General features: G+C 45.4%; 1 protein-coding gene across 1 annotated transcript; it reads right to left on the bottom strand.

The window, feature by feature from the left end:
* Positions 1-20,019: 20,019 nt before the first annotated feature.
* Positions 20,020-110,487, bottom strand: LOC141051180 (uncharacterized). Its single transcript, XM_073548045.1, is given in 25 exon segments — positions 20,020-20,393; positions 20,396-21,898; positions 37,124-37,214; positions 37,413-37,510; positions 37,594-37,717; positions 37,801-37,977; positions 38,105-38,254; positions 39,207-39,304; positions 39,388-39,511; positions 39,596-39,775; positions 39,905-40,054; positions 48,259-48,321; positions 59,645-59,759; positions 67,038-67,218; positions 67,221-68,735; positions 79,724-79,814; positions 80,013-80,110; positions 80,194-80,317; positions 80,400-80,576; positions 80,704-80,853; positions 80,955-81,052; positions 81,136-81,259; positions 81,344-81,520; positions 81,650-81,799; positions 110,397-110,487. Coding segments are annotated over 25 exon segments (5,970 nt in total). The 5' UTR covers positions 110,424-110,487; the 3' UTR covers positions 20,020-20,208.
* Between the last annotated feature and the right edge of the window lie 33,692 nt (positions 110,488-144,179).

A 144,179-nucleotide genomic window follows, 5' to 3' on the forward strand; every position in this document is an offset into this window, starting at 1 on the left:
TAGTATAATGTCCCCTCATAATAGTATAATGCACCCCCATAATAGTGTAATGCACCACATAGTAGTATAATGCACTCCCATAGTAGTATAATGTACCACCATAGAAGTATAATGCACAGCCATAATAGTATATTGCACCACCATAGCAGTATAATGTACCTCCATAGTAGTATAATGCACCCCCATAGTATTGTAATGCACCCCCATAGTAGTATAATGCATCTCCATAGTAGAATAATGCACAACCATAGTAGTATAATGCACCCACATAGTATTGTAATGCACCCCCATAGAAGTATAATGCACCGTCATAGTAGTATAATGCACCCCCATTGTAGTATAATGCACCACCATAGTAGTATAATGCACCACGTAATAGTATAATGCACCACATAATAGTATAATGCACCCCCATGGTAGTATAATGCACCCCCATAGTGGTATAATGCACCCCATATGAGTATAATGCACCACCATAGTAGTATAATGTACCACATATTAGAATAATGCACCCCTTTAGTAGTATAATGTACCTCCATAGTAGTTTAATGCACCACATAATACAGCAGTATAATGCTCAGCCATGGTAGTATAATGCACCACATAGTAGTATAATGCACCCCCATAGTAGTATAATGTGCCTCCATAGTAGTATAATGCACCCCTTTAGTAGTATAATGCACCCCCATGGTAGTATAATGCACCCCCATGGTAGTATAATGTACCTCCATAGTAGTTTAATGCACCACATACTAGTATAATGCACCCCCATGGTAGTATAATGCACCCCTTTAGTAGTATAATGCACCCCCATGGTAGTATAATGCACCACATAGTAGTATAATGCACCCCCATAGTAGTATAATGCACCCCCATAGTAATTTAATGCACCACATAATAGTATAATGCACCCCCATGGTAGTATAATGCACCACATAATAGTATAATGCACCCCCATAGTAGTATAATGCACCCCCATGGTAGTATAATGCACCACATAGTAGTATAATGCACCCCCATGGTAGTATAATGCACCACATAGTAATATAATGCACCCCCATAATAGTATAATGTACCTCCATAGTAGTTTAATGCACCACATAATAGTATAATGCACCCCCATAGTAGTATAATGACCCCCCATAGTAGTATAATGCACCCCCATAGTAGTATAATGACCCCCCATAGTAGTATAATGCACCACATAATAGTATAATGCCCCCCCATGGTAGTATAATACACCCCCATAATGAACTATAGCAGCACCCTGTGCAGCAATGCATGACACAAGGAGAAGGGACCTAAGGAGCTCAGACACCTGAATGCCTCAATGGCCACGTACAGTATATAAAAGAGGAACATGTGACATATACCATGCAGAGAAAAAGTTTTTATTACTATTTAAGGGAACATGCACAAAGGTGCATATTATATGCGATATATACTTGTATATCTGCAATCCACTGTCCCCTTTACACTATATGTGTCCACCTGCAAGGCCAGAATGGTCAACACGCAGAGGCACATATAGCGTGGTGCCAAATCCCTTGCAGACTATTGTCACTTCCATACCATCTGTGTCCACGTGCCAAGCCCAGTAAGTATATAGGAATCCACATGGACATATGAGACCAGATGGGTAACAAACACCCTTTTGTGTTCCAGACAGGTCAGAGAAGGCAGACATGTAAAGTCCAAATAGCATAGATAGAAAAAGTCCCTCATGTTGGGCCAGATGCTGATGGTAAAACCGAAGTCCAATTCATGTCCGGTCCATCATTCAAATTCCAGATGTGCTTGGGCATATTTTCATCTTAGCTAATAAATGCCAATGTCCCAAATAAAGCCCCGAAGCAGAAGAGTGGATGGTATGAACTTCCAATCAGCTGGAGATGGCCAGACCTAATGATTAGAAGCCGAATCCAGATGGAGCTTCGAGCTTCAGTCTGTGACCCCTACAGGACTCAACGAGGAGTTCATGGGCTTTTGTGGCTAAGATTTACAGCCCTTAAGCCCTTTGGTCCTTCTCTAGATTCGCTCTATTTGTCTCATGTTTTCAGATATGGCTCTTGAAGGATTTCTTTGTTTTCCCAATAACACTCGCTTATTTACATCTCTTTTTCTCCTCACTGTTAGGTCTGGCCGTCTCCAGCTGATTGGAAGTTCATACCAACCACTTTAAAAGTAAGTCTGTGCAATGGCGCGTGAGCGCGTACATTCACTTCCGGCTCTGCACCTGCGGGATCCGCCCACTTCCAGGCACGGAGTTTTGTGACGATCACTTGCCAGTGTTGCCAGGCACGCTCGCTGCTGGACACGTTCCTCCGAGCTCGGCCCATCGTGCGGGCGCTACACACCGGTAAATGTTTTCTCATTAGGCAGTGCTCTATATTATAAATCATATCAAGAAAAATAGCACCGAAGAACCAATAATAAAAGATGAAAGCTTTATTGAAACAAACATATAAAAACATATATGTGTACAAGTAGTAGGATGATGACAGTGGTAAGCCAAATAACGGAAACACAACTTAAACAGGTAACAAACAGACAGAGTAAACAGGATATGACTGATGTTATCTGAGGGTTGCGGTGATGCTGCCCCAACACGCGTTTCGGCGCAGTGCCTTCTATAATAGGTTGCACCTCACCTATGGATATATCACTCCTGACAAAGCTTTTGCTAAACAGCGATCAGCGTGGGGTCTTCTCCCCACACCCCTGATCCCTGCTGTTCCATGCTTATTATGGCACTTTTTGGTGGTTTGGAGCAATCTTTGAGCATATGAGATAGTACCATCCACAGAAGTTTCTCTGTGCATTTAACTCCTTGCCTTTTGCAGTGTTATTCACACCCTCATTGCTCCCTATTGTGTGTGTATCCACCTTTGTATTTGATGGAGCATCAGGGGTGTTGGATGGTTATTGTGCCATTTACATGTTTTTAATGGGTTTGTATGTCCATGGTAACTAACACATTTTTGTATATATTGCTGATATCTTATCAGGTGTGCACACTATTTTTTGTATTGCCTTTTTCTCCCCTTAGTATACACTTTGTCTTCCATAAAAGGTGTAGCAGTGACCCTCATATCTATTCATTTCCTCCCTTCTAGCATTTTTTCATCATAGGTGCACCCTAGCTTCCATATACGGATTTAGAATTATAATCACAAAAGATCAGTCTATTAAAAGCAGAACTCACTTCAAGCAGGTGGGTAGAAATGGATATTCAGATTACTTCAGTTTATATTATTCCAACTGGAAAAAGAACATACCATCTAGCCAATTCTGTCGCATTAGATGTAATTGTGCTTCCACCACAGACTACATTCAACAATCACGTGTTCTACTCTCCAGGTTTACTGAAAAAAGATTTCCTAAACCATTGGCTCGGACAGCATATTGACAATCTCCATCTTACCCAGAATGATTGCCTTAATAAACACTCCAATAAATCCAGCTAGGCAGTCTGTATCCAGAAGGACTCAATGAGACATTGGAACTTGCATATTCAATTAGGAGCAACCGCACCTGCCAACTTGCATGTGTTGGATTGTCAACAGCAGCGATTCCTGTGTGTGGTTGTCCCCCAACATTAAAGAAGGTTCATGTTAGGGACGGCAGAACGCACTAAATATAAATAATAGGAAGTGCGTTCGCCGCCCGGGGTCCACCGTGCAGTAGGTGTAACAACCGCTGCTGAGTAATGGCGGACTCGCTATATGGCAGCATACTGTGCTCGGGTTAAACTTCACCCGGGGTGTGTAGAGCAGACTCTGTTAACCTCACAGAGGCCCTAAAGCATAAACACCGAGCCTGTTAGCTTCATAGGTCTCAGCTGGCGTACACACACAGTATATGGTCACAGGACACGGCCCAAGACAGAGGTAGGTGTCCATCTTGACCTACCGTGCGTGCGGTGTCGCTACCGCGGACGCCGGTAAGTGCTGCTAACTGCAGCGCGGCAAGTATAGTCTATACTAGCGCATGGGCGAGCGGCCATGCGGGCCTTTAATAGCCATGCGCTTCCGGGACCTTCCAGACCTCTGAGATGAGCCAATCAGATCAGGACAAGGACCTGAGCACGTGACCCCCGATCTCCACTGGGAGATCGTCTCGTGGGCATGCCCAGTAGCGCGGCGAGAGGACAGCCTGTGGAGTGGTTTCCTGCAAAGCAGGTTGCGCTACCATTGCTGGTCCAGAGGTGGCAGCAACATCCAGACCAAGAGAGCTGGTCTGAGCAGGGCGCCTGGATTGCCGAGATTGCTGTGCAGGTCCCTGAGCAGTTGTAAAGGAATGGGAGACCACTGGATGTATGGCTCTGGATTCCTACTGTGCAGCTGCAGGAATCCAACGCCTAACAGTTCAGACAGGCTTGGTGTGTTTGGGTGGTGGATGCATTTGGTCCAAGAGTCTCGCTGGGCTGGTTGATTGCGATGGGAGAGCTCACTGGGCGATGGATGGGTGTTACCTAACCAAAATCAAACTGGAGCCAACCCTGTGATGTTTTGACTCTGTGAGACCTTCATCCTTGTGATAAATTTTAATATTCATTATGATAGACGAAGATTATCAAACCACGTGATTATTAACAATATACTGTGGAAGTATTCTATCATTTGGACATTTAATTTTGGGTTTTTGTATGCCTACATCTATTATGAATGAGTTTGGCAGTAATGTTGGTTCCTTTTCGGATTTCACAATGTTTGAACAAGCATCTATCCTGGGAGACCTTTAAAAGAAAAGGTAATAGTGATCGGATGCCTTATTTGGGAAACTGCACCCATAAGAAATGGATCAGGGAATAAATAGCAGACACCTGATGAAGGCTTTAAAGTGAAAATAATAATAATAATCTGCTGACTATCTACACAATTTGGTTGATAGCCCTCTGACCTCCTTATAGGAATTCCTTTCTAAAAATGGAAGCGCTGTCTGCATCTTCACCAAAATTTCTTTCATTCCGGGGTCACACTTGCGAGTGAAATGTGAGAAACTCGCGCGAGTCTCTTGCCTCCATACCCGACATTGCCGCCACTACTCGGGACCAGAGTGTACGGCTGCATGTATTTCTATGCAGCTGAATCCTCTGCTCCGAACCACCGCCTGTAGTGCCGGGTATTGAGGCGAGAGACTCGCGCGAATTTCTCGCATTGCACTCGCAAGTGTGACCCTGGCCTAACTCAGAAAAGACAGAGATGGCCATAGGCTTAAAATTAACCATATCTGCTCCCTTCTTAGTCATGTCAGGGAGTGGTTCGTCAATCTTGGAAATATTTTTAATAAAGTTACGATATTTTACAAACCAAGAAAATGCTGTAGGGCTTTTATAGACTTAGTTTCCACCCACTCCAGCGGATGCTGATTCCTTACAATAATTGAGTTAAGTTCGCAATAGTCAATACAAGGTCTGAGACCACCATCTTTTTTATCAATAAAAATGAAACCAGTGCCTACTGGTGACATGGAAGGTCTGAGGAATCCTTTTTACATCTGGGGATAATGGAGGGAATTATAAGAAATTATTGGCCCAACGGGAGGCAAAATGGATTTTTTCTTTGGGGACTATGGTTCCCAATGGCTAGAATGAGTCCTTAAATTTTGCCTCTTTTTTATTATTTGATTTCTTCTCTTTTGTTTCCTGTCTGCACACATCCTATTCTATTCCTGCGGTGGCTGGGGTTTTTTTCATTGTTTTTAACCTTTTTTAATTTTTCCCTTTAGGTTTTTTATGTGTCTTCTTACCCTGTGGGGTTTGTCATCGACCAAGCACCTGTAAAGATGTCTTTTATACCCTGTCATCATTTACGGCCTCCTGATCGGTGCTTTTGTCAATCTTTAATTACAAGAGGAGGATGATCTTTTGAGCATTATAAAAATTATTCTGTTAACATGCTACTGCTGTTACTTTTATGCTTTTTTCCCTATTGCATGTATTTTTTATACTGTTATTCTATTTAATAATATTGTACTGTGCTCTGATGTTTTTCTGACTATATACATTGGCTGGCATGTCTATTCCATCTCCTCTGGAAGTTCGCATGCGCGATGGCTCGCTCTTCTCCTCCTGTGGGTCCGGGTGTCTCTGTCTCATTGTGCGCGTGCAGCCTTTCGGCCGTGCGCTCCCTGGGACGCCTGACGTCTTTGGTTCATGGAGGATCTGGCGGTTGCACTGCGCATGCGCTGTCATTGCCTAACGGATTGGCCGGCTTTAGTCACGTGACTAACCACGTGACACGTTACTAGGGTTACAAAAGGTCCTTGTATGGGGTGTGGCCTGGTCATGGAGCAGGGCAGACACACAAAGAGAGAGCTCTTGCTTCCCAGAGCCCTTACAGCAAAGATTTAGCAAGCACAGGCAGTCCCCTGGCCTCTACATGAGAGATAAAGCCAGTCTTCTCTCTCAGGCACCACAGGAGCCTTCCTCCGGACCTGCTGACCCTGGAATTACTCGGTATCTAACAGCCCCAAGCAGCACGGGAAAACAGACCACACGTGCAACTATGGCAGCCGCTGAAGAGAGATCTGATGTGTGAGGCCCAAAGGGTGCACGCTTATCTGCTGCTGCAGCCAGATCATCACATGGAGGACGCACACAGGGAAAACAAACATACAGAAAGTGTGAAGCTGGACAGAACAAAACTGGAGACAAGGTCGGTGGCATTACAGGCATTCAGAGAGTGGAAGACTCCCTGTCCCTCCCCTCCCGGCCAGCTCCTGCTGCTAAACAATTAACTCATTCCTTTGCTCCAGAGGAATCTCTGAGGAGAGCAGGGACTGCAGACAGCACACTTAATGGATCCTTTACATTTGACACTGGCATAGTGGGGATCAGCGGTGAGGCTAACCAGGACGGCCCTGAGACCCCTACGGGTTCTGGAGATTCCTCGTCCCTGACTATGAATGTAGGGGAACTACATGCCCATTTAAGTGCCATCCCCACCAAGACAGACATAGAAGGTTACATCCAGCGTTTGGAGGCAGTATGCAAGGGAGAAATTGGCTTCCTCAAAGAGGACGTTTTCAACATATATTCTGCCATCACTGTGTTAGAGGCTAAAGTGGATGAGCTATCTTCCCAGCTTCATACTCAGCAGCAACTTTAATTTGTAATTTGCAGGATCCATTTTTTCCAAATTAAGGAGGACATTATGCGTAAAGCTAGAGAGAACGATGCTATTGACTTTAATGGCATAAATATTCAACTTCTAGCGGACCTCTCCCCTATAACTCTGGCTAAGAGAAGGGCCCTGCGACCTCTCCTGGAGGCTCTGCGCGCGAAAAACATTGCCTACACGTGGGGATACCCTTTTCAGCTACAAGCTCGGGGGGGGGGGGACACTGGCACGGTGATCCTGAGATCCCCGTCGGATCTCCTGGATTTCTCATCGGCTCTGGGGTTGCCACCGGTCATCCTGGGGAAGTGGCCCCGTTTTTTCTCTTTTGGGTTCGGGGGAGTTTGAGGAGGTGGGAGAGTACCATCGGAACGTGGGAAGAAGAGAAGAAATCTACGCCGTGATTCCGGTGGTCCCTCGGGTGACTCCTGAGCACTGAGTTTGTCCTATATAAATCACTTGCTCTCTCCACTGTCCTTTTCCTTGGGTCGGGGAATATTGGTGGTTTTCTAACGGGGGGGGCCTTGTGTCCCCGGGGTGGAGCCTTATTATGCATTATAGTGGTTTACTATAATTGGAAAAATAGTCTACAGGGATCCTCATCACCTCCGAGTTGCCTCTGGTATTATGTTGTGTTTGTGGGGTATTTGTTTGGATCCAATACATAGTCAGTATAGCCTTGAGGCCTGGGGCACTGAATCTGTTTGGTTGTTTAACATGTATAATTAACTTGCTGTGGGGGCCTGGCTGTTCGCTCTGTTGTAGAGTCCAGTCAGCTCACAAGTTAGGGTGAGTCTTTGACACTTCCTTCAGAGAATTTCTCTGCTTAATTCTTAGCCCATAGTAGTAGCTACCTGTGGCCTAATAAGACGGAATATTCTGCTCCGTCTGAAATTTTTGTTTATATTTCTTCATACATTATATTCTGCTCTCTTCTATTCTTCCCTCAGAACTTCCTTCTATATCCTTTTTCTTAAGTGCTTTCTCTTCTTTACCCAACACCTCTTCACCTCCTACCACCACCTAGTCCTACTACTGATTCTTGTACTAGTTTATGATAGCCACCTTGAACCTTTGTTCCTTGAACATCAGAGGGTTTAATACTCCTGAAAAACGCTTCCAGGTTCTTTATCACATGCACAAGAAACGGGTTCATGTGATGCTTCTTCAGGAGACCCACTTTAGATCAGATCGGATACCTTCACTTAACCATAAATTTTACTCACACTGGTTCCATAGCGGCAACCCAGACCCAAAATCCAAAGGAGTTAGTATTGCCTTAGGCTAGTTTCACATTAGCGCTTTTGAGCGCAGCGACGGCCCGCGCACGGCCGCCGCTAAGCCCCGCCCCCTGCCGCGCCTCTGCCTACCAGCGCATGACGCTGCATGCGTCCTGCGTCCCCTATCTTTATCACTGGGGGCGCAGGCCGTGCGCAGTATGCGTTTAGCGGCGCATGCATCCTTTTCACGGTGCGCCGACCAGTGCCAAACGCAACCTGCTGCAGTTTGGTTGCGCTCGGCGCACCGTGAAAAGGACGCATGCGCCGCCAAACGCATACTGTGCACGGCCTGCGCCCCCAGTGATAAGGATAGGGGACGCAGGACGCATGCAGCGGAGGCTCGGCAGGGGGCGGGGCTTAGCGGCGGCCGTGCGCGGGCCGTCGCTGCGCTCAAAAGCGCTAATGTGAAACTAGCCTTACACAAGTCACTACAGGCTCAAGTAATTGTCTCTAAATCTGATACGCAAGGAAGATATTTGTTTTTAATGATTAAAATATCAGAGATGTATTTACCATTGCTAATTTTTATCTACCCAACCAGGATCAGATCAGAACTTGTAAACCTTACCTACGCGACCTCTCGGCATTCGCAGAGGGTGCGGTAATTGTCGGAGACTTCAATTTTACATTGGATCGAGTCCTGGACTCATATTCGGGTAGGTCGGCCGTCTCCCCCTACCCGTTGGAGAGTCTGAAATCTAAGCTAACGGAATATAGACTGGTTGACGTTTGGAGATTGAGCCACCCAACTACACATGACTATACTTTCTATTCTGCGGTACATGATACGTATAGTAGGATAGATTATTTTTTAATTAGTCACGGGCTGCTCTCGTTTCACCCGACGACACAAATTGACACGATAATTTGGTCGGACCATGCCCCAGTCTTACTATCCTTGACGGTTCCGGAACTCACATCGAACGAATGGACTTGGTCCTTACACCCGGGGCTTCTCAAAAATCCCTCTTGTCAGGAGGCAATCAGGATGGCAATCACAGATTTTTTCAGTATTCACAAAGATGACCCCACAGCTTTGTCAGATCAGTGGGAGGCCTTAAAAGGAGTTATACGGGGAGTATTCATCCAACAGGGGGCACGATTAAAGAGAGAAAGGGCTTCTGCTATTCCTAATTTGTTGACACACATCCAAGCTTTGGAGTTGGAACACAAAAGGTCACAAAATCCACAAGTCATGACTGACCTGTTGAAAGCTAGAACTGACTTAAGCTTATTGCTAGATACAGCAACAGCAAGACAGAGAGACCGCTTCCGCAGATACCTATACGAATACTCTGACAAGCCTGGTAGGGCCTTAGCACGATTTTTACACCCACGAATTCCTACTACCTATATACCTACCATTAAGTCTGGGTCAGGTAATTCCCTCCACTCCCCCTTGGAGATTGCAGACTCATTTGGGGGTTATTACAACTCCCTTTACAACCTTGTAGGACCTTTGGCAGACATGGCTGTGTCCGACTTCCAGGAAAGAGTGGATAACTATGTAAATAGCACTCCGATTCCTGCTCTTCCATCTGAGGACGTAATGGCCCTTGAGACCCCGTTCTCGGAACAGGAGATACTGGATACAGTCAGGTCTCTGGCAAATGGCAAAAGTCCCGGTCCGGATGGATTCCCGGCTAACTTTTATAAGATATTTGCATCAAATTTAATTCCATTTATGACGAAACTCTTCAACTCTATCTCTGAGAATTGCCCTTTTGCCCCCCAAACTTTAGCTGCCACGATAGTCATTATTCCCAAGCCAGGAAAGGACTCCTTATTATGCGCTAATTATCAGCCTATCTCCCTAATTAACGTTGATGTAAAAGTATACGCCAAAGCAATTGCAAAAAGACTAAGCCCTCTACTCCCTGGCTCTATTCACACAGATCAGGCTGGTTTTGTACAACGCAGGGAGGCTAGAGATAATACTGTAAAAACATTGCTCCTTGCCTCTCATATGCGTAAACATAAAATTCCAGCATGTCTATTGTCCATTGATGCGAAAAGGCATTTGATCGTCTAGGATGGACCTTTATGAGATCTGCCTTGACACAGCTTGGTTTGGGACCTGAAATGCTGGGTAGGATTCTGGCACTATATCAAGGCCCCACAGCCTGACTTAGAGTTTATGGTACTTTGTCATCCCCCTTACAAATAACTAATGGCACACATCAGGGGTGCCCTCTTTCGCCCTTACTTTATATTGCAATGGAGCATCTTGCAATCGCACTGAGGAATTCTCCCAATATCAAGGGCCTTCAGGTTGGTCGGAATAATGTTAAATTGTCTATCTATGCAGATGACCTATTGATCTATATCACTAACCCGACCATTGCCTTCCCAGTGCTGATGAGAGAGTTCCAACGGTTTGGAGAAGTATCTAACTTTAAAGTTAATTATTCAAAGACAGAGGCCCTTAATATATCTCTCCCTGATGACCTGGTCCAGAGACTCCAGGCTTCATTCCCTTTTAAATGGAAAGATAAAGCTATAAAATACTTGGGAGTTTGGATCCCCAGCAACGAAGTGGATCTTTTTTCCCTAAACTATGTCCCACTTTTACACAAAACTCTATCGGATCTTAAAAAATACAATAGATCTCAGCTCTCCTGGTTTGGTCGTATAAACGTCATCAAAATGGACATTCTCCCCCGCTTTCTTTATCGTTTTCAAACAGTCCCAATAGCAACTCCTGACTATTTCTTTAATTGGTTACAATCTGCTATTAATAGTTTTGTCTGGGGAGCTCGTCGACCCTGAATTAGGCTCTCGGTTTTGACCACACCAAAGACACAGGGGGGCACAGGTCTTCCTAGCTTCAAAAGATATCATGCCATTCTCCTGACTAGAATAGTTGACTGGAGATATAGCGACTTACATAAACAGTTGGTGGTTTTAGAAAAACTCCTCTCTCCTTGCTTTCTTTACTGGATACCATGGTGTGGTGCCAATTTTAGACCCCCGATCTCAGACTTTCCACCTCTTACGCATAGTGTTGAGATTTTGGGATAGAAATCGGGGGAGACTGAGACTTTGTATCATTCCGAGTAGACTGGGCCCCCTCTTTGACAACATTGCTTTCCCTCCAGCAGTGGACAGGACTGCATTTCTATGCTGGAGATCTGTCGATCAGGCGAGACTGGGCCAGGTGGCGGACAGACTCTCTGGGCTCTCCACTGTGGGGGGGGTTGCGGGACACCTGCCATAGCAAATCGCTATCTTGGCTTGATTTCGCTCAGTTGAAGGACTTTCGGGGATTTCCTTTAACACATCGACCCATTTTGAATCCTACCCACAGTCTCCTTGCTTTACAGTTTGATCCTGGAAACGTTATCTATTGACACCCCCAGCTTTATTACAGCTTGGGAAAGAGATCTGCAGATCACTCTCTCTGAAGCAGACCGTCTGAAGATCTTTACCCTTACCCACAAGACCTCTATCTCTTGCAGATCGCAAGAGAAAAATTATAAAATATTAACGCGTTGGTATAGGTGTAATGTGCTCCTCCATAAAATAAATCCTGCAATTTCAAACTTATGCTGGAGATGTGACAATGAGGAGGGGTCTATGCTTCATATATGGTGGCCTTGCAGTCTTCTACATCCATTTTGGGAAGCTGTTTTTGGAGCCTTATGCTTGATGACTGGCGTTTGCTGTGAGCCATCCCCTCAAATTCACTGATTCCTGGGTCTATAACAACCATAAAGAAAGGAATTATGAGGTTCTGCTTAGTAGCGGCCAGAACAATTATTACCCGGTACTGGGGAGCGACAAGGGTTCCGTCTGCGGTGGAGTGGGTGTCCGAGATGGATAGAGTGAACTGAATGGAATCGCTGATGGCTCAAGATGACGAATCTGTGACCGAGCGGGGACAAATGTGGTTCCTCTGGGAGACATTCAAGGAGAGTTCGGAGTTTCCGGGCTGGTTAACGGAGTTTCCATAATTTTCGTAGGGTAGCTGGGACCGAGATTGGTTTAGTTGCCCCTCCCTTTCCCACATTTCTTACCCACTTTCTCTCTTCTCTTTCCCTCTTCTTGACTTTATTTCTCTATATCTGCCTTTTTCCTACACAATCTCAGAATGATTAGTCCAAAGGTTACTAAAATGTGAATGGACATGACGTGTCTGATTTGAGATATCTAGGATTACAAGCTTGTTTTGTCCCTCACAATGTTGTATCTTACCTGTCTGTTTATTCTGATGTATTCATATGTATATAATCTTTCTGGATTGTTGTTCCTTATTTTGAAAAGTTTAATAAACACATTTATGGAAAAAACAAAACAAAAGGTCCTTGTAGATATTCATACCTCACTCCCCTTGAGAAATCGACCAGTACGGATGCGAAACTCTCTACCCCGCCCCCACTCTGGTGCTCCTGCATGTTTAACCCGCTTTTATGCGGTATATGTATATTTATATGTGATAGTGACTGAATAAAATTGTTATATATTTTCACTACTTTTTGAATCCGATACTCCTTTATCCTCTTGCTGTCTAATATGCATTTGGAGTGGAACATTTATTGATATGGCGGTTTATCCAACAATATGTCCACCTTTTTTCCTCACTAAGATATATGGCACGGTGTTGTTTCTAACTATACTTTCACTGCCTGACATTAGTTAAATATGTATCAGGTTTATTGAACAATCATAATCCCTGCGTGGGAGTAGTTTTTCAGATTCGGGCACAGAAAATACATTAGCTAAATTTATGAATACATGAGGTAAACCATTGGGTATAGCTTTAGACAGATTCACAGGACATATATTTCTGCTGACACTCAGTGCTCGAGTGCACAATATCACCCTGGGGCCAGTTAATTACTGGCTTATTTTTACGTAACCAAGGCATGCTCACAGCCGTGAAAAAGTTCTCAAGGACAAAAAAATTACATAGATTCAAAATGTATAGAATCAATAACAGTGACACCTCCTTAGTGACATACTTCACCACACCCTGGGTCAGAGGTGTATCAATACCTAATTTTAGCAAGGGTAAATCAAGATCCTTTACCAACTTGGCATCAACAAAATTTGCTTCCGAACTGCAATCAATAAAGGCCTGAAGCCTCACAGATTTTTCTACTAAAGATAAGCAAACAGGTAACACTAATTTTGCAGAATCATCAGGAAATACCTCTCCACCTAGGTGGGCATCCTCGTGCCCACCCAGATGCTGATTTGTTTGGGTGTCAGTTGTCTTGGGAAGGAAGACCTCTGATGACCAGACTCTCCACAGTGGTTACTAAACACTGGCTTGTGAGTGACCCCAATCTGCATGAGTTCCTCAGTGAGGGTAATAAGTGAACAAGTCTTAGGACAAGGTACAGAGTAAGCATTGTGTTCCTGTCTGTGTTCACACAAATGTCTATCAAGACAGATGGCCAGGGACATGGCAGTATAGAGTCAGTAGAAAGAGATATAACCAACCTGTCCTTAACTAGGTCAGAGAGTCCAGAAAGAAAACAACCATGAAGAGCCTGGTCATTTCATTGTGAGTCTGTGGCCCAACACCGAAACTCTGTACAATTGTCAAAGTTTCATCACTGACTGTGGCCTAGGGATGCTGTGACAGCTCAGCCACCCTATGGGATCTTTGTTAAGCTGGACTGTCGGTTTTCGAATGACAATCCATGTTATCTGATTGATCCTGGGGCATGTAGAGCTGTCAGCATTTTAATTGACAGCCCCGCTGTTCAATCTTGTATAGCCTGTAGGCATTCCCCAGGTGCCTCGCGTCCTCTAATGATTTGCAAGGTATTAAGCTGGCTTACTGTGAGCTGCAGATTGTCAGTTGTAACTTTGCTCAGCTCTAAGGCCTCAAAAAATAAGTCTACACTGAATAATTCTGGGGTGTCAGGGGATAAAGAGAAGGCCCAAACCTGGGGTTTTGCTACAGCAGGAATATGATGAGTCCCACGTTGGGTCTCAGAACCAAATGAAAGTTGGTGGAGCCTGAAATACAAGCTATGGCTTGTCTTAAAAGAAAAAAAAAAATTATAGACTCCGGAAAATGTGTCATGAAGTGGCTCGAGTGGATTGTATTTGCTGAATCTGTTCGGCAGACCTTGGACACTGGCCAGGTCTTGCATTTCATGCTCCAGCATTTGCAATGGATCCATTATTTGTTTGGACCAGATATAATGAAACGTCTGTCTAAGGCCACAGGCTCAAAAAGCTGACTCGTGCATGTGGGGGAAGCTGACAATGGTTGCTCAATCGCGCCCTGGTCTTCTGCCACATACACAGTGTCCCCTTTGTAGCATACCTTTCTTTACACTTTCGGTCCCATCAGGGTCCTCTCTGATCTGCTGAGGATTTCCTTCTGGCAGTTTCATACAAAGAGAGACAGAGTCCAGTTCAAACTTAAAATCAACGATTTTACTTGGTTCCATTCTCAGTACGTTCAGCTCAGTCACAGAAGCAACATAGCGTTCATCACAGAGTACATCCTTTTCTTTCCCTGTGTTTTACCTCACTTCTTCCGGAATGTCCCAGGGTCGTACTGACTCATCCGGTACCACATCATTCTTTCTGGTCAGTCTCACTAACTTCAGGAGTTCCCCTGTCCGTTTCACCGCAGACATAAGGGCATCTGCCCACGTGGTTAGCTGCTACATATTGGAGCTGTCCTGCATTTCTTTACTGCTATGACCTTTAGCCCACAGGCCCTGGACGACTGGGCTACTTGCTTAACGTCATGTTGCCAACCGCCCTGTCCGGGCTCTCCGGCGCTACTAACTGAAATGGGGGAAACTCTCTGACTTACCCACAGTTGGTCTCCCGTATGTTAACTATTTCCAACCCTTTTCTATGTGTGCTTATGTGTCCCCATCTAGTGGGCTAACTTAAGTACTGCACTTTCCCTACAACATATGTATACATTACACTACAGAGTAACAGCATTACAAAACATACATGACATTCCACATTATACCACGAACACAGGGCAAGGGGAGTGGGGCACCACTTAGACTTGGTACACTCCTAACAGACAGACATGACACAAGCCACTGTCTGGAAAACTCCAGAGAAATCCCTATACCCTTTAACATCTGTACTGGGATCTGATTTTGCAACAGGACCCAGTGGAATGCTACCATGGATGGGCTGCTATCCAGAGGTAGGAAAGGTCACCAACAAGAGTCAGAGCAGAGACGTCATGACAAGAACAAAATCAGGATCTATAAGAATAGTGAGAAACTAGCCGGAGTCAATACAGGAATGCACTTAACAGGAGCAGATGCACACCTAGCCAGGGAAACACTAAGCTATCTTTAGCAGCTTCCAACAGCAAACTGGAAGGCTTAGTATGGTGTGGCACAATCTGAGTAGCTGGAGCAGGGAGCTGATTATTCCAGCTAAAAGCACACACACCCATGTTGCCACACAGATAGCACTACGGATCTCAGCCAAACTAACCATAGTGGCTAAAAAGGCCTCACTGTCCAGAGCTTCTGGTTCTGAAATTTCTATCACCACCACCGCCAGCAGAGTGAATAAGGCAGCATCTGGCTACAGAAGCTGAAGTCTCAGAAGCAGGTCCTGATAGAGATGTCACAACCACTACTCAAATAAACTGAAAATGGTGAGGGGGCGCCTAACTGAATTCTTGTTCCGGGTGCCAGAAAACCTAGATACACCTTTGTCGGCCGTCATTTAACAGCTGTCATCTATGTAGTGAAACCTCCACCAGGGGGAGCTGGTGAGGGAAGAGACGTTACACACTAAGAGCAGCAACACTGAGCAACAGCACAGGTGTGACAGGTAACGAGAGAGAATGGTCAGACGAACCGAGTCAGAAACTAGCTGGAGCAGATGTACCAGAAGGAGCAGCAATACACGTAGTTAAAATACCAAGCCGAGGGTCAGAAAGCCAGAACATGAGCAAGGGGTCCAAAAACGTGAGGCGAAATACGTGGTCGGGGTACAAGCTGGGGAGTCAGATGCCAGAGAGGGAACGTAACAGCAGAGACGAATACCAAGAGACGGGGTCAGAGATCAGTCCGGGTCATACACGTGGATACCAGTCAAAGGCAGGAGGATCACCAAGGTACAAGGGTCAGAGGCTCTAAACTGGAAGCTTGAGCTATCACTAACACTGGTCAGCAGGCTGAGAGACTGAAATAGCCCTGCGAGCTCCAGAACGAGGCCGAGATTAACCCCCGCATGACCAGTCAGAGTGAAGACAGCAGAAAATAAATTCCGGACTGGACCATGACAATCTACATAACTATACAGTGCATGAGATTAGCATTACCATATTTTTCGGACTATAAGACGCACCGGACCATAAGACGCACCCCAATTTTCAGAAGCAAAATAGGGAAAAAAATAATAATGTGTCAAATGGTGGTCCGTCTTACAGTCCGAATTCAGCTTACCTGAGAAGGGATCCGGCACAGGTTGAGTAGTCACAGGGGTCATTCAGTGGTCCAGGCTCGTGCGGTGGCGGCTCTGTGCTGGGGCAGGTTGGTTGTGCTGGGGCAGCAGCGCTGGGGCTGGGGCAGCTGTGCTGGAGCAGCTGTGCTGGGACTGGGGCAACTGTTCTGGGGCTGGGGCAGCTGTGCTGAGCTGGGGCAGGTGGGCTCTGCGGGTTGAGGGTGGCGGTGGGCTGTGCTCTGGTGCAGTGGCGGCTCCGCCGGCATTTCCTCGCAGCCCGGAGGCCCCCGCACATCCCTTGCTGGCCGCCATGTTGTGGTGGCCTCCGGGAACATGGACACCGGAAAGATGGACGCCGGTCTGGGGACGGCGCATGCGCAGGTTCAGATATCATCACGAGATCTCGTTGCTGAGATTTGAATCTCATCCCCCGAGATCTCGGGACGAGATCTGAACCTGAGCATGCGCCGTCCCTGGACCAGCGGCCATCTTCCTGGCGTCCATGTTCCCGGAGGCCACCGCAACATGGCGGTGGCCAGCAAGGGATGTGTGGGGGCCTCCGGGCTGCGAGGAAATGCTGGCGGAGCCGCCGCCCCTGCACCAGAGCACAGCCCGCTGCCACCACCGCACTGCAGACCCCCGCCCGCTGCCACCACCGCAGAGCCCCGGAGGTTAGTATATTGCGACCATAAGACGCACCCCCCACTTTCCCCCAAAATTTTGGGGGAAAAAAGTGCGTCTTATGGTCAGAAAAATACGGTATGTCCCTTTCAGGAGTTTTTACTCTATGTTATCAAAGCTAGAGAGGAACAATATTTTGGAATGTTTAAGTACATAAAACCATTAAAATAAAAAGCCCCAAAAATTATATTGCGTTTTATAACAAAAAAAAAACCTTGTTTTATAAGGTAATAACTCTGGAATACTTCAACGGATCCCACCGAGTCTTAGATTGCTTTCTCATGACACATTGTACTTCATGATACTGGTAAAATTTGTTAGATTTCACTTGCATTTATTTATGAAAATATTGCAAATTTGGAAAAGTTAGTAATTTTCAAACTTTTAATTTGTAAGCCCTTAAATCAGAGTTGTATCACACAAAATATTTTATAAATAACATTTCCCACATGTCTACTTTACAGCAGCACAATTTTTGAAGCATAAATTTTTTGTTAGAAAGTTATAAGGTTAAAGGTTGACCAGCGATTTCTCAACTAAATATACAAAACCATTTTTTTAGGGGCTACATTACAGTTGATGTGAGTTTTAGGGGCCTATATGACAGAAAATACCCAAAAGTGACACTTTTCTAAAAACTGCACCCCTCAAATGCTCAAAACCACATTCAAGAGGTTTATTAATCCTTCAGGTGCTTCACAGGAATTAATGGAATATGAAAGGAAAACCCTCCTGTGTTTCTGTGATTGTGTGATTCTGTGAGGGTGTGAGAGTACAAATTCATTACAATCTTTGATTCTATTCACACAGGACTCAATTTGTCAGAAGGTTTTATGCCCCATTACCATATCTGAGCTATTTCCTCCACACTGCCCTTTAAGGCCCTTTTACATTTAGCGATGCACCAGCGATCCAACCAGCGATCCGACCCGGTCAGGATCGCTGGTGCATCGCTAAATGATCGCTAGTGAGCTTTCATACAGAAAGATCTCACAGCGATGCAGCAGCGACGCAGCGCACGATACTCACCTTTCACACACAGCGATCCTGCGTCCTCCCGCCCGCCTCCACGCGTCGCTGGACGTCACAGCAGGAAGTCTCAGCAGGAAGCGCCCGACGAGAAATGGAGCCGGACATTCTCGCGCGATCAGCGATGGATAGCGGGGGAGCCGGTCGCTGGTAAGTATCACACATAGCGATATCGCTAGCAATATCGCTATAACGTCACAAAATCAGTGACGTTTTAGCGATATTGCTAGCGATATTACTTAGTGTAAAACCCCCTTAAATCCCACAGAACTTTCACACCTTTGATGTAATCTTACCTAATTAAAGATTCTCTCTTCAAGCGCAGTATTTGTTTATTGAAATTGTATTGTCTACTGAAATGTCCATGTATCACACCAGCATGTGCTTTAAACTGTATATAAATAAGGTTTCTTCAAATATTTTGTTATATCAGCCTGATGAAGGGAAGCAGTCCCGAAGCTTGCATTGTAACATTATTTACTATTATTTGTTAGCCATTAAAAGGTATCATACCCACAAGATTCCTATTTTGTTTCTCTCACTGAGAGCACTTTATATATATTTTTTCTACTGGCTAACACGGTACCAAACCACTTTTTTCGCTTTAATAAAAAAACAAACACATTTTCACATAAGTGTTTTTTAGCCCCAAATTTTGCATTTTCACAAGGGTAATGGGAGAAATTGCACCATACAATTTGTTCTGCAAATTCTCCTGGGTATGCCAATCCCCCATATGTGGGGTAAAACTATTGTTTCGGCGCACGGCAGGGCTCAAAAGGAACGGTGCGCCATTTGACTTTTTGAATGCAAGATTTGCTGGAATCATTAGCGGTTGCAATGTTGCATTTGTAGAGCCTCTGATGTGCCTAAGTAGTGGAAACTCCCCCACAAGTGACCCCATTTTTTTAAATTATACCCCTCAGGGAACTTATCTAGATGTGTGGTTAACACCTTGAACCCCCAGGTGCTTCAAAAAAATCTATTATGTTTGGGCCATAATAAGAAAAAAATCAATTTTTTCCAACAAAAATGTTCTTTTAGTCCCAATTTTTTTTCACAAGGGTAACAGAAGAAGTGTATCATACAATTTGTTGTGCAATTTCTCCCAAGCATGGAGATACCCAATATGTGGATGAAAACTACTGTCTGGGAGCACGGCAGGATTCGGAAAAGGAAGAAGAGCCATTTGACTTTTTGAATTTAAAATTTGCTGGAATCATTGCCGGACGCCATGTCTGGTTTGGAGAAGCCCTTATGTGCCTAAAGAGTGGAAACCCCCCAGGTGTGACTTTTTTTTTTTGCAAACAAGAAAATCACTGTTGTGTGCATTACAACTGGAAGAAGTAAACAGAGATTTAATCTTTTGCCACACTTGCAAGAAGACATCCAGCCTGCATGGGCCAACAATCCTACATTTAACATTTTTGTGACAAGAAATTGCTGCACTTAGAAAGGCCAGAGGATGTCCAATATACTAATAGATGGGTGTCTCTAATAAGGTGCACGAATCAGTTTATAGATGCTTTATTTCCATTGTTTGCTTTCTAATAACAGATGTTTATTGGTAATTAATTACATTTAATAGTCATCATTTAGTGATTTAAATTGTTTTCCATTTCTCTTGTATGACAAATTGTGAATTTACATTGACGGTCACTCATACAATTTGCCTAGTAAATTAATTTAAAAGAAAATGTCTACCTGCGTGTGTGATTTCTCTGAGTAATAAAATAAACGTAAGAAAATTTTCCCCACATTCTGAAAATGAAAATTACTTTTCCCCTGTGTGACTTCTCCAATGTGTAACTAGATGTCATGTGTTTGTAAAACATTTCCCATATTCTAAACATGAAAATGGCTTCTCCCCTGTGTGAATTTTCCGATGTTTAGTAAGATCAGATTTTGTTATAAAACATTTCACACATTCCGAACAAGAAAATGGCTTCTCCCCTGTGTGAATTTTCTGATGCTGAGCAAGAGAGGATTTGTTTGAAAAACTTTTTTCACATTCTGAGCATGAAAATGGCTTCTCTCCTGTGTGAATTTTCAGATGTGTAGCAAGACTTGTCTTCTGATTAAAAAATTTACCACATTCTGAACATGAAAATGGTTTCTCCCCTGTATGAATTCTTTGATGTTTAGTAAGATGAGGTTTCGTTAAGCAACATTTCCCACATTCTGAGCATGAAAATGGCTTCTCCCCTGTGTGAATTTTCAAATGCTTAGTAAGATCAGATTTCGTTATAAAACATTTCTCACATTCTGAACATGAAAATGGCTTTTCCCCTTTGTGAATTTTCTGATGCTGAGCAAGAGAGGATTTCGATATGCAACATTTCCCACATTCTGAGCATGAAAATGGCTTTTCCCCTGTGTGAATTCTCTGATGTGTAGTAAGATCAGATTTCATTATAAAACATTTCACACATTCTGAACATGAGAATGGCTTTTCCCCTGTGTGAATTTTCTGATGCCGAGCAAGAGTGGATTTGTTTGAAAAACATATTTTACATTCTGAGCATGAAAATGGCTTCTCGCCTGTGTGAATATTCAGATGTGTAGCAAGATTTCTCTTCTTATTAAAAAATTTACCACATTCTGAGCATGAAAATGGCTTCTCTCCTGTGTGGATTTTTTGATGCTGAGCAAGAGAGGATTTGTCTGAAAAACTTTTTACACATTCTGAACATGAGAATGGCTTCTCCCCTGTGTGCGTTTTCAGATGCTGAGCAAGAGAGGATTTGTCTGAAAAACTTTTTACACATTCTGAACATGAGAATGGCTTTTCCCCTGTGTGAATTTTCAGATGCTTAGCAAGAGAGGATCTGTATGAAAAACTTTTTACACATTCGGAACAGGAGAATGGCTTTTCCCCTGTGTGAATTTTCTGATGCTGAGCAAGAGAAGATTTGTTTGAAAAACTTTTTTTACATTCTGAGCATGAAAATGGCTTCTCCCCTGTGTGAATTTTCAGATGTGCAGCAAGATTTGTCTTCTGATTAAAAAATTTACCACATTCGGAACATGAGAATGGCTTTTCCCCTGTGTGAATTTTCTGATGCTGAGCAAGAGAGGATTTGTTTGAAAAACTTTTTTCACATTCTGAACATGAAAATGGTTTCTCTCCTGTGTGACTTCTCTGATGGTTAGTAAGATCAGATTTTGATCTATAACATTTCCCACATTCCGAACATGAAAATGGCTTCTTACTTGTATGTGCTCTTGGATGTTCACCATCCCTTTTGTTATATTTATTTTTATTAAGAAGGACGAGAGGTATGTCTGGTGTAATGGGATGCTCTTCAAAAGTATCAGCTCTGATACCAGGATCACTTCCATTAAAATGTGAAAATTTCTGGTAATTCTCTGAGATCACGGTCCAGTTAGCTGCCAAAAAAATTAAATGTATATTTATTTTTCAATAGACATGGAATGAATCAATTCTAGAAATTGATCTTGGGTTGCTCCTGAACTGCTTCTTGCCTCATCCAATGCTTATACATCCATCTTCCTCACTACTCTGCGTGACCTAGATTACTTGTTAACTTCATAAACTGTAAAATGCCTATCAGCGACTAATTCCTGTTTCCTCGGGAGACCCTGCATGCCTGTCTACCAGATATTCCTTGGATCCACTGTGTTTCGGCCATCATCAGCTTTCCACAGATTACACAACCTTGCTGGTAAGCATGATCATGGCAGAACTGACCAATACCATTGAAGGGGTTGTTGCCTTTCAAATAAAATATGTCCATCGCTGCATTTGGCTTTAAAAAATTCTATCTGCGGTGAACTCACAATATGTCAGACTTTCCACACTCCTCAATATTGAAATTGTAGCACCCAGAAAGAAAAGTTGTGAAGTTATGGAAATCACAGAATCGAAATACATGTTAGTAATTTGGAAATGATAAAAAATGGAAACAAAATTTTCAAAACATCTCTATCTTTTCTGTATCGAGTATGAGTGGCTTGTATAAAAATGCGCTTACATGCTATGGTTGATATCAATAAGGTTATTAATGGTCGTATGAGAAATGTTCTGCCGCACTGAATGCACATGGGCCAGAAAATCCTCAAGATCTGCTGCTGGCAGCTCAATTTGCAATTGCCAACCAATGATGTCTCAGAAATGCTCAATGGCAGAGAAGTCAGGAGACCCTGCAGAACATGGGAGCACGTTTAGACCACGCAGGCAGCTCACAGTACCACAAGCAATATGCAGCCTGGGGTTGTTGTGTGTAGAAAAACATCTCCTGAGATACTTTGGAGAACTGGCCAGATCACTGCAACGCCGAGCTATTAGTGTACTTAGAATAAAGATTATAGGGGTCCGGATACCGTACATTATGCCACCCCACAGTATAATCATGGGAGTAGGACCAGCGTGACATTCCCTCGTTAAGGCTTCCTCATTGCATGGTCATCATAGTCTCCAGACCAATCTCTCGCTATCGTTGGAATCATCGCTGAAGAGGACAGACCTCTATTCTAGTCTCCATTGCCATCTTGTTCTGCACCTTGATAAGCCGGTGGCTTAGTGGCGTATAAAAATTCAAAACTTTGTAAAGAAAAAAGTGGTTGTGTGAATCTTTGCTATGATGGAAATAACAAATATGCTAACTTTTAAAATTCCTTTATTTTAAGAATAGGTGAGTGACTTGGAGTGGGTTTCTTATGCTCTTATGAACCTTTTTTAACCCCTTCATGACCTTGTGATTTTCCATTTTTTGCGATTGCATTTTTTCTTCCTTTCTTCCCAGAGACATATATTCGTTTTTCAGTCAATATAACCATTTGAGGGCTTATTTTTTACAGGACGAATTGCAATTTTGAATAAAACAATTTTTAAAATATATCGAACTGTAAAACAGGCAAAAAAAACTGCAGATGTGGTCAAATTGCAAAAAAAAAGTGCAATTCCACATTTCTGTTTTCTAATTACCATGTTCACTAAATGCTAAAACTGACCTGGCAATATGATTACTTAGGTCATTCTGAGTTCGTAAATACCAAACATGTATGGGTTCTTTTTTATTTACAGTAAGTGGTGAAAAAAAATTAGGTTATGTGACCATTTTCTGAGACCCCTAGCGGTTCCATTTTTGGGGGGATTTGGTGCTTGTGTGAGGGCTTATTTTCTGCTCCCTGAGTTGACGTTTTTATTGATACCATTTTGGGGTAGATACAGTGTTTTTATTGCCTGTTATTGCGATTTTGCAGTGGCCAAGAAAACGCAATTCAGGCATTTCAATTTTTTTCTCATTAGGCCATTTACCGATTGGATTCATTTACTTTATACACTGCTCAAAAAAATAAAGGGAACACTTAATCAACAGATTATAACTCCAAGTAAATCAAACTTCTGTGAAATCAAACTGTCCACTTAGGAAGCAACACTGATTGACAATCAATTTCACATGCTGTTGTGCAAATGGAATAGACAACAGATGGAAATTATTGGCAATTATCAAGACACCCTCAATAAAGGAGTGGTTCTGCAGGTGGGGACCACAGACCACATCTCGGTACCAATGCTTTCTGGCTGATGTTTTGGTCACTTCTGAATATCGGTTGTGCTTTCACACTCGTGGTAGCATGAGACGGACTCTACAACCCACTCAAGTTGCTCAGGCAGTGCAGCTCATCCAGGATGGCACATCTATGCGAGCTGGGGCAAGAAGGTTTGCTGTGTCTGTCAGCAGTGCCCAGAGGAGCTACCAGGAGAACAGTACACCAGGAGATGTGGAGGGGGCCGTAGGAGGGAAACAACCCAGCAGCAGGACCGCTACCACTGCCTTTGTGCAAGGAGGAACAGGATGAGCACTGCCAGAGCCCTGCAAAATGACCTCCAGCAGGACACAAATGTGCATGCGTCTGCCCAAACAGTTAGAAACCGACTCCATGAGGATGGTTTGAGGGCCCGACATCTACAGATGGAGTTTGTGCTCACAGCCCAACACCGTGCAGGACTCTTCCCAATTGCCACAGAACACCAGGATTGGCAAGTTTGCCACTGGTGCCCTGTGCTCTTCATAGATGAAAGCAGGTTCACACTGAGCACATGTGACAGACATGACAGAGTCTGGAGACACTGTGGAGAGCGATCTGCTGCCTGTAACATCCTTCAGCATGACCGGTTGGGCAGTGGGTCAGTAATAGTGTGGGGTGGCATTTCTTTGGAGGGCCGCACAGCCCTCCATGTGCTTGCCATTAGGTACCGAGATGAGATCCTCAGACCCCTTGTGAGACCATATGCTGGTGCGGTTGGCCCTGGGTTCCTCCTAATGCAGGACAATGCCAGACCTCATGTGGCTGGAGTGTGTCAGCAGTTCCTGCAAGATGAAGGCATTGAAGCTATGGACTGGCCCACCCGTTCCCCAGATCTGAATCCGATTGCGCACATCTGGGACATCATGTCTCGCTCCATCCACCAACGTCATGTTGCACCACAGACTGTTCAGGAGACGGCGGATGCTTTAGTCCAGGTGTGGGAGGAGATCACTCAGGTGACCATCCGCCGCCTCATCAGGAGCATGCCCAGGCATTGTAGGGAGGTCATACAGGCACGTGAAGGCCACACACAATACTGAGCCTCATTTTGACATGTTTTAAGGACATTACACTCAATTTTAATTTTGTGTGTGACTCCAAAACCAGGCCACCATTGGTTAATGAATTTGATTTCCATTGATGATTTTTGGGTGATTTTGTTGTCAGCACATTCAACTTTGTACAGAACAAAGTATTCAATGAGAATATTTCAGTCATTCAGATATAGGATGTATTATTTGAGTGTTCCCTTTATTTTTTTGAGCAGTGTATTTTGATAGAATGGACATTTCTAAAAGCAGCAATATCAAATATGCATTTTTTTTCGTTTATATTTTGTAAACTTTTTTTTGTATCTTTTTACTAGCTCCAATATTTCTCTTAGGAGACTTGAAGCGGTGATCATCCAATCGCCTGTGCTACACATGGCAGGGCTTCAGCACCGCTATGGATAGGAGAAGTCACGATCTCCTATGAACGCTGGCCACGAGGTGGATCACGGATCTATCTGCGGCTGTTATAAGCTCATGATAGGTGATCAGATCAGCGCTTTCTGGAACTCTTTACATTTAGAATGTATATTTTTCTTATTGTGATATTACATCTATTTTTCATTTGTGTTTTATTACTTTACTTACACATGATTAGGGCTTTTGGAGTTGCTATTTTAGCATTTTCTGGATATTTCGTACTTATTTGGACATTGAATTGGCTTTGGTGTGGTATACTATGAGGTTATCATATGGATCTACAGTCAGTTTCTTATAGATATGTTTATTTCCCTTGGCTAGTTTCACACTTGCGTTGGGTAGAGCGGCGGAGGGCTGCGTACTTCCTCCGTTAAGCCCCTCCCACTGCTTTGTCTCTTCCATTCAGCTCTGCCTACGTCGGCATGTCGTTTTGACGCTGTGCCAAACTGCGAACACAAAATGTTGCATTTTGTTGCGGTCGGCGCAGCGTCAAAACGACGCATGCGGAGACATCCGCATACATACGCACGGCCTACGTACCAAATGTTAAAGATCGGTACGCAGGACGCATGCCGATGTAGGTGGAGCTGAATGGAAGAGGTGCGGCAGTGGGCGGTGCTTAACGGAGGAACTACTCAGCCCTCCGCAGCTCTGCCCAACGCAAGTGTGAAATTAGCATTTGTGATTATTGGAACAACACAACAAAATAAAGAAAAAAGGCAAAATGGACATTACTTCACTTACAACCACAAAAATTGGCCGGACAAAATTGTTTGTCCACAGGTGTTCAATGGGATTTCAATCCAGACTCATTGCTTGCCACTTCAGAACTCTCCATCGATTAGTTTCCATCCATTCCTGGATGCTTCTTGCAGTATGTTCGGGGTCATTGTCCTGCTAGAAGACTAATGACCTAGAATGCAAACCCAGCTTTCTGACATTGGGCACCATAATGCAACCCAAATTCCTCTGGTAATCTTCAGATTTCATGATGCCTTGTGCACAGTCAGGGCACCCAGTGCCAGAGACAGTAAAACAACCCCAAAATCCACAATTTTGGAAAGGTGCCAACCGTTTTGTCAGGCTCATTTTTGGGGTATTGTGTGAAAATGATGTCCAGTTTGCCTTTTTTTCTTAGTTTTTTTGTGTTGTTCTAATATACACAAAGGAAATAAACATGTGTATAACAAAACATGAAAGATTGTGATAATTTTATGGGATAAATACGTCATTTTCTGGAGCAATTCCAAGGGTGCCAACACTTTTGACCATGACTGTATAGCTGACTGCAATTATTTATTTCACCTAGGGATCCATTAGTGCCTATACTGCTACACTGGTCTGTATTTGATTCTAATGCTTCAATCCTGAGAGATCTAATAGTGATTATTATTCTATATATGCATGATTGTGATAAATCATATTAATGGATATTGATCCATATAGAAGTGCTTCTCACAAAATTAGAATATTAGAATATCAAAAAGTTAATTTATTTCAGTTCTTCAGTACAGAAAGTGAAACTCATTATATAGAGTCATTACACAGAGTGATCTATTTCACGTGTTTATTTCTGTTAGTGTTGATGATTATGGCTTACAGCCAATGAAAACCCAAAAGTCATTATCTCAGTAAATTAGAATACTTTATAACACCAGCTTGAAAAATTATTTTAAACTCTGAAATGTTGGCCTACTGAAACCAAACAAAAAGGTTCCAGCAACAGACATCCAAATAGATTGTAGAATAAAACGCCAAGGCTGAGTGCAGACGGAGTTTTGAGCCCTGCGGATTTTTCCGTGCAGAATGGAAGAAAACCGCATGTCAAATGACCTGCATTTTTCCTGCGGATTTCTTCCATTTTTCACGCGGTTTTCATGCGGTTTTTGTGCGGTTTTCCATTGTGGTCTTCCCCCTGCGGATTTGGTAACCGGGGAGATAGAAAACCGCACAAAAGAAGTAACATGCTGCGGATTTTGTACCGCAGGAAAACCGCGCGGAAAAATCCGCAGCGTCTGCACAGCGGTTTTTTTTTTTCCATTCATTTTAAAGGTACTGTATATCACAATGCGGATATGCAACGTTTCTGCACGGTAAAAGCCGCTGCGGAAACGCTGCAAATCTGCATCGTGTGCACATGGCCTAAGACTGAGTGCAGACGGACTTTTTGGCCCTGCGGATTTTTCCGCGCAGAATGGAAGAAATCCGCAGGTCAAATGACCTGCATTTTTCCTGCGGATTTCTTCCATTTTTGATGCGGTTTTCATGCGGTTTTTGTGCGGTTTTCCATCGCGGATTTGGTGACAGGGGAGATGGAAAACTGCACAAAAGAAGTAACATGCTGCGGATTTTGTACTGCGGGAAAACCGCGTGGAAAAATCTGCAGCGTCTGCACAGCGTTTTTTTTTTTTACATTGATTTTAAGGCTACTGTACATCACAATGCGGATATGCAACGTTTCTGCGCGGTAAAATCCGCTGCGGAACCGCTGCAAATCTGCATCGTGTGCACACAGCCTAAAACTTCACGTTTATTGCAATGCCTTAAAAACATGCGGTTAAAATGGTAATTCCTGAGGATCACGCGTTTTGAACAAAAGTGTCCTTAATCATAACCATGTCTGCACTACGCGACCTCTCAGGACGAGAATTGCAGAGCATATATATGATGCCACAAATGTTACAACAAGAATGTGGTCAGGAGCTTCTCACCATTTCTTGTCTGTCCATAAAGGTTGCTTAGACTTTTTCCATGTTCCTGCATTAGAGGAAGTTCTTACCAGCGATCGAGGCGGTGATAGAGACAAAGCATTGCATTTCAAGGAAGCGCAAGTTATTTTCAAGTTTAATTGCAGAGTCCCTTCTGGATTGAGTAAGAGAACGGATATTATGTATTACTATTGAATTAATCTTTTTACATCCATGATATTATGTGTATGTATTTCTCTTGAATGTTTTGTGTCATTAGTAGAATTGTCTCATTTACAGGATTAATCGCTCACTTAATTTCCTTTTCCTCCTTTTCTGTGTAACTCTGCTTTTGTACTGACCACAGACATGGTTATGATTAAGGACACTTGTCACGGGGTCCTTCTCGGGTATCACACAATCAACAGAGCAAGGAAAGTATGAACAATCCCAAGACCTTTATTATAGGCAAAATTAGAAGGTCCATAAACAATCCACCACACTGAGGATACAATAGTCCAGAACACGAATGATGTTCAGTAACATGATAAAATGTCCAGGGAGAGAGTCCAATAACCAGCAGCCAGAGGATAAAATGGGTTCATAAGCTTCTCTTTCTCTCTGACGTGCTGTGTGATGAGATGGGATGTGGTCTCTCTGTCTCAGGATCTTTTATACCCCAGAAAGGTAAGCTATTTTTAGAATTACCCAGTGTCCTTCAGTACACCCTCACATTCCACTCCTTCCTTAGAAGTCAACAAACTAGTTTCATAATACAATGCACAATTAGCATATCAGTACACATCAATAGACAAAGATAAACACATTATGTACAGTCAGGCTGCAGACAGTAAGTGAGTTAATTCAATTATCAGCCTTTTGGAAGGTAATTGAGACTCCAGACAATATGGGGAATACACAAAATGATACAAGGGAACAAGAAAACATTATGAAAATCAGTGCAATAGAAATATACACAAAAATATATCCACATAGCCTATCACACCGTCACAACCTCTCCCCCCTCATAATAAGTGAGCACTCCATGAGGTCTACACAGACCTCTGGCCTGCTCACTTTAGTCCACATTGCTCAATCGTTTATAGTTCCTTGCACAGTGGGAGGGGTAGGTCGGCCTAGGGAGCCTATGGTTCTTCTTGTCGAGACAGTCCATCGGCGTTCTGGTGTTGGCTTCCCCGCTTGTATTGGATGGAGAAGCTGTAGGGTTGTAAGGGCAAGCTCCACCGCAGCAATCTTCCATTGTCTCCTGATACGCGGTTCAGCCATGTGAGGGGGTTGTGGTCTGTAACAATTGTAAAGTCTCTGCTATACAAGTATGGCTGCAATTTTTCTAGCGCCCATACGATGGCAAGGCACTCCTTTTCAACAGTGGCATAGGCAACTTCCCGATCCAGTAGTTTCTGACTGACAAAAGCAACAGGATGTTCGTCTCCAGCAGCGTTCACTTAGCTAAGTGCTGCCCCAATCCCAAAGGTGGATGCATCTGTCTGCACGATGAACCTGCGCTTATAATGAGGGGCATCCAAGACAGGAGCAGTGATGAGGGCGGTCTTTAATGCTGAAAATGTATCCTCGCATACAGTCGTCCACGTCACATTCCTAGGCATGTTCTTGCGGGTCAGGTCGGTTAGGGGCTTGGCCAAGGTGCTGAAGTTAGAAACAAATTTGCGATAGTAACTAGCAGTTCCTAAAAATGCAAGTACCTGCTTTTTAGTCTGGGGTCTACACCAGTTGCTAATGGCTTCCCCCTTGGCAGGCTCAGGCCTTAGGGTCTCACCCCCTACTCTATGCCCGAGGTACTGCACCTCAACCATCCATAGTTGGCACTTATCAGGGCGAATGGTCAGTCCTGCAGCAAGGATACAGTCTAGCACTATGCCCAAGTGTTTAAGATGTTTCTCCCAGGTGGTGCGAAAAAAGGCAATGTCATCTAAGTAAGCACAGGCAAAGTCCTGACATTGTTGTAACAGTTGATCTACCACTCTCTGGAAAGTAGTGGGGCAGTTTTCATCCCAAAGGGCATTCCCAGGAACTCAAAAAGCCCAAATGGAGTAACGAAGGCCGAGCGCTCCTGAGCGTCCTTCGTTAGGGGTATCTGCCAGTACCCCTTGCTCAAGTCTAACGTGGTCACAAATTGGCCACTGGCCAGACGATCCAATAGATCATCAATCCTGGGCATGGGGTAAGCATCATTCTTGATGGCATCATTTAATCACCTGTAATCAACGCAGAATCGTGTTGTACCATCCTTCTTGGGGACCAGGACGACAGGAGAGGCCCAAGAACTGTGAGATGGCTGAATAACTCCCAGTCATTTCATCTCCTCCAGTTCGTCCTTTATCATGCCTTGAACAGCCTCTGGAACCTGGTAGGCAGCCTGCTGGATGGGGCGCTGTCCGGGGGTTTCCACATGGTGGCTGGTGAGTGTAGTCTTCCCCAGCTTTGAGGAGAAAGCAGCAGCCCTCGGCCTTAGTATGGCGAAAATATCGTCCTTTTGTATATCCAATAAATGGGAGCCCAGGGGCACTTGTTCCAGTGATCCTCCCACTTGGGCAACTTGGAGGAGATCGGGGAGATACTCGTCATTGGTGGTATCACTAGGGGGGTGGCAGACAGCTAGAACAGGCAGAGATCGGTCGTGGTAGTCTTTCAGCATGTTAATGTGGACGGTTTTCTGTCGTCGACCACTAGAGTCCAGGGCAATAACGTAGTTCGTGTCATTAATTTTCTTGACAACCTGATAAGGGCCTTCCCACACTGCTTGAAGCTTGTTGGCAGAGGAAGCAGTAATCATGAGCACTTGTTGTCCTTCCATAAATTCCCGGGTGCTGGCATTATGGTCATATCAGGTTTTTTGTCTGGACTGGGCCATTCGCTGATGTTCTTTAGCCAAAATAGCTAGCTGGGCGAGACTGTCTCTGAACTCTAGAACATAGGGAATGATGGGCATTTCGGTGTCTGAGATATCTCCCTCCAAATGTTCTTTCACAAAAGTGAGAGGCCCACGGACCTTCCGGCTAAACAGTAGTTTGAAGGGAGAGAACCCTGTGGACTCTTGGGGAACTTCCCGATAGGTGAAGAGGAGATGTGGCAGGTACTTTTCTCAGTCTTTTTCAACGTCAACAAAAGCCCTCAGCATATTTTTTAGGGTTCCATTAAAGCGTTCACATAGTCCGTTGGTCTGCGGGTGGTATGGGGTGATGCGAATGGCTCGAACACCACAGGTATGCCATAGGGACTGGACCAGATCTTACATGAACTGAGTTCCTTGATCCGATATTTCACTAGAAAACCCTACCCGGGTAAAGATGGTAACAAGGGCCTCAGCTACCTTTACTGCTGTAATACTGGACAGGGCCACAGCTTCAGGATACCTAGTGGCATAGTCCACCATGGTCAGGATATATTTCTTCCCCGACCGGCTGGGGTGGGCCAGAGGACTTATGATGTTGACAGCTAAACGCTGAAATGATTCTTCAATTATGGGCAGGGATTGCAGGGGTACCTTATGTCGAGCTCCTGGATGCCGCATTCGCTGGCACAGATTGCAGGTGCAGCAATAATGGGCTACTGACTGCGAGATGCCAGGCCAGTAAAAACTTTGGGTGAGTCTCTTTTCAGTCCATTTCCTCCCTTGATGTCCAGCCAAGGGGATGTCATGGGCCAGTTGGAGTAGCTGTGCCCTGTACTTCTGAGGGACAATGAGTTGCCTGGTCGTTGCGTCAGGGTACTGACCTTTGTTACACGATAACACAGTCCGTTTTCTCGAGTGAAGCCATCCCCATTATCTCCCATGGGCCCAGTTTCTGCCATTCGCCTAAAGGGATGCTAAGGTAGTGTCACCCTCTATTTCTCTCCGAAACTCCTCTCTGTCCCAAGACTCTCCCAATGTAGTAGCAGCAAACGTATTGCTTAGCACCTCTGAAGTGGTTCGTAGTGGTTGCTGCCCGGTGAAGTCCGGTTGATGTAGTGCTTGAAGGGCCTTTAGTCGGGTGACTGCTCCCACAAATTGGCACTGTAACTCCCAAATGTCGTTCACAAGGAGGATATCTGCAAGAAGTCCTCCCATAACTCCAATCCAACACAGTTTTTCTCCACAACCATAATCCAAATGCACAGAAGCTCGCTGTATATATTTGCGGGCACCCCCCGCCAAGACAATGGGAATTCCCAGACCCTGGTAAATTGCCTCGGGTCGAACCACACGGGGGGTCAGCAATAGTCAGGAATGCCCCCATGTCTCTAAATCCTGACACTTTGTATCCATCAATTAAGATGTCCTGCAGGTGGCGTTGCCGTTGCTCTGGGTAGCTAAGGGACAAAGGCCGGAGTCCGTACATACCAGGAGGGGTATCTATGGTGCCGTGGTCAGTGGTCCACTCTGGTGGGGGTAGCTTTTCCTCAGTTGGGATGGAGTGTACAAGATGCACTGGACGAGGTGGGGATGCGTGGGGCTCCCTCCGAAGCCTTGAGGGGCAGCCAGACTGCAAATGTCCAGGTTGCCCACACCCATAACATCTCCTCTCTGTGATACCCCCAGATCGTGGTCAGAACTGTTGGGGCCTAGGATTGTGAGGCGTGATTGTCATCGGCTTGCAACTAGGTGGAAGGACAGTTATAATGGGAGGGGGACGGGGCGCGTGAGCAGGCTGTGGTTCATTGTCCAGAAGCCTCCTCCATTGCGGCCGGTTAGTAAGGGCTTCATCTACCAGGGCTGCAGCTCTATCCACGGTACACGGCGTGCGCTCCCGGACCCTTTCCCTTACCTCTGCGGGGCACTTGGCAAGAAATTGTTCTATAAGGAACGCATGTATAACATGTTCCACAGTAAAGGCGTTTTCTGCTTCCAGCCATCTCCGACATCCCAGGGACATCTTATGTGCATACATCCTAAAAGATCCCCCTGTGGTGCATGGGAGGTCTTGGAACTTGGCCCTATACGAGTCTGGGGTAATAGCATGGTAATCCAGGATAGTCCGCTTTACAATGTTATAATCTCGATTCCGCTCTACATCAATGGTTTGGTAAGCCTCCGCCATGTTACCGTTCAGGAGTCCCACTAACAAACCCATTCAGCTAGAGTGGGGCACCTCCATCACAGCACACTGCTGCTCAAAGTCCTTGAAGAACCCCCTCCACATCTCCGGAAGCCTCATCAAATGGCTTAAACTCTGTCCAGGTGATCCGTACAGGTTCCCGGATCGTTGGGGTTACACTCCACATTGCATTACTCCCTCTTTCAAGCTCGATTGCTTGTCTCCGCTGTGACCGGCGGGCAGCCTCCTCCTTCTACTCCTGAGACATGCTTGGACCCAGAACCGCCATCTCTTCTTCGTACCACACCAACCACTGGCTTTTTTGGATGGGGATCCCTGTCTCCAGTGCTCGTCCATTAGACATCTGGGAGGAGGTGGCCGGGCTAGCGCCCACCAGTAGATCATTTAAGGCTTCTTTAGTTAGTCACTGGTAGTTCAGGCCCAGGTCTCTGGCTCTCTCCTGTAAACTGGATACAGTCCAATTTCTGTACTCACTCTGTGGGTGGTTCTCCATTGGGTTACACTCTGTTGATCCCACCTCTGCCACCAGTAGTCATGGGGTCCTTCTCCGGTATCACACAATCAACAGAGCGAGGGAAGTGTGAACAATCCCAAGACCTTTTTTATTGGCAAAATTATTAGGTCCATAAACAATCCACCACACTGAGGATACAATAGTCCAGAACATGAATGATGTCCAGGAAGATGAGAGTCCAATAACCAGCAGCCAGAGGATAAAATGGGTCCATAAGCTTCTCTTTCTCTCTGACGTGCTGTGTGATGAGATGAGATGTGGTCTCTCGGTCTCAGGATCTTTTATACCCCAGAAAGGTAAGCTATTTTTAGAATTACCCAGTGTCCTTCAGTACACCTTCACATTCTGTTCCCTCTTTAGAAGCCAACAAACTAGTTTCATAATACAATGCACAATTAGCATATCAGTACACATCAATAGACAAATATAAACACACATTATGTACAGTCAGGCTGCAGACAGTGAGTTAATTCAATTATCAGCGTTTTGGAAGGTAATTGAGACTCCAGACAATATGTGGAATACACAAAATGATACAAGGGAACAAGAAAACATTATCAAAATCAGTGAAATAGAAATATACACAAAATTATATCCGCATAGCATATCACACCATCACAACACTTTTGCTCTTAACGAGTGATCCTCAGGAATTACCATTTTAACCGCATGTTTTTAAAGGCATTGCAATAAACATGAAGTTTTAATGTTTATTCTACAATCTATTTGGATGTCTGTTGCTGGAACTTTTTTGTTTGATTACCACAGCCGCTTTTTTCGGGCACCATCCTGACCACACCCAAAGCCACAGGAATTCATCTCATGGTGAGCTAAACAACCTTTTTTTTGGCCTCCTGAAATGTATGTTGAGTAAATGCACTCAATACTTGGTTGGGGCTCCTTTTGCATCAATTACTGCATCATTGCAGCGTAGCATGGAGTCGATCTGCCTGTGGCACTGTTGATGTGTTATGGAAGCCCAGGTTGCTTTGATAGCAGCCTTCAGCTCGTCTGCATTGTGGGGTCTGGTGTCTCTCATCTTCCCCTTGACAATACCCCATAGATTATCTATGGGGTTAAGGTCAGGCAAGTTTCCTGGCCACTCAAACACAGTTGCGCTGTTGTTTTTAAACCAGGTGTTACTTTTGGCAGTGTGGACAGGTGCCAAGTCCTGCTGGAGAATGAGGTTTCCATCTTCTAAAAGCTTGTCGGCAGAGGGAAGCATGAAGTGCTCTAAAATTTTCTGGTAGACGGATATGCTGACTTTGGTCTTGATAAAACACAGTGGATCTACACCAGCAGATGAAATGGCTCCCCAAACCATCACTGATAGTGGAAACTTCACACTAGACTTCAAGCAGCTTGGATTATATGCCTCACCACTCTTCCTCCAGACTCTGGGACCTTGATTTCCAAATGAAATGCAAAATTTACTTCCATCTGTAAAAAAAAACACCTTGGACCACTCAGAAATAGTCCAGTTCTTTGTCTCCTTGGCACAGGTAAGACGCTTCTGGTGTTGTCTATTGGTCATGAGTGGCTTGACACAAAGAATGCGACACTTGTAGTCCATGTCCTGGATACGTCTGTGTGTGGTGGCTCTTGAAGCAATGGCTCTAGCAGCAGTCCACTCATTGTGAATCTCCTCCAAATTTTTGAATGGCCTTTTCTTAACAATCCTTTCAAGGCTGCGGTTAACCTGGTTACTTGTGCACCTTTTTCTACCACACTTTTTCCTTCCACTCAACTTTCCATTAATATGCTTGGATACAGCACTCTGTGAACAGCCAGCTTCTTTAGCAATGCCCTTTTGTGGCTTACCCTCCTTGTGGAGTGTGTCAATGACTGCATTCTGGACATCTGTCAAGTCAGCAGTCTTCCTCATGATTGTGGAGCCTACTGAAATAGACTACAGGACCTTTATAAACGCTTAGGAAGCCTTTGCAGGTTTTTTGTGTTAGTTATTCTAATTTACTGAGATAATGAATTTTGGCTTTATGCCATAATCATCCACACTAACAGCAGAAATAAACACTTGAAATATATCACTCTGTGTGTAATACTCTTTTTGTATTGAAGACCTGAAATAAATTAACTTTTTGATGATATTCTAATTTTGTAAGAAGCACTTGTATGTCTATAGGGAGGCTTTCGTTTTAATTGTTTTTAATCTTGGAGCTATATGGTGTTTAATAAAATGTAATTGCTTTTGTACTCTTAGGTGTGCACCTTTTCTGTATGGCTTTTTTCTCTTGATAGTATTGAAAGGGTTAACAAGACCTCACAATGAGGAAAATTTAAAAGAATCCTTCTAAGACAGGAGACAAAATGACTACTAGATCTTGAAGCTCGAAGAGAAGGGTCTCATGTAAAAATGTCAACATCTTATAATAATAAAAAGAGAAAAATATATTGTATATCTCTCTTTTCTATGTTGTTACGATGTATTTTCTACTGTTGGATTAAGTAATTATTCCTGTACCATGTAATCACCAGTGTTTAATACTCGGATAATGGGTACTGTTCCCCGAGCTATGAATAAGGGCTGTGAACAACCATGAAATGCGTCGGCGGGGATGTCGCCATAAGTGTATGTGTTTTTTGTTAGCACATACCTGCACAGAAGGAATAGTTTTAACAAGGGAATAAAAGTGATGCTTTAACCTTTCTATGTGTTGCTGGATTATCGCTGTACAAGTCCTGCTTCTACATATTCTCTGAATCCTTAACTTGAGGTCATAGACGTCTATCGTATAACGGGGTTACTTACCTCTTCTGTACAGTCAACGCATCAAGTCCATGGTGGGACTAATACACAACACATGCCCTATACACGCTGATGCCAAGTCCATGGCCCTCAAGGGTTTATCGCTCATGAGATATAATTATTACTAATAATCCCCTTCCCCTGATGGCCAGGTGCCCCGCCAGTCTCCATGCCTCCTCTTGAGGATGAACTAGTGACCGATTTAACCAATCACTATCCGCAGCTGAAACTAATCCTTTCCTGCTGTGGATGAGTTAGGCTGGAGCAATCACATGATCAAACGGTCAGAGCAGATTGTACAGAGATCGGCCCTATATTCTTCTTTGTGGAGAAACGTATTACTTTAGTTTTGGCCTGTGAAATGTTGTAGCTAAAATGCTTTAATAGGTGTTTAAGAGGGTGTTCTTTTGTTTAAGCACTAAATCCTTTGGTCAGTAAAAACGCACATCAAAAAGTTTTGAGAGAACAAACCCTAAAAATTAAAACTAGAATTCTGCAGGAAGGATAATCTGTGACTTCTCTGCAGTTAGTGCTTTCTACTCACCTGGGCGGTTATCTGTAGGAATCTCCTCTTTACACCGCTCATCACCCCTCACATATATCTCTGTAGTATTAATATGGGTCAGATCTTCACCCTGAAACAAATATTGTAAAAGTCACAGACAGATAGAGAAGTCACATCTATGATCAGCTCTAATCCTGCCATCTCCACCGTTCTCATTACACAAGTATAAAACATATAATACTGGTGGATAAAACAAGACTGAGCACAAGACCTTCACAGCCGTCTACACATCATAGGGGAGATCTCATGACACCTTCTCTCCATCTACCTGATGATCCTGAGGAACATTGGGATCTTCTTGTTTACAGTTCTGTGGAAGAAGAGGACGGGGACATCTCTCTGGTGTTGTCCTCTTACTGGATAGAACTGGAGGAAACACATACAGGGACTGAATTCATTCTTTCCATACAGATAATTATAGGCCTTGTGTATTTAGTCCTGTCTATTACCTGGTGATGTGAGGGGCTGGGGAACCTCCATCATGACGTCCTTGTTCAGATCTTTTTGTCTTTCTAAATACTCCCACTCCTCCATGGAGAAATAGACGGTGACATCCTGACACCTGATAGGAACCTGATACATATAATGATACAGTCATCCCCCCAATCACTTCATAGTGTTACTGTATAATGTCCCAGCATTCCCAGCAGTGTCACCTCTCCAGTCAGCAGCTCAATCATCTTGTACGTGAAATCTCGGATCTTCTGGTCATTGACTCCTGCATGTTTATGGGGGTAAGGTAGAGGCCCCATGATTGGCCAGAGGGGTCTTCCCCATCCCTCAGACACCGGGGCCTGACAGCGATCACTAAAGATCTTCACTACTGTGTAATCCTGGTTATGGAGACACATTAATAAATCTCACTACAGACATTTCCAGAGTCCTCACCTCTCCAGTTCTGTTCATCTGTTATTCCTGTAGATAATTATTATGTAATGTGATGTCATCAGAATCTCTCACCTCTCCAGTAAGCCGGAAGAGGATCTCTAGGGTGAGGTGTAACATGCTCTCCGCGATCTTATCACTTTTCCTTTCCATCCTTGATGGGTCAATCAGGAAATTTCTCTTATATAGAAGATCTCCACTGAGAGGATCCGATATTGTTGGGACCTGAATGGGAAGAAGATCAACCAATGTAACATCATGAAAAAATCTATTCACAACGTTAAGAAATCTTCTCCATATCACATCTTCGTGGTGGCAGCATCTACACTGGGCAAAACAGTCACTGAAAAAGACCTGGGTGTATGGGTGGACGACAAACTCACATTTAGCGGCCAGTGTCAGGCAGCTGCTGCAAAGGCAAATAAAATAATGGGATGCATTAAAAGAGGCATAGATGCTCATGAGGAGAACATAATTTTGCCTCTATATAAGTCACTAGTGCGACCACACTTAGAATACTGTGTACAGTTCTGGTCTCCGGTGTATAAGAAAGGCATAGCTGAACTGGAGCGGGTGCAGAGAAGAGCGACCAAGGTTATTAGGGAACTAGGGGGTCTGCAATACCAAGACAGGTTATTACACTTGGGGTTATTTAGTTTGGAGAATCGAAGGCTTAGGGGTGATCTTATTACAATGTATAAATATATGTGGGGACAATACAAAGACCTTTCAAATGATCTTTTTACTCTTAGTCCTGTGACGGGGACAAGGGGGCATCCTCTACGTCTGGAGGAAAGAAGGTTTAAGCATACTCACAGACGCGGATTCTTTACTGTAAGAGCAGTGAGACTATGGAACTCTCTGCCATATGATGTTGTAATGAGTGATTCCCTACTAAAATTTAAGAAGGGACTGGATGCCTTTCTTGAAAAGTATAATATTACAGGGTATATACATTAGTCTCCTTAATATTGCGTTGATCCAGGGAGCTAGTCTGATTGCCGTATGTGGAGTCGGGAAGGAATTTTTTTCCCCAATGTGAAGCTTACTGTTGCCACATGGGTTTTTTTTGCCTTCCTCTGGATCAACATGTTAGGGCAAGTTAGGATAGGATATGGGTTGAACTAGATGGACTTAAAGTCTCCCTTCAACCTTAATAACTATGTTACTATGTTACCTGATGATCCTGAGGAACATTGGGATTTTCTTGTTTACAGTCCTGCGGAAGAAAAGGACGGGAACATCTCTCTGCTGTTGTCCTCTTACTGCATACAACTGGAAAAAACACATACAGGGACTGAATTCATTCTTTATATACAGATAATTATAGGCCGAGTGTATTTAGTCCTGTCTATTACCTGGTGATGTGAGGGGTTGGGGAACTTCCATCATGACGTCCTTGTACAGATCTTTGTGTCCTTCTAAATACTCCCACTCCTCCATGGAGAAATAGACGGCGACATCCTGACACCTTATAGGAACCTGACACATACAATGATACCGTCATCCCCCGCGATACCTTCATAGCTTTACGGTATAATGTCCCAGCATTCCCAGCAGTGTCACCTCTCCAGTCAGCAGCTCAATCATCTTGTAGACGATTTCCAAGATCTTCTGGTCATTGATTTCCTCATGTATCAGGGAGAGGGGTGGAAGCCCCATGATTTGACTCAGGGGTCTTTCCCATCCCTCAGACGCAGGGTCCTGACAGCGCTCACTAGAGGTCTTCTTCACTACTGTGTATTCCTGGTTATAGAGAGACACATTAATAAATCTCACTACAGACATTTCCAGAGTCCTCACCTCTCCAGTTCTGTCCATCTGTTATTCCCATAGATAAGAAAGATGTAATGTGACGTCATCAGAATCTCTCACCTCTCCAGTAAGCCAGAAGAGGATCTCTATTGTGAGGTGTATTATCTTCTCCACCATCTTTTTCCTGTCCTTATCCATCCTTGATGGGTCCATCAGGAAATGTATCTTATATAAAATATCTCCACTGAGAGAATCCAATATTGTAGGGACCTGAATGGAAAAAAAGATATAACATCATAAAGATTCTATTCCATATGTTATGAATAAATGTTTTCCACGTTACATCCTCAAGGTGGCCGCATATAGGACACATGCTGTCAGTAAACTATCATGCAACAGAACAGTTACACCTCAGACATACCGGCATCCAGTATCGTCACTGCAGCGATGTAAACAGACTGAAGGAAACAATGGACGCCTGAGTGATAGAGTGGAAATATGTCATAAAGATGGAGCGCAGCCTGAACTCCATGTGTATGGTGTCCTTTCCCCAGAATCTGTCATCTACATGGATAATGGTGCAGCTTATTAATACAGGAGACATTCTGGTCACAGGGACTCCGAAAATCCAAAGTGCAATGACACTGGGAGAGTCCCGGGGAGCGACCATGATGGGGATTTACAGGAGTCATTCATTGTAACTACCGCACTTATAAATGTCGCCTGAAGAAACCGCGATAAAAAACAAGTCCGGTATATAGAACCGCAGAGAGGTGTTGTGAATGGGTCACCGAGGAAGACAACAAAAAGCCAAGTCCCAGAAAACCAGAGAGGTTGGTAACAATGCAGATTGCAGATCCCTGATCCTATCCACACAACTAGCAGTAGCAGTGGAGCGTTCCTACGATGACCCAGACGCCTCGTCACCGCCGAAGGGCTACATAAGCCTAAAGCAAGAAAAGGGGAAAACTAACTGCCCTAGAGCAGACCCCAAAGGAATAGACAGCCCCCCACATGTATTGATGGTGAAACAAGATGAAAACACAAACACAGGCAGGAAAATAGGCTGAGCAAAACGATGGGGCCCAAACTAACTATAAAGGATAGGAAAGACACTGTCTGCAATCTGCCAAAAACCCTACAAAAATAATGTCCAACACTTCTGATAACAAAATTAACCCTGAAGTCACTAGACTTCTCCCACTATATCAGCACTCTGAAATATTCTGAGACAGAGCAAAAAAGAGGCCAATCTAATAAGGGACTAAAAAGCAAATTGGCAAATACAGATAAATAAGAGGAAATTCAGCACAGCCCCAGCCGGGACTGGCTGAACACACAAAAAACTGAATAGACCAACAAAATCAAGTGTGAACATTAGCAAAAACACTTAGCTTTGAGAAGGCTGGAACAGAGCTGAAAACCAAGACCTCAGAAGCCAAGCAATCACCAGCACTGACTTAGGGCGTCGGCTGTCTTAAATTCAGTCTAAGATTCCTGAGGTCCAATCGTCAACCTCATTATCAGGTGGTATTAAATCAGCCTCATTACCTCCTGTTACCACTAGAGGGAGTCTGGAAGGAGAACTCACTACTGGTGGACCAGAGAATGAACTCACAACAGAGAGGCTTCTACAGGGGACGTGTGCGCTTCTCTCTATTCATTGTCTATGGGACAGAGGAGAAACGAGCGCGGCTCTAACTGGTGACAATGCAGGAAGACGGTGAGAGAATTGCTGACGTTTTCTACCCTCATCGTGACAGGTTCCCTTATATCAGGGGTTGGGAACCTATGGCTCGTGAGCCAGATGTGGCTCTTTTGATGGCTGCATCTGGCTCTTAGACAAATCTTTAATAGAGATGGGCAAACCCGAGCAGTAAAGTTCGGCATCCGTAACTACTGTTTGGGTTCGGCTGCCTGAACACTGGGTTTTTAGTCATGCTGTCATGTGCATGACAGCGTGGCAAACACCGCTTCTGATCGGCGGTGAAATCTTCCCCGCAAGTCAGAAAGCTGCGGTTCCCATGCTATCAAAAGACAGCGTGAAAGCTCAGCTGTGATCGGAGGTATAAAGTTTACCTCCGGTCACTGATGGGACTACTGATCCCATCATCCAACAACAGCTGTTACTAATTACAGTGAGAGCAGGAGCGCTGGATGGAAGTATTCATCAGCCGCTCCAGCGCTGTAAATAAACAATAATAAAAAAAACGGCGTGAGTTCCCCTGTATTTTTGCTAACCAGCCAGGCAAAACTCACAGCTGGAAAACACTCGATGTTCGGGCCCCCCATTCAAGTGAATAGGGTCCGAGTTCGGGTACTGTTCTGGTACCCGAACCCAAACTTTTTGTAACTGTTCTGCCGAACCTGCTGGACCCGAACATCGAGGTGTGTGCCCATCTCTAATCTTTAACAAAAAAATAATGAAGGAAACCACTGATTTCTGAAAAATGTAGGATAAGTTTGGTCCTTACGGCACCTCATATCTGCGACAGTCACATGGGCTACATGTGACCAGTGACGTCATGCAGGTCCTGCAATCTCCGGTCACCATCCTACCACAGGACTCGACCGCAGCACCTGAACATCCATGCCTGCCCGGTAGAGCCGCATGGAGCGCCTGTTACATGCCGGGACAGCGCTCCGCTCCTCTCCTTGCCTCATCTACTCCACAGCAATTTCAGTGGGGCCACCTACCGACTGACCAAGAGTCTCCTAGCGCTCATACCTGCACTTGGTCCCTCTCCTCCCGCCTCACTGGATGCTCTGCTGTTTGTGACTCTTTCCTCCCTGAAGCATACACTTGCTGGAATGTCATTTTACAGTACAGCTCTATATCTCTTACTATCACCCCTCTGTGTTGTGCTTACTGATAGTAACATATAAACATTCTAAATACAAGTAAATGTGTGCATTATATGTAAGACTTACCTAGAATGCACACATTTACTTGTATTTAGTTTTAAACAAATTGTATGGCTCACATGGAATTACATTTTAAAATATGTGGTGTTCATGGCTCTCTCAGTCAAAAAGGTTCCTGACCCTTGCCTTATATGAACTTCAGAATGACAAATAAAAACGTTATACAAAAAAAAAGGGGAAAGATTCCGGCACAACCATCCAGGGATAAAATGGATTCTTTATTTAAACGTAGTTAAAACATTAAAAGGCCTCGCACCTTTCCTGTACAGTGTAGGGTTAACCATGGTAGTAATGCTGTCACCTATAAGCATGTCGTCTAAAAAGGGAGTACTGGTGGCTAATGGAGTACAAGAAAATCTGATGTTACAGGAATTGGAATTGAGGTATGATGTGAATTCAGAATAAGTGGAGGCATCACCTTTCCAGACTAGAAGGACGTCATCCACGTATCTGGCATTCCATACCAGATGTGGAATGAAAGGGTTGTTATAGGTAAAGATATACCATATATACTCGTGTGTAAGCCAACCCGAGTATAAGCAGACCCCCCCAATTTTGCCACAAAAAACTGGGACAACTTATTGACTCGCGAATAAGCCTATGGTGGAAAATGCAGCAGCTACTGGTAAATTTCAAAGAAAAAACACAAAAACTGAGCTTGGTTTGAGTTGATACACATGCAGCACATAAATGCATGTTGACATTGGCCATAAAACATAAAACCTGCAAAAGACAAAATGAGCAAAAACCCTGCTGTAACTAAATAAGTAAAAGCAAAAGTGCATCTAAATAATACAGAGTTTTTAGTAATACTGTTTTTGATCAAAAGTAGCATGAAAGCCACTTCAAAAATAAAAAGATACCCATAAAAGTAAAATTAATTGAGAAATCAGTAGGTTAAATGTTTTTGAAAATCCATATTAAATCAGGAGCCCCATATAATGCTCCATACAGTTCATGATGGGCCCCATAAGATGCTCCATACAAAATACACCCCATATAATGCTGCACAAAAGGTGTCAAGTTCCTGTCAGCGCCGACGAACTGCCAAGGCTGAACAGGGTGACTTACCCACACCGCGGGGGAAGCCCAGGGTCAGATGCTGCTGGGAAAGCTCAGACAGATGGGATCTGAGCAGAGCAGTGAAAGAGGACGCTGAGGGAAGCAGAGAGCAGAAGGACCTACAATCATGTGAACACAGGGGGCAGGGCTTAGCGTCCTGCTGCTGGAGATGCCTGCAGGTTGCTACAGGGACCCTGGAGTATGGGAAAGGGGGCCACAGGACACCAGGGAAAGGACGGTGAATCAGAGAGATGAAATCCAAGACAAGCTGAGGTCAGTAAACAAGAGAGCTAATGCGGTACACAAGGGGCAGGCAGAGAGTAGTCAGAACGTAGCTTAGGGTCATACACAGAGATGGCAGCGAAATATAGGAGAGACGGGCAGAACTCGTAACAGGGACAGAACCGGATCAAATCCAAACAAGTATAGAGTAGCACAGGCACAAAGCACACAGCACAGATACACCAGGGTCACACACACTCGGCCGAGGGTCAAAGTATATGCGACGAGGAATGACCCCATACTGAGGCTATAAGAAGCCTCCCAGAATTCCAGAACGAGGCTCTCCAGATTAACCTCTGAACTACCTCATCCCACAAACTAAGCAGATCATAACAGAAGGTTAATAATGGCCCCATAAGATAATCCATAGAATAATATGCCCCATATGCTGCTCCATAGAGGTTATGGACCCATAAGATGTTCCATAGAATATGCCCCCATATGCTGCTCCATAGAATATGCCCCCATATGCTGCTCCATAGAATATGCCCCCATATGCTGCTCCATAGAATATGCCCCCATATGCTGCTGCAAAAAAAAAATTACATACTCATCTCTCCTTGCTGGGGGTCAGGTGTCGGGTCTTGAGCAGGCTGAGACACTAGCGCGCTATGGGGGACAGGTGCCGGTGTCACCGCTCGCTCAGAACCTGGAACCTGAGATATTCACCTGTCCTCGGTCCATCGCTGCTTGCTGCTGTCTGCTGCGTCCTCTGTCAGTGACTGTTTAGGCAGCAAAGGATGCGCCGCGCACTAACCACGTCATCGCGCCCTCTGCTGCCTAAACGTCACTGATACAGGACGCAGCAGACAGCAGCGAGCTGCGATGGACAGGTGAGTATTGGATATACTTACCCCTCCTGGCGAGGTGTCTGCAGCCCCCCCTGCTTCTCCCACAGTCTCCCTTCCTTCCTTTAGCGGTCACGTGGTACCGCTCATTAAAATCATGAATATGCGCATATTCATGAGTTTAATTAGCGGTACCACGTGACCGCTGAAGGGAAACTGTGGGAGAAGTGGGAGGCTGCAGACATGCATCGGGGGGGTCAGTATGATCTCTGACACCCCCGCCGACCCCCAGGTATATGACTCGTGTATAAGCCGAGAGAGGGACTTTCAGGCCAAAAACAAAGTACTGAAAATCTCAGCTTATACACAAGTATATACGATAAATTTCCTCCCACCAGGCTATATAAAGTGTTGCCAAAGAAGGAGAAAATTTAGATCCCATCGTGGCTCCAAGTGTCTGTAGAAATTTTTTTTGATTGGAACATAAAATAGTTGTATTTCAAAAGGTAATGAAGTGACAGTAGGATAAACTGTTTCCAAGGTGAAGGTTATGCACTGTATTTATCCAAATGAAATTGTATTGCTGTCATAGCTGTGGCATGAGGAATAGAGGAGTATAAGTTTACAGCATCGCATGTTGCACAAAAATATCCATCCTGCCATTTAAGTGTTTGAAAAACCTTTAGGACAGTGGAAGAGTCCTTCAAAAAACAGGAGTCCTGAAAGGAGGCAGCACGGTGGCTCAGTGGTTAGCACTGTAGCCTTGCAGCGCTGAAGTCCTGGGGTTGAATCCCACCAAGGACAACATCTGCAAGGAGTCTGTATGTTCTCCCCGTGTTTGCATGGGTTTCCTCCCACATTCTAAAGACATGCTGATAGCAAATTTAGATTGTGAGCCCCATCGAGGACAGTGATGATAATGTGTGGAAACTGTAAAGCGCTGCGGAATATGTTAGCGCTATATAAAGATTATTATTTATTATTATTAAAGGAGGGGTTGAAAATATCCATCGAGCCATTCACTAAGGTTTTCGTTAAGGCCTCTTTCACACATCCATTTTGCGCCGTCAGGCGAGATCCGGCTTTTTTTTGTAAAACCGGATCTGGCGAAATGCAATGCCGGATCCAGTTTTTCCCCATTGACTTGTATTAGCGCCGGATGGCATTGTGGTTCGTCCATTTTTTTGCTGGATCCGGCTACTTGTCTCATTCCGGCGTCTGGAAAAAACGGCTACTGTAACATTTTTTGTCTCCGGCGAAAAAGCCGGAAGCACCGGATCCGACGCTTCCGGCTTTTTGTCACAATGAAAGTCTATGGGCGCCGGATCCAGCCACCGGATCTGTTTTTTTTAAGTCTGCGCATGCTCAGATCCAATTGGCCAGCCCCCAGCCAAACAGATATAACCTGCTAGATGGATCTGGCAGTAAAACGGATCCTTTTCTACAGTTCTCCAAAATTTACGCTGGATCCGTTTTTTCTAAAAATAGCCGGATCCTGCCTGACGGCAAAAAACTGATGTGTGAAAGTAGCCCAAGTGAATCAGTCCCAGGAATTATGGGTCTTAGGGTGTGTGCACACGCTGCGGATTCTGCTGCGGATCCGCAGCGGTTTTGGTCCTGCGGTGTACAGTACCATTATAACCTATGGAAATAGAAATCCGCAGTGCACACGGTGCGGAATTTTCTGCGCGGATTTGCTGGGGTTTGAAAACCGCAGCATGTCAATTCTTTGAGCGGATTCCGCTGTGGTTTGGCACCTACTCCATGACAGGTGTCAAACCGCAGAAAAACTGCAGATAAACCACAGGTCTTTTGACAAATCCACGCGACAATCCGCAGCGTGTGGTGGAGAATGATTCTTATGAACTTTGGGCAAACCATGGAACACAGGAATGACCAGAAAATCTGGATTGAGCCACTTAAGTAGTTTGGAATTTAATACCCCCAATCTCATCCCCTCAATAAGGCAATGTGTAAGAGCGGATCTGAAAGCGGTGGTAGAATCTGACCTTACAGGAAAATAAGTGTTGGTGTCACTGAGAATAGAACAAACCATAGAACAGTATAGGTCGGTATCTGGAGCCACCACAGATCCCCCTTATCAGGGCAAGTTTGCATGTCCTTCCCAGCATCACACCGCTGTCTGTCACAATGATCATTCTCCCCACTCCTCCCTACAGGAGAGTGGAGCTGTCTTACATCCTTCTCTACCAAAGCTCCAGCGCCGGCCCTCTGTATGGGGAGCAGGCAGGGTTAGAAGGTGACAGGAATCTCCAGGGCTCGTGGCTTGCCAGTCTCCATTCCCATGTCTTGTACTCCATTCGCCACCAGTACTCCCTTTCTAGACACCGCGCTTATAGGTGACAGCATTACTACAATGGCTGACACTACACTGTACAGGAAAGGGACGAGGCCTTGTAAGGTTTACCTACAGTTATATAAAGGATCCATATTACCCCTGGATGGTTGTGCCGGAATCTTCCCCCATTTTTTGTCTCCCTCCCTGTGATCACCAGGAGGAACTCCGGCCCAAATTTCCAGCTCCACATTCTCAGAGCGGTAAGCTCCTTCAACCCTCTCCCTGCATCCTACAAATGTCCTAGCGCCTCCTGTGCCCAGTAATGGGGAATCTCCAGCACCTACCTCCACCTGCAGGGGGCGCTATCTCCAGGAATGGAGGGGTTACTGCCCCCTGTGAAGCCCAGTAATGGGGAATCTCCAGCACCTACCTCCACCTGCAGGGGGCGCTATCTCCGGGAATGGAGGGGTTACTGCCCCCTGTGCAGCCCAGTAATGGGGAATCTCCAGCACCTACCTCCACCTGCAGGGGGCGCTATCTCCGGGAATGGAGGGGTTACTGCCCCCTGTGCAGCCCAGTAATGGGGAATCTCCAGCACCTACCTCCACCTGCAGGGGGCGCTATCTCCGGGAATGGAGGGGTTACTGCCCCCTGTGCAGCCCAGTAATGGGGAATCTCCAGCACCTACCTCCACCTGCAGGGGGCGCTATCTCCGGGAAAGGAGGGGTTACTGCCCCCTGTGCAGCCCAGTAATGGGGAATCTCCAGCACCTACCTCCACCTGCAGGGGGCACTATCTCCGGGAATGGAGGGGTTACTGCCCCCTGTGCAGCCCAGTAATGGGGAATCTCCAGCACCTACCTCCACCTGCAGGGGGCGCTATCTCCGGGAATGGAGGGGTTACTGCCCCCTGTGCAGCCCAGTAATGGGGAATCTCCAGCACCTACCTCCACCTGCAGGGGGCGCTATCTCCGGGAATGGAGGGGTTACTGCCCCCTGTGCAGCCCAGTAATGGGGAATCTCCGGCACCTACCTCCACCTGCAGGGGGCGCTATCTCCGGGAATGGAGGGGTTACTGCCCCCTGTGCAGCCCAGTAATGGGGAATCTCCAGCACCTACCTCCACCTGCAGAGCCGCACACCACATATATGGCTGCTCTGTGCGCACAGGACCTGGGATGAGGTCACAGGAGGGGAGGAGTCAGGGTCACATGATCAGGGGCCTCAGTATATACAGGACTGTGCTGGCTGTCCTGGTGCTGGAGGAGCGGAGTCCAGGCAGCGCACATAGGGGGCTCCAGGGGGCGCGTTCCCGTAGAGCGACCACTTGCTCAGGAGACTTCAGACCATTTACAGAGAGATGTACCAGCTCCATAATAAATAATAATAATAGTGTGCAGACGCTCAGTATTAGGAAGCGCTTTGAATGCACCACATGTCCGCTCTGTCCATAGCACTGCCGGCTATTGAACGCAGGTGATTCCTCATGTGTGCTCTGAACCGTGCGGATTCACCACATCAAATACATTGTACAGGTGAAATTTATCTTGCGGAGACTTGCGTCGCCACAGGATAAATAGACATGTTGAGATCTGGAGAGACGCACCCCCATAGTACAATAATGCACCCCCACATCAGTATAATGCACCCACATAGTAGTATAATGCACCCTCACAGCAGTGTAATGCACCCACATAGTAGTATAATGCACCACATAATAGTATAATGCACCCCCATAGTAGTATAATGACCCCCATAGTAGTATAATGACCCCCCATAGTAGTATAATGCACCCCTTTAGTAGTATAATGCACCCCCATGGTAGTATAATGCACCACATAGTAGTATAATGCACCACATAATAGTATAATGCACCCCCATAGTAGTATAATGACCCCCATAGTAGTATAATGACCCCCCATAGTAGTATAATGCACCCCTTTAGTAGTATAATGCACCCCCATGGTAGTATAATGCACCACATAGTAGTATAATGCACCACACAATAGTATAATGCCCCCCCATGGTAGTATAATACACCCCCATATTGAACTATAGCAGCACCCTGTGCAGCAATGCATGACACAAGGAGAAGGGACCTAAGGAGCTCAGACACCTGAATGCCTCAATGGCCACATATATAAAAGAGGAACATGTGACATATACCATGCAGAGAAATGTTTTTTTATTATTATTTAAGGGAACATGCACAAAGGTGCATATTATATGTGACATATACTTGTATATCTGCAATCCACTGTCCCCTTTACACCATATGTGTCCACCTGCAAGGCCAGAATGGTCAACATGCAGAGGCACATATAGCGTGGTGCCAAATCCCTTGCAGACTATTGTCACTTCCATACCATCTGTGTCCACGTGCCAAGCCCAGTAAGTATATAGGAATCCACATGGACATATGAGACCAGATGGGTAACAAACACCCTTTTGTGTTCCAGACAGGTCAGAGAAGGCAGACATGTAAAGTCCAAATAGCTTGGATAGAAAAAGTCCCTCATGTTGGGCCAGATGCTGATGGTAAAACCGAAGTCCAATTCATGTGCAGTCCATCATTCAAATTCCAGATGTGCTTGGGCATATTTTCATCTTAGCTAATAAATGCCAATGTCCCAAATAAAGCCCCGAAGCAGAAGAGTGGATGGTATGAACTTCCAATCAGCTGGAGATGGCCAGACCTAATGATTAGAAGCCGAATCCAGATGGAGCTTCAGTCTGTGACCCCTACAGGACTCAACGAGGAGTTCATGGGCTTTTGTGGCTAAGATTTACAGCCCTTAAGCCCTTTGGTCCTTCTCTAGATTCGCTCTATTTGTCTCGTGTTTTCAGATATGGCTCTTGAAGGATTTCTTTGTTTTCCCAATAACACTCGCTTATTTACATTTGTTTTTCTCCTCACTGTTAGGTCTGGCTAAGATATGGCGCTTGAAGTTCATACCAATCACTTTAAAGTAAGTTCGTGCAATGGCGCGTGAGCGAGTACATTCACTTCCGGCTCTGCACCTGCGGGATCCGCCCACTTCCAGGCACGGAGTTTTGTGACGATCACTTGCCAGTGTTGCCAGGCACGCTCGCTGCTGGACACGTTCCTCCAGGCTCGGCCCATCGTGCGGGCGCTACACACCGGTAAATGTTTTCTCATTAGGCAGTGCTCTATATTATAAATCATATCAGGAAAAATAGCACCGAAGAACCAATAATAAAAGATGAAAGCTTTATTGAAACAAACATATAAAAACATATATGTGTACAAGTAGTAGGATGATGACAGTGGTAAGCCAAATAGCGGAAACACAACTTAAACAGGTAACAAACAGACAGAGTAAACAGGATATGCCTGATTTTACCTGAGGGTTGCGGTGATGCTGCCCCAACACGCGTTTCGGCGCAGTGCCTTCTATAGTAGGTTGCACCTCACCTATGGACATATCACTCCTGACAAAGCTTTTGCTAAACAGCGATCAGCGTGGGGTCTTCTCCCCACCCCCCTGATTCTTGCTGTTCCATGCTTATTATGGCACTTTTTGGTGGTTTGGAGCAATCTTTGAGCATATGAGGTAGTACCATCCACAGAAGTTTCTCTGTGCATTTAACTACTTGCCTTTTGCAGTGTTATTCACACCATCATTGATCCCTATTGTGTGTATATCCACCTTTGTATTTGATGGAGCATCAGGGGTGTTGGATGGTTATTGTGCCATGTTTACGTTTTTAATGGGTTTGTATGTCCATGGTAACTAACACATTTTTGTATATATTGCTGATATCTTATCAGGTGTGCACACTATTTTTTGTATTGCCTTTTTCTCCCCTTAGTATACACTTTGTCTTTCATAAAAGGTGTAGCACCCTCATATCTATTCATTTCCTCCCTTCTAGCATTTTTTCATCATAGGTGCACCCTAGCTTCCATATACGGATTTAGAATTATAATCACAAAAGATCAGTCTATTAAAAGCAGAACTCACTTTAAGCAGGTGGGTAGAAATGGATATTCAGATTACTTCAGTTTATATTATTCCAACTGGAAAAAGAACATACCATCTAGCCAATTCTGTCGTATTAGATGTAATTGTGCTTCCACCACAGACTACATTCAACAATCACGTGTTCTACTCTCCAGGTTTACTGAAAAAAGATTTCCTAAACCATTGGCTCGGACAGCATATTGACAATCTCCATCTTACCCAGAATGATTGCCTTAATAAACACTCCAATAAATCCAGCTAGGCAGTCTGTATCCAGAAGGACTCAATGAGACATTGGAACTTGCATATTCAATTAGGAGCAACCGCACCTGCCAACTTGCATGTGTTGGATTGTCAACAGCAGTGATTCCTGTGTGTGGTTGTCCCCCGATATTAAAGAAGGTTCAGACAGGCTTGCTGTCTCCTGGTGTGTTCGGGTGGTGGATGCATCTGGTCACTTGGTCCGAGAGTCTCGCTGGGCTGGTTGGTTGCGATGGGAGAGCTCACTGGGCGATGGATGGGTGTTACCTAACCAAAATCAAACTGGAGCCAACCTTGTGATGTTTTGCCTCTGTGAGACCATCATCCTAGTGATAAATTTTAATATTCATCATGATAGATGAAGATTATCAAACCACCTGATTATTAACAATATACTGTGGAAGTATTCTATCATTTGGACATTTAATTTTGGGTTTTTGTATGCCTACATCTATTATGAATGAGTTTGGCAGTAATGTTGGTTCCTTTTCGGATTTCACAATTTTTATACAATGTTTGAACAAGCTTCTATCCTGGGAGACCTTTAAAAGAAAAGGTAATAGTGATCGGACGCCTTATTTGGGAAACTGCACCCATAAGAAATGGATCAGGGAATAAATAGCAGACACCTGATGAAAGTGTAGGGTTGAGCAGATTCTCAGGATGCAGTGACGAGACACGAGACCGGGTATGACTTGTGAAATCAACTTTTATAACTTGGAGCCGCTGGGGCTATGCTGAACAAGTAAAAGGGGTAACAACTATCTGTCCTCGCAGGGACTCAACAAAATAAACAATACTTTTCTTATATTCAATGTCAGTAACCCGGCTAGTCCGGGTGTCGAAGGCCTCTCACGCCTCTCTTGTCGGTGAGTGCGTAGCTTTCTCCTCACAGACTCCTGACAGTGTCTCTTACACACACCACTCGCCACCCCGTCTCTCTCTAAGTCACTTGGCTTCTCCCCTCCTGTCACACTCTCTGCCAACTGAGCGCGTCCCCTCCTCCTTTTGTCTTCGCCCCACCCCCTGTTGCCCTGACACCATTAGTCGTGTGTCTCCCTTTGTTGTCCCCCCAGTGTTGTTCCTTCAGGAACCCTGATGGCGGTCCCCTGGATTCCGGCCCAGTCACTGTCTGGGAGTCCTCCTCCCCACATTCCCCCACCCTGTAAGCTCGCTAGTCCTCGGGCGAGGGCCTTAGTCTATTAAGATCAGTCTGTAGGGGTTTCAATGTTCATTGCCATATGAACTGATCTTGTTCATATCGTTCAGTGCTTTTGCCAGCTGTTGACTGCTCGGAGAGTCTCAGTTCAACTGGGGTGGAGTCTTCCAGGTTGGTGGAGATTGGTGGGCTGATTGGTGCAGGTGGGCTAATTGTGTCAGCTGGTTCATTACTGAGTGGAGGGCCTCTGGGGAAAAATCTTTGTCGTCGTCCGGGTCCCAACATATAGATGATGGTTCAGATGTCGACGGGGCAGGCTCCAGTTGCTTCGGGTCGGTGGAAGTACACGGGCGTAACATATTACGATGCACAATACGAGTGGGCAGTGTTTCATCCTCCTCAGGCCGTATTTCGTACACAGGTCCTTCCGGGTGGATACGGTGTAAGACCCGATAAGGACTCTCTTCCCAATGTGGCTCTAGCTTGTTCTGGGGGCATTGATCTAGTACAAGCACACAGTCCCCACTTTGGAGGTGAGGAGGTGGGGTTGCATTTTTCCCTGGGTGCTCCCAGTCTCGGAGCTTGGTGTGTACAATTCGGTAAAGAGTCTGCAGCCGATGGCGATGATTTTGGACCCAAGACGACACTCTGGTCCAGGGCTGAGGTTCTTTGGGGTCCAACTCCACCTCCGTGATCCCTTTACCCTCTCGTCCAAACAACAGGGAGTAGGGGGTATAGCCAGTAACTCGATGTACCCGATTGTTATAGACCCATACTAATTCAGAAACATATTTGGGCCAACGGGCCTTCTTGTCACTCTCCAGAGTACGCAACATCTGAATCAATGTCCGATTAAATCGTTCACAAGCCCCATTTTCTTGCGGGTGATACGGTGTGGTCCGAGATTTGTAAATTCCATAGAGGTGATGTAGTTCTTCCATAACTTTTCCCAAAAAACATGCTCCCTGATCAGAATGTATCCGTTGAGGACAGCCGTATACTTGTATAAAGTTTCTACAGATGGCGGAGGCAGCTGACTCTGCGGTCTGATCCCGAGTGGAGGTGACCACAGCGAACTTGGTGAAATGATCTACCATAACGAGGCAGTGTTCGTATCCCTGAAATGCAGGCCCAATGGTCAGGTAATCCACCGTCAGGAGCTCAAGGGGCGCTGAGGTCACAATAGTCTGTGTTGCGGCTCGCTGAGCGGGTGTTTTGGCCAATTCGCATAAGCGGCAGGTCCGGCAAATTTCGTCTACAACAGCTGGCAAGCGCAGGTGGTAAGCTTTCTGTTGCAGCCATTGCAAGGTCTTTTTTGTTCCGAAGTGGGCCCCTTTTTCGTGAGCCTCCCGAGCCAGTACGTGAAGTTGGGTTCCTGGCGTAACCACCTGCCAAGCTGTCATTGAGGTTGTTTGTGATGTTATTTTACGGTACAATAGTCCCTTTCGGATAACCAATCTCTCCCATTGTCGCAACATCAGCAACAGGTCTTGAGTCAAACTTTGTCATTGAGAGTCAGTGGGTAATTGCTCAGCGGCGACCCACGTCCTGAGAAGGCCAACCTCTTCGTCTTCTTGTTGTTGTTGTATCCACTTATCCCGGGATTGTTCTAACATGCCCCTTGGGGTCTCGGGGGAAGATATTTTTCTATTGTCAGTTGTGAGCACAGCAGCAGTGAGAGCGAACGGTATTTCCTCTCCTTCTAATTCTTCGTCTCGATTCTGTCCTGGAGTCGTATGTCGAATCCTGGAGAGGGCGTCTGCATGGACATTCTCAGCCCCACTTTTGTAGATAATCTTATAATTGTACTTCGCCATCCGGGCCACCCATCGCTGTTCCAGAGCCCCCAATTTGGCATTTTCCAAATGAGCCAGCGGGTTGTTGTCAGTTCGCACCACCACCTCGGAGCCTGCTAGGTACTCTGCGAATCTCTCCGTCATGGCCCACACCACTGCGAGGAGCTCGATTTTGAAGGAGCTGTAATTGTCAGGGTTACGCTCGGAGTCATGGAGTGAGCGGCTTCCATTTGCGATCACCCTCTCCCGGCCATCTTGAACCTGCGACAACACAGCCCCCAGCCCATGAAGACCCCCGTCAGTGTGCAAGATGAACGGTTGTGAGAAATCTGCATAAGCCAACACTGGGGAATCCGAAAGCGCAGCCTTGAGGTCTCGGAAGGCCTCTTTCTGAGGGTGTTGCCACTGGATTCTTCGCCCATTGGCCCCAGCGGAAGCCCCCTTCAGCAGGTCATGCAGGGCTCGAGCTTGACATGCAAAATTCTTTACGAAATGACGGTAATATCCGGCTAACCCCAGAAAAGCCCGCACATCTTTTACCGTCTTGGGGGTAGGCCATTCCTGGATAGCAGCAACCTTCTCCCGCGATGGCCTCACACCCTCTGCCGAAACAACATGACCCAGATACTCAATCTGGGAGCGAACTAGGTGGCATTTCTGAGGCTTCACCTTCAACCCGTAATTTTGCAACCAGCTTAGTACCTGTCCCAACCGCTTGAGGTTGTCCTCGAAGGTGGCGACATAGACGATGATGTCATCCAGGTAGATCAATGTGGCCTCAAAATTGAGATCTCCCAGACACCGCTCCATCAATCGCTGAAAGGTCCCGGGGGCGTTGGCCAGCTCAAATGGCTTTCGATTAAACTCAAACAGTCCCATGGGCAATATGATCGTTGTCTTGGCTCTATCTTCTTCTGACATGGGCACCTGCCAGTACCCACTGGCCAAGTCCAGGGTCAAAAAATATGTTGCCTTCCCCAAGGCGGACAGGGATTCTTCTATGCAGGGCAGTGGGTATGAGTCTTTAATAGTGCAAGCATTCAGTTTACGATAATCCACACAGAATCGTAGTGTACCATCTTTCTTCCGGACCAACACGATTGGAGCCGCCCAGGGGCTTTGACTTTCCTGTATCACCCCTTTTCGCAGCATGTGGGCCAGCAAAGTTTTCACCTCTTGATAGAGTTGTGGCAAAATCTGTCGATATCGTTCCCGGATAGGGGCCGCTCCCGCTGTGGGGATTTCATGAGTGATGGCGGTGGTACACCCAAAATCGTCCTCATGACTAGCAAATACTTCATGGTACTGTCCAAGCAATGTTTTTATCTGTGAGAGTTGGGCTGCAGTTAACCCAGAAAGTTCGGCCCGCATCTGCTCCAAAATATTTTGACCTTTTTACTGTGCCGAGACTTCGTTGGCCTGTAAGGTTCGAATTGTTACTTCCCAAGGATCCTCGGGGTGTACTCGCAATTGAACCGCAGGAGCTGGCAGCACTTCTTCTAAAGGCCTTACTAGTTTGGCCAGTTCAGTCCGTGCTTTCAGAACGGTGTCTCGGTCTTCAAGGTTAACGCAGCGTACCAGGACGGTTCCTTTTTGCGCCGTAGCCAGGGAATGGGCCACCAGTATGCCAGGAGGTAAGTGCTCCGAGTGACACGGCTCCACCTGCACCTCCACGCCCTCCAGAAGGTATTGGGGCTCGAAATGGCAGGACCACCACAGTCTGTCCAGGAGGTAGCATAAGCAGGGGAGCTGCTGACGCGATGACCTTGCCCAGAGCCTCGCCCTCCTGGCAGTCCTGATGCACCCGCGCACCTCGCACCAGCTGCTGGAATACCTGTCCCTGAGCTGTGCGAGAACCCCACTGCTTCAGAATATTCTGTGTGGGATCATTTAGTAGTAAGTTGACGAACTCTCGTAAAATATTCATGCCTAGGGTGACGGGGTGCCGTTGATCAGCTTCTCCTTGAGTTAGCACCACCCATTTGCGACCAAGGGATTTACTGCACAACATCACCTGCACCCACACTACCCCAGCAACCGGGACCGGCAGTTGGTTGGTGGCTATTAGACTGATCATGGGCCCCCACTGAGGTCTTGCTGCCTCCGGGAAGTTTTGTTGAAAGTACGTTGCGGGCATTGTGGTTACTTGTGACCCCGTGTCCACCAGACACCGGACGGCCCAGCCCTCCACTTCTGCCCATACCACCGGACACTTTGCTACCAAATCTTCGGGACTTCTACCACCCCTAGTTGTGGTTTTCGGCTCCGAGCGGCGTCCCCCCAGCCCGGAGCCCTTTAGTATAATGGCCGCCGCGGACACTCTTGGGCGAAGTGGCCTGGTTCTCCACACTCAAAACACCGGGCCTGTGTAGGCTGACCACCCTGCGGGGGGCGTGATCCCCAGGGGCCGGGGTTAAAGCTAGGTCGTCCAGTCCCGGTCTCGGTTCTTCTCTTTACTTCGGCCAACTCACCCTTAATATTTTTCAACTCTTGCTTCATCTCCTCCACCCACTGAGGCTCCTCGACTGCGTTCGCGGAGGCCTCCACACCTCGGACCTTCCCCACGGGGACCGCCATCCCCTGCTCTTGAACCCGTGCCTGACTTCCCACCTCTGAAAAGTCTATTCGGGGATTCATTCTGTTCTGCTCCAGCAATGCCTGCTTTACTAATGGATCTCGCAAACCAGTCACTAGTCGGTCACGTAGGGTAATGTCAACAGGTCCTACCCCTACCCCGTCCTTCCTATCAATAGCCGTATGCAATTCTTGGAGGACATTCATGTACTGAGTGATCGTCTCCCACTCTGCCTGCATCCGACTAAACAAACGGGTTCTTAACTCTCCCATATTAGTAGGGTCCCCATGGGTCTGTTCTACTATCTGTAACACTTTTTCCAAAGTGTTGCGGTGCCCCGGAGGTTTCAACATCACTGACCTCCGCACCTCCCCGTCTAGTGCCATGAGTGCCACTTTGGCTTCCAGATCAGGGGTCATTGGGTGCATCCGAAAGAGCCCCCGCATCCGCTCTGTCCAGCTCCATAGCATAGTATTGGAGCTGGAAAATCTAGGCAGGTTGTTCAGCATGGCCCCCAATGAAATGCTGGAGCGGGGACCCTCATTATTTGTGGAGTTGACAGCTCCACCCTGATCGGGGGCACCACTGTCCGTTTCCTCGGAGACTGCATCCTGCCGACTACGCCAAGTGTAGGGTTGAGCAGATTCTCAGGATGCAGTGACGAGACACGAGACAGGGTATGACTTGTAAAATCAACTTTTATAACTTGGAGCCGCTGGGGCTATGCTGAACAAGTAAAAGGGGTAACAACAATCTGTCCTCGCAGGGACTCAACAAAATAAACAATACTTTTCTTATATTCAATGTGACTAACCCGGTTAGTCAGGGTGTTGAAGGCCATGTATGGCCAAACTATGGGTCCTTATTTCCTATAGTTCACTTATCCTTCCAGACGTCGCTCGGGATTGTAGGTGCGGCCGCTTAGAGGTCGCTGATGCGGCTGCCTTGACGCCTCGATATCCCGGGATGATTTGGGCTCGACAGGCCCTGAAGAAATTGTGCTGGTGGGACACAACAGGCCCTGAAGACTCTGTGCTGGAGGGGCACAACAGACCCTGAAGACTCTGTGCTGGTGGGGCACAACAGGCCCTGAAGAATCTGTGCTGGTGGGGCTTTCAGGACATCGTTTACCGGCTCTCGTCTCACAGGGCAGTGATGACGCAGTTTCCCAAATGACGATCGGCCGGCCTCAGCTCAGGGTCACTTTGTAGACGGGACGTGGGCCTCTATTGCCGCCTATGGCGAGGTGGCGTCCACTGAGGCCAGTGATGGCAGGGCCGCAGCTGTGGAAGGAGACAGGGGGGCAGTGTCCAGGCCGCTGTAGCCGTTTTTTACGTGTCGTCGCAGCAGCGACTTGAGGTAACGGACCTGTCTCAAAAGGGCGGGGGACAGCGGGTGTGGCTGTGTGCGACCGTGGGCGGGGAGCAGCCTCTCTTGTCGGTGAGTGCATAGCTTTCTCCTCACAGACTCCTGACGGTGTCTCTTACACACACCGCTCGTCGCCCCGTCTCTCTCTAAGTCACTCGGCTTCTCGCCTCCTGTCACACTCTCTGCCAACTGAGCCCGCCCCCTGCTCCTTTTGTCTTCGCCCCGCCCCCTGTTGCCCTGACACCTTTAGTCATGTGTCTCCCTTTGTTGTCCCCCCAGTGCTGTTCCTTTAGGAACCCTGATGGTGGTCCCCTGAGTTCCGGCCCAGTCACTGTCTGGGAGTCCTCCTCCCCACAAAAGTTTGAGAGCGAAAATAATAATAATAATAATCTGCTGTCTATCTACACATTTTGGTTGATAGCCCTCTGACCTCCTTATTGGAATTCCTTTCAAAAAATGGAAGCGCCATCTGCATCTTCACCAAAATTTCTTTAATTCCGGGGTCACACTTGCGAGTGAAAGTGAGAAACTCACTCGAGTCTCTTGCCTCAATACTCGACATTGCCGCCATTTCTACGCAGCTGAATGCTCTGCTCCGAACCACTGCCGGCAGTGCCGGGTATTGAGGTGAGAGACTTGCGCGAGTTTCTTGCATTGCACTCGCAATGGCCTAACTCAGAAAAGACAGAGATGGCCATAGGCTTCCAATTAATCACATCTGCTCCCTTCTTAGTCAAGTCAGGGAGTGGTTCGTCAATCATGGAAATATTTTTTATAAAGTTACGATGTTTTACAAACCCAAGATAATGCTGTAAGGCTTTTATAGACTTAGTTTCCACCCACTCCAGAGGATGCTGATTCCTTACAGTAATTGAGTTAAGTTCGCAATAGTCAATGCAAGGTCTGAGACCACCATCTTTTTTATCAATAAAAAATAAACCAGTGCCTACTGGTGACATGGAAGGTCTGATGAACCCTTTTTGCAGACTGTCTACTATATTTTCACTGCCTGACATTAGTTAAATATGAATCAGGTTTATTGAACAATCATAATCCCTGCCTGGGAGTAGTTTTTCAGATTTGGGCACAGAAAATACATTAGCTAAATTTATGAATACATGAGGTAAACCATTGGGTATAGCTTTAGACAGATTCACAGAACAGGACATATATTTCTGCTGACACTCAGTGCTCGAGTGCACAATATCACCCTGGTGCCAGTCAATTACTGGCTTATTTTTACGTAACCAAGGCATGCTCAAGACCACAGCCGTGAAAAAGTTCTCAGGGACAAAAAAATTACATAGATTCAAAATGTAAAGAATCAACAACAGGGACACCTCCTTAGTGACATACTTCACCACACCCTGGGTCAGAGGTGTATCAATAGCAGTGATTTTCATAGGAACACCAAATTTTAGCAAGGGTAAATCAAGATCCTTTGCCAACTTGGCATCAACAAAATTTGATGCCGAACTGCAATCAATAAAGGCCTGAAGCCTCACAGATTTTTCTAGTCAAGATAAGCAAACAGGTAACACTAATTTTGCAGAATCATCAGGAAATATCTGTCCACCTAGGTGGGCATCCTCGGGCCCACCCAGATGCTGATTTGTTTGGGTGTAAGTTGTCTTGGGAAGGAAGACCTCTGATGACCAGACTCTCCACAGTGGTTACTAAACACTGGCTTGTGAGTGACCCCAATCTGCATGAGTTCCTCAGTGAGGGTAATAAGTGAACAAGTCTTAGGACAAGGTACAGAGTCAACATTGTGTTCCTGTCTGTGTACTGATGGCCAGGGACATGGCAGTATAAAGAGTCAGTAGAAAGAGATATAACCAACCTGTCCTTAACTTTTTCAGAGAGTCCAGAAAGAAACCAACCATGAAGAGCCTGGTCATTTCACTGTGAGTCTGTGGCCAAACACCGAAACGCTGTACAATTGTCAAAGTTTCATCACTGACTGTGGCCTAGGGATGCTGTGAGCGACAGCTCAGTCACCTTATCGGATCTTTGATAAGCTGGACTGTCGGTTTTCGAATGACAATCCGTGTTATCTGATTGATCCTGGGGCATGTTGAGCTGTCAGCATTTTGATTGACAGCCCCGCTGTTCAATCTGGTATAACCTGCAGGCATTCCCCAGGTGCCTCCCGTCCTCTAATGATTTGCAAGGTATTAAGCTGGCTTACTGTGAACTGCAGATTGTCAGTTGTAACTTTGCTCAGCTCTAAGGGTGCCGTTACATTTAGCGATGCACCAGCGATCCCGACCACGATGACCTGGTCAGGATCGCTGGTTCACCGCTAAATGGTCTCTGGTGAACTGCCAAACAGGCAGATCTCACCAGCGACGCAGCAGCGATCGTTACTTACCTGTCAGACGCGGCGATGAAGACGTCCTCCGCCCGCATCCACGCGTCGCTCGTCGGCGCCAGCAGGAAGCGGCCGACGAGAAACGGCCCAGGACGTTCTTGCACGATCAGCGATAACCAGCGGGGGGAGGCGGACGGAGGTAAGTATCACATGTAGCGATATTGCTAGCAATATCGCTGCTGCGTCACAAACTTGGTCACGATTTAGCGACGTTGCTTGCAATATCTCTATGTGTAAAGCCCCCTTAAGGCCTCAAAAAATATGTCTACAGTGAATAATTCTAGGGTGTCAGGGGATAAAGAGAAGGCCCAAACCTGGGGTTTTGCTACAGCAGGAATATGATGAGTCCCACATGTTGGGTCTCAGGACCAAATGAAAGTTGGTGGAGCCTGAAATATAAGCTATGGCTTGTCATAAAATAAAAAAAAAAATTATAGTCTCCTGAAAATGTGTCATGAACGTTTACATTCGGTTCCAAGAAAATAAAGCAAGGTGCTACAATAGCTTGGGCTCGAGTGGATTGTATTTGCTGCATTTGTTCGGCAAGACACTGGCCAGGTCTTGCATTTGATGCTTCAGCATTTGCAGTGGATCCATTATTTGTTTGGACCAGATATAATGAAACGTCTGTCTAAAGCCACAGGCTCAAAAAGCTGACTCGGGCATGTGGGGGAAGCCAGGGCGGTTGTCGTGGCTGACAATGACTCAATGACGACCTGGTCTTCTTCCACATGCACACAGTGTCCCCTTCGTAGCATACCCTTCTTTCCACTTTCGGTCCCATCAGGGTCCTCTCTGATCTGCTGAGGATTTCCTTCTGGCGGTTTCATACAAAGAGAGACAGAGTCCAGTTCAAACTTAAAATAAATGACTTTACTTGGTTCCATTCTCAGTACGTCCAGCTCAGTCATAGAAGCAACATAGGGTTCATCACAGAGTACATCCTTTTCTTTCCCTGTGCTTTACCTCACTTCTTCCGGAATGTCCCAGGGTCGTACCGACTCGTCCGGTACTGCAGCGTTCCTTCTGGTCAGTCTCACTAACTTCAGGAGTTAACCTGTCCGTATCGCCGCAGACATAAGGGCATCTGCCCACGTAATTGGCTGCCACAAATTGGAGCTGTCCTGCACTCCTTTACTGCTGTGACCTTCTGCCCACAGGCCCTACACGACTGGGCTACTTGCTTAATGTCATGTTGCCAACCGCCCTGTCCGGGCTCTCCGGTGCTACTAACTAAAATGGGGGAAACTCTGACTTACCCACAGTTGGCCTCCCCTATGTTAACTATTTCCTACCCTGTTCTATGTGTGCTTATGTGTCCCCATCTAGTGGGCTAATTTAAGTACTGCACTTTCCCTACAACATATATATTTATACATTACACTACACAGTAACAGCATTACAAAACATACATGACATTCCACATTATAACACGAACAAGGGGAGTGGGGCACCACTTAGCCTTGGTGCAATCCTAACAGACAGACTTGACACAAGCCACTGTCTGGAAAACTCCAGAGAAATCCCTATGCCCTTTAACATCTGTACTAGGATCTGATTTTACAACAGGACCCAATGGAATGCTACCATGAATGGGCTGCTATCCAGAGGTAGGAAAGGTCACCAACAAGGGTCAGAGCAGAGACTCATGACAAGAACAAAATCAGGATCTATAATAGTGAGAAACTAGCCGGAGTCAATACAGGAATGCACGGAATGCACTTAACAAAACAGGAGCAGATGCACACCTAGCCAGGGAAACACTAAGCTATCTTTAGCAGCTTCCAACAGCAAACTGGAAGGCTTAGTATGGTGTGGCACAATCTGAGTAGCTGGAGCAGGGAGCTGATAACTACAGCTAAAAGCACACACACCCATGTTGCCAGACAGATGACACTTCGGATCTCAGCCAAACTAACCATATTGGCTAGAAAGGCCTCACTGTCCAGAGCTTCTGGTTCTGAAATTTCTATCACCACCACGGCCAGCAGAGTGAATAAGGCAGCATCTGGCTACAGAAGCTGAAGTCTCAAAAGCAGGTCCTGGTAGAGATGTCACAACCACTACTCAAATAAACTGAGAATGATGAGAGGGGCGCCTAGCTGAATTCTTGTTCCGGGTGCCAGAAACCCTAGATACACCTTTGTCGGCCGTCATTTAACAGCTGTCATCTACATAACTATACAGCACATGAGATTAGCATTATGTCCCTTTCAGGAGTTCTTACTCTATGTTATCAAAGCTAGAGAGGAACAATATTTTGGAATGTTTAAGTGCCAAAAACCATTAGAATAAAAAGCCCCAAAAAATTATATTGTGTTTTATAACAAAAAAAAACCTCATTTTATAAAGTAATAACTCTAGAATACTTGTACTTCATGATACTGGTAAAATTTGTTAGATTTCACTTGCATTTATTTGTGAAAATATTGCAAATTTGGAAAAATTAGCAATTTTCAAACTTTTAATTTTTTATGCCCTTAGGCTAGTTTCACACTTGCTTTTTTTTGCAGCGCGTTTTTCCCGCAAAAAAACGCATTGAAAAAACGCATACAAAAGCATACAACTGCTGCGTTTTTTTCAAGCATTTTTATGAGCATGCATGAAAAAAACGCAGCGTTTTTATGCGTTTGTATGCGTTTTTAGTGCGTTTTTACCGCGTTTGCGTTTTTTTCCAACATTAGGTGGCCCCTCACACTAACCCAAACCATGACTTTACTAACCCTAACCCTGACCCTAACCCTAACCCTAACCCTTAACCAAATCATACTTAACCCTAACCCAAATACTAAACCCTAACTAACCCTAACCCTGACCCTAACCCTAACCCTGACCCTAACCCTAACCCTTAACAAAACCATACTTAACCCTAACCCTGACCCTAACCCTAACCCTGACCATAACCCTAACCCTGACCCTAACCCTGACCCTTAACCAAACCATACTTAACCCTAATCCTGACCCTAACCCTAACCCTAACCCTTAACAAAACCATACTTAACCCTAACCCTGACCCTAACCCTAACCCTGACCCTAACCCTGACCCTAACCCTTAACCAAACCATACTTAACCCTAATCCTGACCCTAACCCTGACCCTAACCCTTAACAAAACCATACTTAACCCTAACCCTGACCCTAACCCTGACCCTAACCCTGACCCTAACCCTTAACCAAACCATACTTAACCCTAATCCTGACCCTAACCCTGACCCTAACCCTTAACCAAACCATACTTAACCCTAACCCTGACCCAAACCCCAACCCTAACCCTGACCCTAACCCTAAACCCCCTTAACTAACCCTAACTCTAACCCAAACCCCTAAATTCCATGGTTAAAAAAAAAAAACGCATATGCAAAAAAACGCATACATGAGCATGCCAGTGCGCACATATGCGCATCCATAGGCTATAATGGCCATTTTTAGCGCAAAACGTGCGCATATGTGCGCATGCACTTTTTTGCAGGGCCAAAAAATGCAACATGCTGCGTCTGGAAAATACAAACGCACACCCCAAAAAAACGCAGCGCATGAAAATCGCATACATGCGCTTACAAGCGCGCAGGTATGCGCACCCATGTTAAATATAGGGGAAAAAACGCATGCGCACATATGCGTTTTTTTCCAGCGCTAAAAAACGCAAATGTGAAACCAGCCTTAAATCAGAGTTATATCACACAAAATAGTTAATAAATAACATTTCCCACAAGTCTACTTTACAACAGCACAATTTTTGAAGCATAAATTTTTTGTTAGAAAGTTATAAGGGTTAAAGGCTGACCAACGATTTCTCATTTTTCCAACTAAATATACAAAACCATTTTTTTAGGGACTACATTACAGTTGATGTGACTTTGAGGGGCCTATATGACAGAGAATACCCAAAAGTGACACTTTTCTAAAATCTGCACCCCTCAAGTGCTCAAAACCACATTCAAGAGTTTTATTAATCCTTCAGGTGCTTCACAGGAATTAATGGAATATGAAAGGAAAAAATTAACATTTAACTTTTTTTCACAAAAATTTTATTTTAAACCCATTTTCTATTTTTGTAAGGGTAACAGGAAATAAAATGGACCCGAAAATTTGTTGTGCATTTTCTCTTGAGTTTTGGCACACTGCAGAGCTCGAAAGAGAAGCGCAATTTGACTTCTTCACAAAGGTAACGGGAGAAATTGCACCATACAATTTGTTGTGCAAGTTCTCCTGAGTATGCCAATCCCCCATATGTGGGGTAAAACTATTGTTTCGGGGCACGGCAGGGCTCAAAAGGAGCAGTGCGCCATTTGACTTTTTGAATGCAAAATTTGATGGAATCATTAGTGGTTGCCATGTTGCATTTGTAGAGCCTCTGATGTGCCTAAGTAGTGGAAACTCCCCCACAAGTGACCCCAGTTTTTTTAAATTATACCCCTCAGGGAACTTATCTAGATGTGTGGTGAACACCTTGAACCCCCAGGTGCTTCAAAGAAGTCTATTATGTTTGGGCCATAATAAGAAAAAAATCAATTTTTTCCCACAAAAATGTTCTTTTAGTCCCAATTTTTTTATTTTCACAAGGGTAACAGAAGTGTATCATACAATTTGTTGTGCAATTTCTCCTAAGTATGCAGATACCCAATATGTGGAGGAAAACTACTGTTTGGGCGCATGGCAGGATTCAGAAAAGGAAGAACAGCCATTTGACTTTTTGAATTTAAAATTTGCTGGAATTATTGGCGGACGCCATGTCTGGTTTGGAGAGTCCCTTATGTGCCTAAAGAGTGGAAACACTCCAGGAGTGCCGTTTTTTTTTTTTTGCAAATAAGAAAATCACTGATGTGTGAACTACAATTGGAAGAAGTAAACAGAGATTTAATCTTTTGCCACACTTGCAAGAAGACATCCAGCCTGCATGGGCCAACAATCCTACATTTAAAATTTATGTGACAAGAAATTTCTGCACTTAGGCTAGTTTCACACTTGCTTTTTTTTGCAGCGCGTTTTTCCCGCAAAAAAACGCATTGAAAAAACGCATACAAAAGCATACAACTGCTGCGTTTTTTTCAAGCATTTTTATGAGCATGCATGAAAAAAACGCAGCGTTTTTATGCGTTTGTATGCGTTTTTAGTGCGTTTTTACCGCGTTTGCGTTTTTTTCCAACATTTTTAGGTGGCCCCTCACACTAACCCAAACCATGACTTTACTAACCCTAACCCTGACCCTAACCCTGACCCTAACCCTTAACCAAATCATACTTAACCCTAACCCAAACCCTAAACCCTAACTAACCCTGACCCTAACCCTAACCCTGACCCTAACCCTAACCCTGACCCTAACCCTGACCCTAACCCTTAACCAAATCATACTTAACCCAAACCCTAAACCCTAACTAACCCTAACCCTGACCCTAACCCTAACCCTGACCCTAACCCTTAACAAAACCATACTTAACCCTAACCCTGACCCTAACCCTAACCCTTAACCAAACCATACTTAACCCTAATCCTGACCCTAACCCTGACCCTAACCCTGACCCTAACCCTTAACAAAACCATACTTAACCCTAATCCTGACCCTAACCCTGACCCTAACCCTGACCCTAACCCTTAACAAAACCATACTTAACCCTAATCCTGACCCTAACCCTTAACAAAACCATACTTAACCCTAACCCTGACCCTAACCCTGACCCTAACCCTTAACCAAACCATACTTAACCCTAATCCTGACCCTAACCCTGACCCTTAACCAAACCATACTTAACCCTAACCCTGACCCAAACCCCAACCCTAACCCTGACCCTAACCCTAAACCCCCTTAACTAACCCTAACTCTAACCCAAACCCCTAAATTCCATGGTTAAAAAAAAAAAAACGCATATGCAAAAAAACGCATACATGAGCATGCCAGTGCGCACATATGCGCATCCATAGGCTATAATGGCCATTTTTAGCGCAAAACGTGCGCATATGTGCGCATGCGCTTTTTTGCACGGCCAAAAAATGCAACATGCTGCGTCTGGAAAATACAAACGCACACCCCAAAAAAACGCAGCGCATGAAAATCGCATACATGCGCTTACAAGCGCGCAGGTATGCGCACCCATGTTAAATATAGGGGAAAAAACGCATGCGCACATATGCGTTTTTTTCCAGCGCTAAAAAACGCAAATGTGAAACCAGCCTTAGAAAGGCCAGAGGATGTCCAATATACTAATAGATGGGTGTCTCTAATAAGGTGCACGAATCAGTTTATAGATGCTTTATTTCCATTGTTTGCTTTCTAATAACAGATGTTTATTGGTAATTAATTACATTTATTAGTCATCAATCCGTGATTTAAATTATTTCCCATTTCTCTTGTATGACGACATGTGAATTAACATTGACTGTCACTCATACAATTTGCCTAGTAAATTATTTAAAAGAAAATGTCTACCTGCCCATGTGATTTCTCCGAGTAATAAAATAAACATGTAAAATGGCTTCTCCCCTGTGTGAATTCTCTGATTAGTAAGATCAGATTTCGTTATAAAACATTTTCCACATTCTAAACATGAAAATGGCTTCTCCCCGTGTGAATTTTCTGATGTTTAGTAAGAGCAGATTTCATTATAAAACATTTCCCACATTCTGAGCATGAGAATTGCTGTTCCCCTGTGTGAATTTTCTGATGCTGAGCAAGAGAGTATTTTCTTGAAAAACTTTTTTCACATTCTGTGCATGAAAATGGCTTCTCTCCTGTGTGAATTTTCAGATGTGCAGCAAGATTTGTCTTCTTATTAAAAAATTTACCACATTCTGAACATGAAAATCGCTTCTTTTCTGTGTGAATTCTTTGATGTTTAGTAAGATTAGATTTCGTTACGCAACATTTCCCACATTCTGAGCATGAAAATGGTTTCTCCCCTGTGTGAATTTTCCGATGTTTAGTAAGATCAGATTTCGTTATAAAACATTTCACACATTCTGAACATGAAAATGGCTTTTCCCCTGTGTGAATTTTCTGATGCTGAGTAAGATTAGATTTCGTTAAGCAACATTTCCCACATTCTGAGCATGAAAATGGCTTTTCCCCTGTGTGAATTTTCCGATGTTTATTAAGATCAGATTTCGTTATAAAACATTTCACACATTCTGAACATGAGAATGGCTTTTCCCCTCTGTGAACTTTCTGATGTCTAGCAAGACAGGATTTGATTGAAAAACTTTTTTCACATTCTGAGCATGAAAATGGCTTCTCGCCTGTGTGAATATTCAGATGCTGAGCAAGAGATGATTTGTCAGAAAAACTTTTTTCACATTCTGAGCATGAAAATGGCTTCTCCCCTGTGTGAATTCTCTGATGCTGAGCAAGAGATGATTTGTCAGAAAAACTTTTTTCACATTCTGAGCATGAAAATGGCTTCTCCCCTGTGTGAATTCTCTGATGTTTAGTAAGATCAGATTTCGTTATAAAACATTTCACACATTCTAAGCATGAAAATGGCTTTTCCCCTGTATGAATTTTCTGATGCTGAGCAAGAGATGATTTGTATGAAAAACTTTTTACACATTCTGAACATGAGAATGGCTTTTCCCCTGTGTGAATTTTCAGATGCCAAGTAAGAGAGGATTTGTATGAAAAACTTTTTACACATTCTGAACATGAGAATGGCTTCTCTCCTGTGTGAATTTTCAGATGTGCAGCAAGAGAGGATTTGTTTGAAAAACTTCTTTCACATTCTGAGCATGAAAATGGCTTCTGGCCTGTGTGAATTTTCAGATGTGCAGCAAGATTTGTCTTCTGATTAAAAAATGTACCACATTCTGAGCATGAAAATGGCTTCTCCCCTGTGTGAATTCTCTGATGGCTAGTAAGATCAGATTTTGATCTATAACATTTTCCACATTCCGAACATGAAAATGGCTTCTTTCTTGTATATGCTCTTGGATGTTCACCATCCCTTTTGTTATATTTATTTTTATTAAGAAGGACGAGAGGTATGTCTGATGTAATGGGATGCTCTTCAAAAGTATGAGCTGTGATACCAGGATCATTTGCATTAAAATGTGAAAATATCTGGTAATTCTCTGAGATCACGGTCCAGTTAGCTGCAAAAAAAATTAAATGTATATTTATTTTTCAATAGACATGGAATGAATCAATGCTAAAAATTGATCTTGGGTTGCTCCTGAACTGCTTCTTGCCTCATCCAATGCTTATACATCCATCTGCCTCACTACTCTGCATGACCTAGATTACTTGTTAACTTCATAAACTGTAAAATGCCAGTCAGCGACTAATTCCTGTTTCCTAGGGAGTCCCTGCATGCCTGTCTACCAGATATTCCTTGGATCCACTGTCTGTTTCGGCCATCATCAGCATTCCACAGTTTGCATAACCTTGCTGGTAAGCATGATTATGGCAGAACTGACCAATACCATTGATGGGTTTGTTGCCTTACAATTAAAATATGTCCATCGCTACATTTGGCTTTGAAAAATACTATCTGCGGTGGACTCACAATATGCCAGACTTACCACACTCCTCAATATTGAAATTGTAGCACCCAGAAAGAAAAGTTGTGAAGTTATGGAAATCACAGGATCGAAATACATGTTAGTAATTTGGAAATGATAAAAAATGGAAACAAAATTTTCAAAACATCTCTATCTTTTCTGTATCGAGTATGAGTGGCTTGTATAAAAATGCACTTACATGCTTTGATTGCTATCAGTGAGGTTATTAATGGTCGTATGAGGAATGTTCTGCCGCACTGAATGCACATGGGCAAGAAAATCCTCAAGATCTGCTGCTGGCAGCTCAATTTGCAATTGCCAACCAATGATGTCTCAGAAATGCTCAATGGCAGAGAAGTCAGGAGACGCTGCAGAACATGAGAGCACGTTTAGACCACGCAGGCAGCTCACAGTACCACAAGCAATATGCAGCCTGGGGTTGTTGCGTGTGTAGAGAAACATCTCCTGAGATACTTTGGAGAACTGGCCAGATCACTGCAACGCCGAGCTATTAGTGTACTTAGAATAAAGATTATAGGGGTCCGGATACCGTACATTATGCCACCACACAGTATAATCATGGGAGTAGGACCAGCGTGACATTCCCTCGTTAAGGCTTCCTCACTGCATGGTCATCATAGTCTCCAGACCAATCTCTGGCTATCGTTGCATTCAAGACAAAAACTGGAATCATCGCTGAAGAGGACAGACCTCTATTCCAGTCTCCACTGCCATCTTGTTCTGCACCTTGCTAAGTCGGCAGCTTATAAAAATTCAAAACTTTGTAAAGAAAAAAGTGGTTGTGTGAATCTATGCTATGATGGGAATAACAAATATGCTAACTTTTAAAATTCCTTTATTTTTAAGAATAGGTGAGTGATTTGGAGTGGGTTTCTTATGCTCTTAAGAACCTTTTTAACCCCTTCATGACCTTGTGATTTTAAAATTTTTGCGATTGCATTTTTTCTTCCTTTCTTCCCAGAGACATATATTAGTTTTTCTGTCAATATAACCATTTGAGGGCTTGTTTTTTGCAGGATGAATTGTAGTTTTGAATAAAACAATTTACAATTTTTTAAATATATCGTACAGGGAAAATAGGCAAAAAAATTCCAAATGTGGTAAAATTGCAAAAAAAAAAAGTGCAATTCCACAATTCTGTTTTGTGTTTTCTATTTACCATGTTCACTAAATGCTAAAACTGACCTGGCAATAAGATTACTTAGGTCAGTCTGAGTACGTAAATACCAAACATGTAGGGGTTCTTTTTTATTTACCCGTATTTTTCGCTTTATAAGACGCACCTGATTATAAAACGCACCCCCAAATTTGGTGAAGAAAAAGAGAATTTTTTTTTTATGTTAAATGGAGGTGTGTCTTATAATGCCAGTGTCCGTCTTTCAAATCATATATATGTCCCTCATCCTGGTATCTATATAACCCCCATCCTGGTACATGGCCCCCTTGTGCTGGCACATAGCCCCCCTCCCATGAAAACCTGGATATGTCTCCCCCGGTCACTATATGCCCCCTGCTGATGCTGACATGCACATGGCCCCCCGTCCCTATATTTCCCTCTGCTGGCATGCCTACAGCTCCCCTCATCCCTATATTTTCTCCTGCTGGCATGCACATGGTCCCCCGTCCCTATATTCCCCCCTGCTGGCATGTACATGGCCCCCCCGTCCCTATATTCCCCTCATCAGAAGGAGACTATAGTGACGTAGTGACGGGGCAGTGAGGGGAGAGTGCAGGCACATGCAATATGCGTTGCTCCCCTGTCCACCAAGTCGGCACGGCTTCAGCACCAAGGTGATGGACAGCGGGTGCAGTGAATATTACATGATCCTAATGAGCAGTAGCACTGACCACCCGCTGTCTCTGTAGCCTGCAGTCAGTCCACTCCTGACACCATGCCAGAGCCACCCCCCCTACTCTATAGGACACATTCGGATTATAAGACGCACCCCCCACTTTCCCCCAAAATATGGGGGAACAAAAGTGCGTCTTATAATCTGAAAAATATGGTAAGTGGTGAAAAAAATTAGCTTATGTGACCATTTTCTGAGACCCAGAGCGTTTCCATTTTTTTGGATTTGGTGCTTGTGTGAGGGCTTATTTTCTGCTCCCTGAGTTGACGTTTTTATTGATACCATTTTGGGATAGATAGTGTTTTTATTGTCTGTTATTGCAATTTTGCAGTGGCCAAAAAAACGCAATTCAGGCATTTCAATTTTTTTTCTCATTAGGCCATTTACCGATTGGATTCATTTACTTTACTCACTGCTCAAAAAAATAAAGGGAACACTTAATCAACAGAATATAACTCCAAGTAAATCAAACTTCTGTGAAATCAAACTTGCCACTTAGGAAGCAACACTGATTGACAATCAATTTCACATGCTGTTGTGCAAATGGAATAGACAACAGATGGAAATTACTGACAATTATCAAGACACCCTCAATAAAGGAGTGGTTCTGCTGGTGGGGACCACAGACCACATCTCAGTACCAATGCTTTCTGGCTGATGTTTTGGTCACTTCTGAATGTTGGTTGTGCTTTCACACTCGTGGTAGCATGAGACAGACTCTACAACCCACACAAGTTGCTCAGGTAGTGCAGCTCATCCAGGATGGCACATCTATGCAAGCTGTGGGAAGGTTTTGTCATGATCCAGGAAGGGATTTTGCTTTGACCCGTCCTGGTTAGACTATGGGTTAATTGTGCTGCCTCTCTCTGGCAGCAGGAGGCTATTTAGTGCTCACTGGACCTGGGTCCGGTGTCAGTTATACTCCTGCCCTCGGCTGAGTTAAGTGACCTCTTGTATACGTGTGCCTTGTGCCTGATATCTTGCTTGCTTGTTCGGTTGTGATCTGGTTCTGTCCCTGTTACGAGTTCTGCCTGACCCTCTTGTACTGCGCTACCTCTCGTGTAATGACCCGACTTCTCTCTGCTTGTCCCCTTGGTACCACGTCGTCCTCTTGTGTATGACCTTTGGCTCTGTCTGACTACCCGTCTGTTTGTCCCTCCTGTACCTCGTTTGCCTGTACTGCTGTGACCTCTGTTTTGCCTGACTGAGTTGTTTGTATGGTGTCCTGTCCTATCTGAATACAGGACGCTAAGCCCCGCCCCCTTGCAGTCACATGACCATAGGTCCCGTGCAGATTATTCATTTTCAGTGTCCGCAGGTCCTATGCCTCTTTACTTTCCAGCGCTGACTGGACCCTAACACTATTAGCCTGAAGCACGCATGGTCACCTCTGCTGCCCGTCTCTACAGGTATCTTTCAGCACTGCTTCTGTACTCAGGACACGCGCACTGGCTCTATGAGCAAGTGCAGTGCGGTGTCTCTGACAGGTTTGCTGTGTCTGTCAGCATAGTGTCCAGAGGCGCTACCAGGAGACGGGCCAGTACACCAGGAGATGTGGAGGGGGCCGTAGGAGGGCAACAACGTAGCAGCAGGACCGCTACCTCAGCCTTTGTGCAAGGAGGAACAGGATGAGCACTGCCAGAGCCCTGCAAAATGACCTCCAGCAGGCCACAAATGTGCATGCGTCTGCACAAACGGTTAGAAACCAACTCCATGAGGATGGTTTGAGGGCCCGACATCTACAGATGGCCCCCAATACAGATGGCTCACAGCCCAACACCGTGCAGGACTCTTCCCATTTGCCACAGAACACCAGGATTGGCAAGTTTGCCACTGGCGCCCTGTGCTCTTCATAGATGAAGGCAGGTTCACACTGAGCACATGTGACAGACGTGACAGAGTCTGGAGACACTGTGGAGAGCGATCTGCTGCCTGTAACATCCTTCAGCATGACCAGTTTGGCAGTGGGTCAGTAATGGTGTGGGGTGGCACTTCTTTGGAGGGCCGCACAGCCTTCCATGTGCTTGCCATTGGGTACCGAGATGAGATCCTCATACCCCTTGTGAGACCATATGCTGGTGCGGTTGGCCATGGGTTTCTCATAATGCAGGACAATGCCAGACCTCATGTGGCTGGAGTGTGTCAGCAGTTCCTGCAAGATGAAGGCATTGAAGCTATGGACTGGCCCACCCCTTCCCCAGACCTGAATCCGATTGAGCCCATCTGGGACATCATGTCTCGCTCCATCCACCAACGTCACGTTGCACCACACACTGTCCAGGAGATGGCGGATGCTTTAGTCCAGGTGTGGGAGGAGATCCCTCAGGAGACCATCCGCCGCCTCATCAGGAGTATGCCCAGGTGTTGTAGGGAGGTCATACAGGCACGTTGAGGCCACACACAATACTGAGCTTCATTTTGACTTGTTTTAAGGACATCACATTCAATTTTAATTTTGTGTGTGACTCCAAATCCAGGCCTCCATTGGTTAATGAATTTGATTTCCATTGATGATTTTTGTGTAATTTTGTTGTCAGCACATTCAACTTTGTACAGAACAAAGTATTCAATGAGAAAATTTCAGTCATTCAGATCTAGGATGTGTTATTTGAGTGGTCCCTTTATTTTTTTGAGCAGTGTATTTTGATACAACGGATATTTCTAAAAGCAGCGATATCAAATATGCATTTTTTTTGTTTATTTTTTGTAAACTTTTTTTGTATCTTTTTACTAGCTTCAATATTTTTCTTAGGAGACTTGAAGCTGTGATCATCTGATCACTTGTGCTACACATGGCAGGGCTTCAGCCCTGCTATGGATAAGAGAAGTCACGATCTCCTATGAACGCTGGCCACGAGGTGGATCACGCATCCATCTGCGGCTGTTATAGGCTCATGATAGGGAATCAGATCAGGGCTTTCTGGTACTCTTTACATTTAGAATGTATATTTTTCTTATTGTGATACTACATCTATTTTTCATTTATGTGTTTTATTACTTTACTTACACATGATTAGGGCTTTTGGAGTTGCTATTTTAGCGTTTTCTGGATATTTTGTGATTATTGGAACAACACAACAAAAATAGAGAAAAAAAGGCAAAATGGACATTACTTCACTTACAACCACAAAAATGAGCAGGGCAAAATTGTTTGTCCACAGGTGTTCAATGGGATTTCAATCCAGACTCATTGCTTGCCACTTAAGAACTCTCCATCGATTAGTATCCATCCATTCTTGGGTGATTCTTGCAGTATGTTCGGGGTCATTGTCCTGTTAGAAGACTAATTACCGAGAACGCAAACCCAGCTTTCTGACACCAGGCACCACACTGCAACCCAAAATCCTCTGGTAATCTTCAGATTTCATGATGCCTTGCGCACAGTCAGGGCACCCAGTGCCAGAGACAGTAAAACAACCCCAAAATCCACAATTTTGGAAAGGTGCCAACAGTTTTGTCAGGCTCATTTTTGGGGTACTGTGTGAAAATGATGTCCAATTAGCCTTTTTTTTTTTTTTTTTTGTGTTGTTCTAATATACGCAAAGGAAATAAACATGTGTATAACAAAACATGAACGATTGTGATAATTTTATGGGATAAATATGTCATTTTCTGGAATAATTCCAAGGGTGCCAACACTTTTGACCATCACTGTATAGCTGACTGCAATTATTAATTTCACCTAGGGATCCATTAATGCCAATACTGCTAAACTGGTCTGTATTTGATTCTAATGCTTCAGTCCTGAGAGATCTAACAGTGATTATTACTCTATATATGCATTATTGTGATAAATCATATTATTGCATATTGATCCATATAGAAGTGCTTCTCACAAAATTAGAATATCATAAAAAAGTTAATTTATTTCAGTTTTTCAATACAAAAAGTGAAACTCATTATATAGAGTCATTACACAGAGTGATCTATGTCACGTGTTTATTTCTGTTAGTGTTGATGATTATGGCCTACAGCCAATGAAAACCCAAAAGTCATTATCTCAGTAAATTAGAATACTTTATAACACCAGCTTGAAAAATGATTTTAAACTCTGAAATGTTGGCCTACTGAAACCAAACAAAAAGGTTCCAGCAACAGACATCCAAATAGATTGTAGAATAAACGCTAAAACTTCATGTTTATTGCAATGCCTTAAAAACATGCGGTGAAAATGGTAATTCCTGAGGATCACGCGTTTTGAACAAAAGTGTCCTCATAACCATGTCTGTGGTCAGTACAAAAGCAGAGTTACACAGAAAAGGAGGAAAAGGAAATGAAGTGAGCGATTAATCCTGTCAATGAGACAATTCTACTAATGACACAAAACATTCAAGAGAAATACATACACATAATATCATGGATGTAAAAAGATTAATTCAATAGTAATACATAATATCCGTTCTCATACTCAATCCAGAAGGGACTCTGCAATTAAACTTGAAAATAACTTGCGCTTCCTTGAAATGCAATGCTTTGTCTCTATCACCGCCTCGATCGCTGGTGAGAACTTCCTCTAATGCAGGAACATGAAAAAAGTCTAAACAACCTTTATGGGCAGACAAGAAATGGTGAGAAACTCCTGACCACATTCTTGTTGTAACATTTGTGGCATCATATATATGCTCTGCAATTCTCGTCCTGAGAGATCGCTGTTATGAATGGGAAACCGAGGAGGAAAAAAAGACAACAAGCTAAGTCTCAGAAAACCAGAGAAGTTGGTAACTATGCAGATTCCTGATCTTACCCGCACAACTAGCAGCAGTCGTGGAGCGTTCCTAAGTTGGTCCTAGACGCCTCGTCACAACTGGAGAACTACATAAGCCTAAAGCAGGAAAAGAGGAAAACTAACTGCCCCAGAGCAGACCCCAAAGGAAAGACAGCCCCCCACATGTATTGACGGTGAAACAAGATGAAAATACACACAAAGGCAGGAAAATAGGCTGAGCAAATGATGGGGCCCGGCTAAGGCCTCTTTCACACTTCCGTTGGGACCATCTTCGAAAATCTATCACAAATCACCCTGATAAGTCATTCTCTGAGAGACAGGAAGATCAGAAATAAAATCCATTGAGATATGGGTCCATGGCCTCTTGGGCACAGGCAGGGGCATCAGCAACCCACTAGAACGAGAACAGGGTTTAGGCTGTGTTCACACACAGCGTTTTTTTAGCGGTTTTTACCACGGTTTTCACTATAAAACCACTAAAAATTAGCTTCCCAGTCATTTCTATGCATTTTGCACTTTTTGTGCACATTGATGCGTTTTTTACCGCAAAAAAAACGCATCGCGGTAAAAACCGCAGCATGCTAATTAATTTTGCAGATTTTTCCGCAGTTTTGGCTTCTTCCATGCGGTTTGAAACCGCTGCGGAAAAAAATGCATCAAAACCGCACAAAAATCGCCGTGGAAAAATAGGTGCGGTTTCTGGGAAGGGATTCAGGTTTTTGAGCAGAAATTTTCTGCAACGTGTGCACTTAGCCTTAGACCGAGAACAAGTCCCACAGGACTGTACAAAATTCCTGACATCACGAGATAAGGCAGGCCACCAAAATGACCGACTCACCAAATCTCTGGTACCAAAAATACCTGGATGACCAGCCAATGCGGAGCAATGGACTTTAGACATCTCTCTCTTTCTCCACTGGTCAGGAACATACAATCTTCCCATAGGGCAACGCTCAGGTTTATCCTCCTGAAATTCCTCCAGGGCGCGTCTCAAATCGGGCGAAATGACAGAAAGAAATACCCCCTCACCTAGGATAGTAGTAGGCTCGGTCACATTAAGAGAATCAGCAAAGAAACTCCTAGAAAGGGAGTTTGCCTGAACATTCTTAGTGCCCGGAAGAAAAGAGACCACAAAATTAAAACGCGTGAAAAACAAGGCCCATCTAGCCTGTCTAGGATTCAAGCGTTTGGCCGACTCCAGATAAATCAAATTCTTGTGATCGGTGAGGATTCAGAAAGGACAGAAAAGGAAAGACACTGTCTGCAATCTGCCAAAAAAAACCCTACAAAAATATTGTCCAACACTTCTGATAGCAAAATTAACCCTGAAGTCACTAGACTTCTAAACCTATATCAGCACTCTGAAATATTCTGAGACAGAGCAAAAAAGAGGCCAATCTAATAAGGGACAAAAAGCAGATTGGCAAATACTGATTAATAGGAGTGGAATTTCAGCATAGCCCCAGCAGGGGCAGGCTGATTACACAAAAAACTGAATTGTCCAACAAGCGCAAGTGTGAACATTAGCAAAAAACAAACTTAACTTGAGAAGACTGGAAGAGAGCTGAAGTCCAGGCCCTGAGAAGCAGGCTGAATCACCAGCACCCGGATAGGGCGTCGGCTGACTTATATCCAGTCTGATACTCCAGAGATCTAATCGTTATCTTCCTCATCAGGTGGCAGATTACTACCACTTAAACCAACCGCACTACCTCCTGTCACCACCAGAGGAAGAACGGAAGGGGAACTCTCAACTCGTGGAGCAGAAAATGAGTTCATGACAGATCGCGTAGTGCACCCGACATATTGAAGATTGCACTGTATGCATGTGATAACATAAACCACATAGGTTGTGCTGCAATTAATAAACGTGCGGTTCTTATGTGTATATGGAGCAGCTGTGGCTGTAATTTCATGTGAATTATCCATATTACATAAGCCGCACCGACGTTTACCGCATTTGTATGACCAGACAAAGATAACCAGTTGCGTTTTGTTTTAACCTTTTGCCTCCTTGTGAATCTCCTCCAAATTTTTGAATGGCTTTTTCTTAACAATCCTTTGAATGCTGCGGTTATCCTGTTTGCTTGTTTGCTGTTTGTTTTTTTCTACCACACTTTTTCCTTCCACTCAACTTTCCATGAATATGCTTGGATACAGCACTCTGAACAGCCAGCTTCTTTAGCAATGACCTTTTGTGGCTTACCCTCCTTGTGGAGTGTGTCAGTGACTGCCTTCTGGACATCTATCAAGTCAGCAGTCTTCCCCATGATTGTGGAGCCTACTGAAACAGACTAAGGGACCTTTTTAAACACCATAATCATCAACACTAACAGAAATAAACACTTGAAATATATCACTCTGTGTGTAATGACTCTATATAATATATGAGATTCACTTTTTGTATTTAAGAACTGAAATAAATTAACTTTTTGATGATATACTTATTTTGTGAGAAACACTTGTATGTCTATAGGGAGGCTTTCATTTTAATTGTTTTTAATCTTGGAGCTATATGGTGTTTAATAAAATGTAATTGCTTTTGTACTCTTAGGTGTGCACCTTTTCTGTATTGCTTTTTTCCCTTGATAGTATTGAAAGGGTTAACAAGACCTCACGATGAGGAAAATTGAAAAGAATCCTTCTAAGACAGGAGACAAAATGAATACTAGAACTTGACGCTCGAAGAGAAGGATCTCATGTAAAAATGTCAACATCTTGTAATAATAAAAAGAGAAAAATATATTGTACATATCTCTTTTCTATGTTATTATGATTTATTTTTTACTGTTGGATTAAGTGATTATTCCTGTACCATGTAATCACCAGTGTTTAATACTCTGATAATGGGTATTGTTCCCCGAGCTATGAATAAGGGCTGTGAACAAGCATAAAACGCGTCGGCGGGGATGTCGCCATAAGTGTATGTGTTTTTTGTTAGCACATACCTGCACAGAAGGAATAGTTTTAACCAGGGAATAAAAGTGATGTATTAACCTTTCTATGTGTTGCTGGATTATCGCTGTACAAGTCCTGCTTCTACATATTCTCTGAATCCTTAACTTGAGGTCATAGACGTCTATCGTATAATGGGGTTACTTACCTCTTCTGTACAGTCAACGCATCAAGTCCATGGTGGGACTAACACACAACACATGCCCTATACACGCTGATGCCAAGTCCATGGCCCTCAAGGGTTTATCTCTCATGAGATATAATTATTACTAATAATCCCCTTCCCCTGATGGCCAGGTGCCCCGCCAGTCTCCATGCCTCCTCTTTAGGATGAACTAGTGACCGATTTATACAATCACTATCCGCAGCTGAGACTAATCCTTTCCTGCTGTGGATGACTTAGGCTGGAGCAATCACATGATCAAACGGTCAGAGCAGATTGTACAGAGATCGGCCCTATATTTGTTTTTGTGGAGAAACTGTATTACTTTAGTTTTGGCCTGTGAAATGTTGTAGCTAAAATGCTTTAATAGGTGTTTAAGAGGGTGTTCTTCTGTTTAAGCACTAAATCCTTTGGTCAGTAAAAATGAACATCAAAAAGTTTTAAGAGAACAAACCCTAAGGGTGTGCGCACTCGTAAGCGTTTTTTTCATGTTTTTTAAGTGTTTTCACTGGCAAAAACGCTTAAAATACACTCACAAGAAGCATCCCATTCATTTTAAAGAATTCTGCACTTTTTGTGCATATTGATGAGTTTTTTCCGCAAAAAAACGCATCGTGGTAAAAAACACAGCATGCTCATTAATTTCGCGGAAAAATCCGCATTTCTAATTATTTTCTGAGACTGGGGACGCTCCGAAAAAAAAACGCATAAAAATTGCGCAAAAAAAACGCACGTTTTCTGGGAAGGAGTCCGGTTTTCAGTCAGGAATCTTCTGCATATGTGGGTACATAGCCTAAAAATGAAAACTAGAATTCTGCAGGAAGGATAATCTGTGATTTCTCTGCATTTAGTGGTTACTGCTCACCTGGGCGGTTATCTGTAGGAATCTCCTCTTTACACCGCTCATCACCCCTCACATATGTCTCTGTAGTATTAATATGGGTCAGATCTTCACCCTGAAACAAATATTATAAAAGTCACAGACAGATGGAGAAGTCACTTCTATGATCAGCTCTAATCCTGCCATCTCCACCGTTCTCATTACACAAGTATAAAACTTATAATACTGGTGGATAAAACAAGACTGAGCACAAGATCTTCACAGCCATCTACACATCATAGGGGAGATCTCATGACACCTTCTCTCCATCTACCTGATGATCCTGAGGAACATTGGGATCTTCTTGTTTACAGTTCTGTGGAAGAAGAGGACGGGGACATCTCTCTGGCGTTGTCCTCTTACTGGATACAACTGGAGGAAACACATACAGGGACTGAATTCATTATTTACATACAGATAATTATAGACCGTGTGTATTTAGTCCTGTCTATTACCTGGTGATGTGAGGGGCTGGGGAACCTCCATCATGTTCTCCATGTACAGATCTTTGTATCCTTCTAAATACTCCCACTCCTCCATGGAGAAATAGACCGTGACATCCTGACACCTGATAGGAACCTGACACATATAATGATACCGTCATCCCCCAATCACTTCATAGTGTTACTGTAAAATGTCCCAGCATTCCCAGCAGAGTCACCTCTCCAGTCAGCAGCTCAGTCATCTTGTAAATGATATCTAGGATCTTCTGGTCATTGACTCCTGCACGTTTCAGGGGGTAAGGTAGAGGCCCCATGATTGGCCTGAGGGGTCTTCCCCATCCCTCAGACACCGGGGCCTGACAGCACTCACTAAAGATCTTCACTACTGTGTAATCCTGGTTATGGAGACACATTAATAAATCTCACTACAGACATTTCCAGAGTCCTCACCTCTCCAGTTCTGTCCATCTGTTATTCCTGTAGATAATTATTATGTAATGTGATGTCATCAGAATCTCTCACCTCTCCAGTAAGCCGGTAGAGGATCTCTAGGGTGAGGTGTAATATGCTCTCCGCGATCTTGTACCTTCTCCTATCCACCCTTGACTGGTCAATCAGGAAATTTCTCTTATATAGAAGATCTCCACTGGGAGGATCCGATATTGTTGGGACCTGAATGGGAAGAAGATCAACCAATGTAACATCATGAAAAAATCTATTCACAATGTTAAGAAATCTTCTCCACATCACATCTTCGTGGTGGCAGCATCTACCTGATGATCCTGAGGAACATTGGGATTTTCTTGTTTATAGTCCTGCGGAAGAAGAGGACGGGGACATTTCTCTGGTGTTGTCCTCTTACTGGATACAACTGGAGGAAACACATACAGGGACTGAATTCATTCTTTACATACAGATAATTGTAGGCCATGTGTATTTAGTCCTGTCTATTACCTGGTGATGTGAGGGGCTGGGGAACCTCCATCATGACGTCCTTGTACAGATCTTTGTGTCCTTCTAAATACTCCCACTCCTCCATGGAGAAATAGACGGCGACATCCTGACACCTTATAGGAACCTGACACATACAATGATACCGTCATCCCCCCCGATACCTTCATAGCTTTAAGGTATAATGTCCCAGCATTCCCAGCAGTGTCACCTCTCCAGTCAGCAGCTCAATCATCTTGTAGACGATTTCCAAGATCTTCTGGTCATTGATGTCATGTATCAGGGGGAGGGGTGGAGTCGCTGTGATTTGACTCAGGGGTCTTCCCCACCCCTCAGACACAGGGGCCTGACAGCGCTCACTAGAGGTCTTCTTCACTACTGTGTAATCCTGGTGATGGAGAGACACATTAATAAATCTCACTACAGACATTTCCAGAGTCCTCACCTCTCCAGTTCTGTCCATCTGTTATTCCCATAGATATGAATGATGTAATGTGACGTCATCAGAATCTCTCACCTCTCCAGTAAGCCGGAAGAGGATCTCTAGGGTGAGGTGTAATATCTTCTCCACCATCTTTTTCCTGTCCTTATCCGTCCTTGATGGGTCCATCAGGAAATGTATCTTATATAAAATATCTCCACGGAGAGGATTCAATATTGTAGGCACCTGAATGGAAAAAAAAGATATAACATCATAAAGATTCTATTCCATATTTTATGAATAAATGTTTTCCACGTCAAATCCTCAAGTCCTCAAGGTGGCCGCATATAGGAAACATGCTCTCAGTAAACTATCACGTAACAGAACAGTTACATCTCAGACATACCGGCATCCAGTATCGTCATTGCAGCAATGTAAACTGACTGAAGGAAACAATGGACGCCTGAGTGATGGAGTGGAAATATGTCATAATGATGGAGCGCGGCCTGAACTCAATGTGCTTTGTGTCCTTTCCCCAGAATCTGCCATCTACACGAATAATAGTGCAGATTATTAATACAGGATATGTTCTGGTCACAGGGACTCCGAAAATCCAAAGTGCAATGACACTGGGAGGGTCCCGGGGAGCGGCCATGATGGGGATTTACAGGAGTCATTCATTATAATTACCGCACTTATAAATGTCACCTAAAGAAACTGCGATAGAAACAAGTCCGGTATATAGGACCACAGAGAGGCTTCTACAGGGGACGTGTGCGCTTCTCTCTATTCATCGTCTATGGGACGGAGGAGAAACGAGCGCGGCTCTAACTGGTGACAATGCAGGAAGACAGTGAGAGAATCACTGACGTTTTCTACCCTCAACGTGACAGGTTCCCTTATATCAGGGGTTGGGAACCTATGGCTCGCGAGGCAGATGTGGCTCTTTTGATGGCTGCATCTGGCTCTTAGACAAATCTTTAATAGAGATGGGCAAACCCGAGCAGTAAATACCGAACAACTACTGTTTCAGTTTGGCTGCCTGAACCCCGGGTTTTTAGTCATGCTGTCATGAGCATGACAGCGCGGCAAACACTGCTTCTGATCGGCGGTGAAATCTTCCCCGCCAGTCAGAAAGCCGCGGCTCCCATGCTGTCAAAAGACAGCGTGAAAGCTCTGCTGTGATTGGAGGTATAAAGTTTACCTTCGGTCACTGGTGTCAGCTGATGGGACTACTGATCCCATCATCCGACACCAGCTGCCACTAATTACATCACGAAACAATCACTGACCTCAGGGAGACCAGTCAAAGAAAACACTGCGGCAGCCGGCAAAGGCGCTCAATCAGTGAAATCCTAGGTGCATTGCTCCTTGGGAATTACGAATATGCAAATAAAGTCCATGGAGCCTCATTTAAGAGTCTCAAACACGGGACTAGCCAGATCTTCCTCCAGGGAATTACAGTGAGAGCAGGAGGAAGTATTCATCAGCCGCTCCAGCGCTGTAAATAAATAATAATGAAAAAAAAACGGCGTGGGTTCCCCTGTATTTTTGCTAACCAGCCAGGCAAAACTCACAGCTGGCAAACACTCCATATTTGGGCCCCCCCCATATAAGTGAATAGGGTCCGAGTTCGGGTCCGGGTACTGTTCTGGTACCCAAACCCAAACTTTTTGTAACTCTTCTGCCGAACCTGCCGGACTCGAACATCCAGGTGTGCGCCCATCTCTAATCTTTAACAAAAAAATAATGAAGGAAACCACTGATTTCTGAAACATGTAAGATAAGTTTGGTCCTTACGGCGCCTCATATCTGTGGCAGTCACATGGGCTACATGTGACCAGTGACGTCATGCAGGTTCTGCAATCTCCGGTCACCATCCTACCACAGGACTCGACCGCAGCACCTGAACATCCATGCCTGCCCGGTAGAGCCGCATGGAGCGCCTGTTACAGGCCGGGACAGCACTCCGCTCCTCTCCTTGCCTCATCTACTCCACAGCAATTTCAGTGGGGCCACCTACAGACTGACCAAAAGTCTCCTAGCACTCATACCTGCACTTGGTCCCTCTTCACCCACCTCACTGGACGCTCTGCTGGTTGTGACTCTTTCCTCCCTGAAGCATACACTTGCTGGAATGTCATTTTACAGTACAACTCTGTATCTCTTACCATCATCCCTCTGTGTTGTGCTTACTGATAGTAACATATAAACATTCTAAATACAAGTAAATGTGTGCATTTTATGTAAGACTTACCTAGAATGCACAAATTTATTTGTATTTTGTTTTAAACAAATTGTATGGCTCACATGGAATTACATTTTAAAATACGTGGCGTTCATGGCTCTCTCAGCCAAAAAGGTTCCTGACCCTTGCCTTATATGAACTTCAGAATTACAAATACAAACATTATACAAAGAAATGGTGAAAGATTCTGGCACAACCATGCAGGGATAAAATGCATTCTTTATTTAAACGTAGTTAACCCCTTCACTACCAAGGGTGGTTTGCACGTTAACTCCCGGGCCAATTTTTACAATTCTGACCACTGTACCTTTATGAGGTCATAACTCTGGAACGCTTCCATGGATCCCGGTGATTCTGACATTGTTTTCTCGTGACATATTGTACTTCATGTTAGTGGTAAAATTGCATTCAAATAACTTGCGTTTATTTGTGAAAAAAATGGAAATTAGGCGAAAATTTTGAAAATTTCGCAATTTTCCAACTTTGAATTTTTATGCCCTTAAATCACAGCGATACGGCACACAAAAAACTTAATACATAACATTTCCCACATGTTTACTTTACATCAGCACAATTTTGGAACCAAAATTTTTTTTTGTTAGGAAGTTATAAGGGTTAAAAATTGACCAGCGATTTCTCATTTTTGCAACACCATTTTATTTTTAGGGACCACATCACATTTGAAGCCACTTTGAGGGGTCTATATGATAGAAAATACCCAAAAGTGACATCATTCTAAAAACTGCACCCCTTAAGGTGCTTAAAACCACATTCAAGAAGTTTATTAAGGTGCGTCACAGGAATTTTTTGAATATTAAAAAAAAAATGAACATTTAACTTTTTTTCACAAAAAAAATACTTCAGGTTCAATTTTCTTTATTTTACCAAGGGTAACAGGAGAAATTGGACTGCAAAAGTTATTGTGCAATTTGTCCTGAGTACGCTGATACCTGATATGTGGGGGGAACCACTGTTTCGGCGCATGGCAGACCTCAGTAGGCCGTTTGACTTTTTCAATGCAAAATTGGCTAGAATTCAGATCGGACGCCATGTCGCGTTTGGAAAGCCCCTGATGCACCTAAACAGTGGAAACCCCCCCAAGTGACCCCATTTTGGAAACTAGACCCCCCAAGGAACTTATCTAGATATGTGGTGAGAACTTTGAAACCACAAGGGCTTCACAGAAGTTTATAACGTACAGCGGTACAATTAAAAAATCATATTTTTTCCACAAAAATGATCTTTTCACCCTCAATTCTTATTTTTCCAAAAGTAACAGGACCCTAAAAGATATTGTGCAATTTATCCTGAGTACGCTGATACCCCATATGTGGGTGTAAACCACTATTTGGGCGCATGGCAGAGCTCGGAAGGGAAGCAGCGCCATTTGACGTTTTTGGCTGGAATTGAGATTGGACACCATGTCGCGTTAGGAAAGCCCCTGATGTACCAAAACAGTAGAAACCCCCCACAAATGACACCATTTTGGAAACTAGACCCCCCAAGGAACTTATCTAGATGTGTGGTGAGCACTTTGAACCCCCCAGTGCTTCACTGAAGTTTATAATGCCCAAGCATGAAAATAAAAAAATCGTATTTTTTCCACAAACATGATCAATTAGTCTCCAATTTTTTTATTTTCCCAAGGGTACCAGGAGAAATTGGACCCCAAAAGTTGTTGTCCAATTTGTCCTGAGTACGCTGATACCTCATATGTGGGAGAAAACTACTGTATGGGCACACGTCAGGGCTCGGAAGGGAAGTAGTGACGTTTTGGAATGCAGACTTTGATGGCATGGTCTGCGGGTGTCATGTTGCTTTTGGAGAGCCCCTGATGTACCTAAACAGTGGAAACCCCCCACAAGTGACCCCATTTTGGAAACTAGACCCCCTAATGAACTTATCTAGATGTGTGGTGAGCACTTTGAACCCCCCAGTGCTTCACAGAAATTTATAACGACCGGGCGTGAAAATAAAAATATCGTATTTTTTCAACAAACATCATCTTTTAGTCCCCATTTTTTTTTATTTTCCAAAGGGTAACAGGAGAAATTGGACCCCAAAAGTTGTTGTCCAATTTGTCCTGAGTACGCTGATACCTCATATGTGGGAGAAAACTACTGTATGGGCACACGTCGGGGCTCGGAAGGGAAGTAGTGACGTTTTGGAATGCAGACTTTGATGGATTGGTCTGCAGGTGTCATGTGCGTTTGGAGAGCCCCTGATGTACCTAAACTATTGAAACTCCCCACAAGTGACCCCATTTTGGAAACTAGACCCCCCCACGGAACTTATCTAGATGTGTGGTGAGCACTTTGAAATTATATTTTTGCCCCCAATTTTTTATTTTCCTAAGGGTAACAGGAGAAATTGGACCCCAAAAGTTGTTTTGTAATTTGTCCTGAGTAGGCTGATACCCTACATGTGGGGGTAAAACACTGTTTGGGCGCATGGCAGAGCTTGGAAGGGAAGGAGCACCATTTGACTTTTTCAACGCAGAATTGGCTGGAATTGAGATCAGACACCATGTTGCCTTTGGAGAGCACCTGATGTGCCCAAACAGTGGAAACCCCCCAATTATAACTCCAACCCTAACCCCAACACACCCCTAACCCTAATCTGAGCCCTAACCCTAGCCCTAACCCTAGCCCTAACCCTAGCGGGAAAATGGAAATAAATACATTTTCTTTTAGTTTTATTATTTTTCCCTAACTAAGGGGGTGATAACGGGGGGTTTGATTTACTATTTATGGCGGTTTTTATGTTTGGCAGCTGTCGCACGCTAAAAGACGCTTTTTATTGTAAAAATAGTTTTTGCATCACCACATATTGAGAGCTATAATTTTTCCGTATTTTGACCCACCGAGTTATGTGAGGTCTTATTTTTTGCGGGACGAGTTGACGTTTTTATTGGTACCATTTTCGGGCACGTGACATTTTTTGATCGCTTTTTATTCCGATTTTTGGGACGCAGAATGAACAAAAACCAGCGTTTCATGAATTTCTTTTGGGGGGTGCGTTTACACCGTTCCGCGCTTTTATTCTTCGGGTCAGTACGGTTACAGTGATACCTCATTTAGGTGGTTTTTTTATGTTTTGTCGGTTTTTTGCAATGAAAACAATTCTATATAAAAAATAATTATTTTTGTATCGCTTTATTCTGCGAGCTATAACTTTTTTATTTTTTTGCGGATGACGCTGTATGGCGGCTCGTTTTTTGCGGGACAAGATGACGTTTTCAGCGGTACCATGGATATTTATATGCGTCTTTTTGATCGCGCGTTATTGCACTTTTTGTTCGGTGGTATGATAATAAATCATTTTTTGCTTCGTTTTTTATTTTTATTTTTAAGGGGTTCGCTAAAGGGGTTAACTAATGGGACAGTTTTATAGGGCAGGTCATTACGGACGCGGCGATACCAAATATGTGTACTTTTATTGTTTTTGGGTTTTTTTATTTTGAAAAAATGGATTTATTGGGGAATATTTTTTTTTTTACTAATTTATTTAGCGATTTTTTTTTTTAATTATTTTTAACACTTTTTTTTTTTTTTTTTTACTTTATTACCTTGTCCCAGGTGGGAAATCACTGTCCTGTGACAGATCGCTGATCTGTCACATCACAGATCACTGTGACAGATCAGCGATCTGTCACAGGCACTGCTGCAGACTTCCTCATGCCTGCGCTTTGCAGGCAGTGGGGAAGTCAGCTCTCTACAGGCCCCCGAAGGCCCCCGTCGCCATCTTGGATTCGGGGGCCTGGAGGAAAGGAGCCCCCCGCAGCACCGCTGCACATTGCGCTGTCGTGGGGGGCTCAGGGAAGCACGGAGGGAGCCCCCTCCCTGCCGATGCTTCCCTTTAACCCCCGGTACACCGCGATCGCGTTTGATCGCGGTGTACAAGGGGTTAACGTGTCGGGGGCGGTCCGTGACCGCCCCTGACACATTGTGCCGGGTGTCAGCTATGATAATTAGCTGACACCCGGCCGCGATCAGCGGCGCTCACCACGTGGGCGCCGCTGATCGCTGGGACGTAATATTCCGTCCATGGTAGTTAGGTCCAGGGTCACATGGACGGAATATTACGTCCTTTGTAGGTAAGGGGTTAAAACATTAAAAGGCCTCGAACCTTTCCTGTACAGTGTAGGGTTAACCATCGTAGTAATGCTGTCACCTATAAGCATGATGTCTAAAAAGGGAGTACTGGTGGCTAATGGAGTACAAGAAAATCTGATGTTACAGGAATTGGAATTGAGGTATGATGTGAATTCAGAATAAGTGGAGGCATCACCTTTCCAGACTAGAAGGATGTCATCCACATATCTGGCATGCCATACCAGATGTGGAATGAAAGGGTTGTTATTGGTAAAGATATACCGTATATATAAAATAAAAAAATAAAATAAATAAAAAATAAAAATAAAAAATAAAAAAAATAAAGATTATTATACTCATGTGTAAGCCGACCCGAGTATAAGCCGACCTCCCTAATTTTGCCACAAAAAAATGGGAAAACTTATTGACTCGCGTATAAGCCTAGGGTCGAAAATGCAGCAGCTACTGGTAAATTTCAAAGAAAAAACACAAAAACTGAGCTTGGTTTGAGTTGATACACATGCAGCAAATAAATGCATGTTGACATTGGCCATAAAACATAAAACCTGTAAAAGACAAAATGAGCAAAAACCCTGCTGTAACTAAATAAGTAAATGAAAAAGTGCATCTAAATAATAGAGTTTTAAGTAATACTGTTTTTGATCAAAAGTAGCATGAAAGCCACTTCAAAAATAAAAAGATACCAATAAAATAATAAATAATAAAATAATACTTTCAATGTCTTCAAACAGAGGCTGGACAGACATCTGACTGGGATGATTTAGCGAATCCTGCTTTGAGCAGGGGGTTGGACCAGATGGCCCAGGAGGTCCCTTCCAACTCTACGATTCTATGATTCTATGAAAAGTAAAATTAATTGAGAAATCAGTAGGTTAAATGTTTTGAATATCCATATTGAATCAGGAGCCCCATATAATGCTCCATACAGTTCATGATGGGCCCCATAAGATGCTCCATACAAAATACACCCCATATAATGCTGCACAAAGGTGTCAAGTTCCTGTAAGCACCAACGAACTGCCAAGGCTGAACAGGGTGACTTATCCACACCGCGGGGAAGCCCAGGGTCAGATGCTGCTGGGAAAGCTGACAGATGGGATCTGAGCAGAGCAATGAAAGAGGACGCTGAGGGAAGCAGAGAGCAGAAGGACCTACGATCATGTGATCACAGGGGGCGGGGCTTAGCGTCCTGCTGGAGATGCCTGCAGGTTGCTACAGGAACCCTGGAGCAGGGGAAAGGGGGCCACAGGACACCAGGGAAAGGACGGGGAATCAGAGGGAGACAAAATCCAAGACAAGCTGAGGTCAGTAAACAAGAAAGCTAATGCAGGACACAAGGGGCAGGCAGAGGGTAGTCAGAACGTAGCTTAGGGTCATACACAGATGAAAAATAGGACAAAAGGAGCATATAAATAGCAAAAATGTATTAGCACAAATATGCTACCCCATAGAATATGCCCCCATATGCTGTATAAATCAGGTTGATCTTTAACAGTACTGCACTTTCACTACAGCTAGGAAGTAACAACGGTCTGCCCTAGTTGCCTTGGTAAAAGAAAACAGTAGAGGGGAGAGGAACATATTAACCATTACACCACTATTCACAATGGTCTCATGTCTTGCCCTCACTGTGTACAAACACAAGTTCTCGCTATCTCAGAACAAGGTTGGCGCATTGTTCAAGTGCTAAAAACACCCGTCCACAGAATCAACACTGGTTATACTGCTTAGGCTGGTTTCACATTAGCGCTTTTTAAGCGCACGCACGGCCGGGGGTAGCTCCGCCCCCGAGCCGGCTCTCTGCCCGGTGTGCCCGCCCCTTGCTTGTAGCGCCGCCTCCTAGCGCACAGCGGCACCTGCGATCGGCGCACCCTATCTTTAGCATAGGGTGCGCAGATCGTGCGCAGGCCGTGCGCTAGTTGCGCTTTGACCTGCGCTGTGCAATTTTGACGGTGCGCCGTGCGCGCCAAAATCAAACTTTTCGGATTTTGGCGCGCACGGCGCACCGTCAAAAGTGCGCAGCGCAGGTCAAAGCGCAACTAGCGCACGGCCTGCGCACGATCTGCGCACCCTATGCTAAAGATAGGGTGCGCCGATCGCAGGCGCCGCTGTGCGCTAGGAGGCGGCGCTACAAGCAAGGGGCGGGCACGCCGGGCAGAGAGCCGGCTCGGGGGCGGAGCTACCCCCGGCCGTGCGTGCGCTTAAAAGCGCTAATGTGAAACCAGCCTTATTCAGCTGAATTTCCTGAATTAAAAGTGTTTAGATTGAATATTCACGCTAGACTATTCATTTCTAGTCCAGAAGGTACACTACTGTACTACGTTGAAGCTAACAGATTATATCATCCTACACACAAAGTACCATTTAGGTGTCCCTACAAAAACGGTAGCCCAGAAATTTATGAGGCTTTTGCAAAGCAAGAAGTACAGTGGTTGGGTATTAAGCTGTAACATGGGTCATAACAAGTCTAAACCCAATCATTTTTCCGCCCAGGAAATAGTGGCAGAAAGAGAAGGGAAACAGTGTGTTAAAAATATGAAACTTCTCCTGAAACTTACGGGATCCACAAACCCGGGGGGAAGGCTTGATGAGACAGAATGGAAAAGCACGTTGATGAGCAAAAAAGGACTCTTAAGGGACAATAATGTTTTACGGGATGCCGAGGCATGGTATAGAACAGCAAGAGAAATTAAGAGACAAATGTGGGTTGAAGAATGTAATTCTGCCACTGGTGAATATATTCACAGGCCACCTCTTGACAAAATGACTCTGGCTCCGGCGATTGCACCTACACTGCGCAATCCACCTTCATATTCTCCAAAAGGGTGGATATGTGCAGTCTGCCAGAATCAGAACCCAGATTGGAGGGACACATGTGCGGTTTGTGGGGCGCCACGCCCGCATAAGCCTACTCCCCTGTACCCAGTTCTCAACGCAGATGGCACACCCCTTGTCCCAGAGGTCATCTTGAGGCAGGCCACACCCACAATTACACCCACACCTACACCGGCAGCCATCTCACGCAAGGGTACACGTCATTCAGCAGCCATTTTAGCTCCGGTAGTATCTGGTATATATACAAATGGTGAGCAAGATGAGGATGAAGAAGGAGAAGTTAAGGAGGAAAACATAGAAACCTGTCACCCTACAGTCAAATCCATACGGCGGGATGCAGACCCGAGCAGTAGTATAGCTGCACCAACCCACAACCAAGGGGGGATAACTATGCCTCTGTACGAAGATGGAAGCCCAGGCAGGTCTGAGTCTATAAGTGATTTCAACCCACACCGTACTAGGCGTATGGCTCTCATCAACGTCATTTTTATTCCTTCCAGACGTAGCACCTGATATGTGAGCTGGAAACCCCAAGAAGCTGCCACTCTAGTTAACAGCCTACCAGATCCAGAAGGGCATCCTATGCCTTTCTATAGGAAGATGAGTCAGATATACAAAACACTTGCTGATTTATGGATATATTTAATTGGACTAGCTGAGATCAAAGCAGCTGATTCATTCTGGCCTGTAATGGAACCAGCCTTGAGACCAACGAGTGGGATGCCTGAGTACTACCAGTCCTTACCATCTGGGCAGGACTTCCTAGAAAAGCTCCAACTCTGGGCCAAGGACCGCCTAATAGATCAAGCCACTTCCCTGCAAGACACAATGCAGGAAAAAGGCGAATCTGTGGAAAAATATTACCACAGGTTAAACCAAATGTTTACTGATCTAGGATTTGATCTCCTGGACAAAGCCCACCATCAAATCTGGGTGCAGGCTTTTGTACAGGGTCTCCGAGAGCCAATACGCAAACAACTGCAGACCACCAGGCCAGAATACCGCAGGCTAGAATCAGAAGTGCTACACACAGTGGCAAAGGGATCAGAGTTGAATCAGCCAACTAATCCCCATACTACCCTTCTGTTGTATCAGGACCCCACTCAAGACAACCCCAGACGGCAGAGACCTAGGGGTGCCTGCTTCAACTGTGGGAAAATAGGGCACCTAAAAAGGAACTGCAGGTCACTCAAGAAAGGGCCAGAACAGTAACAGCAGCCCACCCAGGGACCACCTGGACCCCATCCACAATAGGACATTGGCAAGCCGGATCCACCACACACCCCACTACTCTTGCACTCCACAAAACAACCAAGTGGACCAATGCCTACTATCCAGTTAGAGGCTGAGGGCAGACCCCTCAATTTCCTAGTGGATACCAGTGCAGCCAGAAGTGTAATCAGGAACATTGACTTACCAGACCCGGACTGTCTCACGGATGAAGTAGTGCCTTGTGTGGGGGTAGATGGAAATACTCGGTACACTCCAATGACCAGACCTCTTCATATAGGCTTCCAGCCAACACAAAACATGTTGTCCCAATTAGTGGTCTCAGCCACATGCCCTGTCCACCTACTAGGATCAGATCTGTTGTCAAAACTCCAAGCCAACATTCTATTTCACGAAGATGGAACAGTCAGTCTTACCACTCCACTCACTCAGGAGCATTCTGCAGAAGTATACGCCCTCTTCCCTCTGCAGATCAGTAACCAGACCACAACCATGGATGATGTAGATGCTGAATTAATGGCACTGATCCCAGACTCACTGTGGGCATGAGGCCCAGAAGATATCGGCAGGCTCAAAGTTCAGCCTGTGAAGGTGGAGCTGAAGCCTGGAGCTCTGCTACCCAGCAAACCGCAGTATCCACTCTCCATCGCACAATCCGCCGCCATTACACAGCAACTGAAAATCTACATAGAAAATGGAGCCATCAACCCCATCAAGTCACCCTGCAACACTCCTGTTTCCCGTAAAGAAGAAGACACCCAAGGGACAACCTACTAAGTTCCGCATGGTACATGATTTGCGTGCAGTCAATGAAGCCACAATACTGGACACACCTATTGTGCCCAACCCACACACACTGCTGTCATCAATCCCGCCCACCTCCCAATGGTTCACGGTGATTGACTTGGCCAATGCCTTTTTCAGTGTGCCCCTACATCCTGACTGCCAGTATCTGTTTGCTTTCACACATGAGGGTCGGCAATATGCTTGGACTGTGATGCCTCAAGGGGCACAAAACAGTCCCTCTATGTTCACCCAAACCATGATGACGGTCTTGGATCCCTGGAAGATGACACATCCCACTGTCATTCTCCTACAATACGTGGATGACCTCCTCCTCTGTGCTGACACCCTGGAAGAAGCCCAGACAGAATCCATCTCCTTACTACAATTCTTGGCACATAATGGATGCAAAGCATCAAAGGACAAACTGCAGTTCTGCAAGGAGAAAGTTGTCTTTTTGGGACACTGCATCTCCCACCAGACCAAACACCTGACCGAGGACAGGAAAACAGCCGTGCAGAATATAACTCTACGGGGGGCGGGGCCTAGCTCTTGATGTGAGAAGTCGGGTGGCTGTGCTTCTCTGCCACCATTAGCCTCAATTATCCTGCACAGAGCCCGAACCAGCTAATTCCTTTACCAGGATCAGATGTCTGAAGGTCCCAGGAGTCAGGGGCGAGCTTCTGCCAGACTCAGAGAGACAGACATGGGCCGCAAAAGGCAGAAAGATGCCGGAGCCTGCAGCAGTGCCTCAGTCCAAGATGGTGCTGAGAGAGAGGAGGAGGCAGGAAGAAGAAACACAGCCTATGCACAGAGGCTGGAAGTCTCAGCCCGGCTGAACAGGTATGTGAGGGGCATAGAGACAGATGAAGAAGGAAATGGAGAGAGTGAGAAGCACAGAGATGAGGAGGAAGATGATGAGGAGATGCCTGTGCTGAATGCAGAGCTGGAGCAGGAGGAAGAGGGGGATGGTGACACTGTGCAGTTAGCTGAAAGTGCAGATGTAGCAGAGCCCACCCTGCGGGATGTATTCCAAGCTGTCTTATACTGCAAGACTGCCTTAACTGCTCTAACAAAGCAGGTGAATTGCCTGAAAGAAGAAATGGGAGGCATAAAAACATCTATGCAGAAAGTTACAGCCAGATTAACTGAGGTGGAGGACAGAGTTGGTGTAACAGAAGATCACTTAACCTCAGTGCAAAAGACACAACAACAGCACAGAGGATCACGGTAGTAGCTAATAAAAATGATGACCTGAAAAACCGGTCACGTAGGAACAATTTGCGCATTGTGGGCATCCCTAAGAGAGCTGAGGGTGCTGACCCCACAGCCTTTATTGAAACCTGGCTGCTGGACAAGTTTGGTGCTGATAACTTGTCGAGAGTGTTTGCGGTGGAGCGTGCCCATCGCGTACCCATGAGACCCCCAGTGCCAGGAGATGGACCTCGCACGATGCTAGCCAGAATCCTGAATTGCAGAGACAGGGACACTATCTTACGAAAGGCTGGAAAGTTGACAGATCTTAACCTGGAGGGCAAACGAATCGAAATATACCCGGATTACTCAGCCGAGGTGCAAAAGTTGCGACTGCGGTATGGCGAAGTGAAGAAACAGCTCCGCTCTTTGCATTTGAAATACTCTACAATTTATCCTGCTAAATTAAGAGTGGAAGCTTTTGGAAAGGTCATTTTTTTCCCCGTCACCGGTTGAGGCTGAAGATAATGGAAATATGACCACATGACCCTGCTAGACTGATCACTGGACAGGGTTGTGGCGCTGCTTTACTCTGCGAAATAGGAGCGCAGAGGAGGGGGAGAACTCCCCACTGGGATCTACGTATTATGGTTAATTGTTTGACTAATGGTTCGGGACTATGCATACTGTTGACAGTATGGCGGAGAGGCTGCCAATGATGGAGGAGGACACGACGCATGTTGAAGTGCGGAATACTGAGACGTTGCTCAGGTTCTTTGAGCTCCCACTCTCACGTTGGGGAAAGAGTGACAACTGCAAAAGGGGAAGGGTAGGGGGAGGGGAAGCGGAGAGGGATGGATTTGTACGGAGATGGGGGTTTTCATGCTGTTTAACCGGGTATGATTGGGACCACAATGTAATGATGTTACTTGATGATGATGGATTGTTCTTTCTAATGCACAATGAGTAACCGTACTGTTCGGATGTTAAGTTGGAATGTACGTGGTATATCTGATAAGGTTAAGAGGGTGGCTGTTCTGAATCATATCAAATCCTGTGAACCTATGATCGCGTGCTTACAGGAGACACATCTCACTAGAGACACTATGCACTGGTTGTCAAGAGCCTGGATGCTAAAGACATATCATTCTACTTAGTCCTCGTACTCCAGGGGGGTGTCAGTCCTAATACACAAAAACACACATTATGAAGAGCTGGAAGTGCATGTAGACAGTGAAGGGCAGTATGTATGGATTGCTTGCAGATTGTTCGGACACAAAATGATTTTAGTGGCTTTATATATCCCTCCACCTTACTCTAAAAAGAAACTACAAGCAGTACTGGAACTGACAGGCAGATGGGGGGAGACTCCGTTGTTGATTATGGGAGATGTTAACAACAATATGAATGATTATTGGGATAAAGTAAGACCGGCAGGTACGGAAGCTGGACAGGACAGGATGACTGCCTTTGGCAAGTATGTAGGGGAACTTGGGCTGGTAGATCTGTGGAGAGTACGAAATGAGGGTAAGAGGACTTTTTCATGTCATTCGGCAACACATGGAACACTGTCGAGGATAGACTTGGCTTTGGGGGATACCGCTATGGACGGGATGGTGGGGGAGGTGGAATACCTACAGAGGACTCTCTCAGATCTATGGTGGTCCTATGGTGGTCACGCTTCTGGTGAGATCTGTTCAGGGTCAGAGGGGAGGTTGGCGTCTTCACCCGACGTGGCTTAAAGTGGTGGACATGGGTGGCATAACCAAAGAGCTAGAGCACTTCTTCCAAATGAACGAAGGGAGTACTGAGGCCACAACGGTATGGGATGCCATGAAGGCGTTTACGAGGGGACTTTTTATAAGTGAGATTGCGAGGTGTAAGACCAAAACTAAATTGGCAGATCAACAAATAAAGGATGACCTGACAAGAGCGGAGGCAGACATGATTTTGGCGCCAACGAGTGAAGCTCACAATAGACTAAAATTGGCTCAGGAGGCAGTTGATAAACTGCACATGATGCAAGCTGAGAGGAAAAGGGCATTTCAGCAAGCCCAATTCTTTGAAGAAGGAGAGAGAGTTGGTCACTTGTTGGTGGTGATATCTGCGGCACAGAGGGAGTCTTCCAGGGTGTATAAACTGAGAGATCAAACAGGGGCGACTCTGACAGACACAAAGGACATACTGGAGGTCTTCAAGACATATTACATGGCACTGTACACTTCGAGAGCACGGGACACAGAGGGGGATGTGGAGAATTTTTTGGAAGGCATTTCACTACCTAAATTGTCTGAGGAAGATAGGTTGAGGTTGGAAGAACCTGTGAGTGTGGAGGAGGTGGAATGTGCAATACTGTCTATGCCCAATAACAAATCACCGGGAGCTGATGGTCTACCTGGGGAGGTGTACAGGGAGTTAGTGGAACTGCTGGCTCCGAAATTGAAATCTGTGTTTGATGAGGCTTTAGTGACGGGGGCACTGCCGAGATCAATGGAGGAAGCGGTGATAGTAGTTCTGCCGAAGGAGGGAAAAGATCCCATGGATGCGGAGTCGTACAGGCCCATTTCTTTGTTGACAACGGATGTCAAAATACTCGCTAAGATCCTGGCCACCCGGCTCACCGGGGTTGCGCATACCATTATACACGAGGACCAGTCGGGCTTTATGCCTAACCGCTCCACGGCTGTTAACTTAAGAAGATTATTTCTTAATATGCAACTGCCTGCTGATAATGGTGGCAGGAGAATAGTGATGTCATTGGACGCTAGGAAAGCATTTGATAGCGTGGAATGGCAATACTTATGGAAAATCATGGAACTGATGGGATTCGGCCCCGCGTTCATGGCCTGGGTGAAGTTATTGTACTCATCCCCAAAAGCGGTAGTTAAGGTGAATGGAGAACAGTCCGGGATGTTTGACTTGCATAGGGGCACAAGACAGGGGTGTCCGCTGCCCCCGCTATTGTTCGCGGTGGCAGTGGAGCCCCTGGCGGCCAAGATCAGAGCTGAGAGGGGAGTGGTCGGATTTAAATTTGGGAAGCTGGAAGAAAAAATATCATTGTATGCCGACGACATCCTGTTGTTTTTGGAAAGTGCAGGAGAGACACTGGGGTGCGCGATGGATGTAATTAAACAATTTGGGAGCATTTCGGGACTGGAGATAAATTGGCACAAGTCTTATGTCATGGCTGTGGATAGAGCAATACAAGCGGAGGAGATAGATGAGAGGGGGAAACAACTCCAGCTAGTTTCACAGTTTAAATACCTAGGGATATGGGTAGCTCTTCCACTGTCCCGATTCACGGGTCTGAGTTTGGTTCCTCTGCTAGAGAAATTTAAAGGGAAAATAGGTGCATGGTGCAAATTGGCTTTAACGGTAACGGGTAGAACTAACCTGATTAAGATGGTCCTTATGCCACAACTAATGTACGTTTTGCACAATTCGCCGATATGGCTACCAAAAAAACGGTTTTGGGGCATTGATATGGGGCAAGAAGCAGGCACGGATTAAATTTGGAACTCTGCAAAAAGGAAAGGAAGAGGGAGGACTGGCCGCACCAAATCCATGGGTCTATTTCTTGGCAGTACAGGGCCAGCATGTCAGGGGATGGAGAGAGCTCGATTGTGGAGTAGCAGCTCACCGGGTGCTGGTACATGTGACGGGGAGACGCCCACTTATCCAGGGTCTAGAGGATGGTACCTTTAAGAAACTGGGAGCACCATATCCTACCATAGGCATGATTCAGAAGGTATGGGACACCATTAAAAGGATCAGAGGGGTGGATGAGCCGACTAGGTACTCACCGGTGTGGGACAATGAGCATCTGCCGGAACTTAATAAGCTGCGTCAAATGGGCAATTGGAAGGCGAAAGGAGTGAGATATGTGTGCCAGCTGCAGAGTGGAACGGACCTGAAGACCTTTGAGACATTGAGAGAGGAATTTGATTTGCCTTCGGTATGGGGGTTTCAATACTATATGCTTCGACATGCTTGGAGGGCACAGTGTAGATTGGGAGCCATGACGGTTCAGGGCGACATTGTACTAGACTTTGTGTGTATGAAGGGAGGGACGAGGGGAGTTATATCAAGCATATATCATGATCTACTACACTCTTATCTGGGGGACAATCACCTCACTGCAAAGAGTAAACGGGAAAGGGAGGTGGGTACCCTCACAACAGAACAAGGGGAGGCTATTCTTGAATATGTCCCGAAGATCTCTCTAAGCGAGCAGGCACGGCTCTCCCAATTATATGTAATACATAGAACATACAAAACACCGCTGGTCCTACTCAAGGCGGGCTTGAGGGGAGACTCAAGGCGGGCTTGAGGGGAGACTCTAGCTGCCCTAGATGTGGCACAGACCAGGCCGGACTGTTACACATGCTATGGTCGTGTCCGTGGCTGGTGGCATACTGGCTGGTCGTTATCAACAATATTGAGAGAGCTTATGCATGTACGCTCGACAGGAATCCAGTGCTGTGTGTTTTGGGGGATGTGGATGGGATACCTGTCTCAGAACATTACAAAGTGGCAATAGCGAGGTTGCTGTATGTGGCACGCAAACTAATAGCACGAAAATGGAAGGATTCGGAACCCCCCACTAGGAGGGAATTTATTGCTCAGACACGTACGGTAATGCATTTAGAGGAAAGCATTTACAGGCGAAGGCATGGTGAAAGGACTTTCGAAAAAATATGGTCCGCCTGGATGGCGGTGATATGATTGCTAAGACTCTCAAGTATACCCGGCACAAGGAGTATTGGGGGAGGGGGGGGGGGGATGGCTTTGATTGTATTACTACAAGATATGTGAATTGTTACATGTATATTGATATCCACTGTTTATTGTTTAAAATCTTTTGAAAGCTAAATAAAAATAACTGGTTTAAAAAAAAAAGAATATAACTCTACCAACCAAGCCCCCACAGCTGCAGACGTTCCTTGCCCTTGTCTCCTACTGCCGTCTCTGGATCCTTGATGCCTCTCTGCGCATGCAACCCTTGTATGACTGCCTCAAGGAATATCCCTTCAGTCTAACCAAGGAAGCCATTAATGGATTCTACATGCTAAAGGCTGCCATCACATCCTCTCCAGCCTTAGGATTACCAGACTACAATAAACTATTCTGCCTGTTTGTTATGGAAAAGCAAGGTCATGAAACTGGAGTCCTGACACAGCTCCACGGAGGCAGACAACATCCTCTTGGATATTACTCTGCCAGACTAGACCCAGTGGCCTGTGGAGCCCCAACTTGCATGAGAGCCGTGTTTGCAAACCACCTGCTCCTGGACAAGATATCTGACATAATACTGGGCCACCAACTGAAGATCATGGCACCTCATGACATTACTGCTATCCTGGCCCCAGACACAGCCGAAGCACCTGTCTGCTGCCCGCCACTTGCATCTCAAATGCTCCCTTCTGCTTCCAGACAATGTTACCATCTCCAGGTGTGCTGTCCTCAACCCAGCTACTCTCCTACCTCTGCCAAGAGGGGAACAAGGTGCAGACCACATCTCTGACACATAAGTGGAAGAGGTAGTCGACTCAGAAATGGCTCAGCATGATTGTCTCGCCATGATGAGACAGGAAACCTCCGGATTCGACTCAGTCACTGACTTGCCTTTGGAAAATCCTGACCTGACGCTTTTTGTGGATGGATCATGGTACGCAGACCAAGAAGGCCGCTTTCACACGGGTATGGCAGTAGTTACAGAAGATACTGTTATACTAGCACAACCATTACCCCCATCCGTCTCTGCCCACGAAGCAGAACTGCGAGCCTTGACAGAAGCATGCAAGATGTCTGCCCAACGCACAGCCACAATATACTCTGATTCACGCTACGCTCATGGTGTTTGCCATGACTATGGACCAATCTGGAGGGCAAGAGACTTCATCACGTCCAACGGAACGCCTGTCAGACATCACATTGCCATACAAGAATTGATGGAGTCTTTATTGATGCCAGAAAGAGTTGCGGTGGTAAAAGTAAAAGCACACACTGGAGGGACTTCAAAGGAGGCAATGGGCATCAGACTGGCTGATGTCACAGCAAAAGAAGCAGCTTTATTACCACTTGACACAGAAGCAGCTCATCTTTACTCTCTCAAGGACTAAGAAACAGAGGAAAAGAAGGAGCCTTGGGAGAAGACACTCTCAACACTCCAGAAACAAGCATCCAAGGAAGAGAAGGACAAATGGACCCAAGGTGGAGCCACAGAAGATGCAAGACACCTGATGATGAACAAAGGAAAGCCCTGCCTACCAAGAGTCCTCTACCCTATGGTGGCCAAATTGGCCCATGACACAACTCATCAGTCCAAGAGCAAGATGCACAACCTTGTCTGCCAGTACTACCATGCAGCAGGCTTTTCAACTATAGCCGCCAACATCACAAAAGGATGCCTTGTCTGTGCTCGATGCAATCCAGGGAAAACAGAAAAAACACCTCAGAGATGCACACCCAGACCCTTGTACCCTTTTCAGCACATACAGATAGATCACATACAAATGCCGCATTCAGAGGGTTCTGAGTATGCTTTAGTGGTGATAGACATATTCTCAGGGTGGCCAGAAGCTTTTCCAGTCAAGAATCAATCGGCAAAAACCACTGCAAGAAAGCTTCTCTCTGAGATAGTGTGCAGGTATGGGCTCCCAGAAACCATAGAGAGTGACCAAGGGCCTGCATTCACAGCCAATCTTACAAGGGAGATATGGGAAGCCCTCGGGACCGAGTTGGCCCTACACACCCCATATCACCGGCAGAGCAGCGGCAAAGTTGAGAGGTTGAATGGGACATTAAAGTGCAAAATGCTCAAGGCTACACAAGAGACAGGGAGGCAATGGCATGAGAGCCTTCCCCTTGCACTGTTCAGTGTCAGACATACACCAGCTGGACCCACTAAGCTTAGTCCATACGCGATCCTGTTTGGTAGTGCCCCCAGACTAGGACTGTATTTCCCACAGCAGTTGTCCATGCAGTATGACACTTTGACTAAGTTTGTGATTGAATTAACCAAGCACTTAACTAAAATACATTCTCTAGTTTTTTCATCCATCCCAGATCCACAGGACCTAGAAGGAACTCACCAGATCCAACCCGGTGATTGGGTCCTCACCAAGAGGTTCAACAGACGTACCTTGGAGCCTAGATACGACGGCCCGTACCAGGTTCTGCTGTCCACTACCACAGCAGTCAAGCTTGAAGGAAAGCCCACATGGATCCACACTTCACACTGCAAGAAGGTGCCAGATCCAGAGGCGACCGCCACTCTTCATCCACTTGATACTTATCCTTTACCTAGCCCAACCAGTAGTCAGTCTCCAAGGGACAATCACTCACGAGGATGGTATGGTTACTTTCTGGTATAATGTCTCCACCCCCAGGGTAACATATCAATTTGACTACTGCCTCATAGTAGAATGCTCAGGCCCCAAGGCACAATTTGATATTTGGATGGGTACCCAATTCATCTGTGTCACCACAGCTGAAAGGGGGGGGAAGGGTCACACTGTGAGGACTGGGCACTTGTTGGATGGAATACCAGTGAACACGATTGGGGATATCAACCAATCCCAGCCCTAGAATGAAGGGACAAGTGGGGAGCCAGCCTATTAGCCCGCATGACCCTGACTAAAGCCCCTTTTAAAGGCCAGAGAGCCTTTCCAGGCCTACCCATTCCCGCCACCCACTGCCCCAGGGAAGGATGCATAATTCTCTTCCTTACTATTGACAACCCCTCAGAGAATGATCAAGGGTTATATGTACTCGGTTCAAGTACCAAGGCCGGTAGAGCGGGGGAGGGTGACAGAATGGGTAAATTCCAATTGAGAAACCTTGAATCCAAACCAATAACTGAAGAGATAGATGAACCAGTACCAGGAGCCAAGTTTCTATTAGATTTGACATATGAAGAGAAACTTGCTATAGAAACAGGATTTTCTGATTCCAATGTCTGGCTTGAGTGGGTGAGATATACTGCCACTAATGCAAATCGCTCCTCATGTATAGCCTGCACCACAGCCAGACCTCATTTAGGCACAGTACCTTTCCCAATAAACCCAAGGGTAGATGAGAAGGGATTCCTGTATGCTCTATATATATGAATAATCAACCAGGTGACTCACAAAAATGCCAATCCATATCCCATATATACCCACCTCACCAAAGTACCGAACCAACAGGACATGGGATCACCCCCTACCCAGGTAATTACACCTGTTTTCAACGAAATGCTCCCGGTAGACAGGTAGACAACCTACCACCTAACTATTGCAATGATCAAATCATTCAGGTCCAGGAAGGTAGCCTATATAACGACTCCTTATTAGTAGGCCAGATTTACCAGTTGCCCGATGTATATTGGTTATGTGGGGACATGAAGATTAGGCCAAGACTCACTGTTCTATGGAAGGGACAGTGTGCCATGGTAAAAGCCCTTATGCCATTCCATATATTTGATCTACCTGGCTGGGATCGAGTAATTCTAGAAAATTGCCTGCCAAAAAGGGTAAAACTGGAACTACAAGGTTCCTTCGACCCCCATATTTATATAGACTCTATCGGGGTTCCACAGGGGGTACCTAATGAATTTAAAGCCCGAAATGAGGTAGCAGCTGGTTTTGAATCAATTATCCCCATGATTGGGGTATATAAGAATGTAAAATGGATAAATTACCTATACTATAATCAGCAGAGGTTTGTTAATTTTACTAGGGATGCTATACGGGGACTTGTTGAACAGTTAGGCCCCACATCCATCATGGCCTTCCAGAACAGGATGGCACTAGATATGATCCTAGCAGAAAAAGGCAGAGTCTGCAAGATGATAGGTACCAGCTGCTGCACTTATATATCCAATAATACTTCCCCCACTGGAAGCATATCCAGAGCACTTAAAGGCCTCACTGACCTATCTGAAGAATTAGCTCAAAATTCTGGAGTAGATGATCAATGGGATAACTGGTTTGGGTGGTGGGATGGCTGGCAAAAAGCACTCACAAAGTTTGGAATAGCTGTTTTATGTGTTTTAATTATTTTGGCCATAATCTTATGCTGCTTAGCTCCATGCCTCGAGAAGATGATGATGAAAACCATGGAAACTACAGTGATGACCATGCATGACGATTTCGAAGATCCCCTGTATGAAAGATGCCCCTACGAAACCATGCAAGCACCACCCCCAGAATATGCCCGTCTGAAGCAAACCAACGAGGGAGAGTCCAGGATCTGACTTCCTCCTGTGCAAAGTCCGTTAGGAGGGGGTCCATCTACTAGAGATGGGTCGTCTCGTGTATACGGTGAAGATTAGTTAGTTAGGTTCCAGCATTGTTGAGTTAGGTAGGCCGGGAGGACAGATCGATAGTCTCGACAAGATGAGATTAGGGATTTTGATTTTGCATACAGTGGGGAAAAAAAGTATTTAGTCAGTCAGCAATAGTGCAAGTTCCACCACTTAAAAAGATGAGAGGCGTCTGTAATTTACATCATAGGTAGACCTCAACTATGGGAGACAAACTGAGAAAAAAAAATCCAGAAAATCACATTGTCTGTTTTTTTTTTCATTTTATTTGCATATTATGGTGGAAAATAAGTATTTGGTCAGAAACAAAATTTCATCTCAATACTTTGTGATATATCCTTTGTTGGCAATGACAGAGGTCAAACGTTTTCTGTAAGTCTTCACAAGGTTGCCACACACTGTTGTTGGTATGTTGGCCCATTCCTCCATGCAGATCTCCTCTAGATCAGTGATGTTTTTGGCTTTTCGCTTGGCAACACGGACTTTCAACTCCCTCCAAAGGATTTCTATAGGGTTGAGATCTGGAGACTGGCTAGGCCACTCCAGGACCTTGAAATGCTTCTTACGAAGCCACTCCTTCGTTGCCCTGGCGGTGTGCTTTGGATCATTGTCATGTTGAAAGACCCAGCCACGTTTCATCTTCAATGCCCTTGCTGATGGAAGGAGGTTTGCACTCAAAATCTCACGATACATGGCCCCATTCATTCTTTCATGTACCCGGATCAGTCGTCCTGGCCCCTTTGCAGAGAAACAGCCCCAAAGCATGATGTTTCCACCACCATGCTTTACAGTAGGTATGGTGTTTGATGGATGCAACTCAGTATTCTTTTTCCTCCAAACACGACAAGTTGTGTTTCTACCAAACAGTTCCAGTTTGGTTTCATCAGACCATAGGACATTCTCCCAAAACTCCTCTGGATCATCCAAATGCTCTCTAGCAAACTTCAGACGGGCCCGGACATGTACAGGCTTAAGCAGTGGGACACGTCTGGCACTGCAGGATCTGAGTCCATGGTGGCGTAGTGTGTTACTTATGGTAGGCCTTGTTACATTGGTCCCAGCTCTCTGCAGTTCATTCACTAGGTCCCCCCGCGTGGTTCTGGGATTTTTGCTCATCGTTCTTGTGATCATTCTGACCCCACGGGTGGGATTTTGCGTGGAGCACCAGATCGAGGGAGATTATCAGTGGTCTTGTATGTCTTCCATTTTCTAATTATTGCTCCCACAGTTGATTTCTTCACTCCAAGCTGGTTGGCTATTGCAGATTCAGTCTTCCCAGCCTGGTGCAGGGCTACAATTTTGTTTCTGGTGTCCTTTGACAGCTCTTTGGTCTTCACCATAGTGGAGATTGGAGTCAGACTGTTTGAGGGTGTGTACAGGTGTCTTTTTATACTGATAACAAGTTTAAACAGGTGCCATTACTACAGGTAATGAGTGGAGGAAAGAGGAGACTCTTAAAGAAGAAGTTAGAGGTCTGTGAGAGCCATAAATCTTGATTGCTTGTTTCTGACCAAATACTTATTTTCCACCATAATATGCAAATAAAATGAAAAAAAAACAGACAATGTGATTTTCTGGATTTTTTTTTCTCAGTTTGTCTCCCATAGTTGAGGTCTACCTATGATGTAAATTACAGACGCCTCTCATCTTTTTAAGTGGTGGAACTTGCACTATTGCTGACTGACTAAATACTTTTTTTCCCCACTGTATCTCCAAAGGGGGAACTGTTAAGGGGAGAATATGACATATGAATGTATACAAGAATCAAAATTATATTACTATATGCACGCTTTGCAGAATATCAGAATCATGTAGCTTTAAGGTATATCTGTTTCTCTAAGACTTATTTCTGTACTGTATAATTCAGCTAGTTTCACTAAAGCCAGGTTAGACTGAGGAACAATAATCCGCTGTAGAATAATTATATAGTAGACAGGACATGAGAGTTCAATAGATGGGACATTGCATGAACAGGACATTATCTAGTAAATGGTACATTCATTCTATGAATAAGACATTGTATAGTAGATGGGACATGTGAGCTCAAATAGTAAAATGTGCTTTGTTATAACCAATAAATTGGAAAAACCCATGATGTAAAACAACTCGATTTCTTGCTATAAAACACCACATCTCTGATTAAAGGCAGAGGAGACTCATTTAAGACACAATATACATTGTCTTGTGTGTTCTTTTCTCCGTGCACGTATCATCTCTACCAGAGATCCAAATCGGCCACAGACAATTAAGACGGGTCACACCCTAGTGTGACAGAAATTGACAGGAAATCCACAGCTCCATAAAATATGCCCCCATATGCTGCTCCATAGAATATGCCCCCATATGCTGCCCCATAAAATATGCCCCCATATGCTGCTCCATAGAATATGCCCCCATATGCTGCTCCATAGAATATGCACATATTCATGAGTTTAATGAGCGGTACCACAAGACAGCTGAAGGAAGAGAGACTGTGGGAGAAGCGGGGGGGCTGCAGACATGCATCGGGGGGGGGTCAGTATGAACTCTGACACCCCCGCCGACCCCCAGGTATATGACTCGTGTATAAGCCGAGAGGGGGACTTTCAGGCCAAAAAAAAGAGGGCTGAAAATCTTGACTTATACACAAGTATATACAGTAAATTTCCTCCCACCAGGCTATATAAAGTATTGACAAAATACAATAGCCAAGGTATACAAAAGCATCCTACACGTAAAATAACAACACACTAGTGCTCAGGTATAGGACAATCATGGATCAGTCGCTGCTAAACATTAAACGTGAGTGTGGAAACCACAAAAATTATGACCAGAAGATCCTATATAATCATATTATAACATCTTTATTAGAAAAGGACACAGAAAGGACAATAGGGGGACATGTGCAAATTGCAAACTAAAGTGCAGCAGTGCCAAAACACGCACTGGACTGACACCAGCCACAAGAGGGGAGATAGTAGAGATATAAAGATCTATTTGTCAAGAGGCAAAAAATATGTTAGCATATTAATAGGGCAAAAGGGCAATAATCAAAGGTATACGACAGGGCGACACCAAAAAAGCCTACATCACCTCTGAAAGAGGTCACGGCTATATAGGCAAATGTCACTATTCTATAATCCATGTATGTAAAAGGAGCTATAATGCCCTGATGTATTGCCTATAAACCTATAATGCGCTTATTGTGATAAGTGCAACCAATTGTCATGAGCCCACATTACCAATGGGAGGAAAGTAATCATGCCCTCAAGAGAACTATCACCCACCCAGAAGGGGTTAAAAACCCCAAGCCAACATTACCTCAGTGAGACCCTCAAGTGACCGGGCAGTCCAGGCGCCACCCCAACGCGCGTTTCGGAGCCTTTCGCTCCTTCCTCAGGGGGCATAGGTGTAAAGCACTTCATGCCTGTATTTATATGCGCCAGCTGGAAGTGGTGCGGGCGCGTCACCCGCATGTCTCGCAGTGAGCGGAGTCTCCCATCCATGACGCGGCCGGATGGACGCGGGCCCACGTGATCCGGCACCCGACACGGGCGGAGCCCCGCACACATAGAGGAACAGCAGGCACACCTGCGCAGCACTGATGGTTCAGCGGCGGCCATTTTTATACAGGGCAAAACAAAGGGCAAACGTGCACAACATTCAATTAAAACAAAAACGAGCCAAACATCGGACTAACATTATATCAGTATACAAAATACTTCATTAGACCTAACACACTCAGGGGGTGTAACAAAAAGGGGGGGGAAGAGAGAAGGTGGGCAAAAATAATTTAACCCATAAGCGGTCATTATTCCTCAAGCCTATTTATATACTCAGATGGAAATCTGATCCCATTTACATTAAATGCTACATCAAGACACCAAAATATATTCCTACAATCCTTATAAAAAAAAAGAGAGAGGGAGAAGATATAACATAAAGAAGCATCAATGCAAGGACAAATTTGTATATAGAGACATCTGTTCGATGTCTACACATCCAACAGATAATCCCGTCACACCAGTAGGCACCTGACACAGGTGTCATTATAGCTCCTTTTACATACATGGATTATAGAATAGTGACATTTGCCTATATAGCCGTGACCTCTTTCAGAGGTGATGTAGGCTTTTTTGGTGTCGCCCTGTCGTATACCTTTGATTATTGCCCTTTTGCCCTATTAATATGCTAACATATTTTTTGCCTCTTGACAAATAGATTTGTATATCTCTACTATCTGCCCTCTTGTGGCTGGTGTCAGTCCAGTGCGTCTCTAGGCACTGCTGCACTTTAGTTTGCAATTTGCACATGTCCCCCTATTGTCCTTTCTGTGTCCATTTCTAATAAAGATGTTATAATATGATGATATAGGATCTTCTGGTCGTAATTTTTGTGGTTTCCACACTCACGTTTTATATAGAGTATTGCCAAAGAAGGAGAAAATTTAGATCCCATCGTGGCTCCAAGAGTCTGTAGAAAACTTTTTTGATTGGAACATAAAATAGTTGTGTTTCAAAAGGTAATGAAGTGACAGTATGATAAACTGTTTCCAAGGTGAAGGTTATGCACTGTATTTATCCAAATGAAATTGTGTTGCTGTCATAGCTGTGGCATGAGGAATAGAGGAGTATAAGTTTACAACATCGCATGTTGCACAAAAATATCCATCCTGCCATTTAAGTGTTTGAAAAACCTTTAGGACAGTGGAAGAGTCCTTCAGAAAAGCAGGAGTCCTGAAAGGAGGCAGCACGGTGGCTCAGTGGTTAGCACTGTAGCCTTGCAGCGCTGAAGTCCTGGGGTTGAATCCCACCAAGGACAACATCTGCAAGGAGTCTGTATGTTCTCCCCGTGTTTGCATGGGTTTCCTCCCACATTCTAAAGACATACTGATAGGGAATTCAGATTGTGAGCCCCATCGGGGACAGTGATGATAATGTGTGTAAAGCGCTGCGGAATAAAGATTATTATTATTATTATTAAATGAGGGGTTGAAGTTATCCATCAAGCCATGCACTAAGGTTTTCGATTAGTGAATCAATCCCAGGAATGATGGGTCTTAGGGTGGTGGAGAATGATTCTTATGAACTTTGGGCAAACCATGGAACACAGGAATGACCAGAAAATCTGGATTGAGCCACTTAAGTAGTTTGGAATTTAATACCCCCAATCTCATCCCCTCAATAAGGCAATGTGTAAGAGCGGATCTGAAAGCGGTGGTAGGATCTGACCTTACAGGAAAATAAGTGTTGGTGTCATTGAGAATAGAACAAACCATACAACAGTATAGGTCGGTATCTGCCCGACTAATCCACCCGTCTTCCCGCTATTCCCCAGCCTCCCCCCTATGCCAGGCCCTTCACTGGCTTCCTATTGCCCAGAGGCTCCAATTCAAAACACTAACCATGACATACAATGCCATCCAAAAACCTGTCTCCTCCATACATTCTGTGACATGGTCTCTAGGTACCTACCCACACGCAACCTTCGATCATCTCAAGATCTCCTTCTCTACTCCCCCTTATCTCTTCTTCCCACAACCGCATACAAGACTTCTCCCGTGCTTCCCCCATACTCTGGAACTCTCTGCCGCAATACATCAGACTATCACCATCAACGGAAACCTTCAAGAAGAACCTGAAGACCCACCTGTTCCGACAAGCCTACAGCCTGCAATGCTCCTCGGTCTACTGAACCACTGCACGACCTGCACAAAAGGAAATTTTCTGCTCACCCCTCTTCACTCCTTATCACACCTCCGACGCACGGAAACACCCTGACCCGGGTGTATAGTGCATGCACAACATAGAAAAAGATTTTCCAGCGTCTCCAGGAGATAAAATAACAATTGCTTTATTGAAAATATAAAATCTTCTTACCATCAAGTAAAAACAACATAAAGAGGCATACGGAGGGGAGCACTTTCCTACGCGTTTCATTCCATGATTAAGCCCTTTCAGGGTGAAACGCGTAGGAAAGTGCTCCCCTCCGTATGCCTCTTTATGTTGTTTTTACTTGATGGTAAGAAGATTTTATATTTTCAATAAAGCAATTGTTATTTTATCTCCTGGAGACGCTGGAAAATCTTTTTCTATGTTGTGCACCGCACGACCTGCTCTACCCTCTCCTACTGTATCCTCACCCATCCCTGTAGACTGTGAGCCCTCGCGGGCAGGGTCCCCTCTCCTTATGTCCTTGTGTGTCCCTTGTCTTACACATGTTTATTATACTTGTCTATATTCCTCCTTTTCACATGTAAAGCGCCATGGAATAAATAGCGTTATATAAATGCATAATAATAATAATAATCTGGAGCCACCACAGATCCCCCTTATCTGACCGGCGAATGGGGAAATGAGGGCAAGTTTGCATGTCCTTCCCAGCATCACACCGCTGTCTGTCACAATGATCATTCTCCCCACTGCTCCCTACAGGAGAGTGGAGCTGTCTTACATCCTTCTCTACCAAAGCTCCAGCGCCGGCCCTCTGTATGGGGAGCAGGCAGGGTTAGAAGGTGGCAGGAATCTCCAGGGCTCGTGGCTTGCCAGTCTCCATTCCCATGTCTTGTACTCCATTCGCCACCAGTACTCCCTTTCTAGACACCACGCTTATAGGTGACAGCATTACTACAATGGCTGACACTACACTGTACAGGAAAGGGACGAGGCCTTGTAAGGTTTACCTACAGTTATATAAAGGATCCATATTACCCCTGGATGGTTGTGCCGGAATCTTCCCCCATTTTTTGTCTCCCTCCCTGTGATCACCAGGAGGAACTCCGGCCCAAATTTCCAGCTCCACATTCTCAGCGTGGTAAGCTCCTTCATCCCTCTTCCTGCATCCTACAAATGTCCTAGCGCCCCCTGTGCCCAGTAATGGGGAATCTCCAGCACCTACCTCCACCTGCAGGGGGCGCTATCTCCGGGAATGGAGGGGTTACTGCCCCCTGTGCAGCCCAGTAATGGGGAATCTCCAGCACCTACCTCCACCTGCAGGGGGCGCTATCTCCGGGAATGGAGGGGTTACTGCCCCCTGCGCCCAGTAATGGGGAATCTCCAGCACCTACCTCCACCTGCAGGGGGCGCCATCTCCGGGAATGGAGGGGTTACTGCCCCCTGTGCAGCCCAGTAATGGGGAATCTCCAGCACCTACCTCCACCTGCAGAGCCGCACACCACATATATGGCTGCTCTGTGCGCACAGGACCTGGGATGAGGTCACAGGAGGGGAGGAGTCAGGGGTCACATGATCAGGGGCCTCAGTATATACAGGACTGTGCTGGCTGTCCTGGTGCTGGAGGAGCGGAGTCCAGGCAGCGCACATAGGGGCCTCCAGGGGGCGCGTTCCCGTAGAGCGACCACTTGCTCAGGAGACTTCACAGCATTTACAGAGAGATGTACCAGCTCCATAATAAATAATAATAGTGTACAGACGTTCAGTATTAGGCTACTTTCACACTTGCTCCTTTTTGCACAGCGTATCGAGCGCACAAGAAGCGCATGTAAACGCTGCGGTTTTTTGTAGCATTATTGTGCGCATTACGACAAAAAATCGCAGCGTTTGTAAGCGTTTTTCGTGCGTTTGCATTTTTTATGCGCAATGGTGTCACATTTCACAGGAGAAAAAATCCTTGAAAAATTCTTGCAACACACTCCACCAATGGGACAGCAGTGGGCGTGTCTTATGGAAATTCTTTATATAGCCCCTGTTTACAGCCGAATTCTTCACATTTACTTGCATTTGCCTAGAGAAACATGGATCTGCGCTGGAAGAGCTTTTACTTTGACTTGGATCTGGACATGAGGATGGCTCAGGCTTATGCCGTTGCTTGCCGTGAACAGAGGGAGAGAGAGAGGCAGCGAAGACGGCAGCGGCGGCGTATGTGGATACATCCCATTATTGAACTCCGGGAGAGCCGTGGAGCGTACCACACCCTCTACAGCGAGCTCCAGGCAAACCCGGGGAAATTTACGGATTATACCCAGATGTCCCAACAGCTTTAACGATTTGCTTGGTTGGGTCCAAGAAGCCATCCAGAGACAGGACACACAGCTCCGGCGTGCGATTACTCCTGAGGAACGGCTATTGGTTACATTACAGTACATTCACCAAAATTGCCCAATTCAATTTTTCAGCACCCCATACTGGGAAATATACCACAAAACAATTATCATCACCTTTTGTGGTAACCTTGATTTCTTATTTATAAGAAGGAAGGTGCCACACAATGGTATATTTAAAAAATAATTTTATTTATGAACAATGCAAATTACAACCATTAAAAAGAAGGTGCTAGACCAGTGTAAGAGACGACCATATACCATGGAAGCACTATATAACAGTATTTTTTCTGAAGGCAAAAAATCAGGGCATAGTATAAAGTATACCACAGGGAAAGACTAACGTAATTTACTTCATCTACAACCATAAAACGACTATCCTCAGATATGTCCGGCAAGTGTGAGAACGTCTAACCCTCTAATATCCCTTAACACCTATAGCCTAAATTATTAGGTGATTCCCTATAGTTTATTAAGGAGCTAAAAAGTAATAGGGCACAATAGTACTTAAGTTGGTAATAAACACTCTGTCCCCTGTTGGGCCAATTAGGCTCCCCTTCGCAAATGCATAATAGGTCAGACCACCAAAATTTGTACCCAACAAAAAACTCCTATAATTGCCCTAGATTCAATGTATGGAACATAATGGGCGCATATGAAAATGCCACTATGACATACCGTATACTGATGGTGCTTCCTGGAGCATCCCTCGTGCCCCCTGTGGTATACTTTATACTATGCCCTGATTTTTTGCCTTCAGAAAAAATACTGTTATATAGTGCTTCCATGGTATATGGTCGTCTCTTACACTGGTCTAGCACCTTCTTTTTAATGGTTGTAATTTGTATTGTTCATAAATAAAATTATTTTTTTAAATATACCATTGTGTGGCACCTTCTTATAAATAAGAAATCAAGGTTACCACAAAAGGTGATAACATTACGGTACATAATATTGCAAAACCAATGCCTGCAGAATTTTCTTTGTTGTGACATGTACTATTACAAATCTGGCAGAATTAAAGTTCTTTTTTTTATGGCATGTAATGAACAAAAGGCTGCAGATGTATTTTTATAAACTTTTTTTTTAATTTATTGTTGGTGTTTTTAAAATCTATATACAGAAGTAATATTTGTTGTTTTTTCTTTGTTTCCCAGATTCCTGGCAACTGGAGAGACTCTCTCTTCACTCCACTTCCAGTACCGTATTGGAATCTCCACGGTGTCTGGAATTGTAGCGGAAACCTGCCAGGCTTTGTGGAATGTTCTCTGTCCAGAATTCATGCCTCTGCCCACCGCAGAAAAGTGGTTGAAAATTGCCGAAAAATTCTGGACAGTATGCAATTTCCCCAACTGTTTGGGAGCGGTGGATGGGAAACACATCCGGATTATCAAGCCAAAAAGAACTGGATCAGAGTACTGCAACTATAAAAAGTACTTTTCTACAGTACTCATGGCCATTTCGGATGCAGACTGTATATTTATTGCTGTGGACATTGGGGCATTTGGCCGTGGAAATGACTCAGACATGGGCCGGAGGTTGTATGGCAACCAGTTCAATTTCCCCATGCCACGGCCTCTTCCCAACACTGAAGCTCCACCACAGCCCTTTGTAATGGTTGGGGATGAGGCATTCCAGATGTGCCAAAACATGCTCAAGCCCTACTCCAGCCGGGCCTTGGACCACATAAAAAGAATTTTGAATTACAGGCTGACCAGGGCCAGGAGAACATTAGAGTGTGCCTTCGGTATTCTTGTATCCAGATGGCGCATTCTCGCCACAGCCATTAATCTAAAACTGGAAACAGTGGATGAGGTGGTGAAGGCCTGTGTGGTTCTACATAATTTTGTCAAGGCTAGAGAGCACCCGAACTTAGATCTTGATGATGTTGCTCCTAACCCATTGCCTGAATTTAATCAGCACCCTCTCAGGTAATCGGTTGAATTTGGACAAATGAGGGACCAATTTGCGGCCTTCATCTTAGATGTAGGCCGGGTGGAATGGCAAGATCAAATGGTGTAAAAAATTTTCTTGTTGTTGGGTTAATAAAACATTGTTTTGATACCTGTACCGAGTGCATTGTGTCTTTTTACACTCCCAATAGTATTATCAACTCGCCAGGTGTACCAGTGAAATTATGATGCTGTGTTTTGTGCATCATGAATTTACTAGTGCTCTTGACCAGGTGACTATACATACACACACACAAGTTGTATGACCGTTATCATCTCGACAGTGTGTTCAATTAGCAGCGACGGTGGAGAAAATACAACTAATATTTTTGTCACATGGACCAATTTAAAAAAAAAAAACAATTTGTTGATGCACTGGCATCCTTTACTTTTTATTACACCAAAACATGTGACTATAAATATTATTTGTACGATCACCACTGTGGCTTGAGCTTGAAAACACACTGGAGACATAATAGAGTTTATACAACTTCTACCATACCTAGGCCTGGTGTATAACGCATATTGAGTTCACAAACTTATCACACATGGGCATGACAATACATATATTACTTAGCCTGCAGCATCTATAAAGTCTGCTTCAAATATATGGAGAGTTAAGCAACCCTGCAGGTTCAAACTCATGTGTATTCACCTGCCCAGGTGTGATAGTGATGATGATACAAGGCCAAGGTATTGGTGAAGTAAATATAACATTTATTTTAAGCATCAGGTCATCAGTTTATTCCACACACGTAAATAGAGTATGTTGTTAATTACTAGGTATATCTACAATCCCCTTGCCTTGTCTCAAAAATAGTTAAATGATGATGGTACAAAAAAGGCAAGGTAACAATAGATATGCCTTGCACTCAACACCATCCTCTATGCCAGGGTTTCCAAAATCTAGTCCTAAATGTTCACCAACAGATCATGTTTTAAGGATTACCTTTTTTTGGGTCAGGTGAAGCAGTTATCACTGGGGTAATGGAATTACTTAAAACATGATTTGTTTGTTGGCCTTGAGGACTGGAGTTGGGGATCCCTGCTTGATTCAGTCTGTGCAATATTATATGACTGAAGAGACTGGTGCTGAAAATACAAGTCATATAGATTTGTTTTTTTGACACCAGATATCTCCATTACTGATGTTTCTTGTGTCAGTCTTGGACATATGTGTTGTCAAAAAAACCAATCTATATAACTTGTATTTTCTGCACCAGTCTCTACATTCTTGTAATATTGCACAGACTGAATTCAGCAGGGTTCCCCAACTCCAGTCCTCAAGGACCACCAACAGATAATGTTGTAAGTAATTCCATTGCACCATTGATAACTGCTTCACATGAGAAAAAAAAAAACGGAATTCCTTACAACCTGATCTGTTGGTGGACCTTGAGGACTGGAGTTGGGGAACCCTGCCGGATCCAGTCTGTGCAATATTGGAAGAATATATCACAATGGTTATGTCACTGTCAGGTGACCCAATAACCAAGAGTTTCACTCATTTCATAAAATACATGTTTTATTAAACATTAATTGACAAACAACCATAAAACCATTGCCTCAAACCAACACTTATAGGAAGGAGAAACAGCAAAAGGATACAAATTCAATTATATAATGAGTCAAAATTTAAAGAAAATGACTACAGTATCCTGAATAATATAATATGCCCAATAATATACTTAGTATTTATTGATTAGATACATTTTTAATAAAACTATAGAAAATTGCATGCAAAAAACCTGCATAGATGTGAATAAAATGTACTGCCTTAATTTGAATAGAATCTAACACATAATTCACACCATTGAATGACTATTCATTAATCAGCTGTTGCTGCTGCTACACCACCATAGCCTTACACATGGCTGCAGAAAATTGCATGCAATGGTGTGAATTATGTGTTAGATTCTATTCACATTAAGGCAGCAAATGTTATTCACATCTATGCAGGTTTTTGCATGCAATTTTCTGCAGCCATTTGTAAGGCTATGGTGGTGTAGCAGCAGCAACAACTGATTGATGAATAGTCATTCAATGGTGTGAATTATGTGTTAGATTCTATTCACATTAAGGCAGTACATTTTATTCACATCTATGCAAGTTTTTTGCATGCAATTTTCTACAGCCATGTGTAAGGCTATGACGGTGTAGCAGCAGCAACAGCTGATTAATGAATAGTTATTCAATGGTGTGAATTGTGTGTTAGATTCTATTCACATTAAGGCAGTAAATTTTATTCACATCTATGCAGGTTTTTCGCATGCAATTTTCTACAGCCATGCTATGGTGGTGTAGCAGCAGCAACAGCTGATTAATGAATAGTTATTCAATGGTGTGAATTATGTGTTAGATTCTATTCAAATTAAGGCAGTAAATTTTATTCACACCTATGCAGGTTTTTTGCATGCAATTTTCTATAGTTTTATTTAAAATGTATCTAATCAATAAATACTAAGTATATTGTTGGGCATATTATATTATTCAGAATACTGTAGTCATTTTCTTTAAATTTTGACTCATTATATAATTGAATTTGTATCCTTTTGCTGTTTCTCCTTCCTATAAGTGTTGGTTTGAGGCAATGGTTTTATGGTTGTTTGTCAATTAATGTTTAATAAAACATGTATTTTATGAAATGAAATATTTTGAAAGCAGAATGGCACATTTATTTTTCCACAAAAAAAAGATTTTATTAGGAATGACGTTTGGGGGAAGATTGAGATACTTTGGGGGTGTGCAGAGACGAGGAATGACTGGAGGTTGAGGAAGGGGTTCTAGGAGAAGGGGCGACGAAAGTACTGAGGGAAGGGAGCTCTGGAATGGACATGGAGGCAGGTTGAGACACATTAGGAGGAGAGGGTGGATGGACAAAGTTTTTTTTTTTCTTTGGCGCAGGAGTATCCTGCCTGGCCCGACTTCCACCGTGTGACTGCCTTACTTTGCTCGACCGCTTTGAGATGGTGGACCGTGGCGTTGACCTGTAAAAGATGGAATGTGGGTCACCACTCTGCTGCTCTGTGGTGGTGGTGCTCCTAGAAGTGGCAGTGCTCCTAGAAGGAGACAAAGTTGTGTCGGTGCTCATAGAAGTGGCGGCGGTGGAGGTGATACGAGGAGACAAACTCGTGTCGGTGCTCAAAGAAGTGGAGGTGGCGGTGATCCTTGGAGACAAAGTCGTGTCGGTGCTCCTAGAAGGAGGCTGCGTATCGGTGATCCGAGCAGGAGAAGTTCTGGCGGGACTCCTAGGAGGAGAATTGGTGGCGGTGCTCTTTGGATGAGGAGTGCTGGCGGTGCTCCTTTGATGAGGAGTGCTGGCTGTGCTCCTTTGATGAGGAGTGCTGGCTGTGCTCCTTTGATGAGGAGTGCTGGCTGTGCTCCTTTGATGAGGAGTGCTGGCTGTACTCCTTTAATGATGTTGACTGGTGGTGTCGGTGGCCCAAGCAGGTTCTGTGGTGGTGTTGCTCCAAGCAGGTGGTGCAGTGGTGGTGGTGGTGGTGGTGCTCCATACAGGAGCAGCGCTTGCCATAGTGGTGGTGGTGGAGGAGTGTCCAGCAGCACTCAGACTTGGGGTGGTGTAGTGGTGTCCGGCTTGGCTTGGACTGCAGGTGGCCGTGCAGTGGTATGCAGCAGAAGTCGGTAGGGAGGTGTAGCGAGTCAGCGGTGGCAGTGTTGGAAATGACCCCACTGACTGCTGCACATACCGATTCTGCTGCATAGCCTGCAAGTAAGCAGTGTTGTAGGCCTGCAACACACTCAGCTGTTTCTCAGGACTAAGGTGTTCCTCCATGCCCTTTTCAATTTTACTAAAAAAATGGTGCGCTGGTCTGTTGAGGTCGGCCTCCAGACGCTCAAAGTGCTGGTCGACAGAGTGGAAGCGGTTTTCCATGTGGTTAAAACCACGTTCCATGAGTGAAAAACCGCCTTCCACTCTGTCGGACAGCGACTTGAGGCTGGCATGAAAGGCCTCGCTCAAGTGCATAAACTCGGGCATGACTGGCCTGTCCGAGGTCCTCTGCCGCTGTCGGGTAGTGCCCGCATAACCAGTGACAGAGACCTGGGAAAGGGGAACACCTGCTTGACCAGCTTCCTGGTCAATAACTGTCCGTGTTGCTGACCTGCAAGCTGTTTCCTGGCTGTCGGATGGCTGGGACGGGTCCGAGGTCGACCGATGAAAGACCGTTCCAGGGACAGGTTGCAGGGTGCTGCTCCAAGTGCTGTGGAAAGAAAGGGAAAATATTACTATCATGAATTAACAAGAAGTATCAGCTGTGGAATAGAAAAGCACATAGTAATAAAAAAAATATAAAATAATAATAATACTTACGCTCTGCTGGCAAGGACCGGTCTCAGGAAAGCCAACTTGCGATGATAGCGGTACTTTCTTCTGCACCTTGCCGCTGAACCACTGCGAACCTGTCCCTCAGCCCAAACGTTAGTGTTGAAGCGGTCCTTCATCGAGCGCCAACGTGTGTGGACTTTGTTCACTGTTAGAAAAACAAAGAAAAAACATTAGACAATGCACTGAAGGCAACATAATTATCAGCACACACACCTGATAGAACTTTGCAAACAGTCAATGCGGCAGCACAAAATAATTCTATACACAATGCAGTCACTGTTGATCCTGAGGACATTGTTATGTTTCCTGCTAGAATGTATGTAGCAGCAAACACAACAGTATCATCAGGAGCAAGAGTGAAAGCAGGATCAATACTGCAGTTCAATACACAAAGCAATCACTGTTTTTCCAAAAGGCATTGGTGTTTGATGCAAGAATTTATCTTGCCACAAACACACCTGTACCATCAGGACCAAAAATCAATGCAGCTTCAAGACAGCAGTTCAATACACAAAGCAATCACTGTTTTTCCAGAAGGCATTGGTGTGTTTGATGCAAGAATATGTGACGAACGTCAGCTTACGCTGAGTCGCTTTCCTTTTTTGAGTGGACCCTCTGGGCCGTGGCGCCCACCCACCTAGGGCGAGCTGACCTAGTGAGAACCCACCCCCTGTACAGGGAGTGTCAGGGGCAAGACCAAGGGGGTGAGCCACCATGGCGACTGGACCAGACAGCCGGCTCAGGGAGACACTATTGAGTGTCTGGCAACAGGACGGACAGGATACCAAAACATAAAACGAAGTCACAGGGTTTCTTCAGCAAAACGTGGTTTCACACTTTATTCAGGTGCAAGGCATAAACAGGGAATCAGGTGCAGGGCACAAACGGTGAAACACGGCAAGGTGCTTGCAAATGCTCCAGACATAACACGTGCACGAAAACATACCAGAGTCCAGGGCAGGGTACGTGTTAGGGATCACACCAGAGTTCCTAGAGGGGATGTGTGCTAGGGAACGCCAGAGTCCAAGACAAGGTGCGCGCCGAGAGACACGCCAGAGTCCAAGGCAGGGTGCGTGCAAGGACACGCCAGGATCCAAGACGGGGTGCGATGGCATCGGACTCCGGACTACTGGCAACGACCGACAGGGTCCAGGCATCAGGCTGCGGACATCAGATCCGGACATCAGGCCGCAGTCATCTGGTTCTGGACCTCTGGCAGCGGTTGGCAGGTTTCGGGAATCCGGCAGGCAAGGCAGGGTGCGTGCTTGGAGCCACGCCAGGGTTCAAGGCAGGGTGCGTGCTTGGAGACACGCCAGGATCAGGATCACAGGACGGAGGCCTGCGCATGCCGAGGGGCATGCCAGGGACAGGTTCAAGGACGGAGGCCTGCGCGTGCAGAGAGGCACGCCAGGGACAGGTACAAGGACGGAGGCCTGCGCATGCAGAGGGCACGCCAGGGACAGGTACAAGGATGGAGGCCTGCGCGTGCAGAGGGCACACCAGGGAGAGGCACAAGGACGGTGGCCTGCGAATGCAGAGGGCACGCCAGGGACAGGCACAAGAACGGTGGCCTGCGTGTGTGAGGACACACCAGGGACAGAGTACGAGAACAGGGTTAGGGTCTGTGCGTGCAAGAGGGCATGACAGGATACATGGCAAAACCTGCGCGTACTTTTATAGAAGCACGGGGAGGTATGCCAAGGGCAGGCGAGGACCTGCGAGTGGTATAGAGAACACGCAGAGCACAGTCCAGAAACAGCGTGAAGTGCAAGGAAGCACAGAGAGCACAGCTGGGGCACTGGCTAGCTGATCGGGCTGTGGCACTGACAGACGGGCAAGACTCCAGCGAACCCGACTGAGGCAAGGCAGGCGACACAGCTGTCACTGACTGACGAGCACGGCTGAGGCACAAGCAGGCGGGCACGGCTGAGGCACAAACAGGAGGCTAGGAAGGCCAGGTGCATGCAAAGGGCACACGAAGCAACAGAGCAAGGCAAGACAAGAAACCAGGCAGAGCAGAGCAGAGTTATTAATTATATAGCGGGGGTGTCTCAAACCAATGTCAGATATTTAGAGGTAGCAAATTGGTATATCATAAACAATAAAACATAACCTTTAATGATTCTTTAAAAACCATACATCAAATCAAAACAAACATGTGCCAAAGTGCAATTGTGCAGTGTTCTATTAAAAACAAACTGTTTTGTACTAAATAAGGTACCATATGGCCCTGGACATTAACGTATTTCTTGTCCAGGTGTTTCAAAACCTGGAATCTCCGACCATATGAGCCTTGTATATTTGTAATTGTGTGCCGACCAGGCCTTTATGTCATCAGAATTAATATTACTTAATAGACATATATCCAGCCCGTAGTTAAATTAGCACAGCATATGTACAGCATCTGTCAAATGCATAAGCATAAAATCACCTCATGTGCAAATTGTATCCATTTATGATACCACTATAGAAACTGAGACCGCTGTACTTATCTTTAAACGCTTCTATAAAGAACAGATGATCAGGTAAGGTCCATCTGAAAACCCAAAATCGTGACCCGATCTCCAGACTTGTCATCCAACGCGTTTCGTCGATGCCTGACTCATCAGGGGTATTGTGACACCTTCTTCTGGCGCATAGCACGCCCGTTGTGAGATAGCTGCCTTTTATAAATCGCGGCATACCGCGGCTTGTTGCCGTTTCCGGTTGCCCCGTACAGTACTTCCGGTTTGCGCATGACGCCGGCATCTGCTCAGGCAACTTGCCCCACTTCCTGGGTTTTCCTAAACAGGCGCCGCGCGTCATGTTGAGACAGGAACCGACCATACCCTGCCCCACTTCCTGGGCGTAACCGGGCATGTCAGTCTGCATATCAAGATGTTGCGTGATTGGTCTAGGCAGTCACCTGACCATCACGTATGAAAAGGAGCCGCTCACTTTATTTTATTGCATCAATCTAATAGTGCGGCTTCATTTAATCAATCATAAATGTTAAATGCGTCCCCCTATCATTATTTATACGGGACCCGAATTATTAAGTCATTTTATGATTGCATAGGCGTTATGAATCAGTACAAAACGCCAACACCCATATTATGGACATTGTCAGGGATTATCTTGTGAATGAAAACAAATTCTTTACACCCCATCATAGGAAAAGAAGCAGAAAAAAGAGTCAGGATACCAACTGCAAAATATGTATGATGTGGAAATTATTCAATTAATTTTGTTGCATGCATAAGAAGGGGATACCACCAACCTCCATGTATCTGTAGGAATTATAGAAAGGGTGCCCGCTAAATCTGGCCCTATAGGTCCCTAACTAGCTGTTCCCTACCTCACGCGGAGGTTGGCACCCTAAATTCCTGCGCAAATGGCGCCCCCACTCCTCGTCGGCTCTCCCTGAACTAAAAAGCCCTATTAAAACTCCCTACAAGAAGGAAGAAAAGGATAGTGTCTCATTCAGTCCTTTGGGATATCTGCTTCTTTTCCTATGACGGGGTGTAAAGAATTTGTTTTCATTCACAAGATAATCCCTGACAATGTCCATAATATGGGTGTTGGCGTTTTGTACTGATTCATAACGCCTATGCAATCATAAAATGACTTAATAATTCGGGTCCCGTATAAATAATGATAGGGGGACGCATTTAACATTTATGATTGATTAAATGCAGCCGCACTATTAGATTGATGCAATAAAATAAAGTGAGCGGCTCCTTTTGATACGTGATGGTCAGGTGACTGCCTAGACCAATCACGCAACATCTTGATATGCAGACTGACATGCCCGGTTACGCCCAGGAAGTGGGGCAGGGTATGGTCGGTTCCTGTCTCAACATGACGCGCGGCGCCTGTTTAGGAAAACCCAGGAAGTGGGGCAAGTTGCCTGAGCAGATGCCGGCGTCATGCGCAAACCGGAAGTACTGTACGGGGCAACCGGAAACGGCAACAAGCCGCGGTATGCCGCGATTTATAAAAGGCAGCTATCTCACAACGGGCGTGCTATGCGCCAGAAGAAGGTGTCACAATACCCCTGATGAGTCAGGCATCGACGAAACGCGTTGGGTGACAAGTCTGGAGATCGGGTCACGATTTTGGGTTTTCAGATGGACCTTACCTGATCATCTGTTCTTTATAGAAGCGTTTAAAGATAAGTACAGCGGTCTCAGTTTCTATAGTGGTATCATAAATGGATACAATTTGCTCATGAGGTGATTTTATGCTTATGCATTTGACAGATGCTGTACATATGCTGTGCTAATTTAACTACGGGCTGGATATATGTCTATTAAGTAATATTAATTCTGATGACATAAAGGCCTGGTCGGCACACAATTACAAATATACAAGGCTCATATGGCCGGAGATTCCAGGTTTTGAAACACCTGGACAAGAAATACGTTAATGTCCAGGGCCATATGGTACCTTATTTAGTACAAAACGGTTTGTTTTTAATAGAACACTGCACAATTGCACTTTGGCACATGTTTGTTTTGATTTGATGTATGGTTTTTAAAGAATCATTAAAGGTTATGTTTTATTGTTTATGATATACCAATTTGCTACCTCTAAATATCTGACATTGGTTTGAGACACCCCCGCTATATAATTTGTATTGGTTGGACATGGCAGGATTCCTTGTTACAGGAATAGACACCAATCAGTGGATTAATGAAGCGAAAGACGTATTTTCAGATGGTACCTTTACACAAAAAAAGTATATACCCTCTTTCAGTGCTGCTTTTAAAGAGTTGACCAAGGTTTATAAAGAACAAGTTACTTCGTGGTGGGAGGTACAGAGCTTGGAAAGTTATATAAAAGCAGGAATAGTTCCCCGCCATCTTAGAATATCAATTAACTTTGGTTATAGATATAAGAATACAACACTATTGGCCAAATTAGAGAAAGAAGCAACTGATAGTTCGTTGAAACTTATGAAAATACTCCTCGAGGAGGAGAAGTGTATGTTAAGTAATATTAACGAACGTCTGAGAGATCAGATAGAGGTCACTAAGAAATTTTCTGCAGAGGCCGAGTTTACGGTGAAAGAATCTAGTCTACAAAACATTATAGAAAAATTTCAATATCATCTTAAAGAAAGGAAACATAAATATTTTATTCGGGATTTACAAGAATTCAGGGATAATAAAGCATATTCAGTATATTACGGAAAAACTAATAGACCGCAGGAGACTGATATATCATCTTCAGAGGCTGAGTTTTCTGATTCAGAAACGAGATACAAACCCGGAAGAGGGAGAGTAAGGGGAAGGGGGGGTCTACGTGCGGGGAGAGGATCTGGTCGAGGTTCCCCACAGAGGGATCATTTTTTAGACACAAGCTACCCATTAAGAAACAGGTTCAACGGCAGGAACCCCGTATAGACAATCATATAATTAACCTTTCCTCGAAATCCCTCAGTAAAGAACAGATGGCGGTTCTTAGTAAGGGGATGTCTTTTGTCCCAACATCTGATTTTGAATGTTTTGAAACGATTAAGGATTTACAGCTCTTCATCCGTAAACTTAAGTGGAAAAAACACTTTATAAATATGGATAAAAAAAGCTGCGCAGAATTGGGTATAGAGGGAGATTTACTTAATGATGTGAGATTTTTGTTCAATTTGGGGGATATGAATCCCAATGATTTGGGTGAGGGACCATTCACACAATTAAAAAATAAGAGTAAACAAATGCCACCTATTAGCAATGATATAGGGGCCCTTGACATATTTGCCAACTTGGTATCTAGAGATATCAAGGAACTGGGTAATGGGAAAAAAAGACGATTCCATAACCTCACCAAGTCTGAGATGGATGGGCTTCTGGAGCTGGAGAGAGACAATACTCTAATAGTGAAACCCGCAGATAAAGGGGGGAATATAGTGTTGATGGATGTAGCACAGTATAAAACCATGTGCTACTCACTGTTAGATAGATCTATGGGGTATGAAAGAATGGAACATAACCCCACAAACACTTTTTTAAATGATCTTAAGAAGTTGGTGAATGGGGCCTTTCAAGCAAAACTCATTGATAAAAATGAGAAAGATTTTTTGATTCCACAACACCCGACTGTGGCAACATTCTATGCTCTGCCTAAGGTTCATAAAGGCCTTTCGCCTTTGAAAGGCCGACCGATTATATCGGGTATAGGAAGTCTAACCCAAAATCTGGGTATCTATGTAGACAAAATTTTAAGACCATTTGTTATATCACTTAGTTCCTATACAAGGGATACCACCGACCTTTTATTGAAACTTGACCACATCGAATTGGACACCGATATGATATTGGGTTCAATAGATGTAGAAGCCTTGTATTCATCCATTCCCCATGATAAAGGTCTAATGGCTGCGGACTATTTCCTTAAGACAAGAGGCGTCCAATGTACGAGACATAACCTGTTCGTTATGCAGGCCTTGGAATTCTGTCTCACAAAAAAATTTTTTCTCTTTGATGGCAGGTTCTTCCATCAGCTCAGGGGCACTGCGATGGGCAACCCTTGTGCGCCATCGTACGCAAATCTGCTCCTGGGCTGGTGGGAGGAAAATGTCGTTTTTGGTGAGCAGGTCGATGTGGCGGAGGACAAAATAGTGCTATGGCTCCGCTACATCGACGACGTATTTGTTATTTGGAGAGGTGATGAGAACAGTTTTAGAACTTTTGTGAAAGATCTTAATATAAATGATATTGGTCTTAGCTTCACGTGTGAGGTTAGTGCCAACAGACTACCCTTCCTGGACATAGTCATTAAGAGGGGAGAAAATGACCGTATAGTCACAGAAACATACAGGAAACCTACCTCTACGAATTCCCTTCTAAGATGGGAATCCAGTCACCCAGTCCCCTTGAAAAAAGGTATTCCTAAAGGCCAGTACCTACGCATGAAAAGGAATTGTACTGATCAGAGAGACTTTAAGAGACAAGCAGATGACCTTAGATCTCGTTTTCATGAACGAGGATACCCAGATGACATTCTTAAAGGGGCCTATAAGTCTACGGTAGAGAAGGAAAGAAAAGAACTACTTATACCCAAACAGCAAACCAATGAAGACAATATCATAAGGTTCATCACCACTTTTTCCAATGGGGCAAATGAGCTGAGAGCCATTATGAACCGACATTGGCCAATATTATGTATGGACAAGGATATTGGAGGCTTGATCTCGGACAATCCACAAATCACATTTAGAAGGGGCCGCTCCTTAAGGGATAGGTTGGTCCGCAGCCATTATACCCAGAAAACCTCATACAGCTCAACATGGCTAGGTACACAGCCGAAAGGCTGTTACAGATGTGGTAGCTGTAAATATTGTACCTCTATTCAACAGAGCAAAGAATTTCAGAGCAATGTTACAGGAAAGATCTACCCTATTGGTCAATTCATTAATTGTAGATCAATAGGAGTGGTATATAAAATCACCTGTAGCTGTGGCCTTGAATACATCGGTAAGACCAAGAGGGAGCTGAGGGTTAGGGTAGGCGAACACCATAGAGATATAATTCATAAACGTGATACACCGATAGCCACCCATGTCAATCAAAGACATAAGGGTGATGTGAAGGCAGTCAGTTTCATGGGCATAGAAAAGGTCCCCCAAAATCCAAGAGGAGGTGATTGGGATAAACGCATACTCCAAAGAGAAACCTATTGGATTTTCTCATTACAATCTGTATATCCCAAAGGACTGAATGAGACACTATCCTTTTCTTCCTTCTTGTAGGGAGTTTTAATAGGGCTTTTTAGTTCAGGGAGAGCCGACGAGGAGTGGGGGCGCCATTTGCGCAGGAATTTAGGGTGCCAACCTCCGCGTGAGGTAGGGAACAGCTAGTTAGGGACCTATAGGGCCAGATTTAGCGGGCACCCTTTCTATAATTCCTACAGATACATGGAGGTTGGTGGTATCCCCTTCTTATGCATGCAACAAAATTAATTGAATAATTTCCACATCATACATATTTTGCAGTTGGTATCCTGACTCTTTTTTCTGCTTCTTTTCCTATGACGGGGTGTAAAGAATTTGTTTTCATTCACAAGATAATCCCTGACAATGTCCATAATATGGGTGTTGGCGTTTTGTACTGATTCATAACGCCTATGCAATCATAAAATGACTTAATAATTCGGGTCCCGTATAAATAATGATAGGGGGACGCATTTAACATTTATGATTGATTAAATGAAGCCGCACTATTAGATTGATGCAATAAAATAAAGTGAGCGGCTCCTTTTGATACGTGATGGTCAGGTGACTGCCTAGACCAATCACGCAACATCTTGATATGCAGACTGACATGCCCGGTTACGCCCAGGAAGTGGGGCAGGGTATGGTCGGTTCCTGTCTCAACATGACGCGCGGCGCCTGTTTAGGAAAACCCAGGAAGTGGGGCAAGTTGCCTGAGCAGATGCCGGCGTCATGCGCAAACCGGAAGTACTGTACGGGGCAACCGGAAACGGCAACAAGCCGCGGTATGCCGCGATTTATAAAAGGCAGCTATCTCACAACGGGCGTGCTATGCGCCAGAAGAAGGTGTCACAATACCCCTGATGAGTCAGGCATCGACGAAACGCGTTGGGTGACAAGTCTGGAGATCGGGTCACGATTTTGGGTTTTCAGATGGACCTTACCTGATCATCTGTTCTTTATAGAAGCGTTTAAAGATAAGTACAGCGGTCTCAGTTTCTATAGTGGTATCATAAATGGATACAATTTGCTCATGAGGTGATTTTATGCTTATGCATTTGACAGATGCTGTACATATGCTGTGCTAATTTAACTACGGGCTGGATATATGTCTATTAAGTAATATTAATTCTGATGACATAAAGGCCTGGTCGGCACACAATTACAAATATACAAGGCTCATATGGTCGGAGATTCCAGGTTTTGAAACACCTGGACAAGAAATACGTTAATGTCCAGGGCCATATGGTACCTTATTTAGTACAAAACGGTTTGTTTTTAATAGAACACTGCACAATTGCACTTTGGCACATGTTTGTTTTGATTTGATGTATGGTTTTTAAAGAATCATTAAAGGTTATGTTTTATTGTTTATGATATACCAATTTGCTACCTCTAGAGCAGAGCAGAGGCAGAGTACGGAACCAGGAACGGAAGCATAGGCAGAAACACGGAGTCAGATCAGAGCGAGAACGGAACTAGCAGCGGAGCGTAGGCCGAAGCCCAGAGCCGGGCCAAGGGAGAGCCTTGGGACTAGCCTAGAAACGTGCAAGAGAGCACAATAGGAAAGAGGAGGTATGGCGCGTTTGCCAGAGGGCACTACAGAGAACCATAGGGGAGAGCAAGGCAGAGCAAGCAAAGACTGAGACCATAGGGAGGAACAAGGCAGAGCAAGGCAAGGTACGGAACAAGGCATAACGAAAACAGGCAAGGCAGGGAACACAGAAAGTACTACAAGGCAAAGCAAGGCACGGGAAAACATGGCACGAAGGACAAACACTAGACAAGACACGAGACAAGAGACGGAGTACGAGCACGGAGCGTGTGCAGAGACGCACGACAGAGCAAAGTGCAAGGGCACAGAATAGAGGGAGCGACACAGCAGACCAAGCAGCCATGCAGGGAAACAACACAATACTCAGGCCCTGAGCATAGAAAGGGGCGGTCTGGTATAGGGCATAGCACCTCCACTTCCGGGTCAGGACCAGGGAAGAACTTCCAGTTCAGATCCTCCAGGATCCCAGGGAGCAGTCACATGATCAGGATTCCAGACATGCAGGGATGATTGCAGAACCAGTGCTGAAACCTAGGCAGGTCACATGATCAGAATTCCAGACATGCAGAGATGATAGCAGAACCAGTGCTGAAACCTAGGCAGGTCACATGATCAGAGTTCCAGACATGCAGAGATGAATGCAGAACCAGCCTCTGCTGAAACATAGGAAGGACACATGATCAAGGGTTCTAGACATGACAAGACGATCACAGAAGGCAGAGCAGAAACGCAGGCATCCCGCAGTCATGAGGTGAGTGTGCACACTGCTCTAGGGAACATGCAGGATAGCAGACATGAGATGCGCGTGCACACCGCTCCAGGGGTCATGAGGCAAAACAGACATGGCGGACATGACAGACATGGCGAGCATGACAGAATATATCTTGCCACAAACACACCTGTACCATCTGGGCCAAAAATCAATGCAGCTTCAAGACAGCAGTTCAATACACAAAGCAATCACTGTGTTTCCAGAAGACATTGGTGTGTTTGATGCTGTTTTGTAAGGGGTTCCAATGGATTGTAATGAATAAGAAAATGATCACACAAGAATTGAATTTACTTAAATTGATTTACTTAATAAATGATAAGATTAAATAATAAACAATATAAAACTATAAATACATATGCATCAATCAGAAACAAACATTATTCATACGTTACATTATTCAGATAGATGTCGACCACTCATCCTCCAGGAGACAAAAGAGACTGAGCACGTGTCCTGGTTCTTTTAATGTTCAGCTAAAAAGGTGTGTCCAGCCCCACCATGTGGGGAATGATGTCACAAGTCTATTGTCCATTGGCTATAAACACATCCCCTCAATACCTGTTTTACCAGTACATAACACAGGAAGCTAGAGGAGGGGGCCTCATGTGTGCCACATGGCAGAAATAGAGCAAGCTGGAGGAGGGGCTTCGGAGCACATGTGGGGGAATTATATATGGATATTGTGGAGGAAACAGGACCCGTTCCTCCCACGTCACCAATGTGACGTAACTACACAGGCACAGCTCTACGGCGCCTCCTTTGTCTCTCAGGTCAGTAAGGGAACTGCACCTAGAGCAAATGGCCGCCGGGGAGGATGTCCTGTTACCCGCTGGGTATTCTAAGATTCGTTATCAGAGTAAAAGCATCAGCCCAAGATTAATTTTAAGGTTTAATTGCCTTAAGGGCACACTGGATAATTACATAAATATACAGTAAGCTATACAATGGAATTACAATGGATTTGCAGTCAGAGTAAAATATAGCAATAATGGTACAAAACTTAGAGGTATTAAGCTGGAGGTCAATTTACCAGATTGTAGGTTGCATGTGGGTGCCGGGAGCTCTGCAGTCCACAGGTACAAGAATCTTAGTTAACGGACAGACCCCAAAGTGCAGGCCACTGCTCCCCTTGGCAGATCCGTCCCCAGTTCCTTCTTAGATCATCATTGTCTGGTTCTTCTGTGTGAGAGACTCTCTGCCATGGGCTGCTAGTTCTTAAGCACGCTAGGTCCCTCCCCCTGTGTCAGAGGGTGGGCTAATAATCTCCACCCTGTAGCTCTCTGCAGAACTTATTCCCAATATCTAAGAAAGGGGGTAACTTTCAACAGGATGATCGGATCAGGACATGAGAGGTACCAGTGAATGCGGTTTGTTTTGCCTGTCATGTGGAGAGCAAACATGGCCGCATTGGGTCGCTGTGGAGGGCCAATCTATGTATCTCAGGCCCCAGAACCCTCACCGCCTCAGGAGTTGCACTGCCAGATGCACGATTTCCTCAGGGTCACTCAGATATTTTTAATGAGTCCATAACTCGAAAGATGTGCTCATAATCCATGATCCTAGGATGGAGTCGGGGTGGCTGGGAGAGACAATGGATGTATATTTCTGTGTCTAGCTGACAGGTATATTCTAATTGAAGCCCCCAGGCACCTTCCTGCCCCATGCTGGCGTGGCTCCTATTCATGCTTTGAAGTTCTGATTGGGGCCTTATCTCATTATCATACTAAAAGACCTTGCTATTCAACATTGGAGCCCTAAATCCTGCTTTGTTCAATATGCTTACAGGCCCTGGGGGGGTAGGAGCAGTTAACTCCTTCATCACATCTCCCTGCTTTAGAGGGCGCTAGGGGTTATCACATTCCTGTGTTCCCCCATGCGCCCTTCCGCACCCTCTCCTTGCCGGGACAACCCATCAGCGTTACCATGGTCTCTGCCTCTTTTGTGGCGAATGGTGAAGTGATACTGTTGGAGAGCGAGGCTCCAGCGAAGCAGCCTCCCATTCATCCCAGAGACCGTGTGTAACCAGCTGAGAGGGTTGTGGTCTGTTTCAACAGTGAATTGGCGTCCGTACAAGTATGGCTGCAGACACTGCAGGGCCCACACAATTGCCAGACATTCCTTCTCCATCGTGGAATAGGCCACTTCCCTCGGCAGGAGCTTCCGGCTCAGGTACAGAACGTGGTGTTCATGGCCCGTAGTGTTGACCAAGGCTGAGCATAGCACCGAGGCCAAAGTCGCTGGCGTCGGTCTGCACTACTAATGGCCGCGTGAAGTCGGCTGCCTGCAGTACAGGAGAGCTAGGAAGGGCGGTCTTGAGCTCCTGGAAAGCTGTCTCGCGGGCGACTGTCCAGTCGACTGCGACGGGCAGCCTCTTCTTGGTGAGGTCTGTCAGGGGCTTGGCCAGGGCACTATAGTGAGGGGCCCCGGCCATAAAATCGGACCCTGAGGGGCCCCACCCACAAAAATGGATCCTGAGGGGCCCCACCCACAAAATCAGACCCTGAGGGGCCCACCCACAAAATCGGACCCTGAGGGGCCCCGCCCACCAAATCGGACACTGAGGGGCCCCGCCCACCGAATTGGACCCTGAGGGGCCCCGCCCACCAAATTGGACCCAGAGTGGCCCCGCCACCCAAATTGGACCCAGTGGGGCTCCACCCACAAAATCAGACCCTAAGGGGCCCCACCCACAAAATCGGACCGATGGGCCCCGGCCACAAAATCAGACCCTGAGGGGCCCCGGCCACAAGATCGGACCCTGAGGGGCCCCACCCACAAAATCGTACCCTGAGGTGCCCCAGCCACAATATCAGACCCTAACGGGCCCCACCCACAAAATCGGACCCTGATGGGCCCAGGCCACAAAATCGGACCCTGAGGGTTCCCGCTCACCAATTCAAGCCCTGAGGAGCCCAGGCCACCAAATCAGATCCTGAGGGGCCCCAGCCACAAAACCGATCCCTGAGGGGCCCCACCCACAAAATCGGTCCCTGAGGGGCCCTGGCCACAAAATCGGACCCTGAGGGGCCCCACCCACAAAATTGGACCCTGAGGGGCCCCACCCACAAAATCGGACCCTGAGGGCCCCACCCACAAAATCGGACCCTGAGGGCCCCACCCACAAAATTGGACCCTGAGGGGCCCCACCCACAAAATCGGACCCTGAGGGGCCCCGCCCACCAAATCGGACACTGAGGGGCCCCGCCCACCAAATTGGACCCTGAGGGGCCCCGCCCACCAACTCGGACCCAGAGTGGCCCCGCCACCCAAATTGGACCCAGTGGGGCTCCACCCACAAAATCAGACCCTAAGAGGCCCCACCCACAAAATCAGACCGATGGGCCCCGGCCACAAAATCAGACCCTGAGGGGCCCCGGCCACAAAATCGGACCTTGAGGGGCCCCACCCACAAAATCGTACCCTGAGGTGCCCCAGCCACAATATCAGACCCTAACGGGCCCCACCCACAAAATCGGACCCTGATGGGCCCAGGCCACAAAATCGGACCCTGAGGGTTCCCGCTCACCAATTCAAACCCTGAGGAGCCCAGGCCACCAAATCAGATCCTGAGGGGCCCCAGCCACAAAACCGATCCCTGAGGGGCCCCACCCACAAAATCGGTCCCTGAGGGGCCCTGGCCACAAAATTGGACCCTGAGGGGCCCCACCCACAAAATTGGACCCTGAGGGGCCCCACCCACAAAATCGGACCCTGAGGGCCCCACCCACAAAATCAGACCCTGAGGGCCCCACCCACAAAATTGGACCCTGAGGGGCCCCACCCACAAAATCGGACCCTGAGGGGCCCCACAGGCCAAAGTGGCTCCTGAGAGGCACCCACAGTTAAAACGGAACCTGAGTTGAAAGTCTTGCAGGGGCAGCAGGCAAGTCTCCCTTAAAGGGGCAGCCTGGGCACCATTTCAAAGCACTGTCTGTATTTCCTTCAGGAAATACACATCTAGTCTTATTATTATTCAGTTGATTTCCCCGATTAATGCGGCCCAAACCGCTACACTCACAGACTCCGTTGAGGCGTCATTTCGAAGCCAGCGTCCACGAGTGGTGTGCTAAGTATTTTTCGTGTCGATCGGATTTGTAGTTTTTGCGCAATTTGCGTTTGAAATTTTTTTTTCACGTCATTGGACTGCATTGTCTCAATGCATTTCAATGGGAAAATTTTGCCATAGGAATACATTGGGCGATTCAAATGGAAGTTGAGCTCATTGATATGCGCAGGCAGACCCAGTTACTATGCCAATGCCTACGAACTCTACATGACCCCACCAGGACACAGTTTCTGCTAGATAATATCAGCTCTTAAAGCGAAACCCAAAGCACAAATGCAAATCTAGCTTCATCACATGACACATGCCCCTGAGAGAGAATGTGCGCCAAAGTGGATTTAGAAGCCCAGTGTGCCGAACTGGCTCTTAAAGGGCCGACGCGCCAAAGTGATTCTTAAAGGGCCGGCGCACCAAAATGAGTCTTAAAGGGCCGGCGTGCTAAATCGAAAGCTGATTGACACCATGCTCCAAATCGGAGGCTGATTGAATCCAGCCTCCAAATCGGAGGCTGAGCCACCCCGGCCTCCATATCGGAGGCTGATCGACCCTGGCCTACAAATCGGAGGCTGAGCCACCCTGGCCTCCAATTCGGACCCAGAGTGGCCCCGCCCACCAAATTGTACCCAGAGTGGCTCCACCTGCCAAATCGGACCCAGAGTGGCCCCGCCCACCAAATCGGACCCTATGCAGCCCCCCACCAAATCGGACCCAGAGTGACCCCGCCCACCAATTCAGACCCACAGTGGCCCCGCCCTCCAAATCAGACCCCATGGGGCCCCGTCCACCAAATCGGACCCAGAGTGGCCTCGCCCTCATAATCAGACCGAGTGGCCCCACCCACCAAATCGGACCCTATGGGGCCCTGCCCAACAAATCGGACCTAGAGTGGCCCCGCCCACCAAATTGGACTCTGTGGGGCCCCGCCCACCAAATCGGACCCAGAGTGGCCCCGCCCACCAAGTTGGACTCTGAGGGGCCCCGCCTATCAAACCGGAGTTTGAGGGGCCCCGCCCACCAAATCGGACCCAGAGGGGCCCCGCCCACCAAAGTGGACCCAGAGGGGCTCCGCCCACAAAATCAGACCCTGAGGGGCCCTGGCCACAAAATCAGACCCTGAGGGGCCCCGGCCACAAAATCGGACCCTGAGGGATCCCATCCACCAATTCAAGCCCTGAGGAGCCCAGGCCACTGAATCAGATCCTGAGGGGCCCCACAGGTCAAAGTGGCCCCTGAGAGGCACCCAAAGTTAAAACGGATCCTGAGTTGAAAGTCTTGCAGGGGCAGCAGGCAAGTCTCTCTTAAAGTGGCAGCCCGGGCACCATTTCAAAGCACTATCAGTACTTCCTTCAGGAAATACACATCTAGTTATTATTATTATGCATTTATATAACGCCATTTATTCCATGGTGCTTTACATGTGAAAAGGGGAAATATAGGCAAGTATAATAGACATGTGTAAGACAAGGGACACACAAGTACATAAGGAGAGGGGACCCTGCCCACGAGGGCTCACAGTCTACAGGGATGGGTGAGGATACAGTAGGAGAGGGTAGAGCAGGTCGTGCGGTGGTTCAGAAGACCAAGGATCATTGCAGGCTGTAGGCTTGCTGGAACAGGTGGGTCTTCAGGTTCTTCTTGAAGGTTTCCGTTGATGGTGAGAGTCTGATGTGTTGCGGCAGAGAGTTCCAGGGTATGGGGGAAGCACGGGAGAAGTCTTGTATGCGGTTGTGGGAAGAGATTAGGGGGAGTAGAGAAGGAGATCTTGAGATGATTGAAGGTTGCGTGCGGGTAGGTACCTAGAGACCATGTCACAGATGTTTGGAGGAGACAGGTTGTGGATGGCTTTGTATGTCATGGTTAGGGTTTTGAATTGGAGCCTTTGGGCAATAGGAAGCCAGTGAAGGGCCTGGCATAGAGGGAGGCTGGGGAATAGCGGGGAGACAGGTAGATTAGTCGGGCAGCAGAGTGTAGGATGGACTGGACCGGAGCCAGAGTACTAGAGGGGAGGCCGGAGAGTAGTCGAGGCGGGAGATGATAAGAGCATGCACTAGTGTTTTTGTGGTTTCATGGCTGAGGAATGAGCGGATCCGGGAAATATTTTTGAGTTTGAGGCGGCAGGAGGGGGCGAGGGCTTGGATATGTGGTTTGAAAGAGAGCGCAGAGTCGAGGATCACCCCAAGGCACCGAGCGTGCGGGACTGGGGAAAGAGAGCAGCCATTGACATTGATGGATAGGTCTAGTGGAGGGGGTAGAGTGAGATGGGGGAAAGATGATGAATTCTGTTTTGTCCTTGTTCAGTTTGAGAAAGTGAGCAGAGAAGGCTGAGATAGCAGACAGACATTGTGGGATTTCAGCCAGTAAGGCGAGGTTGGGTCCAGTTAGGTAGATCTGCGCGTCATCGGCATAGTGGTGATACTCCAAACTGTGGGATTCTATGAGCTGTCCCAAGCCAAAGGTGTAGATGGAGAATAGTAGGGATCCTAGGACAGAGCCTTGAGGAACACCGACAGACAGGGGGCGAGGTGAGGAGGTGGTGTGTGTCAGAGGGAGACACTAAATGTTCGGTCTGTTAGGTATGATGAGATCCAGGATAGGGCCAAGTCTGTGATGCCAAGAGAGGAGAGGGTCTGTAGCAGGAGGGAATGGTCTAAGGTGTCGAAGGCAGAGGACAGGTCCAGGAGAAGGAGGACAGAGTAGTGTCGCTTGCTCTTGACGGTTAGTAGGTCGTTGGTGACTTTAGTTAGGGCAGTTTCAGTTGAGTCATGAGGTCGGAAGCCAGATTGTAACCGGTCAAAGAGGGAACAGGAGGAGAGGTGAGAGGACAGTTCAAGATATACATGCTGTTCCAGTAGTTTTGAGGCATAAGGGAGAAGTGATGTCGGGCGTTAGACACAGGATGGGTCAAGGGAGGGCTTTTTGAGGATGGGTGTGATTGAGGCATGTTTGAAGGATGAGGGAAAGACACCATTTGCAAGTGAAAGGTTGAAGAGGTGTGTTAGAGATGGGATGAAGACTTTGGCCAAGTTAGGTATGAGGTGAGACGGGAGTGGGTCGAGGGCACAAGTGGTGAGATGTGATCTTGACAGAAGGGTGGAGAGCTGATCTTCTGTCATGGTGGAGAAGCTGGCTTTTGCAGAACAGGGCTGAGCGGCTAAGAGGGGCATTGGGGGCTGTGGACCAAAGTTTTGTCTGATCGTGTCGATCTTCTGCTTAAAGAAGGAGGCAAAGTCTTCAGCAGAAATGAGAGGAGGGGGAGGTGCTGCGGGATGGAGTAGAGAATTGAAGGTGTTGAAGAGCTGCTTAGGGTTGTGAGATAGGGAGGATATGAGAGCTGTGAAGTAAGTTTGTTTTGCAGCAGAGAGCATGGACTTAAAGCTGGCAAGGGACTGATTGTATGCACTGAAGTGCTCAGTAGAATGGGTTCTCTTCCATCTCCTCTCAGCGGCCCTGGAAACCCGTCTCATTTCTTTGGTCAGGCTGGTCAGCCAGGGCTGCCTGTTGATTGTTCGAGTTTTGCTCTGCGTGAGGGGGGAAGCTGAATCAAGTGTTGCTGTTATTGTGGTGTTATAAAAAGTGGCAGCAGCATCTGTGTCATGAAGGGAAGCTATGTCTGTAAGAGGGAGAAGGGACTCAGAGAGTGATTGTAAATTGAGGTGTTTGAGATTCCTGCGAGGGTGAGCGAGTTTATGGAGCAGGGGTTGCGCAGTAGGAGAGGAGAGGGAAGAGAATGTCAGTAGGTTGTGGTCAGACAGGGGGAGGGGTGAGATATTGAGATTAGTGAGGGAACAGAGACGGGTGAAGATAAGGTCCAGCATGTGACCATCTTTGTGAGTGGCCGCAGAGGACCAGTGTGAGGCCGAGGGAAGCCGTGAGTGATAGAAGTTTAGAGGCAGCCAGGGTGGAAGTGTCAATGGGGATGTTGAAGTCGCCCATGATGATGCTGGGGATGTCAGCAGAAAGGAAATCGAGTAGCCAGGTGGTGAAGTGGTAGAGAAAGGTGGAGATGACTAGTTCTGGGGCGCGTTAGATGACAGCCAGTTGGAGGTTGGAGGGGGAATAGATGCGGACGGAGTGCACCTCGAAGGAGGGAAGAGTAGTGGAGGGTGGCAGAGGAATTGGGGTAAAGGAGCAGGTATCAGACAGGAGAAAGCCAACTCCTCCACCACGTTTGTTGCTGGGGCGAGGGGTGTGAGAGAGATGCAATCCACCATAGCAAAGCGCAGCTGGAGAGGATGTGTCAGACGGAGTGAGCCAGGTTTCAGTGATGGCAAGGAAGGAGAGTTTGTTGGTGTTAAAGAGGTCATGGATAAATGATAGCTTGTTGTAGACAGAGCGTGCGTTCCATAGGGCTCCAGGTAAGGGGGTTGGGGGAGTGGGGGCTGGATGAATGGATATGAAGTTATCATGGTTGTGAAGACGTGTAGAGGATCGTGGCAGGGTGATAAAAGTGAGTGTAGGGATGTGTTGAGGAGGGCCAGTATTTGGGGATATGTCGCCAGCAATGAGGAGTAGTAGACAGAGCATTAGAAGGTGGGAGCAGGATAGGACATGATGTGGCTGTGTGTGTCTGGAGAAAAAGGATTGTATGTGGAGGAAGAGTTGTGACAAAGAGCTGAGATGGCTGGGAAGAATGGAGGGGGAAATGACAAGTTCCTTACTGGGTGGAGGGATTGCAGGAGTTAGGGAGAAATAGAGTAGTATGGGGGTGATAGTAAAAAGAAGGCGAAACACTGTTGTGGTGTTACCTTACAGTCAAATCCTGTCCAATTCTAGTCTAATTCAGAGTAATTAGAAATCCGTACTTTGAAATATGGATTATGATATAGATGGACCCGACTACGTCTGGAGCAGACCCATGGTGCTGAATATATGGGCAGCTAAAGACAATCAGGTGTGAGTGAAAGTGGGGTGTGACTGCCCAGGCCAAATGCACAGAGTTAAGCAAAGGTCATAAAAAAGGGAAGGGGTTATACAGACCACTTAGATTTGTGGCAAAGATAACAAGAATGGAGTACAATTATGGATACAAGAAGATGGGTAAGCAGTGCATACCATATAAAATACACATAATAGTATAATGCCCCCCCATAGTAGTATAATGCACCCCCATAATAGTATAATGCACTTCCATAGTGTTACCGCGGACGGTCAGGTGAGGAAAGTCTCCAGGAGTGGACCCTCTGGATCGTGGCACGAGGGGACCCCGGGCAAGCCGCCAGGTGGAGCCAACCCCATACAGGGATCATTAGGAGCAGGCCCAGGGGTTCGGGTACCACAATAGCTAGTACCGAGAGGGGCGGCTCAGAACGGACTGGAGTAGGACCACGGGACTGCAGAAGACATGACCAGAGTAGGATTGTAGGACTGGAGCACAGATGGCAGGTCGGAGCAGGGACACCGGAGTAGGACTGCGGAAGTAGAGCACAGACAGCAGGACAGAGCAGGAACACGGAAGGCAGGACTGGAGCAGGACTGGAGTACAGATGGCAGGATGGAACAGGAACACCGGAGTAGGACTGCAGGGCTGGAGTACAGACAGCAGGACGGAGCAGGAACACTGAAGGCAGAACTGGAGTAGGACTGCAGGACTGGAGTACAGATGGCAGGACGGGACAGGAACACCGAAGTAGGACTGCGGGACTGGGGCACAGACAGCAGGACGGAGCAGGAACACGGAAGGCAGGACTCGAGCAGGACTGCAAGACTGGAGTACAGATGGCAGGACGGGACAGGAACACCAGAGTAGGACTACGGGACTGGGGCACAGACAGCAGGACGGAGCAGGAACATGGAAGGCAGGACTGGAGTAGGACTGCAGGTCTGGGGCACAGACAGCAGGACAGAGCAGGAACACAGAAGGCAGGACTGCAGAAGACAAGCGAGTGTACGATGAACAGGGGCCAAGTGTGCTAACAAACACGAAGATCAGGCGCCTCCATCAAAGGAGGGCGGCCTGATATACCCCTGCCTGGTCTGCCATTGGTCCGGCGGTGCTTCCGGGTCAGGGCACCACCGGAGCACAAGTGACAGGAGGGAGGTGAGACTGCGGCCTATGGTGCATGCGCATTGCATGCAATGATGCTGTCGGCCGTGGACCTGTCAGAAGGGGCCGCCGTAGTTTTATAATGCACCCACACAGCAGTATAATGCACCCACATAGTAGTGTAATGCACCCCCATAATAGTATAATGCACCCCCATAGTAGTATAATGCAAACCCATAGTAGCATAATGCACCACCATAGAAGTATAATGCACAGCCATAATAGTATAATGCACCACCATAGTAGTATAATGCACCACATAATAGAGTAATGCACCCCCATAGTAGTATAATGCACCACATAGTAGTATAATGCACCCCCATAGAAGTATAATGCACCACATAGTAGTATAATGCCCCCTCATAATAGTATAATGCACCACCATAGTAGCATAATGCCCCACATAATAGTATAATGCACCCCCATAGTAGTATTATGCACCCCCATAGTAGTATAATGCACCACATAATAGTATAATGCACCCCCCATAGTAGTATAATGCACCACATAATAGTATAATGCACCACCATAGTAGTATAATGCACCACATAATAGTATAATGCACCCTCATAGTAGTGTAATGCACCCCCATAGAAGTATAACTCACCCCATAGTAGTATAATGCACCGCCATAATAGTATAATGCACCGCCATAATAGTATAATGCACCCCCGTGGTAGTTTAATGCACCCCCACAGCAGTATAATGCACTTCCATAGTAGTATAATGCACCACATAATAGCATAATGCACCCCCATAGTAGTATAATGCACCACATAATAGCATAATGCACCCCCATAGTAGTATAATCTACCTCCATAGAAGTTTAATGCACCACATAATAGTATAATGCACCCCAATAGTAGCATAATGCACCCCCATAGTAGTATAATGCACCACATAATAGTGTAATGCACCACCACAGTAGTATAATGCATCACATAATAGTATAATGCACCCCCATAGTAGTATAATGTACCTCCATAGAAGTATAATGCACCACATAATAGTATAATGCACCACATAATAGTATAATGCACCCCCATAGTAGTATAATGCACCACATAATAGCATAATGCACCCCCATAGTAGTATAATCTACCTCCATAGAAGTTTAATGCACCACATAATAGTATAATGCACCCCAATAGTAGTATAATGCACCCCCATAGTAGTATAATGCACCACATAATAGTGTAATGCACCACCACAGTAGTATAATGCATCACATAATAGTATAATGCACCCCCATAGTAGTATAATGTACCTCCATAGAAGTATAATGCACCACATAATAGTATAACGCACCACATAATAGTATAATGCACCCCCATGGTAGTATAATGCACCCCCATAATGAACTATAGCAGCACCCTGTGCAGCAATGCATGACACAAGGAGAAGGGACCTAAGGAGCTCAGACACCTGAATGCCTCAATGGCCACGTACAGTATATAAAAGAGGAGCATGTGACATATACCATGCAGAGAAATGTTTTTTATTATTATTTAAAGGAACATGCACAAAGGCGCATATTATATGCGATATATACTTGTATATCTGCAATCCACTGTCCCCTTTAGGCTAGGTACAGACGTACTTTTTTGTCCTGCGGATTTTTCCACGCAGAATTGAAGAAATTCGCAGGTCAAATGACCTGCAATTTTCCTGCAGATTTCTTCCTGTTTTTTTGCGGTTTTCTTGCGGTTTTTGTGGGGTTTTCCCCTGCGGATTTCCCCCTGCGGATTTGGAGAATGGAGCAGGTGGAAAACCGCACAAAAGAAGTGACATGCTGCATATTTTGAACCACAAGAAAACCGCGTGGAAAAATCTGCAGCGTCTGCACAGCGGTTGTTTTTTTCTATTGATTAACATGCTACTGTACATCAGAGTGCGGATATGCAGCGTTTCTGTGCGGTAAAATCCGCTGCGGATCCGCCTGGAAATTTGCATCGTGTGCACATGGCCTTACACCATATGTGTCCACCTCCAAGGCCAGAATGATCAACACGCAGAGGCACATATAGCGTGGTGCCAAATCCCTTGCAGACTATTGTCACTTCCATACCATCTGTGTCCACGTGCCAAGCCCAGTAAGTATATAGGAATCCACATGGACATATGAGACCAGATGGGTAACAAACACCCTTTTGTGTTCCAGACAGGTCAGAGAAGGCAGACATATAAAGTCCAAATAGCATAGATAGAAAAAGTCCCTCATGTTGGGCCAGATGCTGATGGTAAAACCGAAGTCCAATTCATGTCCGGTCCATCATTCAAATTCCAGATGTGCTTGGGCATATTTTCATCTTAGCTAATAAATGCCAATGTCCCAAATAAAGCCCCGAAGCAGAAGAGTGGATGGTATGAACTTCCAATCAGCTGGAGATGGCCAGACCTAATGATTAGAAGCCAAATCCAGATTGAGCTTCGAGCTTCAGTCTGTGACCCCTACAGGACTCAATGAGGAGTTGCTCAGTTCATGGGTTTTGTGCCTGGCAACACTTGCCAGTGTTGCCAGGCACGCTCGCTGCTGGACACATTCCTCCAGGCTCGGCCCATCGTGCGGGCGCTACACACCGGTAAATGTTTTCTCATTAGGCAGTGCTCTATATTATAAATCATATCAAGAAAAATAGCACCGAAGAACCAATAATAAAAGATGAAAGCTTTATTGAAACAAACGTATAAAAACGTAAATGGGTACAAGTAGTAGGATGATGAGAGAGGTAAGCCAAATAGTGGAACCACAACTTAAACAGGTAACAAACAGGCAGAGTAAACAGGTTATGCCTAAAGTTACCTGAGGGTTGCAGTGATGCTGCCCCAACACGCGTTTCGGCGCAGTGCCTTCTATAGTAGGTTGCACCTCACCTATGGATATATCACTCCTGACAAAGTTTTTGCTAAACAGCGATCAGCGTGGGGTCTTCTCCCCACACCCCTGATCCCTGCTGTTCCATGCTTATTATGGCACTTTTTGGTGGTTTGGAGAAATCTTTGAGCATATGAGGTAGTACCATCCACAGAAGTTTCTCTGTGCATTTAACTACTTGCCTTTTGCAGTGTTATTCACACCCTCATTGCTCCCTATAGTGTGTATATCCATCTTTGCATTTGTTGGAGCATCAGGGGTGTTGGATGATTTTTGTGCCATGTTTAAATGTTTTTAATGGGTTTGTATGTCCATGGTAACTAACACATTTTTGTATATATTGCTGATATCTTATCAGGTGTGCACACTATTTTTTGCATTGTCTTTTTCTCCCCTTAGTATACACTTTGTCTTCCATAAAACGTGTAGCACCCTCATATCTATTCATTTCCTCCCTTCTAGCATTTTTTCATCATAGGTGCACCCTAGCTTCCATATACGGATTTAGAATTATAATCACAAAAGATCAGTCTATTAAAAGCAGAACTCACTTCAAGCACGTTGGTAGAAATGGATATTTACAGTTGTGGCCAAAAATATTGACACCCCTGCAATTCCGTTAGATAATACTCAGTTTCTTCCTGAAAATGATTGCAAACACAAATTCTTTTTGGTATTATTATCTTCATTTAATTTGTCTTAAATGAAAAAACACAAAAGAGAATGAAGCAAAAAGCAAAACATTGATCATTTCACACAAAACTCCAAAAATGGGCCAGACAAAAGTATTGGCACCCTCAGCCTAATACTTCGTTGCACAACCTTTAGCCAAAATAACTGCGACCAACCGCTTCCAGTAACCATCAATGAGTTTCTTACAATGCTCTGCTGGAATTTTAGACCATTCTTCTTTGGCAAACTGCTCCAGGTCCCTGATATTTGAAGGGTGCCTTCTCCAAACTGCCATTTTTAGATCTCTCCACAGGTGTTCTATGGGATTCAGGTCTGGACTCATTGCTGGCCACCTTAGAAGTCTCCAGTGCTTTCTCTCAAACCATTTTCTAGTGCTTTTTGAAGTGTGTTTTGGGTCATTGTCCTGCTGGAAGACCCATGACCTCTGAGGGAGACCCGGCTTTCTCACACATTATGCTGCAAAATTTGTTGGTAGTCTTCAGACTTCATAATGCCATGCACACGGTCAAGCAGTCCAGTGCCAGAGGCAGCAAAGCAACCCCAAAACATCAGGGAACCTCCGCCGTGTTTGACTGTAGGGACCGGGTTCTTTTCTTTGAATGCCTCTTTTTTTCTCCTGTAAACTCTATGTTGATGCCTTTGCCCAAAAAGCTCTTGTCATGGTCCAGTCCGGACTTTATCTTCTGCTGTCTTCACTCCGGACTGGTCATGCGGGGGTTAATCTCCTCAGCCTCGTTCTGGAGCTAGCTGGGCTATTTAAATCCCTCACAGCCTGCTACCAGTGTTAGTGATAGCTCAAGCTTGCAGTTTAGAGCCGCTGACCCTTGTACCCTGGTGATCCTCCTGCCTTTGACTGATATTCACGTTTATGACCCGGACTGATTTCTGACCCCGTCTCTTGGTATTCGTCTCTGCTGTTACGTTCCCTCTCTGGCATCTGACTCCCTGGCTTGTACCCCGACCACGTATTTCGTCTCACGTTTTGGACCCCGTGCTCATGTTCTGGCTTTCTGACTCTCGGCTTTGGTATTTTGACTACGTGTATTGCTGCTCCTTCTGGTACGTCTGCTCCTGTTAGTTTCTGACTCGGTTCGTCTGACTATTCTCTCTCGTTACCTGTGGCACCTGTGCTGTTGCTCAGGGTTGCTGCTCTTAGTGTATAACCTCTCTTCCCTCACCAGCTCCCCCTGGTGGAGGTTTCACTACATTATCACTAACCTCACATTTAAACGGGATTTTGCATTTTTTTTTCTCTTTGGCCATGGATCTGCTGCATAACTTGGCAGATCAAGTGTCCAGTTTGACGCAGATGGCGCAGGACTTTTCTGTGAATCATCAGTCCCTTGTCATGTCTCAGACCCTCTTACAGAAAGAACTGACTGAGACTATTAAGACCATGCAGGGAAACACCTCTCATATTGTTTGTCCACCAGGTGACTCTGTAGATGTTATTTTGCACTCTCCTGAACCCTCAGTTAAACTTCCTGACACATTTTCTGGCGAAAAAGATAAATTTCATATATTCAAGGAGAGTTGTAAATTATGGTTTTCTTAGACCCCGATCGTCTGGGGATGAGACTCAGCGGGTGGGGATTGTTATCTCCTTACTTAGGGAGGGTCCCCAATCCTGGGCTTTTTCGTTGCCCCCTACTGCCCCTGAACGGATGTCGGTAGATAGGTTCTTTGAGGCCCTAGGACTTATCTATGACGAACCGGACCACGTTAGGGTGGCAGAGGACACTATTTTGGGTCTGGGGCAAGGGAAGCAATCAGCCGAATGGTACAGCTCCGAATTCCGTCGATGGTCCACTGAGGTGTCCTGGGACGACTCTGCACTGAGATGTCTGTTCAGGAAGGGACTGTCGGATTGCTTGAAGGACGCTCTGGCTCTCCATCCACCTCCCAGTTCATTGGAGGAGGCTATGAGTCAGGCTATCCGTATGGATCGGAGACTGCGGGAGAGAGGTGTTACTCAGCGAGGGGTTCCGTTTTTTCCTGCTAACCCTGTTGTTTTGCTTCCATCTGAACCTATGGAGGTGGGAGCCACCAACCCCCAGGAGAAAGAGAGGAGACGGCGACGTGATGGAAAATTGTGTTTTTACTGCGGAGATCCCGGACATTGGAAAAAAGACTGCCCCTCCTGTCCTCCGACTAACAAGCGGCTGAGTCTGGGTGATAATCGTGGAGGTCACCCAGACTCTCAGGTACCTTTTTCTTCCTTTTCAAGAGTACTGCTAAAGGTGGAACTTGGTGTTGAGAACGGCTTTTTCCATACTTCGGCTTTTGTAGACTGTGGGTCATCACTGAACCTGATTGACTCTAAGCTGGTGGCTCGCTGTAGATTAGGGACAGTTAGGTTGGGGACTCCCTTAAAAATTGTGGCTATTGATGCTACACCACTCACTAAGGATGGTCTCCATTTCAGTTCTAAAGAATTTACCCTCAGGGTGGGGGCCCTACACCAGGAGCGCATGTCATGCTTTGTTTTGGATAACCTCCCTGCTGGCCTGGTGTTAGGGTTTCCCTGGTTGCAACGGCATAACCCAGTTATTGACTGGGGGTCCCGGGATATTGTTAAATGGGGACCTGGGTGTTCTGAAAATTGTCTTGCTACTTTGTCTGTCATCCGTCAACCTGGAGGGTATTCTGGAGTACCTAAAGGGTTTTAAGGATGTGTTCTCCGAAAAGGAGGCTGAGGTTCTACCACCACACCGCCCATTCGATTGTGCCGTGGACCTTGTTCCCGGTGCCAAATTGCCCAAAGCCCGGCTGTACAATCTCTCCGGCCCTGAGCGGGCTGCTATGAAGGAGTATATCTCTGAAAGCCTTCGTAAAGGGCATATACGGCCATCTGTCTCTCCCGTGGCAGCGGGATTCTTTTTTGTAAA

The sequence above is a fragment of the Dendrobates tinctorius genome, unplaced genomic scaffold, assembly GCF_039654945.1.
Source record: "Dendrobates tinctorius isolate UK_male_01 unplaced genomic scaffold, ASM3965494v1 ptg000155l, whole genome shotgun sequence".
In the NCBI taxonomy this organism is placed as follows: domain Eukaryota; kingdom Metazoa; phylum Chordata; class Amphibia; order Anura; family Dendrobatidae; genus Dendrobates; species Dendrobates tinctorius.